General features: G+C 35.8%; 1 protein-coding gene across 1 annotated transcript; it reads left to right on the top strand.

Annotated features, from left to right (window-relative positions):
• The first annotated feature begins 19,693 nt into the window (after positions 1-19,693).
• Positions 19,694-135,828, top strand: LOC142345853 (uncharacterized). Its single transcript, XM_075398266.1, has 18 exons — positions 19,694-19,916; positions 25,676-25,868; positions 26,368-26,533; positions 28,314-28,479; positions 45,865-46,001; positions 56,069-56,304; positions 56,518-56,771; positions 62,153-62,316; positions 66,982-67,195; positions 69,406-69,561; positions 74,238-74,612; positions 82,386-82,524; positions 82,985-83,089; positions 97,388-97,527; positions 98,079-98,238; positions 104,843-105,133; positions 117,189-117,422; positions 135,397-135,828. The coding sequence occupies exons 1-18, from the start codon at positions 19,770-19,772 to the stop codon at positions 135,504-135,506; spliced, it is 3,387 nt and encodes a 1,128-aa protein (XP_075254381.1). The 5' UTR covers positions 19,694-19,769; the 3' UTR covers positions 135,507-135,828.
• Positions 135,829-140,780: the final 4,952 nt, after the last annotated feature.

Genomic DNA, 140,780 nt, shown 5'->3' with positions numbered 1-140,780 from the left:
CAATGAACTATTTCCGTACTGAACACGGCAGAGAAATATATATCAATTCGTAGAGGAGAATAGGAGTCAAAACATTCCGTTACTCTACAGCAACTGCTTCAATAGAGGGCAAAAAACACAGTCATAAACATTCTAGGTAAATATAGACAAGAAATGAACCCAAAAATTGAAAATATTAACAAAAGACTAGTAGCACTTCGGTCCTCAATCAACCAAACAAAACCAGATTATGGTTGCTTGAACTAAAAAAAAACTCTATAGCTGAACTTTAACAAAGTTCAATACCAGAAATTTCCCAAGCCCAACCAAAATGTAATTACCCGTTTGAAAATACCCTCAAAGATATCAAAACAAAAACCAGAAGGCATTAGGACTCGTGGAATTCCGGAATTAACGGCAAGTGATGCCAAAAAACTGAAGATGATATGGAAGAGGTAAAACAACTTCTCAAATATCGAAAAGTCATATGTTCTGTTTTTGGTTCGAAAAGAAAAGGCAAATTCTTGAAGGGCGAAAAGGAACAATTTTAATTTAAGTATCAAGCTCATTTGACAAGCGAAGTGTTATACTCGCACTGATCAAATTTAAATTTACAAACAAAAGTATACGCTAGTAAAGAGCTCAACGCCAACAAACTTGTCCTGGAAAACAATTTTCTGAAACTTAAGAGAAAGTTGCTGGAACTAAAATTTCCAAACTTGACGAGCTGATAATATGATACTTACAACTTCAGAAGAAAGTCAACATTGGGTGCATAGATATTTCCGAAGCTGACGAATTGAAACTGAGGGGACTGAAAATCATGATTTTGTAGCAGTAGAAATACTGGATGTATACCTTCATCCAACCAGAGACTGAGAACACACTATTCTCTTTTATATAGAGAGAACTCTGCTAACTGTAATCAGTCAATTAGTTACACCATGTGTATACTCTTGACTCCGGTGCTATACTTCTTAACCACCGTAATAATAGAAGTTTATCTTCAGTGTTTTACTGAGTCGGTTATAGTCTTAGAGATATAGGTAAGCCTACTTCGCGCGCAGAAATAAGTAGCCCTAGCTATACCTTAAGGCAGTAAAAGGAGCCCACAACGGGTCTGCCTTAATTTGATTGTCAAAAACTCTGCTGGTTTCAGAAAATTGTCGAGAGCCAACTCTATCAACAAGAAACAAATCTTTGATCACAAATCCAAAATAACCAGAGTCGAAGACACGTTCAGGATTAAGTTTGCCGAGAGTTAAAAAAATTGCTTTCAAAAAAGCAGATATGATAGCATTTTGGAATCATAACTTCAAAATCCGCTTAAAATATATTTAATAACTGTTTCCATTTAAGCGATCAGTGGAAACAATGGCTATGGACGTTGATTAAAGTTTATCTTCCTTGAGTTAACAAGCACCACACTATTTGTCCCGATGGTTTTAGAAATAGCTATTTGCTATTTGAAAAAAAACTATTAAAATTCATATTGAAATAACTAAAGTTTGTTTTTCAAACTTTACTGGGCATTGTTTTCTATTTCCGCGGAATTGAAGATCAGCGAAATAATCAATATTTTCAAAAGAATGAAACAAAACAGTCATGGATGGTTACAGACCGATAAGCCTTCTCTGATGTATCTCAAAAACATTAAAAAATTTTCCGACTCTATGCACAAGAACGTTAAGGACACTCTCTACAATACACAGTATGATTTTAGAAAGCAAAAATCTGCCACTATTCAACTGCTGCTACTTCTATATAAATTATAGGAAAACTGTAGTGACCAAGCTAGAAATACTTAAATGGTCTTTACCTTGACGTTGAAAAGGTTTTTGACCGTGTAATGAACCCAATTCCTGTTTGATGAACTGTCCATAGGGGACATTTCGGTGTTCATTTCAGAAAATCCTAGCATCGTATATAACTCAAAAGAGATAATATGTAAGGGTTAGTAGCCAAATGTTATCACTGTGTCGTGTGACAAATGGTTTTCCTCAGGCTTGTATCTTGAAAAACGGTATTTAATCATATACATTAATGACCTGACTGAATTAGTGGATCCCGAAAAAAATTTTGGGTACGATGATGATTTAAATTTTGTTTTAACCAATCATGCTCTACTGAAGGAATCCTACCAGAAGTTTTCCCTATAGTATTCAATAACGGAATGAGACTAAACAAAACAAAATCTTGTCCAGATCAATTGAACCTAAACTTCTAGCACTCGCAAAACATAAAGATGTAGGATTGGAAAAACACCAGAGGTTAAGTTCGAATAAAAAGACCTCCAAGGGATGATAAGGATGATAAACTCCCAAAATGAGGCTTTCGAGGTACATTTTTAGAAATCTTATCTAAATCAAAGGCAAATATATGATATGGTTACTAACCAGAAGATATCACTGTATGGTGTGACCATTAGTTTTTCTCAGGCTTGTATCTTGCCACCGCTACTTTTCATAATATACATTTTTGACCTGCTTGAAATAGTGGAATCAGAAAGAGCTTCTGGATGCGCTGATGATTCCAAACTTTCCGCAACCAACCACGCAGAACTAGAGGAAGCCTGCTAGGAATATTATAGTGTTCAATAATGAGATTAGACCAAACAGCAGAAAATATCGTCCGTATCAATTTAACCTAAACTTCTATCATTAAAATATCATAAATATCTAATACTTATCATAACACCGACGGTTAAGTTCGAATGAAAACACCTCCATAGGATGATAAGGATAATAAACGCCAGAAAAGGTGCATTCGAGGTACAATTCTGAAAATCTTAGCATCGTATCTGACTCAAAGGAGATGACATATAAGGGTCAACCTCTTCCTGACCCAGGTTGAGGTCCAGACCCCAATTTTTGTCTGATCAGACTTTCCAGACTGAAATTATCTCTGATCAGACTTTCCAGACGGAAGTTCACCCTGATCAGACTTTCCAGACCCAAGTTACCTCTGATCAGACTTTCCAGACACAAAACGTCTCTGACCAGACTTTTCAGAACGAACTTCTTCTGATCAGACCATCTTCAGACCATGGTCAAGACTCAAATTCAGACCATTGCCCAGACCTTAATCAGACCATGATCAAACTCAAATGCGCTCGAAGAGGTTATGATCAGACCCAGTTGCGCTCGAAGCATTTATGGTCAGACCCAGTTGCGCTTGCAGCTATTTATGATCAGACTGAGGTGCGCTCGAAATAGGTTCTGATCAGACTCAAGTGCGCTCGAAATATTCTGATAAGAGAAAGATTTTACTTATGACAAAATCTCTAATTTTGCTATAATATATTCATTTCATAAAAACTAATGCTTGCAGTATTTAATTCATCTAAGGAAAAATCAATTATAAAAGTATTGCTAAAGAAAACGAAACCCAACTGTTGAGAACATATTTTATTTAGTGTACCGATTAGTGTAAAATTCTGACTCAATGGATGAGTTAAGACAGCTTTCAATAAGAAACGTCGTGGTCTCCAGTTGATCGAAATTTCTTCTGAAGGGGACCGGCCTCAGCTATCTGCTGGACTCCTTTTTTCTGATCAGAGTTATCGGACTTTAGATGAGTCTCTGATCAGAACGCTTGTTCTTCACTGCCTCTTGGCAGAGTCAACATCTTTCAGTAAAAAAACAAAAAAAAAATAAAAAAAAATAATGCGCTTGAATTGGTCTCTGATCAGACCCAATTGCGTTCGAAAACATTTCTGATCAGACCCAAGTGCGCCCGAAGAGGTATGATCAGACCCAATTGCGTTCGAAGTCGCCTCTGATCAGACAAAAGTGCGCTCGAACAGGTTATGATCAGACCCAATTGCGCTCAAAGTCGCCTCTGATCAGACCCAAGTGCGCTCGAATCCGCCTATGATCAGACTTTTCAGACCAAATCGACCTCTGATCAGACCATCTCCAGACCATCGTCCAGACTGTAGTGCGCTCGAAATTCCTTCCAGACCCAGTAATTTCGTTCTGGGAACACACGGGTGTGCGCTCTACTGGGTCTGATCAGAAACCAATTTGGGTCTGGACCTCAACCTGGGGATCAATTGAAACTAAACTTCTACCAGTCAAAAATTATAAAAATCGAAGGTTTATCATAACAACAATGACTAAGTTCGAAGGAGAAGACCTCCAAAAGATGCAAAAAGATACAATCAATCTGGTTTACTTTGAAACGAAATCTTTCAAAAAACGCTGAAATAACAACGGTGAAAGCATACAGAAGCTACGTAGTTCCCATTGCTGTTGGCGGCGAGTCACCATAACAAAGGAACTCATTAGGAAATAGAACGAATACAGCGAATTAGCACAAAATAGTACTCATCTAAACTCTAACTAAATTCTCTATCTTTAAGAAAAGCTGAATCAGCTATTGATTCCCTGTCATTTTAGAAGTATGTTCTAGTTTCATGGTTTGTTTAAAGACAAAAAGAGTTATACAATTATAATTACAAGCAGTGAATTTACTGATACATATTATACATGAAATGATAACAAGTTAATTGTAACTAAATTGAGTTGCATCAGGTAACAAGCAACTCTATTTAATTACAATTAAATTGATTATATTTCATGTACGAAACAATACAGCAAATTCACAGTTTCTTGGAAAATGTTTTTGTAAAAATGAAAATTTCAGAGATTTCGAGTTTATTTAGTTTTTATTTTAAATTCATAATATTTTTTTTATCGCTTTGAAGTCTTCTATGACTTTGTGTAACGATTAGTGTAAAATTCTGACTCAATGGATGAGTTAAGACAGCTTTCCATAAGAAACGTCGTGGTCTCCAGTTGATCAAAATTTCTTCTGAAGGGGACCGGCCTCAGCTATCTGCTGGACTCCTTTTTTCTGATCAGAGCTATCGGACTTTAGATGAGTCTCTGATCAGAACGCTTGTTTTTCACTGCCTCTTAGCAGAGTCAACATCTTTCAGTAAAAAAAACAAAAAAATAAAAAAAATAATGCGCTTGAATTTGTCTCTGATCAGACCCAATTGCGTTCGAAAACATTTCTGATCAGACCCAAGTGCGCCCGAAGAGGTATGATCAGACCCAATTGCGTTTGAAGTCGCCTCTGATCAGACAAAAGTGCGCTCGAACAGGTTATGATCAGACCCAATTGCGCTCAAAGTCGCCTCTGATCAGACCCAAGTGCGCTCGAATCCGCCTATGATCAGACTTTTCAGACCAAATCGACCTCTGATCAGACCATCTCCAGACCATAGTCCAGACTGTAGTGCGCTCGAAATTCCTTCCAGACCCAGTAATTTCGTTCTGGGAACACACGGGTGTGCGCTCTACTGGGTCTGATCAGAAACCAATTTGGGTCTGGACCTCAACCTGGGGATCAATTGAAACTAAACTTCTACCAGTCAAAAATTATAAAAATCGAAGGTTTATCATAACAACAATGACTAAGTTCGAAGGAGAAGACCTCCAAAAGATGCAAAAAGATACAATCAATCTGGTTTACTTTGAAACAAAATCTTTCAAAAAACGCTGAAATAACAACGGTGAAAGCATACAGAAGCTACGTAGTTCCCATTGCTGTTGGCGGCGAGTCACCATAAGAAAGGAACTCATTAGGAAATAGAACGAATACAGCGAATTAGCACAAAATAGTACTCATCTAAACTCTAACTAAATTCTCTATCTTTAAGAAAAGCTGAATCAGCTATTGATTCCCTGTCATTTTAGAAGCATGTTCTAGTTTCATGGTTTGTTAAAAGACAAAAAGAGTTATACAAAATGAGCCATCACTGCATCGTATATAATTTAAAAAACAGGGTACTATAGCTCATTTGGAGCTGCGTCATGAGAATTAATTTTCAATATAAACTAATTTTTTATAAATCTTGTTTACCCTCCCGCACTAAGGCACTGCTTGAACTATCAATGTCTGTCGACCGTTGGAACCACTCACCCTCCGAGGCATATGATAATGCTGCGCAGGAGTGCAAAGACTCTCGTGTGTATGTATGTTATTGCGTTCGGGTATCATTCGTCCTTCTTTACAGCAATTTTGCTAGCTAGTTGTTTTGTAGCGCAAATTGTGTACAATCCTGGTCCCCGGCTGGAAAACACCAGCGGAACGAAGTTACACTAATTGACATCAAGTATTATCTTCTCATATTTTAGTCAATTCAGCGACTCATTATATTTATTCGTTTCTACGGAGTTTTTCGTGCATGACTTGACAAATTGTTTAATGATCTTCACGTTGAAGAAATAACCTCTAACTTTGGACCCCCTAGGTCGTTCGCTATATAATCTAGTCATGCATTTTCATCAGTGCTAGTAGTTTTGAAATTAAAGAAATCGGCTTGAAGCAACTGAAGAGTAAGCTCAAAGTCGACATCATAGCAAACGTCATGCATCATCTTAGCAAAGGTGTCTCGGATCCTGTTGTGTCTCATATGTGTATACCCACTTTTCGCACAGTCAAAAGCATGTGATAGGGTAAAAATTTTATCAAAATCCCAAATGATGGGCGTATTTAGGTGGAGAGCATGTGATCGAGTAAACTTTTCACCACATGGACTTTTAATGGGCGTATTGTTGGCCTCAATTTTATATCTAATGCAGAACTAGTCTCTAAACTTGCACTGATCAATTATACGCCAATCAAAATTGTGTGAGTTGCCACAACATTCGCCTACATGTTTGCCTAATGGTGAGCCTTTTTCACGATGAGCTCCCATCTTCCATTTTATATTTCTACTAGTTTGTCCGACAAAATTGGAATTGCATCCAATACACGTTTTTAATTTTACCAACATTAATTGCGAGTTCCGATGCTTTTTTTGGCATCTTCCCGTTTTACCTAACTTTCGACATGCCTTCCGCTGTTGAGTTACAGTCTCGAGCGGAATATCATTTGCAAAAGCCACTATGACTTAAGTTCAAGCAATTTTTTACAACCAACCCAAGCAATGGCTCGTCAATGTGCAATGTGAAAAAAGCATTCATAACAACGAGAACAAGATTGCAAACGTACTCGGTGGTCTTCATAAGTACCATACTCTATAATTACATATTACGAAATATTGCAGGACAGTTGAATGATATATCGAGAACAGATTTGAAGATAATTAAGAACAGATATGAAGAAAATTATCTGGATTTATTGAGCGAATGCATTGGACAAATGTATCTGAGAGACACAGCTGTATATTCGCTGAACCCAGAAAAACGATCTTCTACTACTAATATTAAGTACACATTCAGATATAATGGTTCAGCTAAAATCGTTTCTCTGTCGTTTTAGAACGGCTTGATCTAGTTTCATTGATTGTTAAAATACTAACGCAAACATAATTACAAACTTGATCGCTATCGATAGCTTCATCACAAAAAATCCACGTCGATTTAGTTACACTAAAATTGATATCATTTCATGTATAAAACAAAACAGTAGTTCCACAATTTCCAGGACTATTTTTTAAGAAAGAAAACTTCAGAAATTTTTTGTAATTTGGACCTTAATTTTGAGTTCTTGATCTTGCCTTTTATCGCGTAGAACGTTTTTATGACTGTCTATTGTTTCTTTAAGGTTATGGAGGATTTCAAGGTTTTAATTCGCTAAAAAGTAATTTTCTAACAAAGCAACATGACCATTTCAACCCCTGCTATGAGATATCACTGCTCCGTATATAGTTTTGAAGACAAAGTAAAAAGATGTTTTTAGCTGCGTCACGGCAATTAGATTTGCATATCAACTTAGAAATCACTGCATCGTATAAACTAAAGGCGGAATAACTCTTTATTAATGCGTCATGAGAATTGAATTTCTACATAAGGTAACTTTTGTGATATTATTTGGCCACTTGCTCACTATGACACTGCCTGAACTATCAAAGCCCGTCAGCCGTTTGGTACCACGGCACCCCCTCAAGCATATAAAAAAGCGCGCAGGAGCGCAAGGCTTTTTCTCTTGCACATGTTTGTTTTTGCATCGTCTTTTTTTCGCAATTTTGCTAGCTAGTGGTTTTACAGAGCGAGCTGCGTCCGGCCTTGTCCCCCGGCAGGATACACGAGCGGAACGAAATTAGTTTTTTTGACGTAAAGTATTCGTTGCTCATAATTGAGGCACTTAAACGAATCGTCATACTTGTACGCTTCTAAGGACTTTTTCGGGCTTCAGTTGGGCAAGTGGGTAAAAGATCTTCACTAAAAAAACAACGGCTGGACCTGGACCCCTGAAGGACCTTCGCTTTAATGTCTAATCACGCATTTTCATCAGTGCTAATAGTTTTGATAATTAAGGCCTCGCTCTGAAGCAACTGAAGAGTCGGCTCAACCTCGACATCATAACAGACGTCATGCATGATATCAGCAAAGGTGTCTCGGATCTTGTTGTGCCTCATGTGTGTATACCCACACTTTGCAGTAGAGAGCATGTGATAGAGTAAACTTTTCACCACATGGACAATTAATGGGCGTTTTTTGTCTTCGATGTTATATCTAATGCAAAGCCCGTCTCTAATTTCGTCTGTTTTTTGATGCTCTGCCGTCCACAAGGTTACATTTGCGTTCGAAAACATTTCTGATCAGACTCAAGTGCGCCCGAAGAGGTATGATCAGACCCAATTGCGTTCGAAGTCGCCTCTGATCAGACAAAAGTGCGCTCGAACAGGTTATGATCAGACCCAATTGCGCTCAAAGTCGCCTCTGACCAGACCCAAGTGCGCTCTAATCCGCCTATGATCAGACTTTTCAGACCAAATCGACCTCTAATCAGACCATCTCCAGACCATCGTCCAGACTGTAGTGCGCTCGAAATTCCTTCCAGACCCAGTAATTTCGTTCTGGGAACACACGGGTGTGCGCTCGACTGGGTCTGATCAGAAACCAATTTGGTTCTGGACCTCAACCTGGGGATCAATTGAAACTAAACTTCTACCAGTCAAAAATAAGATCGAAAGTTTATCATAACAACAATGACTAAGTTCGAAGGAGAAGACCTCCAAAAGATGCAAAAAGATACAATCAATCTGGTTTACTTTGAAACGAAATCCCTCAAAAAACGCTGAAATAACAACGGTGAAAGCATACAAAAGCTACCTAGTTCCCATTGCTGTTGGCGGCGATTCACCATAAGAAAGGAACTCATTAGGAAATAGAACGAAAACAGCGAATTAGCACAAAATAGTACTCATCTAAACTCTAACTAAATTCTCTATCTTTAAGAAAAGCTGAATAAGCTATTGATTCCCTGTCATTTTAGAAGCATGTTCTAGTTTCATGGTTTGTTAAAAGACAAAAAGAGTTATACAATTATAATTACAAGCAGTGAATTTACTGATACATATTATACATGAAATGATAACAAGTTAATTGTAACTAAATTGAGTTGCATCAGGTAACAAGCAACTCTATTTAATTACAATTAAATTGATTATATTTCATGTACGAAACAATACAGCAAATTCACAGTTTCTTGGAAAATGTTTTTGTAAAAATGAAAATTTCAGAGATTTCGAGTTTATTTAGATTTTATTTTGAATTCTTAATATTTTTTTTTATCGCTTTGAAGTCTTCTATGACTTTGTATCGTTTCTGTAAGGGTTTGGAGGATTTCAATGTTCTTAATTCGCTAAAATGCAATTTCTTTAACAAAGCAACATGACTACTGTAAACTATTATTTTAAGGTAATTTCCTGGCTGCAGTACTCATCGCGCGTGTTCAGCGATGGCTTCCGTTGTGTAATATAGATCGCCTCGAGAGCCATGATATTTGCTGGCTCATTGCACTGATAAATTTTTTTCAACTGCCTAATTTTTATAAAAAGGGCGATAGCTCTCCAGCCGCGCTCGAAAATCCAACGGATCAGTAGTGATTTTCTACTATGAGCCATCACTGCATCGTATATAATTTAAAAAACAGGGTACTATAGCTCTTTTGGAGCTGCGTCATGAGAATTAATTTTCAATATAAGCTAATTTTTTATAAATCTTGTTTACCCTCCCGCACTAAGGCACTGCTTGAACTATCAATGTCTGTCGACCGTTGGAACCACTCACCCTCCGAGGCATATGATAATGCTGCGCAGGAGTGCAAAGACTCTCGTGTGTATGTATGTTATTGCGTTCGGGTATCATTCGTCCTTCTTTACAGCAATTTTGCTAGCTAGTTGTTTTGTAGCGCAAATTGTGTACAATCCTGGTCCCCGGCTGGAAAACACCAGCGGAACGAAGTTACACTAATTGACATCAAGTATTATCTTCTCATATTTTAGTCAATTCAGCGACTCATTATATTTATTCGTTTCTACGGAGTTTTTCGGGCATGACTTGACAAATTGTTTAATGATCTTCACGTTGAAGAAATAACCTCTAACTTTGGACCCCCTAGGTCGTTCGCTATATAATCTAGTCATGCATTTTCATCAGTGCTAGTAGTTTTGAAATTAAAGAAATCGGCTTGAAGCAACTGAAGAGTCAGCTCAAAGTCGACATCATAGCAAACGTCATGCATCATCTTAGCAAAGGTGTCTCGGATCCTGTTGTGTCTCATATGTGTATACCCACTTTTCGCACAGTCAAAAGCATGTGATAGGGTAAAAATTTTAGCACAATCCCAAATGATGGGCATATTTGGGTGGAGAGCATGTGATCGAGTAAACTTTTCACCACATGGACTTTTAATGGGCGTATTGTTGGCCTCAATTTTATATCTAATGCAGAACTGGTCTCTAAACTTGCACTGATCAATTATACGCCAACCAAAAATGTGTGAGTTGCCACAACATTTGCCTGCATGTTTGCCTAATGGTGAGCCTTTTTCACGATGAGCTCCCATCTTCCATTTTATATTTCTACTAGTTTGTCCGACAAAATTGGAATTGCATCCAATACACGTTTTTATTATACCAATATTAATTGCGACTTCCGATGCTTTTTTTGGCATCTTCCCATTTTACCTAACTTTCGACATGCCTTCTGCTGTTGAGTTACAGTCTCGAGCGGAATATCAATTTGCAAAAGCCACTATGACTTAAGTTCAAGCAATTTTTTACAACCAACCCAAGCAATGGCTCGTCAATGTGCAATGTGAAAAAAGCATTCATAACAACGAAAACAAGATTGCGAACGTACCCGGTGGTCTTCATAAGTACCATACTCTTTAATACCATATTACGAAATATTGCAGGACAGTTGAATGATATATCGAGAACAGATTTGAATATAATTAAGAACAGATTTGAAGAAAATTATCCGGATTTATTGAGCGAATGCATTGGACACATGTATCTGAGAGACACAGCTGTATATTCGCTAAACCCAGAAAAACGATCATCTACTACTAATATTAAGTACACATTCAGATATAATGGTTCAGCTAAAATCGTTTCTCTGTCGTTTTAGAACGGCTTGATCTAGTTTCATTGATTGTTAAAATACTAACGCAAACATAATTACAAACTTGATTGCTATCGATAGCTTCATCACAAAAAATCCACTTCGATTTAGTTACACTAAAATTGATATCATTTCATGTATAAAACAAAACAGTAGTTCCACAATTTCCAGGACTATTTTTTAAGAAAGAAAACTTCAGAAATTTTTTGTAATTTGGACCTTAATTTTGAGTTCTTGATCTTGCCTTTTATCGCGTAGAACGTTTTTATGACTGTCTATTGTTTCTTTAAGGGTATGGAGGATTTCAAGGTTTTAATTCGCTAAAAAGTAATTTTCTAACAAAGCAACATGACCATTTCAACCCCTGCTATGAGATATCACTGCTCCGTATATAGTTTTGAAGACAAAGTAAAAAGATGTTTTTAGCTGCGTCACGGCAATTAGATTTGCATATCAACTTAGAAATCACTGCATCGTATAAACTAAAGGCGGAATAACTCTTTATTAATGCGTCACGAGAATTGAATTTCTACATAAGGTAACTTTTGTGATTTTATTTGGCCACTTGCTCACTATGACACTGCCTGAACTATCAAAGACGGTCAGCCGTTTGGTACCACGGCACCCCCTCAAGCATATAAAAAAGCGCGCAGGAGCGCAAGGCTTTTTCTCTTGCACATGTTTGTTTTTGCATCGTCTTTTTTTCGCAATTTTGCTAGCTAGTTGTTTTACAGAGTGAGCTGCGTCCGGCCTTGTCCCCCGTCAGGATACACGAGCGGAACGAAATTAGTTTTTTTGACGTAAAGTATTCGTTGGTCATAATTGAGGCACTTAAACGAATCGTCATACTTGTACGCTTCTAGGGACTTTTTCGGGCTTCAGTTGGCAAGTGGGTAAAAGATCTTCACTAAAAAAACAACGGCTGGACCTGGACCCCTGAAGGACCTTCGCTTTAATGTCTAATCGCGCATTTTCATCAGTGCTAATAGTTTTGATAATTAAGGCCTCGCTCTGAAGCAACTGAAGAGTCGGCTCAACCTCGACATCATAACAGACGTCATGCATGATATCAGCAAAGGTGTCTCGGATCTTGTTGTGCCTCATGTGTGTATACCCACACTTTGCAGTAGAGAGCATGTGATAGAGTAAACTTTTCACCACATGGACAATTAATGGGCGTTTTTTGTCCTCGATGTAATATCTAATGCAAAGCTCGTCTCTAATTTTGTCTGTTTTTTGATGCTCTGCCGTCCACAAGGTTACATATCTGCGAGTTTGTCCAACATAATTGAAATTGCATCTATTGCAGGTTATTTCGTATATCACCTGCAATTTTGGATGCTGATCAGAACTAAATTTTAATAATTGTTTTTGATGTTTGGAAAATGTGCAGGTTTTGAGTTTCTTTGTTGTGCAGATCACTCTAATATTTGTAATTTTTTGCAACTTTCTTTAGAATAACACTCAATTGTCCTACTGTAGAAACAATTGGGGCATCCCCCTGTTTAGTTTAACTATTGACATGCTTTCTGCTAGAGAAGTGCGGTCTGCAACAGAATGTCGACTAACAAAGGCAACTGTGTTTTAAACGCGAGCAGTTGCATGCATCCAGTCCAAACAGTGACACGTCGATGTGAATAGGAGCATTCTTAACAGCGAAAACAACAATGAAACGAACTCGGATTTCTTCATACGTACAGTTGCACTCTGTAACACCATGGCAATCGTATGGAATTTTTCAGGTCACTTTTAACAATTTTGAGTTTTCCGGGCATGACTTGGAAAATTGTTTAAATTGGGCAGCAGTGTGAAAGTCATTTGTTGCAACTGTCGCCTCGGATGACGACAAACAAGTAGCTTCTGTACTATGCAGTGCAAAGTCAGCGAACAAAGTTATCCAATGGAATCTACCACAATTTTTTTGGCGAAGGCTGCTCTCTTCTTGTTGGAGGTTTAATGTCCCCGGCTTCAGTCATTCGTTTATAACGGTTGATGTGTGTGAGCAGTTTCAATTACCGATTGAGTCGATTGAGTCAAAATTTTGTTTGGCGAATGCGGAAAAATTTCCAGTTCTTTGAGTTTGCAGTGCCTTAATGAGCTTGAATAACTTTCACTTCTCTGTTTCTTTTTCTGTAGTTAGTCGCCTAATTTGATGGGAAATCCTTGGACTGGATTTTCTCTCACTATATTAAACACTCTTATGATTCAGAAGATTCAGTTGAACGATTTAGCTGCTATTGCTGAAAATAACGGGTTTATACCAATGGTTATTGGAACACCAAAAATACTTTCAGACAAAGTTCATAAAGCAAAGCCCATCTCAACGAATTACAGACACAAAAACAAAGAAAATGTTAAGTTTATGCAGAATAAAATTACTGATCTGCTAAAGAAAGGATTAGTTCGTTTCTCAACATCTCCTTGGCGAGCTCAGGCGTTTGATGTAAAAAGCCAAAAATAATGCATGGTAATTGACTACTCCTTGACAGCCAATTTACTTACCATTCTTGATGCGTATCCGTTTCCGAATATGTAAGAACTGCTGAAAAACGCTTCTGAGATTCATTTTTTTTTCAAAAAAAAATGACCTAAAGAGCGCTTTTTATCAGGTACCAATAAAAAAGAAGATACGCAGCTTACAGCTTTTGAAGTTGGGGCAAAACTTTACGAATTTAATTGTCTTTCGTTGGAGTAATTAACGCGAATTCTGCGTTTCAGAGGAATTAGACAATTTCATTGACCAAAACAAGCTACGCAAAGCGTAACCTTACCTTAAGGCTGGAATAATTGGCCGACAATCCAAAAAAAAGCATGACAAGAACGTTAAAGTTTTTCTTCTCGCCACTGAAAAAGTGGGAATCACCTTAAAAATGGACAAATGTCAATTCTGACTGGAAGAAATTTATATGCAAGGCCACATTTTCTCAGCAGGTTCTAAGTGGCTGCATACAGAGAGACTGAAGGCTCTGATGGAGTATCCGGTTCCAGTTATTTTGAAAGCATTGCTACGTTTTTTGCGTATAATGCGGAACAGGTCTCGCATTACTGAAGCAGAATTTGGCCGCCCTTAGAAAAACAAGGAAGTTTTCCGTTGAATTCAACTGTCATTTCTCGCATCAAGGACAGCAAGTCTGAGATCGCTGATGCTTGATTGACCTGGCCCCGCGCAGATGCTGGTTTTTGGCTTCTGAATTCCGACTACTCTGCGTACACCATTTGTTCATAATTATCCCAACATTGTAGTTTTTCATTTCACTGAGGACATTTCCGGTTACTGTGAAGACCGATCAAAAAGGCATCGCTGCTTTCATTTTTTGGCAGCAAAGTTTAAAAAATAAGTAGAAGCTCCTCAGCATTCGAATCGAACTTGCTCAATATCGCTATTGTTTTGATAAGAGATCTGGGAGCGAAAATGTAAGAGTTGACGCTCTCATGAAGATATTTCAAGTAAATACGGAGAGCAAATCTTTGTTATTTTCTCTGCACGATAAATTAGCACATGCTGGAATGACTAACTTCTTGCACTACATCAACTCTAAGAACTCACAGCACACTCTCGAGGACAATTAACAAGTTATCGCCACATCTGACACCTGTCGGCAATCAAAAACCCACATTTTACCAAAAGAATTGGCATTGTCATATTATTAAGGCCTTAAAACATTTGGACAGGATAACCATTGATCTAGTTAGTCCCCAAATTCCGTCCCTCAAATCAAATAACAACTATTTGTTTTCCATTATAGAAAAATTCAGTCGATTTCCCTTTGCCTTCCCCATTAGGAAATTTACAGCAAAGATTATTTTCAGGTGCCCCTTGCATTTATTTCATATATTTGGCAATCCAGGGTTTTTCCACTCAGATCTTGGAGGAAAACCAGAGTCGCAGGAGTTCAATGTTTTCTGCTCACATAGAAAAATTGCTAAACCCCATACATCGCCCTACCACCCTTAAGGTAGCGAGCAAAAGAAACATAACAATGGAGTTATCCTGAAAGCTGTTAGCTGCATTTTAGATTCCAGGAAACTTCCACAGAACCACTGGGAAGCTGTTCTTCGGGAGGCAATTTTTTCAATTAGAGGGCTACTTTGTATCATTACAAATGAAAACCCTCGGTGGTGATTTTTGCAATTTCCAAGGAAAGACTATTGAATATTTAGTTTCCAAGATTGGTTGTATATAGGCAGAAAATCGTACATGAGAAAATTTATACGAAATAAATCCGATAAGTCGTGGAAGCTGTAAACATAACAGACGTTATTAGCGAGAATGTTGTCAAGTCCAATATCCTAGTGGACGGGAAAGCACTGTCTCTGCTCGACACTTAGCCCCTCTTCAAAAAATTCTTCAATCACTCCACAGAATGAGCAGCAAGGTGTTGTTTCAGAAGAAAAAGAGAAAACATCAAACTCACCCAATAAAACCATTACAGTGCCGTTGTTGGAGAGTTTCTATGTTTCTACTGGCGAAGCATCCAAGATTCTGCCCAAAAAGTGCCCGAAATGCTCGAGAAAACACCAGAAAAAGCTTATAATCCAATGGCACATTATGAAGTGAAAATAAACAACCTGGATGCCTGAGAAATAGACCGATATGTTTAGATGATTGTGTTGGATGTTAAAATGAGAAGGATGAATGTGATGATTTTTGAGTACATTTTGTTATATCGTAATCATATGTTCCAGATAAAGATTTGCATTTATTTGTTTGTGTTTCAGTTGTTGAATAAAAGATTTCAGTAAGCAGTGTTTCATCTAAGCAACACCACAGTCATTATATCCTTAATTGAACTTCTTTACATTTGCTTCACAGTTCAAAACTGGTATGCCGACAATGGTAACGATGTCAGTTTCTTGATAACTTGCAAAAGTTTGTTGACTCATTGAAAAAAACATAATCCTGCTTTTCGTTGCCATCTTAATAAATGCCACAGCGTTAACAAAGAACAAATTTTTGAAAAAGCAGAGCAGATTTCTGTTCACGACGAAGTGGATATTTTTGACAATTTTTCCTTTGCCTTCCTCATTAGAATTTTTACAGCAAAGACTACTTTCAGGTGCCCTTGGCATTTATTTCATATATTTGGCAATCCAGGTTTTTCCACTCAGATCTTGGAGGAAAACCAGAGTCGCAGGAATTCAATGTTTTCTGCTCAATTAGAAAAATTGCTAAACCCCATACATCGCCCTACCAGCCTTAAGGTAGCGAGCAAAAGAAACATAACAATGGAGTTATCCTGAAAGCTGTTAGCTGCATTTTAGATTCCAGGAAACTTCCACAGAACCACTGGGAAGCTGTTCTTCGGGAGGCAATTTTTTCAATTAGAGGGCTACTTTGTATCATTACAAATGAAAACCCTCACTGGTGATTTTTGCATTTTCCAAGGAAAGACTATTGAATAATTAGTTTCCAAGATTGGTTGTATATATAGGCAATAAATCGTACGTGAGAAAATTTATACGAAACAAATCTGATATGTCGTGGAAGCTGTAAACATAACAGACGTTATTAGCGAGAATGTTGTCAAGTCCAAAATCCTAGTGGACGAGAAAGCACTGTCTCTGCTCGAGACTTAGCCCCTCTTCAAAAATTCTTCAAACACTCCACAGGATGAGCAGCAAGGTGCTGTTTCGGAAGAAACAATGAAAACATCAAACTCAACCAACAAAACAATTACAGTGCCATTGTTGGAGAATTTCTATGTTTCTACTGGCAAAGCACCTGAGATTCTGCCCAAAAGGGTGCCCGAAATGCTCGAGAAAACACCAGAAAAAGCTTATACTCCAATGGCACAGCATGAAGTGAAAATAAACAACCTGGATGCCTGAGAAATAGACCGACATATTTAGATGATTATGTTGGATTTTGAAATGAGAAGGATGAATGTGATGACTTTTGAGTACATTTTGTTGTGTCGTAATCAAATGTTCCAGATAATGGTTTGCATTTATTTGTTTGTGTTTCAGTTGTTGAATAAAAGATTTCAATAAGCAGTATTTTATCTAAGCAACACCACAGTCATTTTATCCTTAATTGGACTTCTTTACATTTGCTTCACAGTTCAAAACTGGTATGCGGATAATAGTAACGCTCCCAGTTTCTTGATAACTTGCAAACGCTTGTTGACTCATTGAAAAAAAATAATGCTGCTTTTCGTTGCCATCTTAATAAATACCACAGCGTTACCAAAGAACAAATTTTTGAAAAGCAGAGCAGATTTCTGTTCACGACGAAATGGATATTTTTGACAATTTTAGAGTACCTGGTGTTGTAACCGAATCTGCTAATGCTAAGAAAAAATTGTTTAAAGATCACTAAAACAACAGAAATTGTTGTTAAAAAAAGCTGGTCGTTCATGCCAATGTTTCACCTTTAAATGTTTACAAATCGTTCATTACTTTGGTTCGGCATAAATTGACTTTTTTAGCTCGCAGAACAACCAACATTAAAGACCTGATAAAAGAAGTTGAAAAAGCAATCTACGATGAACTATTACCTATTCTTTTAAAGAATCCCACTTGAGATCAAGAATACCGGAAAATAATTTCTTTGCCGATAAGGGAGACTGGCCTGAACATCTCTATACCTGAAGACCATTTTAGGGAATATAGAGTTCAGTTCAACTGTCAAGTCCCTTATTCCGGTCTCTGCTCGAAGCCGAGTTAAAGCAATAACAAATCATACAGACATCAAAAAAAGGAGAAAGAGCTTATTATCAAATAAAAAAGACGAGAAATCAGAGCGAATTGAACAAGAACCAGATTCTATCACTTGACTTAGCTAGTGAAGAGGGAGCACCAAGCTGGTTGAAAGCTACGCCATTGACGCGATATCACTTTGACCGAACGAAAAGTGAGCTTCGTGATGACATTGCCCTTCGCTTGGTGATGATGCCCAGTGAAGATACCATCCTTATGCGCATGCAATGAAAACTTCCTTCTGGCATCCGCTGTCCGAAATAAGGATACGCACATGAGAAATAACGAACTTCATGATTCCTTCGCGAACTTAAGTAATGTCCTTCATGATGTCGAGATCAAACCTCATCTTCAGCCGTTGCAGGGGGAACCTTTGCTCTTAAATGAACTACAACTGATGATAATGCAAGATTAGATGTCAAGGCCAACGCACTTTGGGAATCGGGTTTCAACAAATTCTATTTTGATGTAAAAATTTTCAAACCGCTGACAAAAAGTTGGCCTGATTGAGCTGGCCCATCAGCTTCAAAAGCGCTGAAATAACTGGCATCAAAGCTCTCTGCGCGAAAAGAGGACAGCTGCGCTGATATCATCATACGAAAGGACAAATCAGCTTTGCTCTCCTGAGGAGTATCATCCTCTGCATTCGTGGGTCAAGGACGCTTAGGCGGCGCGATATTGTTGATTCCTCAATAGAAGCTGTGGATGAAGAAGGGAGGCTGTTAGTTTGACTCATCTACTTTCGTCATGAGTTGTTTGTTTTCTAATGCTGTCTGTCTTTTGTTTTACTTTCTCAGCTAATGTTTGTATTTATTATTTTATTGATAGATGTAAACAATACGAAATGCTGTTTGAAGACTTAGTGCTGGGAGGGCCCCCGGACCAGCCAGTATTCACCTAGTGTTGGGTAGGGGCATTTCTTAATTTACCTTTTCATAACTCCATATCACGATATGTTCCAAGACACATGAAATGTATATCTAAAACAGATTTGACGAAACTGTTTTGGACGGTGGCCGTCGTATTGGCCGACAGGGCGTTTAGCCGACAACCAAAAAATGAGAAATTTAACCGACAATTTAAGTAAAATGAGCAATAAAACTTATTCAGAAGCTGTGATTGGCCAATTTAAACCACTATTTCGTAAGCGGACAAATATCCCGCAGTTTTTCCATCGACTAGTGTAACGAAGGTCTATCCGTGGTCGGACCGTATTTTACCGCATCTGGCCATGCCTCGCGGGCCATGGCCATGCCTCAGCGGCCCGTGGTACTTGATTTGAATCTATCACAACCGAACTACTGATTTATGGACCAATTATGGACTTTTATTACCAATTATGAAAAAATTGTCGGCTAAATTTCTCATTTTTTACTTGTCGGCTAAACGCCCTGTCGGCCAATTTTCCTAGCACCGTTTTGGACATATTGAGCTAATGCAATAACTAGATACATGTATCTGGGAGATAAAACTGAATTGGTGCTAAACCCAGAAGAACGATCTTAGGATCTTCAAATCCTATTCTACTACTAATACTACATCGCTCAGACTATTTTGTATTATTAAGAAAAATTAAGGTGTTAAGAAAATAATTTCTGAACTCTGCTATTTGATCTAGTAGGGTGAGCATTTATTGTTATCTTTAGATGAGTTGATAGTACTGTACCTCGAGCCATCTGCAAATCAGGTAGCTAGATTACGGTGTGCCTGCTTATATAAATCATGTCTGCTGCTTCTGCGCAGGAAGAGAGAAGCAGAGTAGGACCGGAAAACAGTAGAGATGGAGACAGTGATGATATCGACGTCGCTTCTGATAGTCACACTCACGCACGAGGGATCTCGCAAACTGAAAGCACCGAGGAAAACGAAGTTCGTTTGTATCAAAACAAATAGCTATAACATAACAAATTAGACAATTAGCTTTTGGTTTTTTGTTTCTCTTTTATCTTGATTGTTTGTTGAATTTATATTGCACAAGTTTTCGATTCGTTTCCTATTTATATTTATAGAGAAAACTTGAATTTCAATATTTGCTTAAATACATACAAGCCTTTCAATGAATAAAGGAGAAAATATCTCTAATGCAAATAAAGAATGGGTTGTTGCCATGGTTACGTGCAGTGTCTATGGTTAAATGCAGAAGTAAAAAAAACCACGTGGGGGTCTCGTTCAAAACTTGAGCATAAGCAAAAAAGACATTAGAAACCGTTCAGCCGTCTCTCATGAACAATGGCACAGGAGGAATGTTCCGTTGCTTCGTTTTTTCGTAACGGCCGACACCCTCTGAGACAGAGGAAGCAGCTTCGTCGAAGAGCGAAACTGATCTTCGAGGAAGAGCTCAAATAACGGAAATCACATCAGCTTACATTTCCTTGAGCTTTTCGCTGGTCTTATTGGTGATGTTTGAGAGCTTTTGTTGCAGTAGGTCCCGCGCTGATGGTGCAGGCAAACTTTAGGGGGTTAAACGTACTATGTTCTACAGCAATCACGCGTTGTTCCTATTTCGGTTTTTTAAACACTCATGATACTTGTACGCGCCTGGCAAGCTTTTTGCTCAAAACTTCTTGAAAAAGTTCTTCGGACAAAAAGATCTTAACACCAAAGAATGTTCGGAAGGAGTTCTCCCATAGACCTGTTGCTTTTATGTCAATTCTTGCTTCATTATCCACAGTGGTTGTGTTACTCGAGAATGTCTCGCCTTCGAGCGGCTGAAAATGAGGCTCGATTTGAACATCGTGGCATAATTCGTCTAGGAGACTGGTAACAGTGACTCTGATATGATTGTGACGCAAATGTATATTCCCACCTTTGGCGAAATGCAGGGCATGTGTAACTGAAAAACTTATATCGCTGGCACTTTTGCAGGGAATTTGAAAACGGAAGAGCGTTTAGCCAATTTGATGAACCTTTTGCAGAAGCAAGTGCGAGAAGTTGTTTATGAGATCCACATGATTTTCGTAGCAAAAATTGGATCTTTTCCGTTTGTGCCCCCCCCCCCCCCCAGTACGTTATGCGCCCCCCAGTTACAGAGCACGTGCCATTACATAGTAAATCACTATGTAAAAATATTGCACGTGCGTCTGGGGGGGGGGGGGTGCAAATAATATGCGCCCACTAAGCTGGGGGGGGCACAAACGGAAAAGATCCCAAAAATTCCTGGGGTTTGCAAAAATTTCTTCCTGCTATACTTTAATTGTACCTAAGTATACGTATTATCAACTGAGGTTGATAATACTTAGTGTTGTTGCACGGGAGGGGAGGCTAGAAACCTAATTAGTATAGTGATATTTCAACCTTTGACGCAAGTCTAGCATAATGATGTAAGTTGCTTTTAGACACGTTGCTCTGATGTTTCATATTGGGGTTGAAGGGTTCTGTGTATTGGATGGAACATACCCCATTTCCCATTAATTTTTAAGAAAATATTTAAGAATATTTTATTGTACTCAAATCTGCATTGTTCAGGCAGTCTGACATTTGAATTGACAATGGATGAGAGCGACAAAAATTGCTGGGATTTTGAAAATTTAAACATTCCAAGCGCAGAATGAAATAAGTATGTCTCGATTCTCCCTATTTATAATGCATTTAATGCTAAAGAACACCATGAATTCACAAAGAACAAATCCACCACCACAGATTCTATACTCAAGCAAAGAGATCAATAATCTGACTCTCCAACTCTGACAACGCTTTACTTAGACTTTGAAAAAGCGTTTAAGAGAGTTAGCCACGGGAAATTTTAAGAGAAACTACAATTTCATGGTTTTTCTGGTGAGCAGTTGGAACTTTTTGGGAAAACAACTAACAAGTCGTAATCAGAGTGGGAATTGAACACTTAATCTCATCGGTGTTTGACAATAAGAGTCGAGTACCGTAAGATTCTGTTGCATGCCCTGTGGTTTTCATTATTCTTATCAATGATCTCCCAGATTGTGCCTTGTCCAAATGTTATGGATATGCTGATGACTACAAGATCATTGGAACGAACATCGTCACCTTTCAAATATATGCGACGAGAACACGGAAATGGTGCAGACAAAATTTATGGAACTGAACTTCAGGTGAAATGCAATCATAGCAATGAATAGACAGACGCTGTATTAAGTTGTATTTAAGAAGGACGTTGGAATAGTCTCAAGTGATATGTCTTAGTTGTCAAATAAAGGAAGATGGAAGATGTGAAAAAGCTGTTAAAGCATTTTATACAGTAGAGCAATAGAATAACGGAAAACCAGACAAAAAAATGGTAGGACGACAGTTATAGTCGAAATAGTTATAATTGCGGATGAAATTAACATCAGAATATATTGCGTAATAACAGTCTTAAATAGTCGGCAGCGATTACTATCCTACATTCTCAGACAATAAAGAAAAATTGACAATTGGGAAACTATTCCAAAAAGAGGAAAAGCTATTGTCAAGAAATCAAAACAAAGAACATGCGTTTTCGAAATTTTAAGTTACTAGGAGATAAAATTGGACAATGAGAAAAATGACAAAATCAAAACTTTTTAAAACAAGAGAAGGCCAAAAATTGCTCCGCTCAGCTATAGCTTTCGTAGATCATAAAAGCGCGTAACAACGCATCAAATAACCTCAGCCTTAACATTCTCCCTATTTATAATGCATTTAATGCTAAAGAACATCATGAATTCACAAAGAACAAATCCACCACCACAGATTTTATACTCAAGCAAAGAGATCAATAATCTGACTCTCCAACTCTGACAACGCTTTACTTAGACTTTGAAAAAGCGTTTAACAGAGTTAGCCACGGGAAGTTTTTAGAGAAACTACAATTTCATGGATTTTCTGGTGAGCAGTTGGAACTTCTGGGGCAAAAACAACTAACAAGTCGTAATCAGAGTGGAAATTGAACACTTAATCTCATCGGTGTTTGACGCTAAGAGTCGATTACCGTAAGATTCTGTTGCATGCCCTGTGGTTTTCATTATTCTTATCAATGATCTCCCAGATTGTGCCTTGTCCAAATGTTATGGATATGCTGATGACTACAAGATCATTGGAACGAACATCGTCACCTTTCAAATATATGCGACGAGAACACGGAAATTGTGCAGACAAAATTTATGGAACTGAACCTCAGGTGAAATGCAATCATAGCAATGAATAGACAGACGCTGGATTAAGTTGTATTTAAGAAGGACGTTGGAATAGTCTCGAGTGATATGACTTAGTTGTCAAATAAAGGAAGATGGAAGATGTGAAAAAGCTGTTAAAGCATTTTATACAGTAGAGCAATTGAATAACGGAAAACCAGACAAAAAAATGGTAGGACGACAGTTATAGTCGAAATAGTTAAAATTGCGGATGAAATTAACATCAGAATATATTGCGTAATAACAGTCTTAAATAGTCGGCAGCGATTACTATCCTACATTCTCAGACAATAAAGAAAAATTGACAATTGGGAAACTATTCCAAAAATAGGAAAAGCTATTGTCAAGAAATCAAAACAAAGAACACGCGTTTTCGAAAATTTCAGTTACTAGGAGATAAAATTGGACAGTGAGAAAAATGACAAAATCAAAACTTTTTAAAACAAGAGAAGGCCAAAAATTGCTCCGCTCAGCTATAGCTTTCGTAGATCATAAAAGCGCGTAACAACGCATCAAATAACCTCAGCCTTAACATTCAGCTTTATAGGGAATAAAGCATTTTCTGTAAGTTTCAGAAAGAACGGTGAGAACAAACTAAGAAAAAAGCTTTTTTGCCATAACAAAAGACCGATAGCGCCTGTAATATCAGAATCAAAACTATAGAAAGAAAAAGTACGGAATAAAAAATCAGTAAGATTTTTGAAACCACGAAGAAGCCGATACCTGCAAATTATGAATAAGCTTGTTCCTACCTCATTAAAATTTCAATGTGACCTGTCATCAATGAGAATGTGCGCAAAGATTTTGAAAACACGAGATCAGGCTGAAATGAAAATTTGACTCAGAAGTTTTAAATACAATGTTAATGTCGTTGCTACAAATATGCAATGCAGAATAATGCGAAAATTAAAGAGTGCAATACAATGCAATATAATATACAAAACGATGCAATACAGTTTTTAAACAATACGTTGAAATCATACGCTATGAATTGAAAAACATGAGATAAGGCTATCTATGCCTCTAAAGTAGACCGAAGGCAGTCTCAACTTTTAAGATAAGCGAGATGTGGATGTTTTTCTGCTCGCAAAGTAGACGTACCTAGCTCTATATTCCTAGTACTAACCAACTCTTGTTTTATGCTGAAAATGTTATGAATAAATTAATGTAAAAAAGAAGCTTTTTCTGCAGTAGTTTTTTCTTACTCTGTGAAATTAATAGAAAATAATTTTTTCACTATAAAGTTGAATGTTATGACAGTTTACTTATTGTAGTTATGACGATTTAGTTATTGGAAAGTAGTTATTGGAAAGACATGCTCAACTCTATATTCCTACTACTAACCAGCTCTTGTCTTCTGCTGAACACGTTATGAATAAATTAAGGCAAAATAAGCTTTTTTCTGCAGTAGTTTTTTCTTACTCTATTTACTCTATGAAATTAATAGAAAATAATTTGTTTACTATAAAGCTGATTGTTATGACAGTTTAGTTATTTGATATGTGGTTACGTGCTTTTATGATCGGTGTAAGCGATAGCTGAGCGGAGCTATTGTTGGCAGTCTCTTGCGTTTCTTCAAAACGTTTTGATCTTTAACATTTTCTGGCTGTCCATTTTTTTCTATTAACTGTATTTTCCGAAAACCTATACTTTCTCAGGACACTTTGTGCGAAGTTGTTGAATATGTTTTTTGCATCGACTTCAAGTGTCGAAAACAGTGGCCTTTGGCATTTTCATTTTTTTAGTAGATAGGTTAGTTTCGCTGCCGAATATAAAAGATTGTCGTTACTCTGTATATTCTGATATTCAGTTCATTAGCGATTTCAATATTTTGTTCTGTAATTGTCCTGCTAATTTTCTGGTTTTTCGCTGCGCTCATGTGATCTTTTGCCAATAAGTAAAATCGGCTTTTTTGGTTGAATTTTACTGATTGACGTCATTTGGATTTCTCTGTTGTGAACTTTTTGGACAATCCAGTGACAAATTTTTGATCATGTATGACAAATCTCACTCAAAAAAACTTTTCCTCTCACTCATTTTAATGTAAATTGTAATATGAGCTCAACGTTAATTTAAATAGAGGTTAGCCAAAATTAAATAATTATAAGGTGTACTGCTTGAAAAACGAAGTCGTTCATTTTTTATTTGAACACAAGCATAAAGAATATCAATCTTTGAATTGCACTTTCCTGGTCTTGGTAGTGAAGTTTAACTAGTGGTCTCAAAATTCTTATTTAGCGGCTATTGTGTGGCAATCTTCCCGCTTTGTTTTGATTTGCTGGCCTCGAGCTCAATTTTATTAATGGAAGAGCATTATTTACAGTGTAGGAAGCGATTTAAGAGAAATATGACAGCAAGTGTTCTGACATCAGCCGGTCTTACCTCAAGCTGTTTAACTGAAACTGCTTTTCAATAAATGCGCCTAGATATTCTTTTGAATATATAGTTCATTATCTGGGGTTTGATTTTTGTCCTATTTGTGGTAAGTTTTTTCCTTTTTGTCAGGAGACAGGCAACTCAGGTGGAGGTAGACAGCAGAATGACGAAGGAGGAGACTCTTCTACGTCATCTGGTGGGCGGAGTGAAGAGAACGGAGAGGGCGAAGAAGAGGATGAGGAAGAGGAGGAGGAGCAGGACAACGAGGACAGAGAGAGCAGTCGGGATCACCACGAGAGTGAAGATGAAGACACCATGAGAGGTATAGATTCCATTCTGTGGAGTTGTAACGCAAGTAAACAGTACTCGCTAGAGCAGACATAAAAATTGTCCATTTTGCGCGATTCACTGAGCGAAATCCTCTTTATATGTTAATGCGTGGGGTCTTAATTACCTTTGACCAACTTAATGCAAAAAGATTCCCCGCAAAAATTTATGCCGACTGCTTTATCTGGCGATGAAAATAATTTGAAAGAGTTCAGTTTAAATTCAAAACATGCAGATCTATACAGGAGCAAGCATTGAAATTCAGGAGATCACTTACAGTTCAAACGTTAATTTACTTCAATTTACATTGTGTGAAATGTACAGAACTAATATGATGGAATTGACAGGTTGCAAGTTTTTCAACTTAGCGCAACATAGTAAAATAATTAAGTTGCAGCAAGATTAGAACATCCTCGCTCATCCTCAGTACTCGCGCAACTTTCTTCTCATTTCAATGGGGGCTCTGAAAATTTATTTGACTTTGAGTAATTTAGGACATAACGAAGCACTGCCCCAGGATGATCACGTGAATGACGAGATATACATTCCCACTACTACTTCCACTAGCCATCTATCTGGCTTCCGTAACATGTCAATCCAACAACAGCAGCAGACATCAACTTCTGCTTATCATCATCACCACCGCCACCACAGCAACATGTTAGTTACTGATGACACCTAAAACTGTATATCAGAAAATTTAGCTATTTTGCGAAAAAAAATTACGATTATCAGCGATTTGAGTCTCCGTTTTCTACTTTTTTCCCAATTGTGTGTCAAAATAACTTTGTAACGCATGAAGTTTTTGCAGAGTAAAAATAGAGAATTTGGTCCATTTATAGGTCCAGATAGAAGTTCCGATTAAAGAATTAGGCCAATTAGAAGATAAGGTACATTTATAGGTCCATTTATCAATATGTTTTTAGGAGAAAATACTCAACAATCGATTCCCTAATATTTTGCACAGAATTTATCAAAAACAACTGACATAAACAACTTTGTCCAAGCAGCTTTTCTTGACCCATCAAAAGCTTCTGATTTGATCAATTAAGAAATTTTGGATGTCAAGTAGAACAACTGAGGTTTTGATGAAGGCTGAAAAACTCTAAAAGAAGTTTCCTTACGAACTGTCGCCAATCTGTTTTCCTACAAGACTGCATATCAGACAAAATAACGATTCATAGAGGTGTATCACAATGAACAGTACTTTGCCCGCTCTTATTTAATCTGTATACTAATGATAGGCAACAAAAGTTGACAATGAGCTGAACTTATACAACATGCTGACGATACTGTTATTTTAATTTTTGATACCTCCAATGACAAAAACGAGACCAAGTTAGAACAAAATGCGAACAAACTAAAGCGATATTTTCATGAAGACCTATTCTCAGTAAATACCTCAAAAACAATGCATAATATTTGGTAAGAGCAAAAGAAAATACATTATTGAACAATAAAAACAATGGTCCAAGGAGTGAAAACAATTTAAGCTATTAGAAAAACTTCTGAGACTCGTCTTAAATGCATTTGTAGCTGCACTCATTTGCACTACTCAACTGTGGTCATTCACGCAATTGAGCAGAATCTAATAGTATGTTTTTGAAAAAGCAGCTTAACTGTGCATTAAAGGCAACATTTTTTAGACAAAATTTGAATATGTTCAAGATATTAAAAGCAGTCGGAATATACTTGCCGTTCAAAGTCTTTTTGCGGTCAAAAAGATTACAGTTTTTTGGAAATTAAAAAAAACAGTTACGACCTGCCTTTACTCCACCAACTGGACGCCCATTAGTCGCTTGGAGTCTTCATGAGTTAACAGGACAAAAAATGTCGTGGAACATAAAATTTGTTTCTAGTAAAAGGCAGAACTCATTTGTGAGATTGGCGATACTAGACTGGAATTGACTACCAAATGAAATTAAAATCAAACAAGACAAAAAAATTTCTCCAAGGTGCTTCGAATTTTCTTCTGCTCTGTTATTAACTTGAATTCTTGGTTTTTGAAGGTTACTTGTTGAACATGGCGTGACCTTAAATTTGGAAATATTAATTTGACTTACTATTGTTGGGTTGACGTATAAAATTGTATAATTTTAACGTGTTTTTTTTCCGTTCAATATGCGACGAAAATTGAATTCACTCAACTTTTCTGTTGTAATGATAAAATAATGAGTAATTTGTAAATATTTACACTGCCGTACTAACATCAGTTGTATACGCCTTGATATGGTTCGGAATTCAGTGTTTTTTGTGTAGACTTCAGAGAATACTGCTGAATATTAATGTTTGAAGATTGTCATATGCTATATACTTGTTTTATGAGAAACAAGTTTAGTCTTCGAGAGTTTTGAGAGCTGAGTTTTTACTATAATCTGTTGAACGTAAAGAACTGGTAAAATTGATAGAATACATGTGCTATATTTTTTATGATATTAAGGAGAGGAGGAGGAGAGCGGAGTCAGTTCGACAGTGGAGGTAGAGATGATGGTGCAGTGGGGGAGGAGGGACAGCAGCACGGGGGAGAGAGAATCAGCCCTGTTCCCATTGACCTCATTGACATTGACCTTGATCCGTCCGTATCTGCACACGACGCCGAAATACAAGTGGGTACCATATACTATCTCAATTAAGCGCTGTATTGTGTGCTTATAGCCTTCCTAACCTATATTATCTTTGAGTCATGATCAATTGACATTTTTCGTTAACAATCAGTTTTTTTTTGCAGATTTAGAATTTCTGATTTACCGTTATCATTGCACCAAGAGGGTTAGTAGTATAAAAAGCTGACTAGAACCTCAACGGGGGGGGGGACACTATGTATTAAGATAGGGAATGCAGAAATTGTCCCCCTAGGGGGGACACTTAGGGGGACATTTACCGCAAATTCGCAGTAAATGCCCCCTAAGTATCCCCCTAGGGGACAATTTCTGCATTCCCTATCTTAATACATAGTGTCCCCCACCGTTGTGGTTCTGGTCAGCGCCTATTTTTTTTTCTGAAAAAAATGTATTTCACTTTTCGGTTGGTTGTAATTTGTTCAGTTTGTTGTTTTTATCTCTAACAGATGTGAACTAGTTTGAAACATGTTCTGTGAGTAAAAAAAAGTAGTCGGAAACACCTCTTTCGAAAATTGAAATTTTTGTCCCATAGGGGGACAATAACTTGTAAAATTTTTTGAAAAATGGGGCCTAAAAAATTTTTCTTGATTTTTTGGCTTTAATCAATGTGAAATGTTGTGAAACATGTTTTGTGAATGAAAAAAGTTGTCGGAAACACTTTTTTCGAAAATCGAAAATTTGGTCCAATAGGGGGACAATAACTTGCAAAATTTTTTGCAAAATGGGGTCTAAAAAATTTTCGTCAATTTTTTTGGCTTTAATCAATGTGAAATGTTATGAAAATGGGGTCCAAAAATTTTCAACGCTATTTCACTTTTAATCAATATGAGAAGTTGTGAAACACGTTTGGTGTGATGAACACCAACATTCATCTCACCGCCACACCCCAAACACTCCGCTAAACATCAGCCAATTACAATAACCACAAACATATACAACCATGCATGCACACACACACACGCAAACACCCAAACACATACATACACGTCACGCACCTACACCAACCACACCCAAACTAAACCCCCGAACCACCAGAGATCTCTAGTTGTTTATAAAGCCAATCCTAGCCAATCTGATTTTTCTAAGTAAAACATTTCAACTGTGGTACACATATGCATACAAAAAAATCTATAAATTTACGTAAAAAGATTGAGCAGGAGATAGTTTTGATCTACCGACCTCTGGGTTATGGGCCCAGCGCGCTTCCCCTGCGCCATCCTGCCCTAATACAAACTTACAATTATGAACACGTAAAAACAGAGAGATCGGATACATACATACATGCATACATACATACATACATACATACATACATACATACATACATACATACATACATACATACATACATACATACATACATTTATACATACACATACATACATACATACATACACACATACATACACACATACTTACATACATACATACATACAGACCTACGTACATACATACATACATACATACATACATACATACATACATACATACATACATACATACATACATACATACATACATACTTACATACATACATACATACATACATACATACATACATACATACATACATACATACATACATACATACATACATACATACATACATACATACTTACATACATACATACATACATACATACATACATACATACATACATACATACATACATACATACATACATACATACATACATACATACATACATACATACGTACATACATACATACATACATACATACATACATACATACATACATACATACATACATACATACATACATACATACATACATACATACATACATACATACATACAAACATACATACATACAAACATACATACATACTTACATACATACATACGTACATATATACACACATACATACATACATACATACATACATACATACATACATACGTACGTACATACATACATACATACATACATACATACATACATACATACAAAATTACATACATACATACATACATACATACATACATACATACATACATACATACATACATACATACATACATACATACATACATACATATATACATTCATACATACATACATACATACATACATACATACATACATACATACATACATACATACATACACGCATACATATATACATACATACATACATTCATACACATACAAACATAAATATACACAATGATAAAAAACCAGAGTTGTACAAGGAAATAACTTTTCACGTAATTATGTGTACAATTATGGTCATAATCACTTATGTCCATAAATGTACACATAAATGGGACAAAAACAAAAAAAATGATAACTAACCTGTTAGTAGATGTATAAAATCATTAATGATATATTGAGTAGAGAGTCATCGGATCATGCCCAAACATGTTCAGGGTCAAAAAACTTTCCAAAATAAATTGACCAATCACAGTGCTTGATTTATTATTCAACTTGACAACCAATCAAAATTGAAAGATTTATAAACAAAAACTATAAATGCACACGTTCAGTAAACAGTGAATAATGAATACAATGGGAACAAAAGACATCAAGCTCATTCATGAGAAAGTTTTATCACTGAGAGGTAACATAAATTATACACACATCTTATCGACAATTATATTTCGTAGCTGCTTGTTCTTTGTTAGATCCAGAAGTTGACGGAGAAATAGCACTTAAATTTAGACCCTATGGTGGTTTCATTGGAATTGATAATTCAAGACTAGATCCTTTATTGAAACGGAGCAAAGTGCTACGACTTCATGCTGCATTGCATGACGCCGCTGGATTTATAAAAGATTGCCGAAACAAAGGCCCTGGATATATTTATGCTTTCCGTTACTCACCAGTAAACAATTGTCTTTTTGGACACTTGACAGGAATATTATTCATTTTATCAGTGAAAATTTTCGTGAATTGGAATGCTAGAAAATTGTGGCAGCAAAACTACAAATATAATTGTCCTCGATCTCGAAGGTTTCAAACTCAAGTCACTTGGATTCATTATAAAAGAACTCAGATTGTGTTCGAGTTACAACGATAAAATATTTTTAAAACCCCCACTTAAATTCACTGATTTACTTGCACACGATAGACAAACTGTTATTTGGCTGACCAATAACCTACACGGTTTTGATTGGGACGAAGGTGATATACTTTACTGTGATTTGAAAACAATCTGTCTGAGTTTCAGTTTACGATTCACACGGAAAAACTTTTTTGCCATAGGCATTGAAAAGTGTGAGCTCCTCAGTAAGTTTTTACAAAAAACTGTTTATAATCTGGAAGATCTGAATTGCCCCCGAATCTCAGAGATAATATCAGAAGAAAAAGTTCCCTCCTGTTATCGTCATTCAAACTTTCGTTCAACAAACGGTCAATTATCAAATCACTGCGCAGAACGTAAAGCAAGAATATTTTCACAGTGGACACAAAGTGGTGCACAGAGAAGACACGGCAACTTTAACGACCTATCTGTCAAACAACTTGAAGATATTCACTTGCTTGACTCCACTCGACGATCAGCCGATTGTAATACTCAACAGAGTTAGGATCCCTCTCCACCAATACAGAATAATTTTTCAAGTGATCATCAGAACCGAAAGAACTATCTCAACAGTAAGCCAAACACAGCACAACAACCGCGTTACAACTCGCTTTATAGCGCAGCAGCAAAAGGTTATTTTGCAACCATTACTCTTTCTCCCGACGAGCTAGACAGCTTTAGGGCTTTCCTGCCCGTGATAGATATTTTCTATCACTTCCAACTGTATGTAAAAAATAAACAGAGAGCTCGAGAACATCGGAATCAGTTCAATTATGGCTATGAACAATACAAACCAGAAGCCTATGCAGTCCCCCAAAGAGCAGCTAATCCCACGTTGGAAGCAATGGGCGGACAAAAAAGTTCCTCAATTTAGATTGAAAAAAACACCACCAGAACGTGAGCTATCTTTTAATGAGAAGCCGAATGAGTTCTATATAATGTGGTTATATGTCATGGAGCACCCCGAAGTTGAAAAAGTCTTCAATCAACCATCGTTCGAGGAATATGACTCATCAACCGTCTGTTATAAACTAGAGATAAAAAGTCATATTAAAGGTTTCAATTTGTTTGAGTTCTGGTACATGAAACAGTTGCCCAGTAAATCAAAAATTTAACATTTTATTTGATCCTTGTTTCAATTCACTTTTCAATTAATTATTTTTCTCCAATGAATCAAAGAGACGAGGCTGACGCCGGTATCAGTAATTTAGTCTTTGATGCGAACAACAAGGAGAGTCCCCCATGGCGTTGTTGTTCAAATTCAACAGTGCCAAGGTCCGAAGTAATATTTTTTGTTCAAGTTAGTATCATTGTCTTAATGATCATTCTTTGCTTCTCTATGCTCTTTCTATTATCAGAAAGCTGTGAAGAGAAATCAATTTGGATTGCTCTCTTATCGAGTTTAGTTGGTTACATTTTACCTAATCCCAAACTATGAACAAAGTTATTCTTACACATGACAGGGTATTCATGTCAATTGTAGGACCAAGTGGTTGTGGTAAAACAGAACTCTTGTTTTGGATGCTAAAAGGTTCGACCTTTTATCCACGTTTTGAGAAAATTTATTATTTTAACAAAGAGTTCCAACCACTTTTCAAAGATATGCAACAAGTTATACCAGGGATTGAGTTTCTAAAATACTCAGGCTTTGATATAACAAAAAATCTATCGCATTGTCTGCTTATCTATGATGATTCATGTGAAGAAATCTTCAACGATAAAGAATTTGTAGAAATACCTACCTCAGGACGTCATCGCAAATTACATGTTATATACGTCAAGCATAATTTGTTCCATCAAAGCAAATGGTCCAGAACCATTGATCTGAATACAACACACATAATATTATTCAAGTCGCTTCGTGACATTCAACAAATTGAATATCTTGGAAAACAGTTGAGTTGTCTCCAACTGATAAAAGAAGCATACAAACTAGCAACTGCGGAGCCCTTTGGACATTTTATTATTGATCTCGATCCCAAAACCAGTCAGGGTTTACGATTTTCGTCACATATTATTGGACCTAATCCTTCAATTTTTTACATTCTTTTGGAGGAAGCCGTTGTTACACCAATTGCGAATGAAAAAGAAATATTTGCTTATGCTCAAGCAATGGGCAAATAGCACAAATAAGAACTCCAACATTGAATCCGAGTTACTTAAAGACGGCGACTTCATTTGGTTTCTGAGTGACTGTGTGATGAACGTACTCTCTGGAGTTGTTCCAGTCAATAAAAAAGAACTAAAAAAATTTGAAAAAACTCTGCGTCAACTTTCGAACAGGAAAGTAGGGAAAACTGAACGGTTAAAAATAATTCAATCTCCCTCGGGCAACAATCTCATTCAACTCATAGCATTACCCTGCATTGAATATCTAGAACAAAATGCATACTGAAGAGTTTGTGTTAATACCTAAACAGATGTATACAAGAGAACAACCTCATGTCTCTCAATTACTCAGCAACAAAAATATTCACAATCCAGCCAAGCAGATATCACTTCTCCAGAGAAACAAGTCACCATCAGCTCCTGCCTCGCAACAGGATACAGAACAACAAACTGACGCTTCAGTGGATGATAGAAGTACAATAAACGAGTCTATGGCGAAATCATTTACGACAGACAACACATCGACTATCAAAAAAGGAGTGCTGAATGATATTAGAATCTTGAAGGGGATAAAGTTTGAAAGAGCGAATACAATACTGGACATAATAGAGGAATCAGATTCTGTTTCCTTGTACTCATCGAAGAGATTGCTTATTAATGGTACAAATACAGAAGTTCTTGCTGCTACATTTCTTTACAATCTACAGCAAACCACTTGCAAACTATCTTTCGAACAATTCAGTGTATTAACGCATCTCGATATTGGTTCGCATTTGACTTGTAACACATACGCCAAAAATATTCTAAATTTATCATCTGAAGAGGGACTGCAATTTTTGGAATTTGAGTCGGACAAAGAAGTTGCTTCAAAATCCCAGCGAAAGAAAACAAAAGCTTCTGACAACGACCAGAGAAACTTTGAAGAGGCAGAAAAAGAAATCAAACCAACCAGCCCCTGGGAGAATTACTTCCTATCAAGGTAAACAGACAAATTGTACACTAAAGGCAGTGCTGCATTTGGTAGCATTGCTAACTTGAAGAAGGCTAGCGGTTTCACCAGAGGCAAAATTGTTCGCTATCTTCAGTCGAAAGTCCCGTACACAAAATACAGACAATTCAGGAAAAGTTTTCCCCGACTGAAAGCTGTTGCATATAGAATAAATGAAATCTGGTCTGTCGATGTTGCGTATATGGATAAAGTTGCCCAACACAACAACGGTGTAAAATACTTGTTAGTGACTGTGGATGTTTTATCACGTTACTTACGAGTTCAACCAATGAAAGCTTTATATGCAAAAGATGCTGTTGAAGCGTTCAAAAAATGATCAAGAAGAAACAAACAGAAAAAGTATGGACAGACAAGGGATCAGAGTTCAAAGGAGATTTCAAAAAATTTTGTGAAAAGAAAGGAATTCATTTATATACAACAGAAAGCGAAAGCAAGTCGGCATTTGCAGAGAGGAACATCCGATCGCTTAAAAACATCATTTACAAATATTTGGAAGAAAAGTGGACTTGGACATATATTGAAGATTTACCCCAGTTTGTAAATACTATAAACAGTCGAGTTAACCGGGTAACCCATTTAGCACCTAATAAAGTTTTCAAAAAACATGAACCAATTTTAATATCATTAGCAATCAACACAACAAAGTACAAACCAAAATATGAAAAAGGAGACCTTGTTAGGATTGCAAAGCACGACGAAAAATTCAGAAAAGGTTATAAACAAAATTATACAGACGAATTTTTTACGATATTCAAAATTGCTACCGTGAGTCCACCAACGTACAATCTTATAGATGCAAACAACGTTATAATTGAAGGTAATTTTTATGAACCGGAATTAGTCCAAGTAAACGTGTTAGTTACTGCAGACGAATAAAATGAATCCCGCCAAAGAATTCACAATCGACCTAATATCCAACGCATCAATGGAAGTTTTTGGTGAAAACACAATGGCAAAATTCCGTAACCAGTTATCTCAACCACTTATTTTGGATGGAGAATGGCAAGTAGCTTTATCTTCAATATCCTTCCCATCAAACATCAACAACGTCAATTCAAACGGGTTAGTCGTTTATAAAAACTCGGGAATGGAACTCGACGCCTCAAATGATCGCAGTGGACACCTCAGAAAAATTCGCAAAGGCATTTACAGTAGCTTGGATCAACTAATGGATGAACTCAGGCGAATTGCTCAGTTTAAACAATTTGATTTTACTTGTGACAAAATTACTCATAAATTGATTTTACAATTCGGAGCGAATGAGGGTTTTTCATTTGAAAACAAAGAAGTTCCAACTATTCTCGGCTTCAAGGGTATAAAAGACAACTCGCATGATGGATACATTATTAATGGATACAAATCACACAAAACTCTCAATAGACACCAAAGTGATTTTCCAGTTGATATAACCTGTGGCTCACAATTAATATTTGTCTACATAGACGTTATAGAATATCAAATTATTGGAGACATGAGAGCTCCTGTAATTAAAATCATTGAGACCGAAAGGCGTTTAAGAAACGGCAGCATAAACACTGTTACACCTATTCATCACAAGACATTTGCAATTCTGGATTACAAGCCCATACTTTCTAACAATATTCAAAACATTAAAGTGGAGTTGAGGAACGAAGCGGGAAAACTTATTCCATTTAATGGTACAGGAAAAGTGATAGTAGGCTTAAAGTTTCAAAAAATCAAGTGAAATGGAAGCTTACTACAGCGACCAAGCATCACAGTCAATGCCACATTTCTCCGGTCATTATCGTCAAAGAGGAAGTGGCTTTGGAGCTCTCGCTGCAGGTATTGGAAGAGTTGCTCTATCATTGGCAAGAAAGTATATATGGCCCGCTGCCAAAAGAATTGGTCGAGAGCTTTTAGTGCAGGGTGCATCTGAGTTGGTTGAAGTAGCAACGAAACGAAAGTCGGCAAAGCAGGCGTTGAAAAGCACGGTTGCAAAAACAGCCCGCAAACAAATTGGTGGTTCTCTCCATTCACGGATAACACGAGGCCGGCAAGCTATTAGACGTCGAAGACAACACTTTGCTAAACCTCGACTGTACAAAAAACGTTCCTCTAAAAAAATCATTTCTCGAAAACCACAGCCAAGAAGGAGTCGACTGGATTTTTTCTCTCGAGTCAGAAATGCGAACTAATATTGTAATACCTTCCGAAGCCACTCACAGCTCATCGGACTTATTTGAAAAACCGCCTTTGCTTGTTACCTTTGATCAATCATTTGAACAAAAAACATTTGAATTTGAAGTGGTGGGTGATCGCAACAGTTTCATAGACTTGCAAAAAATTTATTTGGAAATCAAATGCCGAATACAAAATGTCGATGGAACTGATTTACGATATGACGCAGGTGATCCCGCTAATACTGATTCCGCATTTTTTGTGAATAATGTCCTTCATTCCCTATTTGCTGACTGCACTGTTTCTGCAAATGGAATAAAAATCTCTTCTGCCAATGGACACTATGCTCACAAAATTTCATGGAAACAGACTTCTCGCACGGGACAGATGCAAAGAAGACTTGGTTAAAGTGTCAAGGTTATGAGTATGAAGCAAACCCCAGCGCAATTGCTAATGCATTAAAAGATGCAAGAAAGCAGGCTGCGAGAGATCAGCTCAAATTACCCTTTATGGAAAACTAGCTGTTGATTTTTTCTCGTGCGAAAAACAATTAGAAAGCGGAGTTACCCTGAAAATTTCTTTCCGAAGGTCACAAGATGATTTTGCCACTATAAATGAAGCAGCTGGCAAAAACTACAAAGTAAAAATCGATTAAGCAAACTTATTTGTTAGAAAGATGACTGTATCAGACAACGTATTCGGAGCCATTGAGAAAACACTTTTGAGAACACCTGCAATATATCGATACAATGAAGTGATAACAAAAACTTTTCTTGTAACAATGGCAGCAAAGTTGGAAGCACGAAGATATTTTTACAAAAGAACCCATAAGACGACTTATAATTGCATTGTGTGCTGGTGATGCTTTCAATGGAACTAACACAGTAAATCCCTTCAACTATCGAAAATTTGGGCTGCGTGAGATTACAGTGTTCCGAAACGGTTTCGCTACAGCCTGTACACCAATGTCAACAATTGACAACAAGCGTTTGTATTACAGTTCAATGAGCGCATTAGCCTATGTAGAAAACGGTCATGGAATACCATTGAGTGAATTTTCAAACCATTTTATAATGGTTTTCGACCTGACTAGTACGCAAGAAGCCACACATGATTTTATTCATCCTGAACTAACAAATTCGTCTATATCGGTCGAGCTAAAATTTGATACAGCTTTAACAAATAACGTTGAAGTTTTTTTCCTCGGCGAAAAATCATCTACGGTGTATATTGACTCTGCAAGAAACGCATCCGAAAATATTCTGCCTGTGAACGCATACTAATGGATGAAGATCAAATTTATATTCAAGTTCAAAAGTGCAAGCATCTCAAATACAAATTTTGAGGTGTTTATGCCGCTGACAATTATCCATTAATTTTACCTGTTAACAGTTTTATAATTGTAAACGCATCACGAGCTGATTCTTTTGGAACGCATTGGGTGTTGCTTGCAAACGCTACGCATACCCCGTACTATACTTTGCAGATCCGTTAGCACTACCTCTTACTACCTACAAAGATATTTTCGCCCGTTTACAGCAATGTACTGATTTGCATATGATGATGGATGTCATGGAGCACAGAAGAGATATTCAATCCCCCCTGCAATCAGCAGACTCACAACTGTGTGGTTTATTTTGTATCTATATTGCGCACTATTTTTATAGCAGTACATTTCCTTTTGTACCAGATGTAAATGAATTGCAATTGCTAGCATTTGTAAAACATATGGAGTAAAATTGAATTAAATTTTTCTGCTAAAACACTTTTTTAAACACTAGAATTTTTACAGAATTGGGAGTTTATTAAATAGTCTGAAGTCTCTCGTACAAAACTCCCTTGTCCACTCAAAAGAATATCCATATTCTGATAGAGAGTAGATGAATGTTCACCGAGCATAAGTTGACAAAACCGTTTTATAGTTACGTCAGGAATTGGGGAAGGACGCTTGTTAGAAGTTGTAGTAATTGTTGAAAGCACTTTTTCACGAACAGGTGATGGGAGTTGTTTTTTAGTTTTGTTTATCGAAAGTTGATTTGATTTTGACAAATACTCCACGGCAATATGTAAGCGAGAAACAATAGCACCAAATGTAACAAAGTTTTTCTCAGTAGGCAAAATAAGAAATTTGAAACAGGTCACGAGACAAGGTATCGGAACAGGAGCATACGGAGAAAAAACAATATTATCTTCCAAACTTGTATTCTCAAAAATAAGATGCCAATGGCTGGAACCAAAGGGACAACCATCAATTACACTCGAAGATGAATGATGACCGTACGCATAATGTTCTATTCCAGAATCTTGCAGTTTTGGTTCTGTGTCGCAAATAGTGTATTTGAATCGTTTTCGAAACTTTTTGAAGTATTCAGGACTGTTTTCGTACATCGTCTAAACCATAGTAAGAGATTAAACTGAGTGAACAACTGGTTGTTTACCTCTATGAATTAGTGGGTTTTAGTTGAGAACACTGTGTAAACAAATTTTCAAGGTCGTTCTAAGGTGAAAATTCATTAAATTTTTTGTTATTTTAATTGCTTGTAAACAAATTCTGTCTAGACAATAAGTAAACAGATCAAGGCTGTCTGGTTTTTCCGAAGCACCGCAATTAAATCAAAGCTGTTGAATTTTCCCGAAGTTCTACAATCTTTAACCTGAGGTAAACTTTTGGTTGTTTTCACTGCTTGTGAACACATTCTGTCTAGACATTAAGTAAACAAATCAGGGCTGTCGGAATTTACCGAAGTTCTGTACACGAAAAATGGCTGTCGCAATTTCCCGAAGTTCTGCAAACTTTGCTGTGATTGGCTGACGACTCGAAATAAAATCTATTTTTAGTAACAAAGAAATTTCAACTTCATTGTTCGCATGTAGTCATGAATACACTTTTAATTTCCGTGAGTTGAGAGACACTTGTTTATCCATATTTTACGGTTCAATTGACATTTCCTTCCGACAAAAATTAAAAAATCTCTTTGCTTCTTCCATAGTTGAACTTACCCAGTTATAACAAAATGCCTGCAAAAGATCGAAATCTACCCATCAACTGTGAAAAATGTGGAAAATCTGTTGTAAAGGCCCATATTGCTCGTCACAGGAAGACATGTATGATGGGCACGCTTTACTGTAAGAAAAAGAATTTTAATTTTGCGACAAAAAATGCTGCAGAATTGTCATACCATATTGCGAAGTCTCACGGAGCAAAAATTCGTAATACACTGAACAAGTGTGTTGTCTGTCAGAAACAGTTCTCAAGTTTCTACTCACTTCAACTTCATCGCAAAAAAGTACATCAAGCTAGCACAAAAATTGGGTCCTCAAGTACAAACCGTGTTCGTGAGATTATGCAGAAAGTTGATAACGATAGCGAGTCATTGAAGGAAGAACTGGCAGCGTGTCAGCATTTACTTGACGATATGCATGCTGAGCACGGCAGACAGGAAGTTTTCAACTTCAGTTTATCTGATTTGGACACCAAGGAGATCAATAAAAAACTTGATGAAGTTTTTGCAAACCTCAACTGTGCTGCAAAAATTAACCTAGCTTTAGGGTTTCTGTTGCAAAATATAGAGACAAACGATTACCGATATTATTATCCGCATGAAAATAACTTACTGCTGGACCGAGCTTTTCTGCTAAGCAATAAAAACGATTTATTAAACATCCAGAACGAAATTGAGAAACTTGACTTGATTGAAACATGTACACAGGAACGCCAAAACTCAAAATGGCGATTCACAGTAATTACAAATGTTACTGTCTTTGCAGCGCTTCTTACGGATATACCTATGGGTTGCACTGATTCGCCTCTTCCAGAGCCATTATTAAGGAACCCTGAAGTTAATTGTCTGCTTTCAAATGGACACGAAGAACCGTATAACGATAATTTGTGTTTGCTCCGTGCAATTGCTATTCATTTATTTGGATCAGTAGATAATGAACTACAGGCAATAAAAATTTTTCACAATTTTGTTACTGCAAGCGGTTGCAACCCTGAAAGTTTCACAGGTGTTTCCTTTGATCAAATTCCAATAATTGAAGAACAAATCAAACAAAACCTTTTCATCTAGGATTTTGACATTGAAGATGGTGAAATTATCGGTGAACTTGTACGACGCAGCGTTGAACGATATGATGAAAACATTAAACTGCTTCGATACAACAATCATATCTGTTATGTTAATGATATCAACAAATTCTTCAAGAAGTTTCGTTGTCCCAGCGGTGATGTGTTTTTCAACCATTCAGGTCATTTCAACCGGCATTTGAAAACTTGCAAAGAACGAGTGAAGAATATCTATCCGCGGGGTGTTTATTCGTTGCGGGAAACACTATTTGAGAAGCTTGACAACTTCTCAATCACTTATCCAGAGGATTATGCACTCTTCAGAAATTTTGTCGTCTTCGACTTCGAAGCAATATGTGTTCAATCAGTGGAAGCCAATAACACACTGACAACATCATGGATTGGTACTCATGTACCTGTATCGGTATCAATCTCTTCAAATTTGTTGGACGAACCAGTTTTCTTGTGCGAAAACGATCCTAATCGTCTTATCATATCCTTTGTAGCTCAACTGGAAACCTTAGCAGCAAAAAACAAAGCGGACTTGAGACCCAATTTTCTGGCGGCGGAAGCAGAGATCAAAACTAGGTTGAATGATGTTTCCTCCAGACTGCAAATTATTTCCGAAACTCAACCAAACATCAGTAGTGAAAAAGATGATAGTAATGCAACTAAAAGCTTTTTACGAATCCAGCAAAAGCAACTCCTTGATCTCCAGCGTCATTTCAACAATTATGTTGACACTCTACCAGTTTTTGGATTCAACAGTGGAAAATATGACCTAAATTTAATCAAAGCGTATATTATTCCCCATCTCCTTAACGATAGAGCTATTCAACCTACGGTAATCAAAAAGGCCAATCAATTTATTTCTTTCAAATTCGGTGATATTCAGTTTCTCGATATTTTGAACTTTCTTGCTGGAGCAACATCTCTGGATTCTTTTCTGAAAGCATATCAATCTGAGGAGACAAAAGGTTGTTTCCCATATGAATGGTTCGATTCGTTTACGAAACTTGACTGCAATCATCTTCCACCCTATGACTCCTTCTTCAGCAAACTGAAAAATCTAAATCCTTTGGAGAAGGACTTCAGTCAGTTCAAGAAAATGATGGAATCTGGAAAAGAGGAATTAGATGTTCTCCGAGAACTGGGTTTGAAAGAGAAACCTTTATCTGGAAAAGAGATTTATGCTCTCCTTGAAAAGTTGTGGAAGATGGAGAAAATGACAACTTTTCGTGATTTCCTTCGCTGGTATAACAACAAAGATGTTGTACCAACTTTGCAAGCAATGAAGAAAATGATGAAATTTTATCACGATCAGAAAATTGATATGTTAAAGCTTGGGTGTACACTACCCAATTTGGCAAATATCTGTCTTCATAAATCAACTGATAGAAAGTTTTACCCTTTCATCGAAGCTGAGAAAGACTTGCATGAGAAAATATGAAGTGAAATGACTGGTGGTCCATCAATAGTGTTTACGAGGAAAGCTGTTGTAGACAAAACGTTCATCCGGAGGTCAAACAATATCTGTAAAACAATAGTTGGAATAGATGCTAGTCAATTGTATCCTTTCTCCATGTGCCAAGGGATGCCAACTGGACTCTACACTAGATGGGAGTTTGATAGCTATCTTCAAAACTTCAAAGCTCGTCAAAACAAAATCAGGAAGTTTGAGAACATGGTAATATCTTTCTATCAGGCAACCAGACCCGAATTTACTATTGAGAGTTTCTATACGACTGGAAAACAAAAAAAAATTGATTTTTTTTACTGTGGATGGCTTCTGTGGTCATTGCCAAACAATTTTTGAAGCTCTTGGATGCTACTACCATTTCTGTCCCTGTAGGGAAACTCAACCAAATCTTAATGAGGATGAATTTGAGTTTGGTATCCGGAAACGTGAATCCGATAAGTTACGAAAGCTTTACCTAGAAAAGAAAGGATATAAAGTTATAGAGATGCGAGAGTGTGAATGGTGGGAGAACTCCATGGAGAACTCCATGTTGAAGAACCACATTAGAAAAAATTTCCCCTACAAGTTACCTTTGAGCAAAGAGACACTGTTGACGCGGATACATGAAGATAAATTATTCGGATATGTACAATGCGATTTAAAAGTTCCTGAGGAGCTTTGTGAACGATTTGCAAACTTTCCTCCAATTTTCAAAAACTCTGATGTTGGAAGAGAGAATATAGGTAATTTCATGCTGGAATATGCTGAAAAAAACGCGTTATTGTTAAAACCTCAACGAATGTTGATTTGGAGTTACAAATTAAACAATGGAATAGTCATAACACCATTATTAAAGTTTTATTTGAAGCTGGGTCTACGCTGTACCAAAATCCACAGATTCGTTGAGTATACCCCGCAAAAAATGTTTCAACGGTTTCGTTCAATCTGTTGTTGATGCAAGGCGAGAAGGTGATGAAAATCCGGACTCTAGCGTTGTTGCTGAAACTATGAAATTACTTGGAAACAGCTCGTACGGTTATCAGATTATGGATCGAAGTCGGCACACAGAAACTCTATATCTTAACGATGAAAAGACGCATAAAGCTATTAATAACCGTCTTTTTAGAAGATTGAACAGAGTTTCGACAGATATATATGAGGTTGAGCTTGTGAAAAGCACTGTTGAGCATCGTGAACCAATAATTGTTGGATTCTTTATCTTACAGTATGCTAAACTGAGAATGCTGGAGCTCTACTGCAACTTCTTTGACAAGTTCTGTGATGTTCAGAAATTTGAGGAGCTTGAAATGGACACTGATTCTTTGTATCTGGCACTGGCTCATGAAAATCTCTATGAGTGCATTAAACCAGAAATGAGAAGAATTTGGAATGAGATGAGAAGTAATGACTGTAGAGATGTTTTCCATGCTAATAGTGCAAGTAATTTTTTTCCGAGAACTTGTTGCGATAAACATGTAAAACATGACAAGTGTGAGCCTGGATTATTCAAGGAGGAGTTCCGATGTACTGAAATGCTATGTTTATGTAGCAAAACGTATTGTTGCTATAATTCAGTAACGAACAAAACTAAGTTCAGCAGCAAAGGACTCAGCAAGAGTGTTCTGGAAGAAAACAGTGATGGACCTTTACAGAAGTACAGACGAGTCCTGGATGATGCAGTGAATATAGCCTCAACTAACAGAGGATTCAGAACTATGAATCACCAAATTCTAACCTATGAGCAAACTAAAAAAGGACTCTCGTTTTTCTATCCAAAACGAATTGTGGATGGAGATGGAATTCATACGACACCTTTGATGATCTAAACTTTCTGATTCGTTTTTCATACATTTTAACCATTTAAATTAATTGTACGCTTATGAACATGTGATTGTGATAAAGTTTTGTCAAGTAGATGAGTCCACTGTTTAAAGTAATCATTCTTGAAGAGAAACCTGAACCGGGTTTCTAAAGTTCAAACTGAGCATCTAAAATTTTCCTGACTCATTTCTCAAAGTGTTGACCAGATCTGTAGACAACCCTGGATGAAAACATTGCTAATATGGACCCCTTGCGACCCTGGATGATAATATGGACCCCTTGCGTGCCGTAGAATAAAGATGGAAAATGATACAGAAGTGAGTTGATAAAAGTTATCGGCGTTGCCTAAAAAGTTTAATTCAAAAGAGGATGCTTTTGGGTGCGAAAAATGTTCCACTGCCGAGGTTCGAACCACCGACCTCCTGATCAACAGCCCGTTGCCTTAACCACTAGCCTGTCCGGACGTTACAATCTTTCTTCTTACAATCAGTTTTGATTTAGCAACAGAGGACTTCTGAATACGCGCAGTTTAGGTCGCGCAGAAAGCTTGAAATCAAGCGTGAAAAAAACCGCTTAAACAGTGACAAGACAGAATGTTCTAGAAGAAATGTAAAACGAAAATAGACGACAAAAAAAAACCAAGAGCACCGCATTATAGCTACGCTCAGCTTACAGCTTGGTAGATATAATAACACAGCTTCATTTTCCAATTTGCTATCTGTTAGCTTAATCTTATTTTGTGATGCAAAATTTAATGAGAAATCTTATACATGAGACCTATTACCTATCCTAATTGGCTGGTGTCTTGTTTCAAATCTTGATACGTGTAAAATCTATTACCTATCTTTGTACATTATTGTCAAAATCAAATCTTAATACATGTAAAATCTATTACATATCTTTATAAGTTGTTCTCATCACTCTAATGTCAATACATGTAATATCTATTACCTATCTTTATACATTATGGTCAAAAATCAAATCTTAATACATGTAAAATCTATTACGTATCTTTATACGTTGTTCTCATCACTCTAATGTTAATACATGTAAAATCTATTACCTATCTTTATACATTATGGTCAAAAATCAAATCTTAATACATGTAAAATCTATTACGTATCTTTTTACGTTGTTCTCATCACTCTAATGTTAATACATGTAAAATCTATTTACCTATCTTTATACATTATGGTCAAAAATCAAATCTTAATACATGTAAAATCTATTACGTATCTTTATACGTTGTTCTCATCACTCTAATGTTAATACATGTAAAATCTATTTACCTATCTTTATACGTTGTTCCCATAACTCTAATGTTAATAATGTAAAATCTATTACCTATCTTTATACATGGCTGCGATAATACAATGGTGACCAAAATGATTTGAAATCGCTATAGCCTATCTTAAAACATGGGGGTCACCACCCCCCCCCCCCCCCGGCAGCTCGGTCCCTCTATATACTACTAGGGTTCACACGGACCCGTTTTCGAATTTCTTTGTTGGAACGGATTTTGTTGTAGGCGATCCAGTGTGAATGTTGCCCAAATTCACCATTGAATGAATTATCATGTCTTTGAGCATCGTGTTCAGATTTTCAAGACCGTCGTTTCGCCAAGTCATCGGTTTGAAAGCTTAAAAGTCGGTACTAGGTGTAGCAATCATGAGATCGAAACCTGGTTATTTCGGCAGAGTCAATCAATTGAATGTTGGCAGGGTGATCACGACGCAGACGGAGACCAGCTTCCCTCCTCTCCCAACATGGCCCTTGCTGGAAGTGGGAGTAGTGTCGCTGGTGTTGGATTTGACAGTGTAGGTGGCTCTGTCATTTCTGTGGGCGGGGCCGGCGGGAGGTTAGTTTTGAAAACAAAATTGAGTAGCTTTTTTTTATATTAAACCAAGTTCGTAGCAGTTTGATCCTAATAGTTGTTAGGTTATAGATACGCTTTGTTTTCATAACGAATTGAAGGTTCTTGAAAAAATTTGGCGTCTTTATTTTTCGTCTTTTTTCCGAATTTTGTTTTGTCATTTCTGCAGTTTTCGCTTTTGTCCACTACCAGACAAGAGGATATAATAAACTTTTAATTGCTCTCAAACGAAGTTTGTAGCAATTATATCAGTCCTGTCGGTCTTTTTATGCGATTTTTCGCTTGACCGATTTTTCGTCTGACGCTTTTGACTTTCAAAAACGGGATAAACGGGTAGCGCCCAGCGGTAATTAAGTGCTCTTAGAGCCTTTCAGCTCTGTTTCAGCTCAAACAGTTTTGGAGACGTATACTTATGGTGTGATGTGAGGGGCGGTTATTAGAGGTTGAAGACACCCCCACTATTGCCCAAACCCCCCACCGCGCTGTTGCCCCCACTCCACTGTTGCCCCCTCCCTCCCCATCAGATCACGGTGCAACCCCCCCCCCCCCCCCCCCCGGTGACTACTGACGAACAACCGATCGCTAAAAACACGCAATTTTATACTAATTTTCACATTTTTTTCAAGCTTTTTGTCATTTGTTGAGTTCTTTTAGCCCTAGGTATCAAGGAACCTCCTCTAGGGTTTGATAATAGGTTATTGCATAGTTTTCAGTGATGATTGAATGGTTTTCAACATTTTACCATTTACAAATATTAGCATTTTTTTTTACAAAACTTGCCTTTCATAATTTGTGACATTTTTTGTCATTATTCAAAATGTTTTGTACCCAGGGGCCAGAAAACACCATTAAAAGTTGAATAATAATTTACTGAAAATTTTTTATTGGCCATTGAAAAGGTTTCATTTTTTGAATATCACAAATTTTAGAAATTTTTATAGAACTTCCTATTTCTTTCAGGTTTTTTTGAAAATTTTTGTGTTTCTTTTTGGTTTCTCCAGCCTCAAGAGCCGAGGAACCTCCTCTAGTGTTCGACTGTAGGTTACTGTATAGTTTCTAAATGTAATGGATTGTTTTTCAAGATTTCAACACCACGAATTTTAGCATTTTTTTGCTAAAATTTGCAAAACTTGCATTTTTTTGTCATTGTCATTAATAATTGCTCTCAAACGAAGTTTGAAGCAATTATATTAGTCCTGTCGGTCTTTTTTATGCGACTTTTTGCTTGACCAATTTTTCGTCGGACGCTTTTGATTTTTCGTCCTCAAAAACAGGATACACAGGTAGCGCCCAGCGGGCATTAAGTGCTCTTAGAGCCTTTCAGCTCAAACTGTTTAGACGACTTATACTTAGGCTTAGGGTGTGAGTGGCGGTTCTTAGAGGTTGAAGACCCTCCACTGTTGACCCCCCTCATTATTGCCCCACCTTCCGCGCTGTTACCCCCACCCGACTGTTGCCTCAACCCCCCCCCCCCCCCCCCCCCCCCATCAATCCTCGGTGGACCCCCCCCCCCCGTTTCTAGCTGCTGACGGACGACTGCTCGATAGAAACGCACATTTATACTATTTTTTTCAAGGTTTTTGAAAATTTTTGACATTTTTTTTGTCAGCCATAGGTGTCAAGGAACCTCCTTTAGGTTTTTATAATAGGTTACTGCATAATTTTAAGTGGTAATGGAATGGTTTCAATATTTTAACATCACGAATTTATTGATAAAACGTGAAACGTTCAAATTTTCTGAGATTTATTTTACCTTATTCAGGGGTTTTCAAACCCAGGGGCCCAGAAAAAATCCTAACGAGTTTGAAAATAAGTTACTGGAATGTATTGTTGATAATGGATTAATTTTCGGCTTTTTTAGGTATCAAAACTTTTAGCTAATTTTTTAAAATAAAAATCGCATTTTTGTTTTTTTTTGAATTTCTATGTCTTTTTTTAGGTTTCTCTACCCTCAACAGCCCCGGAATTTCATCTAGGGTTTGATAATATGTCACTGCATAGTTTTTAGATGTAATGGAATGTTTTTCAAGATTTTTATCAATTTTTAAAAATAATTGCAATTTTTTCAAGTTTTTGATTTTTTCCGGCATCAGGGGCCACGGGACCTCCTCCAAGGTTTGATAATAGGCTGATGCATAGTTTCTAGAGTTAATGGAATAGCGATCAATTTTTTTTATGACCAAGTTTTCTTAATTTTTGGATAAATTTTTTTCATTCTTGGAAAATATTTGTCATGTTTCAATGGTATGGACCTTTTTGAGCCAGTGAAACTACTTCAGTGTTCAAAAAGGGATACTGGATAGTCTCTTGAGGCAATGAAACGGTTTTTAAGATGTTACTATCTTGAATTTTAGGCAAGATTTTGTTAAAATTTGCAATTGTTTTCAAAACTTTTCAGTGTTTTCTGTCTTTTTCTGATTTTAACGACCCTAACTGGCCAACGAAAATTTTAAGTCTCGGAGATGGGTTACTTGACAGAACTTTCGATACAAAAAATGGTTTGAACTTCTTTACTGAGAAGTTGAAAACTTTTTTCTTTAATGTTGCCTTTTTCAGTTTTTTTTCAATATGATGTATTTACTAACAAGGCTTCAAAACTATCATGAAAAATGTTCCTATCTCTTTCTTTCCGTGTCGGTTAAAGTTTCTTTCCTTCTCTTTCTCGTTCACGTTTTATCTCTCTATCTCTTTTTGTTGATGCCGCACTTCAGCTGCTGATATGTTGTGTAATGTCATCATCTCATCCTCATTAACAATGAGTTTTAGTTGTAATGACATTGATGATAAATGACTTAACCAGCACTTGTTGGGAAATCATTTTTAATTGCTCTCAAAAGCAATTTGTAGCAAACATATTGATCCTGTTTGTATCTTTTGCATATTTTCGCTGGGCAGATTTTTTGTCTGACCCATTTGACTTTCGTCTTCAGAAACGGGATAAAGAGGTAGCACCCAATTTGCATTAAGTTCTTTTAGAGCCGTTCAGCCCAATAGTCTTCAAGTATTCGATTAACCGAAACTGTTTTGGAGATTTATACTTATGGTATGAAGGGCAGTTCTTAGAAACTGATCCCAAACCTCACCCACCCACCGCCTCCACATCAGTCCACCAATCCACTTTTGCACCCCCGCTGCGGTGCACCCTCGCTGCGCTCAACTTACGGCCCTTAAATTAATCTAAAGCTAGCCTGGCTAAACCGTGGCTAGCTACTGACGAAGCCAGCTGGTCGCTTGAGAGCAATTCGACCGACTTTGGTCGGTTGTTTCAGGTTTCTTAGCCTAGCAGAAAATCTCAATTAGGGTTTGATAATAAGTTCCTGAAAAATGTTGTTTTGACCAGGGATTAGTTTTCCACCTTTATTACAAATTTTAGCAGTTTCTTATGCAGCTTGCAATTTTAAATTTTTGTCTTTTTTAGGTTTCTCCAGTTTTTGATTATAGGTTACTGCATAGCTTCTAGATGTAATGGAATGTTTTTCAAGATTTTAACATCACCAATTTTAGCATTTTTTGACTTGCAATTTTTTTTCAATTTTTTTAGGTCAGTCATTATTTAGGTTTTTTGAGCCTCAGGGATGAGAAAACCTCCGCTAGGGTTCGATGATAAGGTACTAGAAAATTGTTGTGGTCCATGGATTAATTTTCAACTTATTATCACTAATCTTAGCAATTTTTTTAAAACTTGCAATTCCATTCAGTTTGTTTTTGATTTTTTTTCATTTAGCTTTCGCCAGCCTCAAGAACTACGGAACCTTCTCTAGGATTTGATTTTAGGTTACTGAATAGTTTCAAGATGCAATGGAATGTTTTTCAAGATTTTAATATCACAAATATACGCAGTTTTTTGAAAATTTTGCAATTTCTGAAAAAGTTTTTTGGATCTTTTTGAACTTTTTTCCGGCAGCAGGGGTCCTGTTAATTCTAAGTTTTATAAAAAGCTGCTAAATAGTTTCTAGAGCTAATGGAATGGTTATCAATATATATTACTCCAAATTAAGTAGTTTTTCGAAGTGGTTAAAATTTTTCGAATTTTCGGAAAATTGTTATCATGTTCCAAGTTTTTGGATCTTTATGAGCCAGTCAAACTTTTTCAGGCTTCAAATAAGAATAGTGGATATTCTCTTAAGACAATGAAATGGTTTTTGAAGATAAAAACATCTTGAATTTTAGCTATATTTTGTAAAATTTTGCAACTGTTTTCAAAATTTTTGAATATTTTTCTCCTTTTCTGGGTTAACGATCAATGTTGGCCGACAAATTTTTTCAAACGTTGCGGATGGGTTACTTGACAAAGCTCCAGAGGCAACAAATGGTTTGAATTTTTTTTTCTGTGAAATCTGGAAGCTTTTAAATTTTGCCTTTTACAGTTATGATTTTTTTACTAAAAAGGCTAGAAATTTAGAAGTTGTAGAGTGAATCCCATCATTGAAAATATTCCTAGCTCTTTCTCCCTCTGTCGGTTAGGGTTTCTTTCCTTCTCCTCGTTAGTCTTTATCTCTTTTTGTTGATGCCGTGACGTCATCATCTATTACAATCATTAACCCTGAATTATAATAGAAGTGTTTTATCATGATTGAGTTAACTGGCAAATTTTGGAAAATCATTGTTAGTTGCTCTCAAACAAAGTTTGTATGAATTATATTAATCCTGTTGGTCCTTTTTCGTGCGATTTTTCTATTGACCGATTTTTCGTCTGACCCAATAGACTTTTCGTCCTCGGAGATGGGATAGAGGTAGCGCCCAGTGGGCATTAAGTTTTCTTAGAGCCTTTCAGCCCACTAGTCTCCAAGTATGCGGTTCACAGAAACATTTTTGGAGACTTATACTTATGGTGTGAAGAGCGGGTCTTAGAAATTGATCCCACCCACCGCTGCCACATCAGTCCCCTCAATCCACTTTTGCACCCCCGCTGCGGTGCACCCTCGCTGCGCTCACTTTACGGCCCTTCAATTGAGCTAAAGTTGGCCTCACTAAACCGTGGCTAGCTGCTGATGAAGCCAACCGCTCGCCGGTTGTTTGAGAGCAATTCGCCCGACGTTAGTCGGTTGTGTTATTAATAGTTGTCTTACTCACTTTCTAAATTACTTTTACCACAATTTCGAGTCGTTTAATGTTAGTATAAATCCTTTTATGGTCAATAAAGGACGCATGTATAATGAATCTGTTAATATTAAGGGATCACAACCAAAGTGAAAGATTGATTTTTCTGAATAGGTTTTATGGGTTGTGTCGACCAACTCATCCCATCCACTCATTCTACGCTGGTCTTTTTCGAAGCTATATTGGACTGTGTGTCGGCCATGTAGTTGGTTTCGTTCACTTTTTGGCCTGGCAAGTTATTCAGAGATTGTAATTCAGAGATTGAATTGCGCTGTATTATTGATTATTTCATCACCGTACGTTTGAGTTTTGTGTTCCTGACCTCAATAATGACTCGGTTGTCGTTAGAGCTTAGAATTCGGTCAATATATTTGACGTTTAGCTGCTCTCGAACGAATTTTGAAGCAATTTTTGTGATCATGCGTATCTTTTTTATTCTAGTTTTTGCTTGACTGTTTTTGTGCTTTTGTTCTAGAGTATTCTTTGACATATCTTTGCACGCTTACATTCTTCATTTTTGAGTGATTAATTGCTCTTGAACGAAGTTCATAGCAATTATTGTAAACGTGTGTGTCTTATTTTATGCAAAATTTTCGCTTGACAATTTTGACTTTTCGTGTGACTTTTACGCCCTTGACTTTTTGCGCTTTGAGTGATTGAAAATTCTCTCTCAATCACAATTTCAAGCAGCTGAACTCAATTAGCGGCAATTTAATACTGAAATTCAAATGAAATGTGCGCCGAAACTGGTGCCATTTTTCACTTTAAATCTTAATAGTGGTATATGTTAACCTCTAATGTGGTTATTTGAAGCCCACTATTGAACTTCTTAGTCCCATTTAAGCTCCCCCTACCCCCCAGACTGAAGCATGTTGCAATCGATTAGAGCTCCTATTAGTCGTTCGAGAGCAATTCTTCCGACGTTTAGTGGGTTATGTTCTCAATTGCTCTGACACTGAAGTAAAATTTGTTGCTAAAGTAAGAGATTTTAGCATAGAGAATAACAAGGGCACGATAGACGAGCTGCTAATGTTTTTCTCGAAGACACCGGAAGTCGTGGGTTCGATTTGATGGGATGTTTTCACTGGTAGAATATTTCTGCACCGCTAAAGAAGATTTCATCTAGGCTACAGCCCCTGAATTAAATTGCCCCCCAACCATTCGAGAACAATTTGTCGGACGGTATTTGGTTGGCGTTGTATAGCCGCCTCAGCTTCTCAGCCGGCTATTATAGTGCTCCTATTTTTAACAATTCAAAGAATTTGAATTGTATTGGGCCTTTTTTTAAAAGATTTGTTCACACATTATCATGATATTTGAAGTCAAATTCTAGTAATTTGGTCATGTCGAAACAGGAAGTGGAGCGTAAAAAGGAGTGGTTTTGCGGCGTGCATTTTTCCGCTCTAATGTTAAAGTAGTGAGAAAACGGTGTTGAACAAAAATTCGGTTTCTCGGTAGTGGTTTTTTGTTCACATGCGGCATTTTCACTCTGGTTTTGACTGTTTTTTTTCATTTTTTGGATAGGATTTTTTCTAAATGGTTTTCCCAATCCATTCACAGCTCATTCTAGGGCTAGTTTTTTGTTTGAATTAAATTTTTATTTCTCGCTAGTGGTTTTTTTGTTCACATGCGGCATTTTGACATTGATTTTCTGTTTATTTCTAATTGTTTGCTCTGATTTTTTTAAAATGGCTTTCTCAATTCACTCATAGTCCATTTTAGGTCTAGTTTTTCTGTTTAGCCTATGAAAATTCTTTGAATTGTACGTCAGGACTTGTCCTGTTATGTTTTTTCACTTCGTCGAATGCATTTTTTGCTTTACTTTAGTTCACAGCTTGTTCAACATTTTGCGTGAAATCTTTTTGACTTCTCTAGGCTAGTTGTACTCTTCTCTCATTCTGCTAGAAATGTTTTTTAGACAGCAATTGCTCAGCAAAGCAATTGCTCAGCAAAGCAGTTCAAAATGAACAGAGTCATCATCAAAAAACGAAATCAGAAATAGAAACAGGATAAATCCATAAAGCCCAATTTTAGATGCCCGTTACTCGAACTTTGTTCTTAGTTACCATCTTCAATGCTTATTGGTATTGATACTAGCCCTTTTGTCGTCTCATTCCGAAACAGGAGTGTTTAGCTCCAAATTGACATCAAAATAGTTCGCACTTTAAAATTGTTTACAAAAATCTTTTTTTTTCATTATTTTCTCTTCTTTCAATCCCAATCTTGGTTATGGGAATCAACGGTGACTATTTTCCGGCAATCGACAGGGTATGATTTGATTGGTAAAGGTCAGAGGTGAAAAGGCAAATGAAATGGCATAAACAAATACGATAGAGATGACAAATTGCACCAGGTTAATGAAATTCAGCAAATTAAAAGTTAGTTTGTTATCAATGGGCTTATTTATGAATATCTGTGGGCAATATTTCTTCTTTTACTCAATTAAGGTGGTTGATACGGAAAATATCACAATCACAAAACTTCAATTTTATTAATAGCCGCCCTCATATTCTCAGCCGGCTATTATAGCGCTCCTATTTTTTTTTACAGTTCAAAGAATTTGAATTGTATTGGGGCGCTGTCTTTTTTTTAAGATGTGTTCACACATTTTCATGATTTTTGAAGTCAAATTGGAGTGGTGATTTTGGTCACGCCGAAACAGGAAATGGAGCGAAAAAACGAGTGGTTTTGCGGCGTTAATTTTTTCGCTCTAAATTTAAAGTAGTGAGAAAACGGTGTTGAACAAAAATTCGGTTTCTCGGTAGTGGTTTTTTGTTCACATGCGGCATTTTCACTCTGGTTTTTACTGTTTTTTTTTCATTTTTTGGATAGGTTTTTTTCTAAATGGTTTTCCCAATCCATTCACAGCTCATTCTAGGGCTAGTTTTTTGTTTGAATTAAATTTTCATTTCTCGCTAGTGGTTTTTTTGTTCACATGCGGCATTTTGACATTGATTTTTTGTTTATTTCTAATTGTTTGCTCTGATTTTTTTAAAATGGTTTTCTCAATTCACTCATAGTCCATTCTAGGTCTAGTTTTTCTGTTTAGCCTATGAAAATTCTTTGAATTGTACGTCAGGACTTGTCCTGTTATGTTTTTTCACTTCGTCGAATGCATTTTTTGCTTTACTTTAGTTCACAGCTTGTTCAACATTTTGCGTGAAATCTTTTTGACTTCTCTAGGCTAGTTGTACTCTTCTCTAATTCTGCTAGAAATGTTTTTAGACAGCAATTGCTCAGCAAGGCAATTGCTCAGCAAAGCAGTTCAAAATGAACAGAGTCATTATCAAAAAGCGAAATCAGAAATAGAAACAGGATAAATCCATAAAGCCCAATTTTAGATGCCCGTTACTCGAACTTTGTTCTTATTACCATCTTCAATGCTTATTGGTATTGATACTAGCCCTTTTGTCGTCTCATTCCGAAACAGGAGTGTGTTTAGCTCCAAATTGACATCAAAATAGTTCGCACTTTAAAATTGTTTACAAAAATCTTTTTTTTCATTATTTTCTCTTCTTTCAATCCCAATCTTGGTTATGGGAATCAACGGTGACTATTTTCCGGCAATCGACAGGGTATGATTTGATTGGTAAAGGTCAGAGGTGAAAAGGCAAATGAAATGGCATAAACAAATACGATAGAGATGACAAATTGCACCAGGTTAATGAAATTCAGCAAATTAAAAGTTAGTTTGTTATCAATGGGCTTATTTATGAATATCTGTGGGCAATATTTCTTCTTTTACTCAATTAAGGTGGTTGATACGGAAAATATCACAATCACAAAACTTCAATTTTATTAATAGCCGCCCTCATATTCTCAGCCGGCTATTATAGCGCTCCTATTTTTTTTTACAGTTCAAAGAATTTGAATTGTATTGGGGCGCTGTCTTTTTTTTAAGATCTGTTCACACATTTTCATGATTTTTGAAGTCAAATTGGAGTGGTGATTTTGGTCACGCCGAAACAGGAAATGGAGCGAAAAAACGAGTGGTTTTGCGGCGTTAATTTTTTTGATTGTTTGAACAAAAATTCGGTTTCTCGGTAGTGGTTTTTTGTTCACATGCGGCAATTTCACTCTGATTTTTACTGTTTTTTCGATTTTTGGATCCGATTTTTTTCTAAATGGTTTTCCCAATCCATTCAGAGAGCTCATTCTATGCCTAGTTTCTTGTTTGAAATAAATTTTCATTACTCGCTAGTGGTTTTTTTGTTCACATGCGCCATTTTGACATTGATTTTTTGTTTTTTTTTTCTTATTTTTTGATCTGATTTTTTTAAAAAGGTTTTCTCAATTCACTCATAGTCCATTCTAGGTCTAGTTTTTCTGTTTAGTCAATGAAAATTCTTTGAATTGTACGTCAGGACTTGTCCTGCTATGTTTTTGTACTTCGTCGAACTTTTCGCTTTACCATTTTGCCGCTTTTTCAGCATTTTGCTTGAAATCTTTTTGACTTCTTTAGGCTAGTTTCTCTCTTCTCTCATTCTGCTAAAAGTGAATTTGAACATCAGCTACTCAGCAAAGCAATTCAAAATGAACAGAGTCAGAATAAAAAATTGAAGTCAGAAATAGAAACGGGATAAACCCATAAAGCCCAATTTTAGATGCCCGCTATTTGAACGTCGTTCCGATAAGTCTTAGTTACCATCTCTTATGCTTATTGGTATTGATAGTAGCCCCAGTAGTCTCTCTCTAATAAACAGAAGTATGTTCAACTACGAAATGCCATCAAAATAAATCGGACTTAAAAATGTTTTTGTACAAAAATCTTTTTTTTTTCGATATCTTCTCTTCTTTCAATCCCAATCATGCTTATTGGAATCAACGGCGGCTATTTTCCGGCAATCTGCCGGGTATGTTTTTTCTTTGATCTTCCTGGTCGGCAGCAGTTCTGATGTTACAGAAGGGAATGACTTCTGTTGCGTACGTTAAGACGAGAATATGTCATTTAGGACGAGTTACAGACGGGGTGTATCTCATCAGCACGAGCACTCAGAACTGCCCTCCTCTGATCACCCCAGCACACTCCTGTACCACTCTCAGCAGTCTACGTCCTCTTCCTCTGGTATCCTCTCTGGAGGAATGGGTGGAGGAGGGAGGAATAGCTTCACGGCTGTGGGGGAGACCACGGAGCATCTCAGGACACTCTCAATCTCCAACACTGGCAACATGAACAATGAAGATCAAAGTTGGTACCAGAAGCTCCAAGAGCTTTCTTTGTGATTTTGGCATTCATTCAAAGATTAAGGGTCTCAATCTTGGCTATATTTCGGAAATCATACGGCCATATTTTTAAATAGCTGCCGACGCAGCTATTCGGTACAAAATGGGAATTTAGTGAGGTTAATTTTGAAATTAAATTAATCTTCATTGTTGATCTAAATGAAGTATGCGAATGCAGGTGAAGAGAGGCAAGACGTTGTTCCTGTGGTTTCCCGTGCAAGTGACGTGAGGGGAGAAGTCGAGTTAAGCACACGTAGAATTGGGGATGGAGAGGGCGCCGGTGTTGATATGCAGCACAGAAGGATGGTTGTTGACAGAGGGGTTGGGGGAGGTCCAGTGGGCGAAGAAGAGAGTGGAGACGATGGGAACAGAAGTGGCGGGGAAAGAGATGGAACTGGTCGATACACCAATTCAGTGTCACCAGATTTAGAGGTATGTTTTTAAGGTTGAAATGACATTTCCATCTATGAATTTATTATTAGAGTTGAATGAATTGATTTTTAAGGTTGAAATGACATTTCCATCTATATTCTATGAATTGATAATTAGGGAGTTTTTTTCGAAATCAGAAATTTTAAAATTCCGACAAGTCTATCGGTCACAGTTTTTCTACCGTCTTTAGCTGTTTCTGTTCGTTCAGGTGAACGACAACTATGTATAGCGACTGGCGCTATTAGCCTCAAATTCTTAAAGTTTTTTAATAGCCGCGAAGTGATAGTGACTATTATTGGGGGCTCGAAGAGGAGTTTTGGTTTTCTATCGGTCTTTTTTAAATAGCCGCACAGCGATAGCTGGGGCTATTATTGGCCTTCTCTTGGTTTTTTACAATTCAAAGAATTTGAATTGTATTGGGGCACTGTCTTTTTTTAAGATCTGTTCACACATTTTAATCATTTTTGAAGTCTAATTGGAGTGGTGATTTTGGTCACCCCAAACAGGAAGTGGAGCGAAAAAGCGAGTGGTTTTGCGGCGTGTAATTCTTTTCTCTCTAATTTTCAAGTAGAGTGAGAAAACGGCGTTTGAACAGAAATTCGCTTTCTCGCATATTTTTCTCGCTAGCAAAATTTGCTAGCGAATTTCACTCGCATGTGGCAATTTCACTTTGGTTTTTACTGGTTTTCTTTCAATTTTTGGATGGATTTTTTCTAAATGGTTTTCCCAATCCATCCATAGTTCATTCTAGGTCTAGATTTTTTGTTAGAATCAAATTTACATTTCTTGCTAGTTGTTTTTTGTTCTCGCTAGTGGCATTTCGACATTGATTTTCTTGTTTTTTTCTGGTTTTTAATCTGATTTTTCAAGAAATGGTTTTCTCAATTCACTCATAGTCCTTTCTTGGTCTAGTTTTTTTTGTTTAGTCAATGAAAGTTCTCTAAATTGTACGTCCTGCTATGTTTTTTAATTCGTCGTCAAGATATTTGTTACAACCATATGACGACCACAGCCACTTTTTGTTCTTTTGTTCATGCAATTTCAACTGAATTGCGTGCGTGACGCCATTATTCACTCCTATTCTAGCGAGTTTTTTTTCATTCGCGTGATTAAATTTTTGTTCACGCGTGACTTAGCTCACTCTCAAAAATAACTTCCTCACTCGAAATTGACTTTTTTTAAATTTAATTTAAAGAGACCAGGTCAAGTGAGTGTATGTCAATCTTATTGAAGGTTATTTAAGAGCAGCTAATAGAAGCAGCAATAAGTTAAACAGATTCATAATCAAAGTATAACATCTCACCATTTGATGAAAAATATATTTTTGTCTTTCTTTTACTATCTTTTTGAGATTTACCAAGCTATTGTGGCTATTTTCTGGCAGTCTGCCAGCTAGGTTTGTTTTTTACAGGAAGTAGTTTTGTTCATGCGGCGTTTTGACCTAAAAGCGAATAGAAAAGCTGACATGGTAAACAAATTTCTGCTGAGCAAGAGAAGTTTTTTGATTATGTGCTGCTTTCAGTAATTGACTTTTTGACTTTGATAAATGTTGAGAGAACGGCGCATACAGTTAACCATACTTACCCGGTTTTTCGTCGATTTGGCTCAGTTTTCACTTGTAATTGAGTTTTTTGTACAAATTGTTTTCGATTGATGAGGCATTACTATATAACGATCTGATGTGAATAACGCAAGAATTTGCAGAGCCTAATAATACTTTTACGTGTGAAATCGACTCATATCTCAATTTTAAAGTTTGTTTTTGGATTTTTTCTTTAATTTCTAACCTTTTGGATCTTTGGGCGGACTTTTTTCTGAAAAATTAGTGTATATGGTGACGTTCGGTTGGCGATTTGCGCATTCAACAACTCCTTTGAACGTCGTTTTTTTGTTTTATCAAATTAAACACTTACAAATCCACTTTTTGTCCAATTTTCTTGTTTTAATTAATAGAAAACGTTTAATATATCCAATTAGATCATCATCTATCAAATTCAGTTAAAATTGTTTTCTGAATTACAATTTTGATATTTCGAATTTTTTGTGAAGCATTTTAGTTTTTAGGGAATCTCTGAACTCTTTGGCAATTTTTAAATTGAGACAGAAGCATGGCTGTGTAATGTATCTGAGCCATTTTGAGCCATGATTGTTTTTGGGCCATTTTTGGAGTGTCAATGCTGCATGTGAAAACTAAGTTTTTAAATCAAACGGATGAACAAATAGAAAAGCAGAGAAGAGAGTGTTTTTTGTACGTATCGTAAAAATCCAGTTTGTATACTGAGAGAAGTAGATGTGAATGCTAAGCCAGCGACATTTTTTGGTCACGTTTGCTTTTTTCAAAGAATAATTTTTAGTTTTCCAATTTTTAATCAAAGTTTTTCAATTAATTCAATGTTTTTCACAATTATATAGACTCGTAATAGTGTGTTTGAAAGGATGTTAACGATCTGAAGCCAACATTTTGCATTTTTGTTTACTCCTAATCTATTTTACCACTTTGCTTGTTTTAAGGATTTTGTAGCATTTCTTGTATTCTTCTTTTTTATAGCATCTGCTGAGTTGTGTGGCTTAAACTAGTTCTTTTAGCAGGTTTAGTGGTCTTTCTTTATAGTTTTTTTTTAAAAGTTGAGGACAATTAACTAAATTCGAGCAATTTTTTGCCGAATTTTGATTGTTTTTTACTATTTTTCTGACCTCCTCTAGGGTTTTATAATAGGTTACTGCATAGTTTCTAGTTTTAGTGGTATGGTTTCAACTTTTAAACATCACAAGTTTTTGCCTTTTTTTGACAAAACGTGCAATTTTCTAGTGGTAGTTTCTAGTAGTGGAATGGTTTCAAAATTTTAACATCACGAATTTTAGCAATTTTTTGACAAAACGTGCAATTTTTTCAAATTTTTTAAACATTTTTTTCCTTATTCAGGTGTTTCCATACCCAGGTGCCAGAAAACCTCCTTAGTGGTTTGATAATAAGTTCCTGACAAACTTCTATTGGCCATGGAATAGTTTTTCAACTTTTTAATGTCTCAAAATTTTGCAATTTTTTGATAAAACAAGCATTCTCAAGTTTTAAATTTTTATGTCGTTTTTTGTGTTTTTCAGCCTCAAGATCCAAGGAATCTCCGCTAGGTTTTGATGATAGGTTAATGTATAAATTCCAGATGTAATCGAATGGCTTGCAAGATTTTAACATTTTTTAGCATTTTTTAAACTTTTGCCATTTTTATTCAGTTTTTTGACATAGTCATTCAGGTTTTTCGAGCCTCAATGGTCGGAAAATCTCCGTCAGGGTTTGATAATAAGTTACAGAAAAATTTTTGTTGCTCATGGATCAATTTTCATCTTTTTAATATCACTTTTAGCACTTATCACAAGTTTTAGCACTTATGTAAATCTTGTAATTTTTTAAAGTTTCATGAAATTTTGGTCATTTTTTAGGTTTTTCTAGCCTCAAGCGACGCGGAACTCCCTTGAAATACTTTCTGGAATTCCTTGAACTTTGCCTGATAATATGTTACTGTATAGTTAATAGATCTAATGGTACGTTTTTCAAGAATTTAATATCTAGATTTTAAGCAATTTTTTGAAATTTTTGCAATTTCACGTTTTGGAATTTTTCCTTCGCCTCAACAGGGGCCCTAGGACCTCCGCCAAAGCTTGATTATAAACTGCTACATATTTTCTACAGTTAATGGAATGTTGAGCAGTTTTTTGTATGACTCCAATTCCAGTAATTTTTTGTTAAAATTTAAAATTTTCGAATTTTCGGAAAATTTTTATCATGTACCAAGTGTATGGATCTGTATGAGCCAGTGAAACTATTTCAGGCTTGAAACAGGGATACTGTATAGTTTCTTGGGACAATGAAATAGTTCTTAAGCTTTAAATATCTTGAATTTTAGCGAGAATTTGTTAAAATTTACAATTGTTTCCAAAATTTTTTAATATATGTCCTTCTCTCAATTTAACGACTATTACTGGCCAACAAAACTTTTTCAGTCTTGGAGATGGGTTACCTGAAAGAACTCCAGAGACTAAAATTTCTTATGATTTTTTTCCTAACGAGGCTAGAAAACTAGAAGTTGCAGAGTCGAATCCCATCATAGACAATATTCCTATCTCTTTCTCTCCGTGTGTTGGTTAGGGTTTTTTGTCCTTCCATTTCTCGTTCACGTTTATCTCTCTCACTATCTCTCTCTCTCTCGTATCTATCTCTCTCTCTCTCTCTCTCTCTCTCTCTCTCTCTCGTTGATGCCGCACTCCAGCTGCTGTTATGTGGCTTAATGTCATCATCTCTGATCCTCATTAACAATGAGCTATAGTAATAATGTTTTTTTTATCATAAATGACTTAACAGGCGATTTGTATTAAATCTTAGTTATTTGCTCTCAAAATCAATTTGTAGCAAATATATTAATCCTGTTTGTCTCTTTTATGCAATTTTTCGCTTGGCCGATTTTTTGTCTGACCCATTTGACTTTCGTCTTCAGAAACGGGATAAAGAGGTTGCTCCCAGTTTGCATTAAGTTCAGTCCATTCCATTATTCTTCAAGTATGCGATCAACAGAAACTGTTTGGGAGACTTATACTAATGGTGTGAAGGGCGGTTTTTAGAAATTGATCCCACACCCCCACCCAACAACCGCCACCACATCAGTCCCCCAATCCAGTGGAGTTTTTGATTTCGAATATTAATTTTGAAGAAGCTCTATTAGGGAATTTTCCTTATAGAACGTATGTCTGTTTAAAATGACAGTCCGAATCTAACCCAAAAAGTCTAGTAGTCTATCGAAGGACTGGTAGTCAATCCTTTATCTTTAGTTGTTTCACTTCCATGGAAGGCCCCAAGCTTCTATCGTTGCTTTTTTCCGGCAATCTGCCGGCTATGTTTTGCAGCTGGTTGATTGCTTTCAAACGAAATTTGTAGCAATTGTTTTAGTTCTGCGGTGAGATTTTTCGTTTGGCCGGTTTTTGGTCTAACGCTTTGACTTTTCGTCCTCAAAAATGAGAGCAACAGGGAAGGCCGTTACGGCTCAATAGTCTTTATGTATCTAATTGTGATTCAGCGAAGCAGTTTGAGATACAAATTCATGATGTGAAGGAAGAGTGGTTTTTAGAGTTTGACCCACCCCCTCCCCGCCCATTTCCTCACACCACCCCTTCCTCCTCTTGGCCTCCACCCCATCACCCCACTCTACCTCGTTCAATCAGTAGCCCAGCACACTTGCGCCCCACCCTAGCTCACCACTCTCGGTTTGAAAGCAATCACCCGACGTTAGTCGGTTACGTTTTTGACAATTTAGAGATGATGACTCATTATAATAATAATATGTTCAAAAATGAACATTTGATCATTTTGATATAACTATTCACGTATTTAGGAACAAGAGCAAAACTCGGGAGAGAGGGAGCCAGAATTGACGTTCTCTGCCAGACCTAGACGACAGAACACGCCTCCGGCCGAGAGATCTGTTGAGTTTGGCGAGTCAGAGCTCAGTGATCATGAAGAGATGGAGTTGGAGAATATCATTCCCAACACTGACAGGTACTTCATAAGATCAGGCAAAAATCCGTGCTATGTTTTGAGAGGTCACTCTGAAACAGCGAGAGGTGCTCTCATAGTTCTATTATTAGCCGCCGTCAGCCTCTCAAACGGCTATTATTTAGTTGCTCTCCTTTTTTCACAATTCAAAGAATTTGAATTGTATTGAGGTGCTGTCTGTTTTTTAAGATCTGCTCTCACATTTTCATGATTTTCGTAGTCAAATTGGAGTAGTGATTTTGGTCACGCCGAAGCAGGAAGTGGAGCGAAAAAGCGACTGGTTTTCCGGCTCTATATCTAAAGTAGGAGAAAACGGTGTTTGAACAAAAATTCGCTTTCTCGCTGGTGGTTTTTTTGTTCACATGCGGCATTATCAAGTCGATTTCCAGTTTTTTCGTTTTTTTTGAGCAGATTTTCTCTAAATAATTTTCCCAATCCATTCATAGTTCATTGTAGTCCTAGTTTTTTTGTTTCAACAAATTTTTCGTTTTTCGCTAGTGGTTTTTTTTGTCCAAATGCGGCATTTTGACATTGATTTTTTTTTATTTTGATCTGATTTTTTTAGGAAATGGTTTTCCCAATTCACTCATAGTCCGTTCTCGGTCTAGTTTTTTGTTTAGTCAATGAAAATTCTTCGAATTGTACGTCAGGACTTCTCCGGCTATGATTTTTAATTCGCTCTTCTTTTTTTTACATTAGTCACAATATTCACTTTTGACTTCTGACTTACACTCACTGTTTCAACGGAATGGATCGATTTTAAATTCTTTCAGTCATTGAATTACGTAATGTTGTGAATACGGTCGAAGCCAAAAGAGCAAAATCAAAAGAAACGGGATAAAAATATGAAGCCTGGTCATTAAGTCATAATGCATTAGGTTATCAAAGTTCATTGAAGTGATTTCTAGTTGGCATTAGTATTGAGCTTAATAGCGCTCAGTTCAGTAGCTGAATTAAGTGTAATTTTGAAACCTAACCAAATATGCAGAATTTACTCACCAAAGAGGAACACTTGGACACTTGGAAAAATTCTGTCAGTTTCTATTTCTTATTTTCTGTTTCAATCCCAATATGAGTCAAAGGGGTCAACGGTTTTTTTCCCGCAACTTGCTGGCTATATTTTTGATTGTTGACTTCTGTTCGAACATTGGACTTTATCAGTAGCTTAGTCTATAATGTAGAATAATTAGGAACTGCTGATGTTATGATATTAACAGTAGCCTCCTTTGTAATAAATAGTTATTTGGAACTCCTGGTAATATCCAAGGTGAAAAGGTCACTTCGAAAACTTTTGATACCCTTAGTGCCTCTTATTTATCTGACCTACTCGCCTATCCCCACCTGCCCCTTCCCTCCTACACCCTATACCTATCCCGCATAACTACCCCCGTACTTTCTGCCTCCCCTTGCCCACCTACCTACTCCCCCAGCTACCTGCCCCCCTCACCTATGTACACCCCCTCCCCACCTACCTACGCCCCCACCTACCTACCCTCGCTAACAATGCCCCCCATCTAGCTTCGTCAACAACCCACATTCCTAACAAAATTGGTCTTCTTCAACTGTATTGCCATGTTTGTTTGCTCTAAATCTAAAGTAGTGAGAAAACGGAGTTTGAACAAAAATTGGCTTTCTTGCTGGTGGTTTTTTTGTTCACTTACGGCAATTTCACTGCAATTTTTAATGTTTTTTCAATTTTTTGGATTAGATTTTTTGAAATGGTTTTCCCAATCCATTCATAATTCATTCTAGTACTAGTTTTTTGTTTCAACGAAATTTCTTTTTTAGCTGGTGGTTTTTGTCCACACGCGACATTTTGACATTGATTTTCTTTTTTATCTGGTTATTTTAAAAATGGTTTTCCAAATTCACTCAGTCCGTTCTAGGTCTAGTTTTTTGTTTAGTCAATGAAAGTTCAATGAATTGTACGTCAGGGCTTGTCCTTCTATGTTTTTTAATTCGCTCTTTTTTTTACATAAGTCACAATATTCAATTTTGACGTCTGACTTACACCCACTGTTTCAACGGAATGGATGGATTTAAAATTCTTTCACTCATTGAATTACGTAATGTTGTGAAAAAGGTCGAAGTCAAAAGAGCAAAATCAGAAGAAACGGGGATAAAAATATGAAGACCGGTCATAATGCATTAGGTTATCAAAGTTCATTGAAGTGATTTCTAGTTGGCATTAGTATTGAGCTTAATAGCGCTCAGTTCAGTAGCTGAATTAAGTGTAATTTTGAAACCTAACCAAATATGCAGAATTTACTCACCAAAGAGGAACACTTGGACACTTGGAAAAATTCTGTCAGTTTCCATTTCTTATTTTCTGTTTCAATCCCAATATGAGTCAAAGGGGTCAACGGTTTTTTTCCCGCAACTTGCTGGCTATATTTTTGATTGTTGACTTCTGTTCGAACATTGGACTTTATCAGTAGCTTAGTCTATAATGTAGAATAATTAGGAACTGCTGATGTTATGATATTAACAGTAGCCTCCTTTGTAATAAATAGTTATTTGGAACTCCTGGTAATATCCAAGGTGAAAAGGTCACTTCGAAAACTTTTGATACCCTTAGTGCCTCTTATTTATCTGACCTACTCGCCTATCCCCACCTGCCCCTTCCCTCCTACACCCTATACCTATCCCGCATAACTACCCCCGTACTTTCTGCCTCCCCTTGCCCACCTACCTACTCCCCCAGCTACCTGCCCCCCTCACCTATGTACACCCCCTCCCCACCTACCTACGCCCCCACCTACCTACCCTCGCTAACAATGCCCCCCATCTAGCTTCGTCAACAACCCACATTCCTAACAAAATTGGTCTTCTTCAACTGTATTGCCATGTTTGTTTGCTCTAAATCTAAAGTAGTGAGAAAACGGAGTTTGAACAAAAATTGGCTTTCTTGCTGGTGGTTTTTTTGTTCACTTACGGCAATTTCTTTGCAGTTTTTAATTTTTTTTCAATTTTTTGGATTAGATTTTTTGAAATGGTTTTCCCAATCCATTCATAATTCATTCTAGTACTAGTTTTTTGTTTCAACGAAATTTCTTTTTCTAGCTGGTGGTATTTGTCCACACACGACATTTTGACATTGATTTTCTTTTTTATCTGGTTATTTTAAAAAGGGTTTTCCAAATTCACTCAGTCCGTTCTAGGTCTAGTTTTTTGTTTAGTCAATGAAAGTTCAATGAATTGTGCGTCAGGACTTGTCCTTCTATGTTTTTTAGTTCGCTCTTTTTTTTACATGTCACAATATTCAATTTTGACGTCTGACTTACACCCACTGTTTCAACGGAATGGATGGATTTTAAATTCTTTCACTCATTGAATTACGTAATGTTGTGAATACGGTCGAAGTCAAAAGAGCAAAATCAAAAGAAACGGGGATAAAAATATGAAGACCGGTCATTAAGTCATAATGCATTAGGTTATCAAAGTTCATTGAAGTGATTTCTAGTTGGCATGAGTATTGAGCTTAATAGTGCTCAGTTCAGTAGCTGAATTAAGTGTAATTTTAAAACCTAACCAGATATGCAGAATTTACTCACCAAAGAGGAACACTTGGAAAAATTCTGTCAGTTTCCATTTCTTGTTTTCTGTTTCAATCCCAACATGCGTCAAGGGGGTGAATGTCAACGGCTTTTTTGCCGCAACTTGCCGGCTAAATTTTTGATTGTTGATTTCTGTTTGAACATTGGACTTTATCAGTAGCTTAATCTATAATGTAATTAGGAACTGCTGATTTTACGTGCCTGCTACCAGCTACCTGCCCCCCTCACCTACGTACATCCCCTCCTCACCTACCTACCCTCGCTAACAATGCCCCCCCACCTAGCTTCGCCAACAACCCACATTTTTAACTAAAAATTGGTCTTTTGCAACTATATTTTGCAATGTTTGTTTTTTCTGAAGTTTCTGAATTCAGTAAGGTTAATTGAAAGTTTTTATTGCTCGACTCTTCGAGTCGTTTCTGATTGACTCTTTGGCTTGATCTTTTTTACTTTTCGAGTGACTTTTATGCACTTCACTTTCTTGGTTTTGCGTGAAGTTCTCTCTCATTAACAATTTCAAGCAGCTGAACTCAATTGGCGGCAATTTAATGCTAAAAGTCAAATGATAAGTGCACTAAAACTGGTGCCATACAAGAAAAATCTAACGTCAAGTATACTTAAGTTGTGAGCATTGGAACGATTTAATATAGATCCATTTCTTTTCCCCCAATTTTAATCTCATTTTAATCGCAATGGTCTATTTAGATAAAATCTATCAAGAGGATATTCTAATTGTTCAGCGTTATCCTTTCCATGATTTGTTAATGAAAATCTGTGATTTGGTTAGCATTGAGTTGTTCAGAAGAGATAAAAATGCGAAAGAATTGAAAAATTCAAGACTTGACACACGGAGACTTGTGAACTCTATGGCGTCGAGTGGATTCTGATGTACTGCTTTAAGATAAAATTGGAAATCAACTTTATTTTTTCTCGTTTCGCGTTGTTGTGTAGTTAATTTTTGTTGATCAGTAGTCTTGTCTGTGCCCAATGTTGAGCATTTTGACGGATATATTCAAAATTTCGCTGGATTTTTGTAGTCTCGAGAAATTTGTTAGAGGTGCTATTTTCCTCGTTCTTTCGATTTGGTGGTGTAATTGATCACAAATTTTAGCGCAGGAAGCTACTTTACTGAAACAGAATCAAGATACAGGCCATCGCAAACAGACAGGCGGGATAGACTGAGATGTGAGCATCGCTCGAGGGCATCAAACAGTGGTCTATTGAGTAATGAGACTGCTTCTAGCAGCATTGCAGGTGTAACAGCTGGTGCTATCAATATTATGCCAAATGCGAATGGTGCAAGTGCAGTAACATCTCTATCGCAGGTACGTTTCATAAAGATTTGCTATGGGACGTTCTTGGTCTGATTTTCTTACATAATATTGAACATCTCAAATAGGAGGGAATGTATAGTAAATCATTGGCAAACAACATGTGCGAATGCAAGGAATGAGAATCTAGTCTCAGTTTGGGCCCTCAGTTTAGTGGGTATGTAATTCCCCGGGCGCACGTGCTATTTGCTTGCATAGTAATGTGCTATATAACAACGCAAAATTTTGAAGCTGGGGTCATAAAAACGGAGTTGACCAAGAGACAAGAGATCCGAGTCTTTGATTGGTGGCTCAAAGCCAGAAGAACACTAATGGAAATAGCAAGTTTGCAGATTTTGATTGGCTGATCAGTATGGAAACTTAATGCACGCAGAAAAATGTCATGAAATCACTCCCTGCTACCGCTACTGCTAAACTTCGAATAACTCAAAGCAATGAAAAAAATCTTTGAGTCGAGCTTGAATGCGACTAACGCATATCTTTAGTTGATTCAAATTTTTTATTTAGACTACAGTGCAAAACTTGTGGCCAAGCTTTGACACCAAAAAGTAGAAGCTTCGAAACTGCCCCATAATTGCCTAATTTAATGTTATTTTCTGCTAGATGAGCTGATGTTTAAAGTGATTCTCAGAGGCTTAGTAAAATTCTCCCTAAATGAATAAGCGTAGCAACTCAATTTTATGAGTCATGCTGATAGTTCAAGTTTGATGTTCAAGTTCAACATGAGAACCAGTTGGTAAAAAAGCGTTTGAAATACTTATCAGAAATTGATGCGCTACGACTTGGACAATAAAGATTATTTTATCTCAAGCTGATTTTGTTGGAGTTATTTGGCTCGTTTGAAGTTGAAAAAAGTACCTAAGTTTTTGTTTCTAATTGCTTTGGAATGAAGTCTGAAGCAATTGTTATACCTGAGCGTCTTTTAAAAAGTTTTCGCTTGACCGGTTTTTGGCTTTTGTTCGAGTTCATTCTTCGCGTTCACGTGACGTTCACGCTCGAATTTTCATTTCTGCGTGATCTCAATTGCTCTCATTCTTAAATATGTTTTGTTGCTAAAAGATCACTGAGGAGAATACCAAGCCTGCAGCCTCTGATTGGCTTATAAGTATGGAAAATTAAAAACATTGCCCATAGTAAAAATTCATAAAATCAGTTCTTGCTATTACCACTCTAGGGTTCAATTGGCTCTGAGTTGGAATCCCAGAAAGCAGTGTTTTTTCCTGAACACCGCATATGATAAACTTCAAAATTAATTTCGAAACTTTCATAGGAACTTCGGAATTATCTCTGAATTAGTCGAAACTTCTAGAAAATTCTAATTTTTTAAAATGAACAGTGAAAGAATAATGTGAGTTGAGCCTGAAAGCGACAAACGCATATCTTTATTTGATTCAATTTTTCCATTTGGGCTCCAGCGCAAAACTGGTGGCCAAGCTATGACAAAAGCAAAATAGGAGCTCCGAAACTGCTCACAAGATTGCATTTTTGTTCGATGTCTTCAAATTTCCACTAGAAAAGCTGATTTTTTGCTACTGAACGAAGTTCATAGAAATTAATGGAAATCTGTTGGTCTTTTTTATGCAAATTTTTTGCTTGATCGTTTTTGCGCTTTTCTAGAATATTCTTTGACTCCTCAAGTGACTTTTCCACGCTTTCGTTCTTCATTTTTGAGTGATCTCTATTGCTCTCACTTCGAAGTACATCTTGTTGCTAATATAAAGTTGGTTGCAGAATAGCAAAAATAAGGGCCTGATAACCGAGTGGGCAGTGCATTTGGTTAGGGATCAGGAGGTCAGTGGTTAGAATTCCGGCGTGGTCGAATAATTTTTCACCCGCCTGTCATTCGAGAGAGGCAAAGTTATATTTTCCAAAATGAATAGGAGCAGCAGCTCAAGTTTTTCATTAATTGCTGATAATTGAAATTCGAAGTTTTTGTTTGTACCTAAGTTAAAGTTATGTATCTAATTTTAAGTTTAGGTATCGAAGAAAAGTATAGCAAATTATATATCCCAGTCAGTGTTGATTTTGCGAATTGTTTCTTCTCAAATTTTGTAGAGTGATCGTGTATGAAATTTCTTTACTTGATTTTTAAAAAGAAAGTCGCCAAGCCATTTGAATTGTTCGCCAGTATGAACAATAGGTCTACTATGTGGACTGGAGTGGAAACAAATTTTGACTCCGAAGTGTGATAGATATGTTTTCAGACTGAGGCAGCAGCCCAGGGAGCAGTTGGAGGAGTGAGTGGGAATGGGGAGGAGGAATTGGTGTTTGAAAATTCAGAGGTCGAACAGACAGACAACAAGCAATACTCCAAAGAGAGAGACTGGGATCTGCAAAACTTCACGGAAATGTTCTTCAACGTAATTCTCACTTTTTCGATTAATCCTAACAACTCACCCTTCTTTAATTCGATGGGTTTTTACTGTTTGTACCCATTGCAGATTAGTGGGTGCATATTATTAGCAAATCGCAAGCAAATGTTTTAACGCAAGATTTACAGTCAAGTGGCTTGTATTCGATAACTAGAGGTGCATAACGTGCTGAGAGGAACCATAACGTAAAAATTGGTCGATGTAAGACTTGTTTTCTCAGCACAACTGCTTTGAAACTTTGTACTTTATTGTCAGAGGAGACACTTGAACGGTTCATGGAACAATCTTAACAGGGATTAATAAATTTATTTCTAATTGATTTTTTAAAAAAGTAAAGCTTTTGAGTGCGACTTTCGACTAACCTCATTTGGTCATTTGGCCATTATTTAGGCGCTCTCAGATTTAACAAATTTTGAAAAAAATTGAATTGTATTGGTGCGTCTTTATTTAGTCTTCTTTGAATCAATTTGATTGTGGAGTGCAAAGAATGTTTTTGTGTTTATGCTGATGTTTTGCAAAACTGAGCTGTGAAATTTTTTTAAGATCTGTTCACACATTTTCATGATTTTTGAAGTCAAATTGGAGTAGTGATTTTGGTCACGCCGAAACAGGAAGTGGAGGGGAAAAGCAACTGGTTTTGCGGCGTAAAATTATTGCTCTAATTTTAAAATGGAGTGAGAAAACGGTGTTTGAACAAAATTTCGCTTTCTCGCTAGTAGTTTTTTTGTTCAGATGCGGCAATTTCATTTTGATTTTAATTGTTTTTTTTTTAATTTTTTGGATCGGATTTTTTTCTAAAATGTTTTCCCAATCCATCGATAGTCCGTTTTAGGTCTAGTTTTCTGTGTAGTCAATGAAAATTCTTTGAATTGTACGTCAGCACTTGTCCTGCTATGTTTTTTGACTTCGTCGAAAAAAATGTTTCGCTTTACCTCATTTTGCCGCTTTTTCAACCTTTTGCGTGAAATCTTGTTGACTTCTCTAGGCTAGTTTCTCTCTTCTCTCATTCTGCTAAAAGTGATTTTGAACATCAGTTTTTCAGCAAAGCAATTCAAAATGAACAGAGTCAGTATAAAAATTGAAGTCAGAAATAGAAACGGGATGAACCCATAAAGCCCAATTTTAGATGCTTGTTTTTTCTGAAGATTTGAATGGGTTTCCTAAGAAGTTCAAATGGGTTATTAATTGCTCTCGTTGAGAAGCAATTATTGTAAACGTGTGTCTTTTTAATGCAAACTTTTCGCGTGCTTTTACGCCCTTGACTTTTTGCGGTTTGAGTGATCGAAAACTCTCTCTCAATCACAATTTCAAGCAGCTGAACTCAATTGGCGGCAATTTAATACTAAAAGTTAACTGAAAAGTTCGCCAAAACTGGCAGACATTTTCACTTTAAATCTTAATAGTGGTATATGTTAACCTCTGATGTTGTTATTTCGGTCGGACTATTGAACTTCTTAGTCCCATTTAGGCTCACTCCCTCCCCCCCCCCCCCGACTTAAGCAGGCTCTAATTGATTAGAGCTCTCACTAGTTGTTCGAGAGCAATTTTTCCGACGTTTAGGTGCTTATGTTCTTAATAATTGCGCTTTTAGTATACTAGTGTTTTGATGTTTATCTGTAAGTATCTCGTGTGTTTGCTAATTTTTGGGTGTGTCAGCTCCTTTGCGTGTTTTTTACTGTTTTTGCGATTCTTTGCCTATTATTTTTTTTTCATTCATTGGGAATTTTGAAATTCGCCTCAGCTCACAGGAATTTTGAAATACCAATTGAACAATTTTTTCGGTGTAAATTAGTGTTTGAGAAATCATACAGAAAATCTAGAATTCCAATTTCTTGCTGTTAATCAAAATTTCTTCGAAATTAGTTCGTGCGCCTATCATGGCTTGCCTATTGTTGTGCGAGCATTTCATTGAGTTCAATGGCTTAGGAGAAAGGTTCTTTTCAAATGCACTTGTGTTACATAAAGCAGTAATTGCATTTTTTCATATTTTAAAAATTCTGTAAGGTTTTAGGGCTGCTATTTGTTTGAATTATTGTTTTTTTTAGTTTTATGGTTGATTTTTTTAGGCTAGCTTTGAAATAACAATTACATTGGATTGAATTTTTAAGCAGGAAATAAAACGCGTGGGAAAAAAAACGCGAGTCGTTTGAGTGGTGAACACAGTTGGAGTTCATACCTGTGCTTTTCAGAGAGCTGGAAATTGTGGCTGCAATCAGTTTTTTCTGAGCGAAATTTTGTTCCTGTGCGGCTTTACAATCGTTTTGTTTGTTTTAGCTTAGGTCTTTTGCTTACTATGTTTCAATAGGCTATGTTTGTGTTGTTCAGGCTGTTTTGAAACCGTATAATTGTGTTCTGAATTGTAAGCTAATTTGGATTTTTGAAATTTTTGGGGTTGAATTATATATTTCATTGGGATTGAATTATATATATTGTATTATATATTATCTGTTTCAATTTACCAAGTCATTGCATTATCCCAGGTATAAAGCAGTTTTTTTAATTATTCGACAGAAAATTGAGATAACTGTAATTGTTTGTCTTTTTTGCGGTTTTTCTCAATTTCTTTGGAACTAGAGGAGTTTAGCACTTCATAGGTCTTCCACAATATAGCCTGACTTATTTCATAAGTCAGGTTGTCAGGTTTTACATAAGTCACGATTTTTTCACATAAGTCACGATAAGTCAGATCACGTTTTTCGTTTTACATAAGTAACATTTTTCGTTTTACACAAGTCACGTTTTACATAAGTCACGATGAAACTTATGTACATAAGTTACATAAGTCACGAGTCAAAAGATCAAAATAGACGGACAATCCGATTAACCGATTAAGCCCGGTCATTAAGTCATTGAGAATTAGCTATCAAAGTTCCGTAGTGTTTGCTAGGTGACAGTGGTATTGAGCTTTTTGGCTTTCAGTTTTTAAGCTGAATTTAAGTGTAGTTTTAGAATCCAGCTGAGGCTGCACGCCTAATTAGAAACCTTTTTGACATTGAAAAAAAAACAGAAAAAACATCGGTCAATTTATCTTTTTTTAACTGTTTCAATCCCCATGTGCATCATGCGCGTAAACGGCGGCTATTTTCCGGCAATCTGCCTGCTAAGTTTATAAGTGAGTGCAATAAAAATAATTTTAAGCGTACAAAAAATTTTCAAAAATAGCGTTTTTGCTATCTTCCATCCGGAGGTACACTAAAAAGTAGCAGAAATTGAGTAAAATCGACGTGTGAATCAAGTTTTTCTGAGCGAGAAAAATATTTTGAGTGAGTGATGCATAGAATTATTCGTGTTTTTGACAGAATCACGCATATTGTGTTTTTGAGGTATTGACAATCACTGGGGCTGTCTCACGACCATATGACATCAAGATCACTTCAAAAATGCTTTTTGTTGATTCATAGAATTTCGATGAATCAACTAGGAGATGTCATTTTTCACTCTAAGTGGTGAGATTTTTTTGTGAAATCGCGTGATTAAATTTTTTGTCCTTCGTGATTTGTTTAATGACTTTCCTCTATTTCGTGACTTTTCGTTACCTTTATTGAAGATGTCAAATGTAAGATGTCAAATGTACCTTTATTGAAGATGTCAAAAGTTGTCAAATGTATTTGACAACTTTTGTTCAATGATTCATGCTATGAACGCCTTTTTCACGAAAGACAAAGTGGCTCTTTTTGAAACAAAAAATTTAAAGTAGGGTGAGAGAAAGGTGTTTGTGAAAGGGTGAGAGAAAGGTGAGAAATAAAATTTCGCTTTCTGCTATTTCATGTGCGGCAATTTCTAATTAATTATAGAATGAGTAAATGGTGTTTGAATAAAGATCAGTTTTTTCCTAGTGTATATTTGGTTCACATGTGGTCATTTGTCTCGGATTGTTACTGGTTTCAGTGCGTTCGTTTTGTAAATTGTTTTTCGCAATCCATTCATTGTCTTGTCCTGCTGTTCTCAATTTGTTTTACCTTTCGAATCTGTTTCTGGTTTTACATTAGTCCCGACTTTCATGTTTGATTTCGGACTTACTCCTTCACTCTTTCAACTGAATGGATTTCATATCTATTCAATTAATGTATTGTGCAACGGTCATGGTCAAAGGAACAGAATCAAAAGATGTGGGCTGAACCAATAGAGCCCGTTCATTGAGTCATAGTGCATTAGGTTATCAAAGTTTCTTAGAGCGATTACAAACTGGCTTTAGTATTAAGCTCAATGGCCTTCACTTTAGAATCAGAATTAAGTGTATTGCTGTAATCTAACTAAAACTCGGCTCCAATTTTAAACACTTTAAATTTCTCTATTTTCCTTTTTGTTTCAATCCCGTGTGACACGATGTGCGTCAAAGGGGTCAACGGCAGCTATTATCCGACAATTTACTGGGTATGTTTAGTTTGTGTAGGCCATTATGTTGGCGCCTCAATATATTTTGTGGTGCACTGTCTGTGGAAAACAACTAGTTTAGTCAGTTTCAGTGAAAAGTCATGACAGAATTTTTGCAATGTGGATTGATTTAAGAATACAAACTCATAGCCAGGAAATTTCTTAAGATTTGACCTTTAGCTCAGCCAGGCAATTTCTTATTGTTATAAGCCTTATTCAATGTTGAGGAGTCTGGAATAATTCAATTCTGATGTCTGCACCAGTTCTCAATCTAAGCGTGATGCTTTCAGGTGTTTGATAAAGGTGACTTCTATCTGCATCGAGACAAGCCGTTCAGTTATTGCACACCTGAGGCTAACTTCACCAGAACGCGAGATGGTAATCTCATCAGAGACGCTAACGTTTCCTCTGCAGCTGATGATGACTCAAGTGACTCCAGGCGCCGAGACAGAACTCATGGACATAGAACGGGGGATAGTCGCCATGTCAACGGAGCTGGGGAAAGCTATGAACCTAATGACCAGGTGCTAGCAGACCTCGGTGAAGGAGATCTTGGAGCTACAGATGACTCTGTCTTTCTCATGAGCCCTGAAGTTGCCGAGTCACAGTTAGTCAGTCAGCTTGGTGAATCAGCATGTGGACCCACAGCTGTTGCCAATGTTCTGGTGAGTTTGAATAGCAACACATAGTACGAGGTGGCAACGAAGAAGCACATCGATTTGAGACCGATGTTTCTAGTTCTTATTATACGGTTTCATAAATTAAGCGAAACTCAAGGTTTCCGGTGACGTACACGGACATCTCCAATTGAACTCAAAAGGAAATCATTTGTTTTCGAACAACAGCTTGTTAATAACCGCCTCAGCCTCTCAACGGGTATTATTGGTGCTCATTTTCAGCACTCTTCTTCAACATTTATTATAGCTGCGAAGCTGTAAGCTGAGCGTAGCTATATTGCGGTGCTCTTGGTTTTTTTTTTGTTTCGTCGTCTGACGCTCTTTTTTCGTTTTACATTTGTTCACACAGCGAAGCTGAAAAAGTCAAATTTTCTGAATGACTTCTTCCTCTCACTAACGGCGTTTGCGCGCGTGACGTCATTTCTCACTCTCTTTAGCAAAAGTTTTTTGCGTGATTAGATTTTGATCACAAGTGACTTACCTCACTCAATAAAATGACTTTTGCACTTTAAAACTTAAGTTTAATTTGAATTTGTTTAAGGTCAAAGGAACTCATATGTGCAGTAAAGGTCCCTAATAAGAGGCTTCTGCGGAATGCATTTTAGCAAGCTTTATTAATTTATCGCTTAATTTTTTACCTACTTTTTTGAGCGGCGTCGATTTTTTCAATTTAGATCTGTATCTGTTTCTATCTCTATTATATGGCACGCAGGTCTATTCTTTCGCAGCTATTCCGGCAATCTGCCGGCTATGTTTAATTAATAGCCGCTAAGCGATAGCGGCTATTATTTGGGACATCGTGGTTTTTTACAACTCAAAGAATTTGAATTGTATTGGGGCGCTGTTTTTTTTAAAGATCTGTTCACACATTTTCATGATTTTTGAAGTCAAATTGGAGTAGTGATTTTGGTCACGCCGAAACAGGAAATGGAGCGAAAAAGCGAGTGGTTTTGCGGCGTGAATTTTTTTCGCTCTAATTTAAAGTAGAGTGAGAAAACGGTGTTTGAACAAAAATTCGGTTTCTCGGTAGTGGTTTTTTGTTCACATGCGGCAATTTCACTCTGATTTTTACTGTTTTTTCGATTTTTTGGATCGGATTTTTTTCTAAATATTTTTCCCAATCCATTCACAGCTCATTCTGGACCTAGTTTTTTGTTAGAATCAAAGTTACATATCTCACTAGTGGTTTTTTGTTCTCGCTAGCAGCATTTTGATATTGATCTCCTGTTTTTTTTTTGTTTTTTTTTTCATCTGATTTTTTTTAGAAATGGTTTTCCCAATTCACTCATTGTCCGTTCTAGGTCTAGTTGTTTGTTAAGTCAATGAAAATTCATTGAATTGTACGTCAGGACTTTCCTGCTATGTTTTTTAATTCGTCGTCTCCATCGATGATTCTTACGACCTGACTTCTTGGAATTGACTTCTTGGAAATGACTTTTGAACTAACTTCTATTGCTTTACAGTTGAAATTTGTATGCGTGACGTCATTTCTGCTTTTAGGCCAATTGCGTGACTTACCTCACTCAAAAAAATGACTTCAGAACTCACTTATAGAACTTTAAATTTTATGAACATTTTAGTTAAAGATCAATAGTGTGCATCTAAATAGTGCCAAACTTTTACGCCCTAATTCTTGAGTATTAGTCTTGAGTTTTTGATTTCGAATATCAATTTTGAAGAATTAAGCTCTCTGAGCACTTTTTCCTTACAAATCGTATGTGTCATAGAATTGACAGTCCGAATCGATCCCTAGTGGTCTATTAAAGGACTGGTGGTTGATCTATCTCTTATTTCTTTGGTTGTTTCAGTTCATGGAAGGCCACAAGCGTCTATCGCGGCTATTTTCCGGCAATCTGCCGGCTATGTTTGAAGGATCTACTTCTCATAACTTTTCTGCTTTGTCAGACGATAAGAATGAGAATTTGGCTATTTCCTCCCCTTTATTAATGGTGACTGGGTGTTAGTAATGTTCAGGACATAGATATATAATGGTATTTTCAGCAACTTTACTTAGAGAGGACGTTAATATTATTTCGCTCTTTCAAAGATTTCATATGGAATTTTTACTCCACAAAGGTCAGTGAATGATTTATCGTGGAGCTTGCATTCTAAAATTGATTTTTGATCTGACTGTAAAACTTGCTTTTTTGGGTAAAAACTCCAAACTTTTCCCGCTTAACTACCATTCTGGGTTGTTTTTAGGGCTTGATTTCTTGCAGAATGATCATTAAGTTTAATGTAGCTTTGTCCTTGGCAGATGCTAACTTTATGTTTAACGAAGAATGGGTTGCCTAATATTACAGTTGTGACAATTAAAACAAGGAAGTCTTCAGTGATTGTTTGTGTGCCCAATTTAAATGCTTTATCACATTTAACTATATTTCCGTTTGCCATTTGAACTCTTTCTAGGTCAGGTTTTTCGATTTCGGTTATTCAATTAATTTGGTGTTAATAGTACCTTGTAAAACTCAAGACTTATCACGTTTGCAAATGCTCCTGTATCAACTAGTGCGCGTCTATCTAATTCTTCATTAATTCCAACTTTAACATAGGATAATTTTGTGCCTAAAAGTGGAACAACGCTAAATAAATGCTGAACATTTGTTGCTGGCTTTGGTTTGGGCTGATGTACTTGTATCGGGAATTGCACAGATTTATTCACTTTGTTTTTGTTATTATTTCTTGCGCTTTTTATCAATTTCGTTATAATCTGGTTTTATTACTTTATTTAAACTAGAAGTAGACGTGCTTTCGTTGTAATGATCAACTAAGTTTTGTGGCTTGTTATAAATTCCATTTTGGTTATTAAGATTGGTGGCTGTATTAGTTTTTTGTTGATTAAAGGGGCTGGTTATACCTCTTGCATTTTTGTGCTGAAGTGCACCTGCTTAACTAAACTCTTTTGCGTGCTCAATACCGTATCGGTCTTGTGCTGGCGTTGGGTTATCATATACTATTCCCTGTCGAAGACGAATTGCAGGGTTGTTTTTTGTTGGAAAGCGGTAAATAGATCTATGAACATAGGCTGCATGGACAAATGATGAACTATCTGAAATTTCATTCCCATAATTTTCCCGCATCCCAAGAGTTTTTTATTCTTTATAATAAAACGTTCTAGGAGTGTTAAATCGGGGTGTAACCTCTCGGTAATTTTTAGTACGGGTGTGTACTGTTGCTGAGGCCGAAAGTTTGGCTGATATTGACGATAATTTGTCTAATAATTTTGATATTGAGGACAATAATTTGGTCTATAACTTTGTCGATAGACTTGTTGACGGTAATGTGGTGTGAAAATATTAAGTGGGCCTTGTTCTGGCTGCTCATTATTAAGTGCTACTTTCTGCTCAAGTTTCTGTTCTAGTTCTTTTTGATTTTTTGAGATAGCAGTTATTGCTTTTTTGATTTTCTCTTAGCATTGTAACATTTTTTCTTAGTTTGATTCTACTTCGTTAAATCCTTCATCATAGTACTCCTCTCTTTTACTCATTTCTCTTATTGTAATTTGTTGGCAGGCTAAGGTGCATAATTAATCTATTTTATTCGTTTTTGGTCTTTCTCACAGCTTCGGTTTAAGCCAGTTGGGCATGGACTTTATGAAGAAGCGCTTTATTTGTTCGTTTTTGCAATTTTCTTACGTTTCAAGGGCAGTCTCTTGCTGCTCTCTCGCTCAAACCTAAGAGGGCTTCAGCGGCACCTCCTCCTGCTGGTGCTACTACTATTTTTGGGCGCTGGATATTCGTTTTTCCTTCTGTTCTTAACTTTACTGAGAAATTTTTCACTTTATCTGACTTCGTATTAAACTTCTGGTTCTCTAATTTTATTATTCAGATCTCCTTCAAGTCATGTTACGTGAATATGTTTCTTAGGGCTGTTATACTGTCCGCAAAAACTATAGTGGTGGCCTCATAAGGTTAAGTATCATAGAGCATCTCTTTTTAAGTGTAACTGGAGAAAATTTGATTGTTGCGCCGCTGCAGTTCCTGCAACTCCGATTGCTCCCGTTATTAGTTGTTCGAACTCGTTAAAGTTATCAGTTTTTGGTCCATAAAAGTGCGTGATGTTGATTTCTGTATTTGCCATTTTGCTTATTACCAGGTTTGGATTAAATACTTTTCGTTCAATCAGTCTTATTCCGTTCTAAACTATTAAATAACACACTTTCACACTTTACTTAACGAGGAGATATTCAGTTTGCACAGATAAATGAAATGAAATTAATTATACTAGTTAATTAATGAATAGCACAACAGGTCAGAAAAAAATTACTGAAACCATCTGCTCGAACAATAATAAAGATGGGCTGTTTATGAAACTGGTGCCTAAAGCTCCGGTCGAATCGTCAGACTGTATAACATTAAAGCCCTAAGGGCTGCCGAATCCTCACCATTAAAGAATTTCCCTTAGTCTACGAGTTTGTCGAGACCACGACCGCACAGGCCTTGTAGATAGGCAACGGTACACTGGCCGAGGCCTCCTTTTGATTCATTCACCTCCGGAGCTGATTAAAAAATTTAGTTTGCCCTTTTTTTAATTAATGTTGAAACTGTGGTTTCAGTGGTTTAGCTTATTCTGGGACTATCTGGTAGTCAGTGATAATTTTATCAAGGTTAATATCACTGTCCGATTGAAGTTTGTTTCGAGTAAGGCCAAATTTTTGCTCTTTTTGATCTAGACTTCTGCTATTAAATAAATTACAACGTTTTTCGTTGTTATCTAGGACATAAATTACAGTAGATTTTTGAAGAGGAGAAAGCGGTTACTATCCGGGCTTGCGTTTTGTTACTACTCTGCTTGTAGTTAATGTTATTTCCTTCAATCTATTCAAAAAATTTGGGGGAAGCACGGCAATTATTTATAGCGGAGAGAATGTGTTCGTTATCAGTTGACATAAATAAAGCACCAGAAGTTACTTTTGCAAATTTTCTCACAATATCCACGTTTGTAAATACTCTGTGTTGTTTTGTCCGTTGAGGCAGCTGTGGTTCAATCTTGACCAGTTATTGTCCACTCAAGTACTTTTGAACTGTTGTTGCAGTTTGGCCACAAACAGTTTCCGCCCATTCTTTCCTCTGTTTCTGTTTTCTGCATTTTTGTCTCCCTTGCAATTGATTTGCTGGATGTTGTCCGAGGCTTCTTTAGGTAATCGAATGTAAAAAGTGGAGGAAAGGGGCGAATAGTGGTATAGAATGTCGAATTTGTCAAATAATTAATCGGAGTAATTTTCGTTCTGTCACCATGTTACGCACTGAATTTTAGAGTTTTTGTCTCAGTGTTTTGGAGGCTTATATTTGGAGTAATTTTCTTGAATTATTGCCATTGTGCAAGTTTTTATTATGGTTGTTTCATAGTGCGATATTAGCCGATATAACTTGAAAAAAATTAGCTACTAATAGCCTTTTATTGAGCGGTTCAGATGCGTGATATATCCACTTGATGCCTTGTACTTTAATAGCTTTTCAGCGATATAATAGAGTTCTGTCAGTTTCTATTATGTTTTAGAATTTGAACAAAGTTTTCCAGTTCAATCTTTAATTTTATCTAAATTTTAATATTTTATTTCGGAAGAAAAATAAGAAGTTTTGAAGGGTATTTTCAAATTTGACTATCGACTGATTAACAGGCTGGCTCTCCGGTGTTCTGGTGAACGTAGGTTCTGCATAGTTGTACCTCCAAATGTATAAGTCCTTCGCAAATAATTACTGATCATCAAGTTGGGCAATTGCCGGGTTTTGTACGTCTCTTGATGTTTGTTAGGTACATATACAATTCCCGCATTAGCGCTTACTTTATCAGCATAATTAATTCACGAAGTACATAACTTTTCATGACTTTTACCAATTATACATTTTCATCTTTACGGAACTTAAAAATGTAATATTGAGGGTACGTAATGTTTATCACTAATCTGTCAATCTGCGGTTGTTTTTAGCAAACATAAACAAATTAGAGGTTACAGGCCTAGATGGAAAAACGGGCTATATATGGCCGTGAAATCTATCTGAATTTGAACTAAATTATTGCACTTTGTATGGATATTTAAGGGAAAAACATCAGGTTACTATGAGGCACGAAATGGGCCTTGACCAGGATGTTTAGATTTTTTTTTAGTTGCAATCGCAACGTCGAACATTGAGATCATTAGCAGCTGATTGCCTCTGTTTTTGGTTTGTTGCCGCAATTTTAATCGCCTTTTTTGCTTTTGTTCGGCGATGATGATTTTGTTGTTCTTAATATCCGCAGTCAGCCTCAAACAGCTATTTTTTAGGCGCTCTCCTTTTTACAATTCAAAAATTTTGAATTGTATTGGGGCGCTTTCTTTGTTTAAGATATGTTCACAAATTTTCATGATTTTGGAAGTCAAATTGGAGTAGTGAATTTTGTCACGCCCAAAACAGGATGTGGAGTGGAAAAGCGACTGGTTTTATGGCGTGAAATTTTTCGCTCTAATTTTAAAATGGAGTGAGAAAACGGTGTTTGCAAGTTATGCTAATTACTTTACTTATGTTAGAGAGCAATGTGTCCGATATTAGTGGGTTGATGTTTGCTTTTCGTTTTCATTGCAAATTGATAGCCTTTGGCTGAATAAACGAAGCTCAAATTAAGGCCTAATAAGGAGCTATCTGCCACTCAGTTATGATCTGATAAAAACGTTATTAATAGCCGCACAGCGATAGCTGGGGCTATTAGTGGCCTTCTCTTGGTTTTTTACAATTCAAAGAATTTGAATTGTATTGGGGCGCTGTCTTTTTTTTAAGATCTGTTCACACACTTTCATGATTTTTGAAGTCAAATGGAGTAGTGATTTTGGTCACGCCGAAACAGGAAGTGGAGCGAAAAAGCGAGTGGTTTTGCAGCGTGAAATTTTTTCGCTCTAAATTTAAAGTAGAGTAAGAAAACGATGTTGGAACAAAAATTCGCTTTCTCGCTAGTGGTTTTTTGTTCACATGTGGCAGTTTCGCTACGATTTTTGGATCGGAGTTTTTTCTAAATGGTCTTCCCTATCCATTCGTTGTTCGTTCCAGGCCTAGTTTTTTGTTAGAATCAAATTTACTTTATTCGCTAGTCGTATTTTGTTCTCACTAGCTACATTTTGACATTGATTTTCTGTTTTTTTTGTTTTTTATATCTGATTTTTTAAGAAATGATTTTCCCAATTCGCTCGTAGTCCGTTATAGATATAGTTTTTTGTTTAGTCAATTAAAATTTTTGGAATGGTACGTCAGGACTGTTCCTGCTATGTTTTTTTAATTCGTGTTACCTTTTGATCACGTTTGACTTCTGACTTGACTTTCTTCACTCATTGTTTCAACTGACTGTATTCTCAATTCTTGTACGCATTGAATTACGCAATGTAGTGAATACGGTCAATGTCAAAAGATCAAAATCAAAAGAAAAGGGATAAACCGATAAAGCCCGTTCATTAAGTATATGTATCAGGTTATCAAAGTTCATTAGAGCAGTTGCTAGCTGATATCAGTATTGAGCTTAATACTCTTCAGTTTAGATGCTGAAGTAAGTATAGGTTTAGAATCTAACTGAAGCTTCACTCTGAAATAGAGCAATTTTTGAAGCTTAGGAAAAAATTTTGTCAATTTCATTTTTTTCTGTTTCAATCCCGTCTAGCGCGTCAATGGCGGCTATTTTCCGGCAACCTGCTGGCTATGTTCTATATATGGCAATTTGAGTTGATTTGGTTGTAAATAGGGGCTTTTTCAAAACTCTTTTTGCTAAGTTTGGTTAATTGCGGAATTTATGCTGTAGAGACTGCTGGGCTATGTTGTGCAGCCATACTATGTTGCCAGAAGGGTACCATGTCGCCAGCGGGACAATCTGGCACCTCTTCCGCAGTACTTGATATCACGCAGTGTCGCTGGATCCACTCATGAAGACCTCATTAAGGGTACGAGTTAAAACTTTTGGTTCAGAGTTATAAAAATTTGGCAGTTTTTGTGGTAGTAAAATGTGGTAGTCCAAAGAAGATTTGAATCAGATGAAACAAACTCAATTATCTGATTCGCTGTGTCAATTATGTCCTTACATTTTTCCTTGGAAAGCGAAATCGAGGAGACAAATTTTGTAACCCAAATTGTCATATAAATCATACTTCGCAATCATGGTTTTGGTAATAACACTAAGTAACGCCATTGATTTTTTGCTGTGGCGGTCCTGAGCTAAGTGAGTGCTGACTGAGGTACAGTGCATTAATGAAATGCTTTATATTAATAACCATAACTATTATTTTTGGTATTTTTGTAAGAATATCAGGGCGAGTTTATAAGACGGCTTTCAATTTCGGCGTTGAGAATTTATAGGGTGCTGGTGATTACATTTTAAATACTGGCTTTGATTTTGTGTTGCAGGTATTGAGACTGTAACTCATGGAGAAGTGACGGGCCGCTTGTTCTCCACTAATCCCAGAAGGCACTTCTGTCTCAGACACTGGCTTATGTACTGGATGAAAAAAGGTATTATCCTTAATGACTCATTATTCCGTCATTTTGATGCTAAGGGAGAACGGTTGAGCAGGCATTTTGTATTTGATTAATGTAAGGGAAACCGAAAGCTGAATAAGTTACTGTTGGCCTTCAGCTGGTAATTTACAGTCTGGAGGTTATTAATTGCTCTCGACCAAAGTTTGAAGCAAATATTGTGTCGTATTCAATGTTTTTGAGTGACCGTTGTGGCATGTCGATTGACTTTTATCACGCCCGACTTCTTGAATTTGGCGTGATCTGATTTGCTCTTTCATTCAAAGTGTGAAACATCCGAACTAAATTGACGTCAGTTTATACTAAAACCTTAATGAAAAGCGCGCCAAAATTAGTTTAATTAGAGGCCGCGAAGCGATAGCGGCTATTATTGGGGACATCGTGGTTTGTTTTTAATTCGTCTTCTCCAGCGATGATTCGTGCGACCTGACTTCTTGGAATTGACTTTTTCAATTTGTGATTTCTGCTGCTTTGCAGTTAAATTTTGTGTGCGTGACGTCATTTGTTCTGCTTTTAGGTCAATTGCGAGACTCAAAAAACAACATCTGAACTCGCTTAATAAACTTTAATTTTTAGAATCTTGAGTTTTTAATTTCGAATATTAATTTTAATAAGCTCTATTAAGGCATTTTACTTATAGAGAGTATGTGTCTCATAAAAGTGACTGTCCAAATCTAAACAAAAAAATCCAGTGGTCTAAAGGTCTGGTGATCAATCTGTCTATCTTATTTCTATTTGTTTCAATTCATAGACACAAGAGTCTATCGCGGCTATTTTCCGGCAATCTGCCGGCTATGTTTTCTGATAGTGGCCCTCATATTCACAACCGGCTTTTATAGCGCTCCTAATTTACAGAAGTATTTGGGAAGTCCTTTTTGATTAATTTTATCAATATAAATTTTGCAGCGGGAAAAGAAACGCTTGAAAAATGAGTTCTTACTTTGAACTCAATTTGAAATTATGATTTTGGTCGCGCTGAAACAGAAAGTGGAGTGAAAAAGCGAGTGATTTTGCGGTGTAAACTTTTTCGCTTAATTTATTAATAGCCGCCTCATCTCAGCCAGCTATTATAGCGCTCCTATTTTTTTTTTTACTTCGTCGAATAAAAAAATGTTTCGCTTTACCTCATTTTGCCGCTTTTTCAACATTTTGCGTGATATCTTTTTGACTTCTCTAGACTAGTTTCTCTCTTCTCTCATTCTGCTAAAAGTGATTTTGAACATCAGTTGCTCAGCAAAGCAATTCAAAATGAACAGAGTCAGTATAAAAAATTGAAGTCAGAAGTAGAAACGGGATAAACCCATAAAGCCCAATTTTAGATGCCCGCTATTTGAACGTCGTTCCTATAAGTCTTAGTTACCATCTCTAATGCTTATTGGTATTGATATTAGCCCCTGTAGCCTGTCTCTAAGAAACAGAAGTACGTTATCTTCAACTACGAAATGCCATCAAAATAAATCGCACTTAAAAAATGTTTTTGTACAAAAATCTTTTTTTTTTCAATATTTTCTATTCTTTCAATCCCAATCATGCTTATTGGAATCAACGGCGGCTATTTTCCGGCAATCTGCCGGGTATGTTTTTGAAGTAGTGAGAAAATTGTGTTAAAGAAACAATCGCTTTCTGGCGAGTTGTTTTTTTGTTAGTGTTTGCCTTTTGACATCGAGTTGTACGGATTTTTCATTTTTTTGTGTCTGATTCTTTTCTAAAAGACTTTCTCAATTCATTCATAGGCATTCTACCTTTTGTTTTTTGTTTAGTCATTGAAAATTCTTGGAATTATCTGGGGCCTTGTCCTGTTATTTTTTATTTGTCGAACAAAATTTTGTTTCGCTTTACCTGTACGCTTCAAATCACAGCGTGTCCAACATTTTTGCATAAAATCTTGTGTTCTTGAGTTCTCTAGGTTAGTATCTTTTTCGCTCACTCTGGTCCAAGTACTTGTAAATAGGGGTTCGGCAAAGCAATCTAAATTGAACTGAATTAGTATCGAAGAACGAAATTAAAAAAAACGGGATAAATCCCAATATTAGATACCCTGCATCCTATCAGCAAAGAACAGGCGTATGCGTAACTACGAAATCAAACGAAACAGTTCGCACATTGAAAATGTTTTTGTGCATCAATTACTTTTTTTCAATTTTTTCTGTTTCTTCAATTCCAATTGGTGTTATGGGAATCAATGGCCGCTCTTTGCAGCAATCTGACGGGTACATTTTCACTTGCTATAATGGACAGGAGTGGCCCATATATATCTTAAGCTTTGATAAGATTATTAAATAGATAGTAAATGGATGTTAAATAGATTTCGGAAACAAATTGAACGAGAGGAAGAAGTGACCTCAACAGTCCATCAGTCGCTGCAAACGGCGATTTTTTTCTATCATCACGCCGCATTCAAACCCACAAATTGAGTCAACCTTGGCAATCTAATGCTTTATATTATAGCCGCCAGTTTTTCATCCCACCCTAGTCAACATGTAGCCGAAGAAGATGAGAAGAAAAGATAGAACTGCCAGTTGAGGTCTGCGCAATACCTGTCACTGCCCCGCCTTACAGTTCGAGACTTGATAAAGATCCTCTGGCGTATTCCTAACTTCTTTATTAATAGCCGCCTCATCTTCTCAGCCGGCTATTATAGCGCTCCTATTTTTTTACAATTCAAAGAATTTGAATTGTATTGGGGCGCTGTCTTTTTTTTTAAGATCTGTTCACACATTTTCATGATTTTTGAAGTCAAATTGGAGTAGTGATTTTGGTCACGCCGAAACAGGAAGTGGAGCGAAAAAGCGAGTGGTTTTGCAGCGTGAAATTTTTTCGCTCTAAATTTAAAGTAGAGTGAGAAAATGGTGTTTGAACAAAAATTTGCTTTCTCGCTAGTGAATTTTTGTTCACATGCGGCAATTTCACTTTGATTTTTACAGTGTTTTCGATTTTTTGGATCGGACTTTTTTCGAAATGGTTTTCCCAATCCATTCATAGTCCGTTCTTGGTCTAGTTTTCTGTTTAGTCATGAAATTTCTTTGAGTTGTACGTCAGCACTTGTCCTGCTATGTTTTTTGACTTCGTCGAAAAAAATGTTTCGCTTTACCTCATTTTGCCGCTTTTTCAACATTTTGCGTGAAATCTTGTTGACTTCTCTAGGCTAGTTTCTCTCTTCTCTCATTCTGCTAAAATTGATTTTGAGCATCAGTTGCTCAGCAAAGCAATTCAAAATGAACAAAGTCAGTATAAAAAATTGAAGTCAGAAATGGAAACGGGATAAACCCATAAAGCCCAATTTTAGATGCCCGCTATTTGAACATCGTTCCTATAAGTCTTAGTTACCATCTCTAATGCTTATTGGTATTGATAGTAGCCCCTGTAGCCTCTCTCTAAGAAACAGAAGTACGTTATGTTCAACTACGAAATGCCATCAAATTAAATCGGACTTAAAAAATGTTTTTGTACAAAAATCTTTTTTTTTTCAAAATCTTCTATTCTGTCAATCTGAATCATGCTTATTGGAATCAACGTCGGCTATTTTCCGGCAATCTGCCGGTTATGTTTAATAGCCGCGAAGCGATAGCGGCTATTATTGGGGACATCGTGGTTTTTTTTTAATTCGTCGTCTCCATCGATGATTCTTACGACCTGACTTCTTGGAATTGACTTCAGTGACTTCTATTGCTTTGCAGTTAAAATTTGTGTACGTGACGTTGTTTCTGCTTTTTATAGCTGCGAAGCTGTAAGCTGAGCGTAGCTATATTGCGGTGTTTTTTACGACTCGAAGAGGAGTATTGGTTTTCTTAAGGTTTTTTTTTACCGGAAGTACTATTCGTTCAGACGATGTTTTGACCTAAAAGCGAAAGCGAGTAAAATTGCAGTGTGAACTAATTTTTTCTGAGCGAGAGAAGTTTTTTTGATCATGCGCTGCGTTTAGTGAATGACTTTTTGACATTGAAAAGTAGTTTTTGACTGAATGGCACATATAGATAACCGTTTTTAGCCGTTTTTTCGTCTAAGTGGTCTAGTTTTTTTTGCTTGTAATTTGGTTTTTTTGTAGAAATAATTTTTAATTGATGCTATGTTGAAATGTAAACCCCAGAAATTGATAGCACAGTACTTTGCATAGCCTGAAATTGCGTTTCAAATGCGAAATTGGCACATATTTCTTGATTTTTTAGTTAAATTTTTGGCTTTTTTTCTATTAATTTCTTCATTTTTGGATCTTTTAACTGTTTTTTGTCAAAAATCAGTTAATTTGGCAATTCTCTTTGATAATTCATATACTCAATGCCTCTTTCTACCTCGATGTAATTTTGTTTCATAAAATTGTACTTTTGCTAATCCGATTTTCGTCGTTTTTTGCCAATTTTTTTCAGTTTTTTGTTTGTATTTTGCTTTTAATTACTAGAAATAGTATTTTGGGGAACATGAGGGACTTTAATTTTGTTTCAATAAAAATTCAATCAGTTTTTGGTGTTAAGTTTTTGAAACGACAGATAAATTTTCATTAATGCAGTCTTAAATATTTTTTGACCACTTTTTTGCAAAATGTTTCATTGTTTCGTATGTCTGAATTCTGCTTTTTCTTGTTTTATTCTGTTCAGCAAGCTGGATTTTTGGCTCGAATGACTCGTTGTCTTTTCTATGTCTCGAATGCTGATCAATGAAATGTACTCGTTTTTCTTGATTTTTTTAAATTTGGTTTTTAACTTTCAAAAATCAAGAATTGGTCTTTTTGTTGCGGTGTTCCTAACATTGTGTCCATATTCTTCACATTCTCGTTTGTATCATTCTAGTTTTGTCCTGGCACCTACTTTTGTATTCGTTATATTGATTTTTTCAGTTAAAAAATTGAATGAACTCAGCTTTTTGTTTTCTTCGGTTTGCAATTAATTTAATTCAAAATAAGGCAGTACTGGGAGTTTGCTAGAAAGTCATTTCCAACATTTCGACTTATTACTTTTCATTGCAATATTCTTCCGGTCTTGGTATTGTTTTTAGACGATTGTTTGCTTTTGAATATTATTCTGTTGCTTTTGTTTTTCTATGATTAATTTTATTTTTGAATTAGTATGAAATCATACAGAGAACAGGCGTATGCGTAACTACGAAATCAAACGAAACAGTTCGCACATTGAAAATGTTTTTGTGCATCAATTACTTTTTTCAATTTTTTCTGTTTCTTCAATTCCAATTGGTGTTATGGGAATCAATGGCCGCTCTTTGCAGCAATCTGACGGGTACATTTTCACCTGCTATAATGGACAGGAGTGGCCCATATATATCTTAAGCTTTGATAATATTAATAAATAGATAGTAAATGGATGTTAAATAGATTTTGGAAACAAATTGAACGAGAGGAAGAAGTGACCTCAACAGTCCATCAGTCACTGCAAACGGCGATTTTTTTCTATCATCACGCCGCATTCAAACCCACAAATTGAGTCAACCTTGGCAATCTAATGCTTTATATTATAGCCGCCAGTTTTTCATCCCACCCTAGTCAACATCTAGCCGAAGAAGATGAGAAGAAAAGATAGAACTGCCAGTTGAGGTCTGCGCAATACCTGTCACTGCCCCGCTTTACCAGTTCGAGACTTGATAAAGATCCTCCGGCGTATTCCTAACTTCTTTATTAATAGCCGCCTCATCTCAGCCGGCTATTATAGCGCTCCTATTTTTTTTTTACTTCGTCGAATAAAAAAATGTTTCGCTTTACCTCATTTTGCCGCTTTTTCAACATTTTGCGTGAAATCTTGTTGACTTCTCTAGGCTAGTTTCTCTCTTCTCTCATTCTGCTAAAATTGATTTTGAGCATCAGTTGCTCAGCAAAGCAATTCAAAATGAACAAAGTCAGTATAAAAAATTGAAGTCAGAAATGGAAACGGGATAAACCCATAAAGCCCAATTTTAGATGCCCGCTATTTGAACATCGTTCCTATAAGTCTTAGTTACCATCTCTAATGCTTATTGGTATTGATAGTAGCCCCTGTAGCCTCTCTCTAAGAAACAGAAGTACGTTATGTTCAACTACGAAATGCCATCAAATTAAATCGGACTTAAAAAATGTTTTTGTACAAAAATCTTTTTTTTTCGAAATCTTCTATTCTGTCAATCCGAACCATGCTTATTGGAATCAACGGCGGCTATTTCCCGGCAATCTGCCGGGTATGTTTAATAGCCGCGAAGCGATAGCGGCTATTATTGGGGACATCGTGGTTTTTTTCAATTCGTCGTCTCCATCGATGATTCTTACGACCTGACTTCTTGGAATTGACTTCAGTGACTTCTATTGCTTTGCAGTTAAAATTTGTGTACGTGACGTTGTTTCTGCTTTTTATAGCTGCGAAGCTGTAAGCTGAGCGTAGCTATATTGCTGTGCTCTTGGTTTTTTACGACTCGAAGAGGAGTATTGGTTTTCTTAAGGTTTTTTTTTACCGGAAGTACTATTCGTTCAGACGATGTTTTGACCTAAAAGCGAAATCGAGTAAAATTGCAGTGTGAACTAATTTTTTCTGAGTGAGAGAAATTTTTTTGATCATGCGCTGCGTTTAGTGAATGACTTTTTGACATTGAAAAGTAGTTTTTGACTGATTGGCACATATAGATAACCGTTTCTAGCCGTTTTTTCGTCTAAGTGGCCTAGTTTTTTTTTGCTTGTAATTTGGTTTTTTGTTGAAATAATTTTTAATCGATGCTATGTTGAAATGTAAACCCCAGAAATTGATAGCACAGTATTTTGCATAGCCTGAAATTGCGTTTCAAATGCGAAATTGGCACATATTTCTTGATTTTTTAGTTGAATTTTGGCTTTTTTTCTATTAGTTGCTTCATTTTTGGATCTTTTAGCTGTTTTTTGTCGAAAATCAGTTAATATGGCAATTACCTTTGATAATTCATATACTCAATGCCTCTTTCTACCTCGATGTAATTTTGTTTGATAAAATTGTACATTTGCTAATCCGATTTTCGTAGTGTTTTGCCAATTTTTTTCAGTTTTTTGTTTGTATTTTGCTTTTAATTACTAGAAATAGTATTTTGGGGAACATGAGGGACTTTAATTTTGTTTCAATAAAAATTCAATCATTTTTTGGTGTTAAGTTTTTGAAACAACAGATAAATTTTCATAAATGCAGTCTTAAATATTTTTTGACCACTTTTTTGCAAAATGTTTCATTGTTTCGTATGTCTGAATTCTACTTTTTCTTGTTTTATTCTGTTCAGCAAGTTGGATTTTTGGCTCGAATGACTCGTTGTCTTTTCAATGGCTCGAATGCTGATCAATGAAATGTACTCGTTTTTCTTGATTTTTTTAAATTTGGTTTTTAACTTTCAAAAATCAAGAATTGGTCTTTTTGTTACGGTGTTCCTAACATTCTGTCCATATTCTTCACATTCTTGTTTGTATCATTCTAGTTTTGTCCTGGCACCTACTTTTGTATTCGTTCTATTGATTTTTTCAGTTAAAAAATTGAATGAATTCAGCTTTTTGGTTTCTTCGGTTTGCAATTAATTTAATTCAAAATAAGGCAGTACTGGGAGTTTGCTAGAAAGTCATTTCCAACATTTCGACTTATTACTTTTCATTGCAATTTTCTTCCGGTCTTGGTATTGTTTCTAGACGATTGTTTGCTTTTGAATATTATTCTGTTGCTTTTGTTTTTCTATGATTAATTTAATTTTTGAATTAGTATGAAATCATGTTGTCTAGCATATATACAACAAGGGAGAATCATGTATTATTTTTGTCTTAATGGCCGTAATTAGAAATATAAGTGTAGTGTTTCTCTGATTCTTAAGTTTGAGCACTCTTTTTTGAATAATTTTGACTTTCTTGTCTTTTTTGAAAAGTTTTTATCTGCCGTTTGCTTTCGCGATCTTTTTGAGATTAGAATCATTAATTATCTGAGGGCAATTGATGGCCATGTCAGTTTTGTCAGGCTATCAGTTTTTTAACCATCCTAAAAATTTCAGACTTTTTTAACGTTACCAAACATTTTCAATAATAAAATTTTGCTGCATTTTCTTTCTCTTGGTGACAGTGGTTTAAATTTCACCGATTTTTAGATCAGACCCGCGGAGGTAATGAGTTAATGGTTCAATACAAAAGGTATTGGCTTCAGCTTTTTGTGAAGTTTTGGTGCTTCGAGTCGCTTCCGGAATTCTTCCGGCTATGTTTTTTTTGTTTCGTCGTCTGACGCTCTTTTTTCGTTTTACATTTCATACAGCAAAGCTGAAAAAGTCCAGTTTTCTGAATGACTTCTTCCTCTCACTAACGGCATTTGCGCGCGTGACGTCATTTCTCACTCGCTTTAGCAAAAGTTTTTAGGTTATTTGCGTGATTAGATTTTGATCATACGTGACTTACCTCACTCAATAAAATGACTTTTGCACTTTAAAACTTAAGTTTATTTTGAATTTGTTTAAGGTCAAAGGAACTCATATGTGCAGTTAAGGTCCCCAATAAGAGGCTTCTGTGGAATGAATTTTAACAAGCGTTATTAATTTATCGCTGAATGTTTTTTACCTAGTTTTTTGAGCGGCGTCGATTTTTTTTTCAATTTAGATCTGTATCTGTTTCTATCTCTATTATATGGCACGCAGGTCTATACTTTCGCGGCTATTCCGGCAATCTGCCGGCTATGTTAGGTCAATTGCGTGACTTACCTCACTCAAAAAATTGACTTCTGAACTCACTTATGGAACTTTAATTTTTAATGAAGATTTACTAGTTAATAGTGTGCCTCTAAGTTGTGCAACTTATATGCCCTAATTTGTGATTATTAGTCTTGAGTTTTTGATTTCGAATATCAATTTTGAAATAGCTCTTTAAGGGCGTTTTCCTTATAGAACGTATGTGCCAAAAATTGACAGTCCGAAGCTAACCCGAAAAGTCTAGTGGTCTATTGAAGGACTGGTGGTCGATCTGTCTTTCTTCTTTCTTTAGGTGTTTCAGAGGGACAAAACATTATTTTTGTATCCATTAACTGCAAACTTCACCAGTCCGCAATTTACACGTCCAAAATTCAGCAAGACATGCTCGGTTTTGGTTTATTTGTCTACCTAAATATAAATGGCGGCTTATAATTAGCTATCATGATGGCATTTGAAGCACTTTCCTAAACTTAATGAAGCCATTTGTAGCTCTCACACCGCAGAGCAAGGCAAAACAGAGAGAAGTCAACTGAAATTTATTCTGTTTTCCTTTGTGATTAGCATGTCATATTTCGAACTACAGGATGTAGACGAAATAACGCAACATTCTCAAAAAGATTTTTGCTCTGTATGTCAATTTTCAGTTCATTATCGTTTTTAATAGCCGCCCTCATCTTCTCAGCCGGCTATTATAGCGCTCCTATTTCTATTACGACTCGAAGAAGAGTATTGGAGAAGTCCTTTTTTTAAATCAATTTCATTGGAGTGATTTTTGAAGCGGGAAATGAAACGCGTGAAAAAATTTGGCGTGATTTTGGCGCTGAACAAAAGTGAAGAGTGGCGCGAAAAGAGTGGGTTTTGTTCATACCGCTGTTTATGAGAGAGCGAGAAATTGATGTGTGAAAAAAATTTTCTCCAAGCGAGCGAAATTTTTTTGTTCACGTGCGGCTTTTGAAAGCAGTTTTTTTGCAACTTTTGATGGTTAGGAGGTTTGATTATGATATTGTATTATTTTTAGGCTTGTTTTGATAGGAATTGAAGGTTTCAAGTAGTTAATTCTGAGTTTAATTCTAATTTGGAGGGTATTGATCAGTTTTGCTGATTTTTAGACAAAATTTAATGATTTTTTGCCTGTTTTTTTGTATTAATGCTTCAGGTGGGATTTGAATGGAAGCGTGTTACTTAAGGAATATTCAGCTACCAAATGACTTAAGTTTTTTGGTGTAAATCATTCTTTTCTTCGGAAAATTGACAGAAAAATTGAAAAATTTTAAACCATTTTGTCTTATTTTTTTTGCAGTTTTTCTTTTTTTAGTCTTAGACAAGTTTCTTAGCCTATTATGACTTGCCCATTGTTTTGCGAGCTTTCCATTGCCCTAATTGGAAAGGAATTTTACTCGGCTTTATGTTTCCTTGTACTATTTAAAAAAACTCTTTTATAGTTTTTTTTTCAATTAGTTTTTGAATTCAGTTTCTATTCTTCCTTAAATTCTTTATGGCGATTGTGGAGTTTCAGGGTTCACAATAGTTGTTCTAGTTGTGTAGTCAAAAGTATGGGCAATTTTCTCCTTCGAGTCGTTTCCGGAATTCTTCGGGCTATGTTTTTTTTTTACTTCGTCGAACCTTTTCTTCGCTTTACCCATTTTCCCATTTTTCGACATTTTAGGTAAAATCTTTTTGACTTCTCTAGGTTAGTTTCACTCTTCTGTCATTCTTCTCAATGTTCGTTTAAACAGCAGCTGCTCAGCAAAGCAATTCAAAATAAAGAGTCAGTATAAAAAAATCAAAGTCAGAAATAGAAACGGGATAAACCCATAAAGCCCATTTTTAGATGCCCGGTACTTGAACTTTGTTTTCATAAGTTTTTGTTACTATCTATAATGCTTATTGGTATTGATACTAGACCCTGTATCCTCTCACTGAGAGACAGGATCATGTTCAATTACAAAATGACATCAAAATAAATCGCACTTAAAAAAACTTTTATACAAAAATCAATTTTTGTTGATATTTTCTTTTCAATCCCAATAGAGTTATGGGAATCAACGGCGGCTGTTTTCCGGCAATCTGCGGGGTATGTTTCATTTCGAGGAATCTGCTATTTCGCACTACTATATCAGTCAACGATTTCTTTTCATTTTTAGTGTTTTGATTTCAAGAGTTATAAGTTTTGTCTCTATGAAGTGTTAATGTGCTATTGTTGTACAGAGACTTTTTTCCAATTCACATCTTTTATTTCTGTTGTGCAGCAGGCTATCGTTTTCAGCATATAGTCAAACTTGAGTTGGTCTCATCTACTCGTAGATGGTTAACATAGATGAGAAACATGAGAGGACCCAGTGCACTACCAAGTTGGGCCCCAAAGCTTACTAAATCCTTTGAAAGTTTTGGTCCGCTCAAGTCAACAATTCGCTTTGTTTTCCAAAAAAGTTTCACAGTTAGCGAGAATATTACTGTGATCTTTTTCAGAATCAAAAGCTTTGTTTAGATCAATTAATGTACCTTGTAGTACTTTTTTCTGATATAATAGTTCCTATTCTCTCCAGCTAAAATAGCATCAATTGCACTTCTGTTATTCCTAAAGCCAAATTGATGAGATTTTAATAAACTATTTTAGTTAGGAATTTGGAAATTCGGGATTAAAGAAGTTATTCAAGAGCTGCTATGATAGAAATTGCATAAGACTAATTCACATTGTTTGTTTCTCCCGGTTTGTGTATAAGAGTAACTCTGCTTCTTTTAGGATTGCCGGAAGTTTTTTCTAGATGGAAAGCACTGATTTCATTGCAATCCATTGACAGATGGTAGGATTTAGTTTTTTAAGAAAGAAATTACACTGATCATATCTGCACTGTTCTTTCATGCTCGCAATAACATTAAAAACTTCTACTGCGTTGCAACTCTCTAGATATAATGTGAAGTCAATGCAAGCAGCTTCATTTGCGATACATTTTTGAGTTTTTCTGACAATACTTTTCCTGTTGTGGTAAAGTATTTGTTAAATATGTTTGCTGTTGGAGAATCCAATATTTTTTCCTCATTATCTTTGCATTTGAACTCGTTGAATTTCAAAACTTCATTCTTAATACTGCTAGTTATCCAATGGTTTTCAGTTCCTTCTGGAGATGAAATAATCAATCAAGTCATTAACTATTTCAATAAATTGATGCCAATCTTTCTCAATACTGTTGAAGCAAATGCAACTTCATAAATTTTTCCAAAGCCATTGTTTAGTATCAATCAACTTTTCTGTTTAGTTTTTTCATGTTCATTTCTTTTGATTTAAAAGTTTTTTACTCAAAATATGCAGAGTGATCACAAATTTTTAGTTCTTCAACTTTAAGTTCATTTTTGAAGTTTGCGAAACCCAAGTCAATGTAGTAAGTTGAGTCGGGTTTGATTCTCGTAAGTGTCTTCTCATTTAGTATATTAATGTCAAAACATCGTAGAAAACGAGTCAATCATTTGCTGTCTTCGTTGTTAGACGATGTTAGTTTTAAAATCCTCACTTACTAAATGTTTGGATGGGTGCTAAACTGGGGCAGTTACTGCTCCAAAATGAAAGGTGACGGAGCTGTTTGGTGTCTTGAACAAAACAGAGGTAATTTTTTTTTATTCTAAGGTTATTTTGTTGTTTGAATTTGTAAACTATCCTTCTGTTTTGCAGAAAACAATTAAGCTTAGTACTCCATAATGTTCCAATACCTCCCCTCTCTTTGTGTTGGTAAAGTGCAGCGAATTTTACCCGAAAATTTCTATATGCCTGGTTCGACATCTTACTCAGCCAAGTCTCACTAAAGCGAACAATCTCGTATTGTTGTATTGTTTCTAAAGTTGCTGTGATTTTTTAAAATTTTGTTTAAATATGGGATTGTTCTACAGTACTAGCTGAATTTGATTTCAGAGCGCCCTACAAATATTTTGTTTAACTGTTGTACTGGTTAAAACTTGGGTACTTGATTTATTTAGGTCTGCTTTCCAATTTTTGATCTATACTGTTTGTTGTCCCAATCTTTCTCTAAAGAATTCATATAAGTTGACATAAAATATGGATCTTTTCCATTGTTTTTTTGGTTAGCTGAGTGCCAATTTTAACTGAAAATAGTGAGACTTATGGTCGCTCTTACTTTATATCCCATTGAATTAAAGAGACCAACATGTAACGTCCTAAGAGTTGCAGAAAATTGCAAGTACTCGAAAGCCTAATCATTCGTTTCAATGAAACATATCAATTGCCACTTTTCACCCCAGTTACTTGTCTGAAGCTCTATTTCACATATTGTCAACGTAAGGAATCCTGTTCAACTTCTCAGGCAATGTTAAAAAGAATCACAAAAAAGTTTTTTACCACCTGTATACGAGGTCTTTTTTATTCAAAAAGCCTGAACGTTCAACATTCCCATTAAAAGCTATGTGAGAATCTGCTGAAAATCGGAAGGTCTCTGAAGATCGATTACGGTAGTTAGATTTTGGTTTCCCTCCTGTAATGTATTTCTGAGACTTAACGGAATTTTGCACAGTTCAGTGCCTCTTGTATACAATTAATTTTGTTTGACTATGAGAATAGGCAAACAAAACGCTGCCAGATCTTAGGAATAGGAATACGTTTTCCCACTCTTCGTGTCTTTCCTTTGCTCAATATTTGACAAAGACCGTAAACCTAAATAACCAAGTTATCTTCAATATTGAGAGTTATTATGATGCTTGAGTTATGTTAGAAGCCGTATCGGGCGAAAGACTGGGTACAGTCGGTTGATTCTTTTGTCTTCCGATACTAGTTGAGCTGTTTGTTTGATAGTACTCCTTTGTTAAGCGGTTCCCATGATTTGTTTTGTTTCATGGGATTTTTCAAAGCTTGAACTTCATTAATAATCTTTCTATTAATACGCAGATGTTTGACGGCGTTATTTAGCCCATTCTGACAAAATATCCTTAGTTTATTTTTCCTTGATGGTAACAGATCATAAATATAGATCTTTTTCTCGTTCAATGGATTCATTTTCTGTTTAGTTGCCATCGAGAGGCAAAAACTTTGTGTTTATCATCGGACATGACTAACTTAGCAATGAATGATTCCAATCTGTAATGCAAGCTATCAAAACCAGGCATAATATTATAAACCTTCCGTCGTAACTCAACAATATGTTGAACGTCCAGATAGACTAAAATAATCGACAAATCGATCAAAAAATATTCTTTTTCAGTGCGTCGAAAGGGGGATTTTTCAATATTACGCAATTCTTGCTTAAGTATCTTTCCGTATCCTTAAGTCGCTCGTTTAGATCATTACATATCTCTTTGAGGTTTCTCACCTCTAACTCTAAGACTGTCTGACCGTATAGGAGCTCTTTTACCTCACGGCGCATTTGTCTGAGTTCCAGTTGCAGCCCAGATGCACCGTCACCTTGTATTCTGATCCGTTTCGTTAGAAGGCAGGAACGAATAAATAATACAAAAACAATAATTGTGAATCTATAATTTAGCTTCGATAACGTTTTAGAACGATAGGCGTCAATGTTTAAAAGCAGAACTTCTGTCTTTTCCGTTAAAGTTTTGTGATTTCTTGATTCTATTTTGTTCACGGATTTGACATTCCTAAAAACGTGTTAATGAAGAGCAGCTTTGTTTCAGGATGTGTGCCTGTTCTCACGTTGAACTATCAGAACAAGTGTGAGAATGCTCCTGAAGGTGCTACAGTGGGAGATGGGTGGCACTACCAGACAGTGTACGGCGTGGATTATAAAAGGATCCACGTCGCTAACCCAGTAGAAGTCAGAAATCTTTTCAATACGTATTGTTCCACTCCGCATGGCGAAATGTAACTGCTTTCAATAATTGTATCGTCTAAACCGGCATTAATATTAGTCCTGCGGTCTTTTTTGAAGCGGTTTTTCGCTCAACCGATTTTTGGACTCGCGCTTTGAAGTTTTCGTCTGCCAAAAACCTGATTAACAGATAAAGCTCGGCGGGCATTAAGTTCTGTTATAGCCTGACGCCTTACTAGTCTCCTTACTATTCACCGAAACTGTTGAGAAGACTCAGGCGTAAGTTCATAGCGTGAAGGGCTCCTTCACACAAATATTTAATTCAAAGGCGCTTCAAATGTGATTTGAGTGAGCGCGCCTTCGAAAATTCAAAGGCTGAATTTTTCCTCGCTCAGATCAGGTCTCACTGAACATCTGAGGTAAAATTCAACCACCTATCGATTACAAAGTTGTCATTGAAAAAGGCCGAGTTTCAGAAATTACCATAAAATTGTTGACAAAACATCTAAATTGTTTCTCTTGCGTTTGGTGGTGAAAGTGTTTTTATTTGCGTTTAGGCGATGCATGCAGCGGTGTTGGCGCACTACTTAGATAGTGACTCTTGGCTGAGTGTGCACTGGAGGGACGTGTGTGCCAGGTGGGACGATGACTGTGACCTCAACCTCCTCACCCAACACCCCAACCAGGACCCTAGATGGATTGACTACAATGTACTAGGTGAGTTGCGCTACCATAAAATGAGACCTTTTAAGATCCGGTAATTTTACAATTCGAGAACTGATGGAAACTTGAACTTCAGCTCTCCGGTTAATTAGAACAGATTTTGAACAGAAAAAAATGGAAGAACAGGTTAAGTCCTGAACACATTTTCAAAGTTTTTCTAAATAAAATAACCATGTTTTTAACCCTACAGCGGTTGTGCAACAACAGCAATGATAAATGAGCATCAAAATAATATTGAGATTTTCATATTTTCGCTACAAAGGCTAAATTTCAATTCTTATCTGCAAATTTTCAAGGTGAAGTTTTCCTAATAATTAGAAGTATATGATATGATGATTTGCATGACATCGAAATTCAGTGTTTCTCTAATTTTCAAAGAAATTCCTTTGGATTGTTCTCATGTGGACTTTTTTCATACCGTTTTTACCATAACGTCAAGAAATCTTGTTCTACAGTGAAAAAATGCACGAGAGAGTTACACGGGAATGCTCACACACGATGTTCCGACTCCTCTCCGACTTTCAGTTTTTTTTCCAAAGAAATTAAATTATGCTTTTGACACAAAACAAATTGCCGGGCAGCTTTCTTTGAGCTCTGCTAATCTTTTAGTGTAAATTTCAACGAAGCTACTCAAAAGACATAGAATTTTAGTGTAAAGGGTGTTTGAAAACGCGCTTCATTCAGTGAATGGTTTTTCGATTTGGAAAAGTGTTTTTGAAAGAAAGGCTCATATAAAATAAGGTTTTCAGAAGTTTTCCATCAATTCGGCCCTATTTTTATTGTATTTAATGGCCGCCATCAGCCTCGGCTAATATTTCGTTAGCAGCAAACGGCTATTACTTAGACGCTCTTCTTTTTACAATTCAAATAATTTGAATTGTATTTGGGCGCTGTCTTTTTGTAAAGATCTTAACACGTTTTTAATAGCCGCACAGCGATAGTTGGGGCTATTATTGGTCTTCTCTTTTTTTTATTTGGTCGTCATCATTTTTGTTACGACCATATGACGTCACAGCCACTTTTTGTTCATTCGTTCATGCAATTTCAACTTAATTGCATGTGTGACGTCATTTTTCGCTCTTAGTGGAGCGAGTTTTTTTGTTCATGCGCGTGATTAAATTTTTGGTCACACTTGACTTACCTCACTCTCAAAAATGACTTCCTCAATTTGAAAGTGACTTTTATTTACTTTAATTCAAAGAGATAAGGTCAAATGGGTGTGTGCCACTCTAAATGAAGGTTATTTGAGATCAGCTAATAGAGGCAGCAATAACTTATACAGATTTTTAATCAAAATATAACAGATCAGCCTTCAATGAAAAGACGATTTTTTTTGGTCTGTCTTTATTACTGTTTTTTTAGACTGCCGATCTACGAATCTATTGCGGCTATTTTCTGGCAATCTGCCAGCTATGTTCATTATTTTTGGAGTCAAATTGGAGTAGTGATTTTGGTCACGCCGAAACAGGAAGTGGAGCGAGAAAGCGAGTGGTTTTGTGGCGTGAAATTTTTTCGCTCTAAATTTAAAGTGGAGTGAGAAAACGGTGTTTGAACAAATATTCGCTAGTGGTATTTTGTTCACATGCGGCAATTTCACTCTGATTTTTACTGTTTTTTGATTTTTTGGATTGGTTTTTTTTCTAAAGCGTTTTCCCAATGCATTCATGGTTTTTTTTTCTAAAGCGTTTTCCCAATCCATTCATTCTGCCAATTTTTTCGTTTGAACTAAATTTCCATTTCTCGCTAGGGGTTTTTTGTTCGCACGCGGCCTTTTGAGATTGATTTTGTTTTTTTTTTAAAATTTTTTTGATCTGTTTTTTAGAAGAAGTTTTCCCAATCTACTCATAGTAAGTTCTAGGTCTAGTTTTTTGTTAAGTCAATGAAAATTCTGTGAAATTTACGTCAGGACTTGTCTTGCTATGTTTTTTCATTCGCTTTAATTTTTAAACACATTTTACATAAGTCACGATTTTCACGTTTGACGTCTGACTTACCTCACTCACTCACTGTTTCAACTGAATGGATTCTAATTTCGTTCACGCATTGAATTACGCAATGCAGTGAAAACTGTCAATGTTGAAAGAACACAATCAAAAGAACACAAAATTAAGTCATAGTGCATTAGGTTATCAAAGTTCAATAGAACGATTGCTAGCTGAAATTACTATTAAGCGTAATACCCTTCAGTTTAGAAGCTGAAGTAAATATAGGTTTAGATTCTAACTGAAACTGCACATTTAATTAGAACAATTTCTGAAACTTTGTTAGTTTCAATCCCGTCTTGCGCGTCAACGGCGGCTCTTTTCCGGCAATCTGCGGGCTATGTTTTTGTTTTGCGTCGAAATATTTCTTGATAGAGGCTGCATCTCTATATAAGCTCCGGGAATCGATAATTTAGTGTTTTTGAAAGCCTAAGTGCAATTCATGTGCTTAATTGGTTCATTCTACATCTTGTTTTAACTTTTAGGTTTTATGGCCCTGATTTCTTTTTTGTTTATATGAACTGTTTTCTGTAATTAGTATACACGGAAGCCTAGAAAATTGTACGCATATTATAGTTCTGTTCAATAAACGTACACTCGTGACTTACCCAATCTCACAAATGACTTCCTTTCTCTAAAATTGTCTTTTTGCTTTTTCGAAGAGATAAGTTCAAGTGAGAGGGCGTTACTCATATTGAAGTTATCTGAAGCAGCAGTATGTTAGATTTTTAATCAAAATTTTAAATAGCTTTTTATAAAGTTTTTTGGGTCTGTTTCTCTTTTAAGTGATTTTAAACAACCGTTGCTCAGCAAAGCGATTCAAAATAAAGAGAGTCAGTATAAAAAACTAAATCAGAAAAAGAAAGGGATGAACCCATAAAGCCAAATTATAGACGCCCTTTATTTGAACTTTGCTCTTATAAATCTAAGTAACCATCTCTAATGTTTAATGGCATTGATGTTGGCATCTTTATCTTCTCATTATGAAACAGGAGTATGTCTAACTACCAGATGAAGTGAAAAAAAGTTCGCCATTTTATAAAAATCAATTGTGTGCATTTTTCTGTTTTTTCATTTTTCAATTACAATCGGGGTTATGGAGATAAATGGCGGCTATTTTCCGGCAATCTGCCGTGTGTGTTTTAAATGGTAAATGCAAGAATTGAAAAGGTCAAATGAAATGGGATGAACAAATGTAACATGGTAGAGATAAATTGCACCAGGGTAATGGAAGTCAGCTAATTGAAAGTTCGTTCGTTATCACTGTGCTTTCTTAATAAGCAAGGGGGTTTTAAAATAGGAGTATGTTCAATTGCGAAATAGGAGTATGCTCAATTACGAAATGACATCAAAATTGATTGCGCTTTAAAACTGTTGTTGTACAAACCTTTTTTTAAATTGTTTTCTGTTTTTTCAATCCCAATTGTGGTTATGGGAATGAACGGCGGCTATTTTCCGGCAACCGGCCGGGTATGTTGACGCTGGCAATGTTTACTGTCCAAGGTCCCATTGAGTAAAGGCTAACTTGATTTGCCTTATTGTTTTTTTGATTACTTGATCACTGTCTTTACAATTTTTGATGCTTGTTTTAGTATATGCTCTGTTGAATATCAAAATTTTTTTGTTTAGGTAATTGCTGTTTACACTCGAATCTGTTGACTCTAGTGTGGCTGATTCTCAGGTCTTGAATTTTTAATTTTGGTACGTAATTCTATTCTTGTCCAGTTTTTTTAGTTCGTCAAGATTTTGTCACTGCCATGTGACGTCACTACCAAGCAGCTTCTTGTACATTCATTGATGCTCTCTTGTTTGATTGGCGTTGGGAATGTCATTTTTCATTCCTTGTGGAGCGAGATTTTTTCGTTCTTTTGCGATTTCTTTGGTCTCGTTTTATCTAAGACTGCAGATCTACGAAGCTATTGCGGACTTTTCCGGGCAGTCTAGCAGCTATGTTTTTGTTATTGATACTTTGGTTTATTTTTTGGCGTTAAATGTTTGGAACGACACAAAAGTTTCGTTATCGCGAATTATTAATCGTTTGACACTTTGGCAAAATTAATGTTTCGAACTCTATTTTTCTGAGTATTTTGACAGCAGGATAGCTATGTAATTTTGTGCAACCTCCAATGCTAAATAATGAATAGTACTTGGTTTTTAGTTTAAGTTTGTTTTCAGAACTGTGCAGATGGATATTTGTTACTTTTTTAAGATGTGTCTGTCTCCGCAGCTTATTTTTGGCACATTTTTGGCAGAAATTTATGCCTATTAGTGCTTGCCATAGCATTGGGCTTTATTTGCTCTTTTTATGAGTTAATAAATAATTATTTTTTCCTTATAATTTATAATTTTTTATTTAGAATTGATTTGACTAATAGCCGGTGTCAGCCAAAACGTCTTTGTTTAGGCGCTCTCTTTTAAAATTCGCTTCACTTTTTGATCACGTTTTTCGTTTTACATAAGTCCCGGGCTTCACTTTTGACTTACCTCACTCACTGTTTCAACTGAATCGATTTTAACTTCTTTCACGCATTAAATTATGCAGTGTAGCGAATACGGTGAAAGTCAAAAGAGCAAAATCAAAAGAAACGAGATAATCATATAAAGCCCGGTCATTAAGTCATAGTGTATTAGGTTAGCAAAGTTCATTAAAGCGATTTCTAGCTGGCCTTAGATTTTTGCTTAATAGCGTTCAGTTTAGAAGCTGAATTAAGTGCAATTTTAGAACCTAACCAAATATGCAGAATTTGCACACCAAATAAAAATATTAACACATCAAAATTCTGTTAGTTTCTATCTCTTTTTATGGTTCAATCCCAATGTGCGTCAAGCGGGTAACGGCGGGCTTTTATCGGGTAATTTGCTGGCTATGTTTTTACATAATTTACCCTGAGAATTTTTTAAGTCACTTTAATTTTCCTGACTGATATTTTGGGTAGATTGACTGATTTCTGTTTTCTGTAAAATTTTATGGTGCTTGGTTTTAGTAATTAACAGTTTTTGGCCTTTGAACTTTACTCTTGCTTTTGTTTTTTTTTGATAAATTCCTTAGAACAGAGATATCGAGCCAAAGAGCAGTGTTTGTTTAATGATTGGATAGCTGTAGTGCTCAAAGGAGAAATTTTTTGTTTTCCTGAGATCTAAGTTGTTTTATTTTTTAATATAAAAAGCAGTTTCTATTAATGTTAACTGCTTGATGCTTTCACAGTGTGTTTTGGGTCAAAGCGTTAATTGCAAATTCTGAGTTTTTTCTGAAGACCGGTGTTTAGTGGCAATTGTTAGCCTCGTCTTTTTTCAAACTGATCAGCTGTTGTCCATATTAATTTTTGGATAATTTTCAACGTTGATAGATATGTTTCTAATAATACAAATATTCGTGGTTTCTGCCGAAACTTTAATAAAAGATTTAAATGTTTGCGCCTTGTTTTATGGTTTCCTAAAGACGTCATAGTTATTTCTGTTTACGTGCTGCAATGTTATCTATTCTTAAATTTATTGTTTTCATTTGCGGTTTTTTTTAGAAAGATCCCACTCCTCGAGTCACTTCTGGAGTTCTTCCGGCTAAGTTTTTTTTCGTCTTAAAGATTTTTGTTAGGCCATATGACGTAACGATCACATCAAATCTGCTTTTCGATCATTCGTTTATGCAATTTCAACCGAATTGTGTGTGAAGTCATTTTTCACTCTTAGTGAAGGGAGTTTTTTTTTAATAGCCGCACAGCGATAGCTTGGGCTATTATTGGCCTTCTCCTGGTTTTTTTTATTTCGTCGCGATTTTTGTTACGAACATATGACGTCACAACCACTTCAAATCTGCTTTTTGTTCATTCGTTCATGCCTTTTCAACTGCAGTGCATGCGTGACGTCATTTTTTGCTCTTAGTGGAGCGAGTTTTTTTTGTTCATTTGTGTGATTAAATTTTTGGTCACACTTGACTTACCTCACTCACAAAAATGACTTCCTCACTTTGAAATTGACTTTTATTTACTTTAATTCAAAGAGATAAGGTCAAATGGGTGTGTGTCACTCTAAATGAAGGTTATTTGAGATCAGCTAATAGAGGCAGCAATAACTTATACAGATTTTAAATCAAAATATAACACATCAGCCTTCAATGAAAAGACGATTTTTTTGGTCTGTCTTTATTACTGTTTTGTTAGACTGCGGGTCTACGAAGCTATTGCGGCTATTTGCTGGCAATCTGCCAGCTATGCTTGTTCATTTGCGTGAAAAAGTTTTTGGTCACTTTTGACTTTTCTCTCTTAAAATTGACTTCCTCATTCTGAAATTGACATTTTTTTGTTTGAAGAGATACTGTCAGGTGAGTGGGTAACTCTAATTGAAGTTTATTTGAGAGCATTTTTAAAAATCTTTGCGGAAGGAGATTACTTTCCCACTATCTAAGGCTTTCTCCGCTATTTAAGGCTGCAGATCTTCGGAGCTACCGCAGCTTTTTTTGGCAATCTGCTCTGCCAGTTTTCAATAAAAGTTTTTATTCTGTAGCTCAAATCCAATTGTTGCCGGTTCTAATCGTATTTTTTTCTGAGTAGTCATTTCTTGTTTTAAACAGCTAATATCCTTATCTCAGCTGATTAAACACTTGGTTTCTTTATCAACAGGCCAAGTGTGTTCTCTGCTGCGAGTGAAGAAGAGAGTTGACAGTTACCTGCAGCATTTACATGGCAGAAGTACACGCGATAGAATTTCAACCAACAATAACACATCTACATTTCTATCTAACAATAATACAATAATGAACGGAGCTGGAGGAAGTGGACTGGTTAATGTGCCAAACAATCACAGACGAGCACCTGTTGATTCAGCTGGAGACGATGAAGATAACGATGACTTTGACACACCTACACATTTGCATGGAGGATCAATGCTTAATGGAGTTCTCAGTCACAATGGTGCGTCTTCTATTATCTTCATATCAGATTCTTTTAATACCTACATCGGTGCTCGCATGATTGAACTCCACAATTTCCGTTGCGTTTCCTCCGACAACAATAGAGGAACTTCAAAATTTATCGTTCTCTTCCTATGGCAGGTGTCCAGTTCATTGTTCAACAAGTGTTTATTAATAGGTGCCAGGGCGCTAGGTGAGAGGAGCTTTTGTTCGCCTGCTCTTTTTAATAGCCGCTCTCAGCTTCTCAGCCGGCTATTATGGCGCTGCCATTTTTTCAATCCAAGAATTGATTTGTATTAGGGTCCTATCTTTTTTTTGCAATCCAAGAATTGGATTGTATTGAAGCTCTGTCATTTTTCACAAAGCGAAGTATTTTGATTGTATTAGTGTGTTGTCTTTTTCAAGATCTGTTCTCACTTTTTTGCCTTTTCCCGTCATGGAGAAGTCAAATTAGAATGGTTTAATCAAGCAGGAGTAGTAAAGAGAGCGAAAAAGTGAGTGGGTTTGAACCGTGGTTTGTTCAAATTACCTTTAATGTGGACTGCGAAGTTGGTGTTTGAACAAATTTTATGTTTTCGAAAGCAAATTTTTTAAAGCGCGGCAAGTTGAAATTAATATGATACATTTGTGTTCTAATTTTGCCTATTTGCAATTGCTTGAATTCAGCAACGGTCAAGTAATGTTTTTTGTGGCTTTGAAATTATTTGTAAACTTAAATAATTAGTGGACATAAGATTTTTTCCCCTTTTTATGTTTCTGTTGTTTATGTGTCAATTAATATCATCAATGACATATCTCTTTGATTGCTAATGGGTTATAAATGAACCTAATTAACGGTTTGAATTCACGGCTAGAGGTTTTCATTACTCTTTTTTCTTGTTTTCAAACATTTTTTTTAATTAACTTGTTAAGTTTTGAAGTAGTTGTTGTTAATTGCTCTTGAATGAAGTTCATAGCATTTATTGTAAACGTGTTGGTCGTTTTTTATGCAAAGTTTTTGCTTGACCGTTTTGACTTTTCGAGTGACTTTTTGCGAGTGACCCTTGAATTTTTGTGTTTCGCGTGATCATACTAAAAGCAAATGAAAAGTGCGCCAAAACTAATGTCACTTTTCGCTTTAAATCTTAATGGTGTTATATACTAATGTAGTTTTTTGAAGCCTTCTATTGAATATCTTAGTCCCGTTTAGGCTCCCCCTCCCCCCAGCCCGACTGAAGCAGGCTGCAATTGAGTAGTGCTCCCACTATTCGAGAGCAATTCTTCCGATGTTTAGTCGGTTGTTTTGTTGTCCTACCATTTGATCTCATTAGTGATTTAACTCATAGGCGCTTATAGGAATAATCTTAATCGATAAAATTGTGTGTTCCAAACTGATGCTTTCTGTGACTTTGGCACTTTTTTCAAAAAAAACGTCAAAATTTTTTATTATTCAGTATTCTCTTATCTCATTATTGACAGATCGCATTGGCTGCTTAATACGCTTTAAATAACCGAAGTAGTGGGTTATAAATGAACCTATTTAACGGTTTGAATTCACGGCTAGAGGTTTTCATCACTCTTTTCTTGTTTTCAAACATTTTTTTTAATTAACTTGTTAAGTTTTGGAGTAGTTGTTGTTAATTGCTCTTGAATGAAGTTCATAACATTTATTGTAAACGTGTTGGTCGTTTTTTATGCAAAGTTTTTGCTTGACCGTTTTGACTTTTCGAGCGACTTTTTGCGAGTGACCCTGGAATTTTTGATTTTCGCGTGATCATACTAAAAGCAAATGAAAAGTGCGCCAAAACTAATGTCACTTTTCACTTTAAATCTTAATGGTGTTATATACTAATGTAGTTTTTTGAAGCCTTCTATTGAATATCTTAGTCCCGTTTAGGCTCCCCCTCCCCCCAGCCCGACTGAAGCAGGCTGCAATTGAGTAGTGCTCCCACTATTCGAGAGCAATTCTTCCGATGTTTAGTCGGTTGTTTTGTTGTCCTACCATTTGATCTCATTAGTGATTTAACTCATAGGCGCTTATAGGAATAATCTTAATCGATAAAATTGCGTGTTCCAAACTGATGCTTTCTGTGACTTTGACACTTTTTTCAAAAAAAAACGTCAAAATTTTTTATTATTCAGTATTCTCTTATCTCATTATTGACAGATCGCATTGGCTGCTTAATACGCTTTAAATAACCGAAGTAGTGGGTTATAAATGAACCTATTTAACGGTTTGAATTCACGGCTAGAGGTTTTCATCACTCTTTTCTTGTTTTCAAACATTTTTTTTAATTAACTTGTTAAGTTTTGGAGTAGTTGTTGTTAATCGCTCTTGATTGAAGTTCATAGCATTTATTGTAAACATGTTGGTCGTTTTTTATGCAAAGTTTTTGCTTGTTCGTTTTGACTTTTCGAGCGACTTTTTGCGAGTGACCCTTGAATTTTTGGTTTTCGCTTGATCATACTAAAAGCAAATGAAAAGTGCGCCAAAACTAATGTCACTTTTCGCTTTAAATCTTAATGGTGTTATATACTAATGTAGTTTTTTGAAGCCTTCTATTGAATATCTTAGTCCCGTTTAGGCTCCCCCTCCCCCCAGCCCGACTGAAGCAGGCTGCAATTGAGTAGTGCTCCCACTATTCGAGAGCAATTCTTCCGATGTTTCGTCGGTTGTTTTGTTGTCCTACCATTTGATCTCATTAGTGATTTAACTCATAGGCGCTTATAGGAATAATCTTAATCGATAAAATTGTGTGTTCCAAACTGATGCTTTCTGTGACTTTGGCACTTTTTTCAAAAAAAAACGTCAAAATTTTTTATTATTCAGTATTCTCTTATCTCATTATTGACAGATCGCATTGGCTGCTTAATACGCTTTAAATAACCGAAGTAGTGGGTTATAAATGAACCTAATTAACGGTTTGAATTCACGGGTAGAGAGTTTCATGACTTTCTTTTTAATAGCCGCCCTCATCTTCTCAGCCGGCTATTATAGCGCTCCTATTTTTTTCGAATAAAAAAATGTTTCGCTTTACCTCATTTTGCCGCTTTTTCAACATTTTGCGTGAAATCTTTTTGATTTCTCTAGGCTAGTTTCTCTCTTCTCTCATTCTGCTAAAAGTGATTTTGAACATCAGTTGCTCAGCAAAGCAATTCAAAATGAACAGAGTCAGTGTAAAAAATCGAAATCAGAAATAGAAACGGGATAAAGCTCAATTTTAGATGCCCGCTATTTGAACATCGTTCCTATAAGTCTTAGTTACCATCTCTAATGCTTATTGGTATTGATAGTGGCCCTGTAGCCTCTCTCTAAGAAACAGAAGTATGTTCAACTACGAAATGCCATCAAAATAAATCGGACTTAAAAGTTATTTTGCACAAAATTCTTTTTAATATCTTCTGTTCTTTCAATTCCATTCATGCTTATTGGAATCAGCCGCGGCTATTTTCCGGCAATCTGCCGGGTATGTTTTCTTGTTTTCAAACTTTAATGAACTTGTTAAGTTTTACGGGTAGTTGTTGTTAATTGCTCTTGAATGAAGTTCATAGCAATTATTGTAAATGTTGGTCGTTTTTTATGCAAAATTTTTGCTTGATCGTTCTGACTTCGAGTGACTTTTGCGCCCTTGAATTTTTGCGCTTCGTCTGATCTAATATTCTCTCTATCACAATTTCAAGCAGCTGAACTCAATTGGCGGCAATTTAATACAAAAAGTTAAATGAAAAATGCGCCAAAACTAGTGTCATTTTTCACTTTAAATCTTAATAGTGTTATATATTAACCTCTAATGTGATTTTTTTGAAGCCCACTATTGAATTTCTTAGTCCATTTTTTCAAAAAACGTCACAAATTTTTAATATTCAGTATTTTCTTATCTCATTATTGACAGATCGCATTTGCTGCCTAATACGCTTTAATTAACCGAAGTAATCGGTTCAATTTACTGTTTGTTTTCTTTGACTGATGATCTTTGCGTTTCCCAAGAAGCAAATTATTATCTTTATTATCTTAATAATCACAAAATGCATCGGTTGCTAATAAAAAATTGATGAAAGATGTTTAAGGACTTCCAAAGTGTTTTTTTGCTGAAGTTGAGAATTTTGACAGGTAGTTGTCAGATTCTTTTACTTAGAAAGATATGCTGGTTTTCACTTTTCTTTAGTTTTTGCATTTTTTGTCCTTGTATGTCATTGATTCCCCCAAGGTTGTTGTTCATCAAATCAAAGTTTTTCGTGTTTTGTCCGTCGTTCCAGTTTTGACGTTGTTAACAGCCGCCCTCATCTTCTCAGCCTTCGATTATGGCGATCCTAGTTTTCTTTTTTCTTCATCGAACTAGAATTTGTTTCGCTTGACCTCATTTTGACGCTTTTTGTACATTTTGCATGAAATCGTTTGGATTTCTCTAGGCTATTTTTATTCTTTTCTCATTCTCTTCAAAGTGCTTTTAAACATCAGTTGCTCAACAAAGCATTTCAAAATTAACAGTCAGTACAAAAAACCGGAATCAGAATTAGAAAAGGGATAAACCCATGCAGCCCAATTTTAGATACCAGATACTTGAATTCTGTTCTTTTAATTGCTTTTGAACGAAGTTCATAGCACTTATTGTAAACGTGTGTGCTTTTTTTTCTTAATAGTGTTATATATTAACCTCTAATGTTATTTTTTTTGGACGCCCACTATTGAATTTCTTAGCCCATTTTTTCAAAAAACGTCACAAATTTTTATTATTCAGTATTTTCTTATCTCATTATTGACAGATCGCATTTGCTGCCTAATACGCTTTAATTAACGGAAGTAATCGGTTCAATTTACTGTTTGTTTTCTTCGACTGATGATCTTTGCGTTTCCCAAGAAGCAAATTATTATCTTTATTATCTTAATAATCACAAAATGCATCGGTTGCTAATAAAAAATTGATGAAAGATGTTTAAGGACTTCCAAAGTGGTTTTTTTGCTGAAGTTGAGAATTTTGACAGGTAGTTGTCAGATTCTTTTACTTAGAAAGATATGCTGGTTTTCACTTTTTTTTTCGTTTTTGCATTTTTTGTCCTTGTATGTCATTGATTCCCTCAAGTTTGTTGTTCATCAAATCAAAGTTTTTCGTGTTTTGTCCGTCGTTCCAATTTTGACGTTGTTAACAGCCGCCCTCATCTTCTCAGCCTTCGGTTATGGCGATCCTAGTTTTCTTTTTTCTTCATCGAACTAGAATTTGTTTCGTTTGACCTCATTTTGACGCTTTTTGTACATTTTGCATGAAATCGTTTGGAATTCTCTAGGCTATTTTTATTCTTCTCTCATTCTCTTCAAAGTGCATTTAAACATCAGTTGCTCAACAAAGCATTTCAAAATAAACAGTCAGTACAAAAAACCGGAATCAGAATTAGAAAAGGGATAAACCCATGCAGCCCAATTTTAGATACCAGATACTTGAATTCTGTTCTTTTAATTGCTCTTGAACGAAGTTCATGGCACTTATTGTAAACGTGTGTGCCTTTTTTTCCTTGACAATTTTGCGCTTTTCTTTAACATTCTTTGACTTCTCAAGTGACTTTTTCACGCTTTCGTTCATTTTTGAGTGATCTCTAGTGCTCCGAAGTTGCTAATTTATAATCGGTTGGAGCAAAGCAAAATAAGTGCCTCGTAGCGCAGTGGTTAGTGCGGGTGTGCCATGGATCGAGAGGTCAGTGGTTCAAATCCCAGTGGGGTTAAATTTTTTTTTGCACCCATAAAGAAAAATTGATCTAGACTAAGACCATGAATTAAATTGCCTCGCCTGTCGTTCAAGAGCAATTCTTCCAACATTTGTCGGTTTAAGTTTGTATTGTTTGATCATTCTAAGGATGCGTAAAGTCAATAATTTTGTAATGATTTGTTACTTTCAGTCAATAAAAAAACCTGTAAAGGAACTTTTCCAATTGTTCTTAGTTCATTTTTTGCCTAACTAGGGTCAAATACTTTGTCGACTGTGATAGTTTTATGTCAATTTAAAAATGTTTTTTACCGGGTCATAGAATGGTCCAATTCTTTGAATTGTATTTCAGAATGTGTACTGCTATGTTTTTTTTGTAAGATATTTGTACACATTTTTCAATGACTTTGATATTTCCAAACGGGATATACAGGTAAAACCCAGTGGTCATTAAGTTTTATTAGAGGCCCAACGCTGGCTTTATTAGTCCCTCAAGTGCTAAGAGTGGTGCATCTGCTCGGAATGCCTATATTTAAGGTTGAAAGGTCTTTTTAGGAATTTTTAGTTCTCAAATCGGTGCAATTTCCAGGGCTTTTCTAACCATTTTTTGAGTTTTTAATAGCCGCTGTCAGCTTCTCAACTGCTATTATTTAGGCGCTCTTCTTTTAAATTTCGCTTGGCCTTTTGATCACGTTTTTCGTTTAACATAAGCCACGATTTTTACGTTTGACTTCTGACTTACTTCACTCAATGTTTCAAATGAATGGATTTTAAGTTCATTCACGCATTCAATTACGCAATTTGGTGAATACCGTCAAAGTGAAAAGATCAAAATCAATAGAGACTGGATAAACTGATGAAGCCCGGTCATTGAGTGTTTGAGAATTAGGTTATCAAAATTCAGTAGTGTTTGCTAGCTGACATCGGTATTAAGCTTCTTAGCTTTCAGTTTAGAAGCTGAATTAAGTATAATTTTAGAATCCAAATGAAACTGCTCGCAAAATTATAACTGAAAAAAAACGAAAAAAATCGGTCATTTGATCTCTTTTTTTTTGTTTTTCTGTTTCAATCCCGATGTGCATCAAGCGCGTCAACGGCTGCTGTTTTCCGGCAATCTGCCGGCTATGTTTTTGTTTAGTTATTATTGGATTGACGTTTGTCAAATTTCATCAAGGCTTTGCAAGATCATAATTATATTTCATGGCCATTTTTTGAACTCTATATTTTGGTACTGCACGAAAAATGACATTAATTCTTGAAATTTTTTCGAAAATTTTTAGTCATTGAGTTTTTCCAGCCTCAGGGGCCAGAGAACTTCCTCGTGCTTTGATAAAAGGTTTCTGCATAGTTTGCAGAGGCGATGGAACGGCTTTCAACATTTTAATCTCACGAATTATTGCAATTTTTTTAATTAAAACTTGCAATTTTGTTCATATTTTTCGTCTTTTTAGTTTTTGGTTACTGGATACCCTCTAGAGAGAATGTAATAGTTCTGAAGATATTAATATCATACATGTTAGCAAAATTTCATTTAAATTTTCATTGTTTTCAAGTTTTTTCCATTTTTGATGTATATTGATCTTTACGGTCAAATTTTTAGGTCTGACACAAAGGTTGAAGATCTTAATTAAGTTCTGCGATTTTTGATTTTTTAAAGTCTTTGTCGTATTTCTCAATTTTTATCTTTCTGGCAAATGATCCTCTTTCAAGGCTTTTGCTTGGGTTAATGGGTTTAATTATATGGATCAAATTTGGCCGTGAGGGTAAAAGCTTCAGGAGTTTTAGCATTTATTATATTTTTTATTTTCATTGTTTTCGTTTTTTCAGTTTTGGAGATTGTCTTTTTGGCTGGCATTGTTCAAATGATCTGCTGGTCAGGTACTGCAGTTCTAATTTTTTCTTTCAGTTAATTGACTTGTTTTTCGGGACTCGTTCTATATTTTGTCATCAAATGAAAATTTGTTTTGCGTTACCTCATTTTGCCGTCTTTTCGACTTTTTATATAAAATCTTTGATTTCTCTAGGCTAGTTTCATTCTTTGCTAATTTGCTAAGTGGTTTCAAACAGCAGTTGTTCAGCAAAGCAATCCAAAGAATTAGTATCAAAAAAGAAAATCAAAAGTGAGGGAAACAATGGAGGCTGTATGGACTACTTTTCTCCAATGACGAAAATAATTTTGTTAGTTTAGATAGCTGTTGGCTATGCTGTACATAAACTTGACTTCGGGCGCTTCTGGAGGCTTCCACATAAGTTTTTGTCTTCTTTTTGCTTTTCGAAGTCAAATTAGAATGGCGAATGTAGTCACAGTGGTGTAAGAAGGGAACGAGAAAGCGGTTAGGATTGAGGCTTGTTTTCAAATTAGCTTAAAGTCGTAAAATATTTTGATGTTTAAAAATATTTTTTTCTGTTGAGGTAATTTGAGTTTTTTTTTGCGTGAGTGCTTTTATGCTATTTATGGTGCATCTCATTGGTTGCTAGTGATGCATTGATGAATCTAATTGCTGGCTAGAGTTCGTAGCAGTGTTTTAATTGATTTTGACATTGATTTTGACATAGTGCTGCTGTACTTATGATTTCGCCGCTTGCTTTGAAAAATAAAAGTTCTCTTATTTCTTTGACATGCTTTGGTCAAGTTGTGGAAATAGGTTTTTAGCTATTATTGAGGGCTTAGATACCAACAATTTTAGAGATTTTTATGGGTTTTTGAATCTGGCATTTATTTGGTGTTCTTTTTGTCTTTTTTTACCTTGGTAAAGACGCATAGTTCAATTACGGATTTAAATTGTGTTTATTATTGATGAGTTTGATTACACTGGTTTTTCGGAGAAACAAATATTTAAATTTTAGATTTGCTTTTTTGCGCATTTAAGTTGGTGCTTTGTTGATTTTCAAGTTTTGATGTTGCTATTATAAAGTTGCTTTTCAGTTCAGTCGTTAACTTAATTCTTCGGATTGTATTTCAAGAGTTGTAATGCTGTGGTTTTAAAGATTTTTTATGAGTTGGAGCTTTCAAAAGGGGATAATGAGGTCCTCAGCGTAGAGGCTAATGCGTTAGGAGGCCCTCAGCTGCTGTTACTGGTCTTCCAATAGGCTTTCAAGCGCTTAGTGTTGAATTTTCTGGGAGGGCTTAAATTCAAGTGAAAAGATGTTTTGGCTTTTTTGAGCCTAAAATGTTGCATTTGGGCTGTGTTCCGTACTTTTTTGAATTTTTGCCTGATTGGTCTTAATTTGACAGTTGTCAAAGTTCATGAAGAAAGTCGGTTCCAAGCCACAATTTTTTTGATGTCAGAGTGTTTTACTCTTTTCTAAATTTTCGATCTCCAGGAAGCAATGAAACACCTTTCGGGTTTAAAGAGGTTCACCGAATAGTTTTTAATAGTAATGAAACGGTTTTGAAGCTACAAATTTTTCCAGGCAAAAAATCTATGGGCTTAATTATTGGTTACTGGATGGTTTTTTAGTGAAAACGGGTGTTTTTTATAGCTGCGAAGCTGTAAGCTGAGCGTAGCTATATTGCGGTGCTCTTGGTTTTTTTTGTTTCGTCGTCTGACGCTCTTTTTTCGTTTTACATTTGTTCACACAGCAAAGCTGAAAAAGTCGAACTTTCTGAATGACTTCTTCCTCTCACTAAAGGCATTTGCGCGCGTGACTTCATTTCTCACTCGCTTTAGCAAAAGTTTTTAGGTTATTTGCGTGGTTAGACTTACCTCACTCAATAAAATGACTTGCACTTTAAAACTTAAGTTTAATTTGAATTAAATTGTGTTTATTATTGATGAGTTTGATTACACTGGTTTTTCGGAGAAACAAATATTTAAATTTTAGATTTGCTTTTTTGCGCATTTAAGTTGGTGCTTTGTTGATTTTCAAGTTTTGATGTTGCTGTTATAAAGTTGCTGTTATATAATTATTGGTTACTGGATGGTTTTTTAGTGAAAACGGGTGTTTTTTATAGCTGCGAAGCTGTAAGCTGAGCGTAGCTATATTGCGGTGCTCTTGGTTTTTTTTGTTTCGTCTGACGCTCTTTTTTCGTTTTACATTTGTTCACACAGCAAAGCTGAAAAAGTCGAACTTTCTGAATGACTTCTTCCTCTCACTAAAGGCATTTGCGCGCGTGACTTCATTTCTCACTCGCTTTAGCAAAAGTTTTTAGGTTATTTGCGTGGTTAGACTTACCTCACTCAATAAAATGACTTGCACTTTAAAACTTAAGTTTAATTTGAATTAAACCTCGTCGTCTGACGCTCTTTTTTCGTTTTACATTTGTTCACACAGCAAAGCTGAAAAAGTCGAACTTTCTGAATGACTTCTTCCTCTCACTAAAGGCATTTGCGCGCGTGACTTCATTTCTCACTCGCTTTAGCAAAAGTTTTTAGGTTATTTGCGTGGTTAGACTTACCTCACTCAATAAAATGACTTGCACTTTAAAACTTAAGTTTAATTTGAATTTGTTCCAGGTCAAATGAACTCATATGTACAGTAAAGGTCCCTATTAAGAGGCTTCTGTGGAATGAATTTTAACAAGCTTTATTAATTTATCGCTGAATGTTTTTTACGTAGCTTTTTGAGCGAAGTCGATTTTTTTTTCAATTTAGATCTGTATCTGTTTCTATCTATTATATGGCACGCAGGTCTATTCTTTTGCAGATATTCCGGCAATCTGCTGGCTATGTTAATCGAATTTTAGCAATTATTGTCAATTTTTAGCGAGCTTTGCAATTTTTTGGAGAAATTTTGCATTTTTATTAGTTTTCATCTCAAAAATTATTTTTTGAATTTTTTGGTTTACTCTTTCGAAAGTGTGTCGACGGGTTAGGAAAGATTGATCAGGTCAAAATTTTGTTTATAGGTACATTAACTTTGCGTCAATAATTTTGCAACTGCTCTGTAGTCATGTTTTTACCATTCATGTTGCTGTTTATTTTATTCAATAATTGTTGATTTTCTGAAGTTACCGGAATGTTCTGTTTCTTTTCAATTTTTTAGAACTTAAGTCCTTGATAACCCTTCTTGGGCTGACTCCTGCGTTTCTGTGTAAGTTTTTACGGTTATGATTTTGAAGATGTTGATACCAGAAGTTCTATTGAATTTTTGGTTATTTCGCTCATTTCTAGTTTTTTTTGTTACTAATTTTTAATGTTCCCCTTGCTTCAAAATTGCTAAGTTTTCTGTGCTCCCTGTTGAACTTTTGAGTAACTGCTACCTGAATAACGGCTTTCACGTTTGACTTCTGGCTTATCTGACTCACTGTTTCACTTGAATGGTTTTTAAATTCTTGCACTCATTGTTTTACGGAATTTATTGAATGCTGTCAAAATCAAGAGAGGAAAATCAAAAGAGATGGGATAAACGGATAAAGCCCGGTCATTAAGTCATTGAGAATTAGATTATCAAAGTTCATTAGAGTGTTTGCTAGCTGGCATTGGTATTTCTCTTCTTTTTCGTCTGTTTCAATCCCGATGTGCATCAGGAGCGTCAACGGCGGCTATTTTCCTGCAATCTGCCGGCTATGTTTTTCTTTCAATCCCAATGTGTGCCAAGGGTGTCAGCGGAGGCTCTTTCCGGCATTCTCAGAGGTATTTTCTTTGCGTTACGGCATATGAATATAATTGGAGAAACACAATAATGCATCAATATTTTGAAATAGTTATTGAAAAAGAAATCGTCCAGTGCTTGGTATTCGAAGGGATAGTCCGTGAGCGCCGTAAAGCTCTCTACCAACTACTCTGTCGAAAATAAAATAGAATAAAACTGCTACAGCTCAATACATTGAAAATGAAGATTTACGAAACGTTTCATTGGAAAAAATATATGGTCAAAAACACTACAACGATGAGTTACTTGACCACATTAATTCTTGACTGTGAAAAATGTCATGAGAATACTGATCTGAAGTTTATAAATGCTAGGTAGGAGTTATCCAAGAAGCCGATAGTATTTGTTCTCCGTGATTAATTGCTCTCAAACGAAATTTGTAGCAGATATATTTACTCATAGTGCTTTTTATCAATGCTATTTTTGTACTGCCAACTTATCGTCTGATCGATTGTTTGTTCTGACAATTCGCAATTTTATCCTCAAAAATGTGATGAAGAGGTAAAGCCTGGAGAGCGTAAAGCCTGGAGGGCGGTTCTTGGAGTTTGGCCACCCCGTCCTACTTAACCCCCCCCCCCCCCCCCCCGTCGCTCCTTCATTCACCCCACAGTCAACCCCTTTCCACGCGTAACCGCGCCCCTCGTGCTCACCCACCCCACTCTCTCAAGTCGATTGAGCTGCATCTATCTGCTGACGAAGCGAACCGCTCGCCAGTCGTTTGCATTCAATTCGCCGTCGCTAATCGGTTATTTCATAAATGCATTCATCATTCTGTTTTGTGTTCAGGTCACCAAAATGGACATGACGCAGCAAATAGCAATCAAAATTATTCAAATTTCTATGGTAGTTCTCTCCATACAAATTGGTATTCAACAGATGTGGGATTTGTTCAACAGAATATTGGAGGTGGGTTTGGTGGTGGTGGCTACGATGTTAATATGAATGAACTGGACAACAGTGAAGCCTTCTTTGCGTCTCTTCATTCATCTCATGTCACAATACCGGCAATTGTCAAAGCAGGTATGTGCTAGAATTCATGCCTATGAGGAATTTATTACTCCTTGATTGGATAAGCTGTATTGATATTTAAAAAAGGAAATTAAGTGAAAAATAGCTAATAGGCGTGCAAGTGGGGATTCTAATGAACCCTGTTTTGGGTGTTTTATGTAGATTATCAAATGCTCACGAAAGATTCAGTTTAGTATTAGCCCCCCTCGTCTTCAGCCGGCTATTATAGCGGCCCTATTTTTTACAATCCAAAGTATTTGGATTATATTGGTGCGCTGTTTTCTACGACTCGAAGAGGAGCATTGTTGAAGTGTATTTTCACGACTCAAAAATACACGAACGAAGTTGTATTGGAAAATTGTTTTCATCTGAATGGATTTTAAATTCTTTCAAGCACTGAATTACGTAATTTAGCGAGTTAATAAGATCCATGTCAAAAGAGCAAAATCAAATGAAACGGTATGAAGCCCGGTCTTCAAGTTTTTTCTATATAGGTTATCAAAGAACATTAGAGCGATTGCTAGCTGATATTAGAATTGAACTTAATACCTTTCAGTTTCGAAGCTGAATCAAGTATAAGTTTAGAACCGAACTGAAACTGCACACTGAATTAGAACAATTTTTAAAACTTTTGTAAATTTTTATTTCTTCTTTTTAATAGCCGCACAGCGATAGCTGGGGCTATTATTGGCCTTCTCTTGGTTTTTTTTATTTCGTCGTCATGATTTTTGTTACGATCATATGACGTCACAGCCACTTTTTGTTCATTCGTTCATGCAATCTATATATTAATTCAACGTCGACAGAGAGCCACTGAACACCATGTTTAAGAGCCTATCTTCACATGTTTTAACGGCCCTTAAACATGGTTTTCTGAGAAAGCGACTGACAACAGTCGGGTTTGAACCTGGGTCTAGGGGTTGAGAAGCGGAAGCGCAATGAGTTGAGCTAAGGAGCAGGTGAGGCGCGTATTTTATCGGGACTTTAGTCAGTTAACGTCGCATGCGTTTCTCCTTTTTTTCCATTTCGCTCCTTTTTGCACACATTTTTTTGCTCCATGTCTTTCCTCCTGTGACTATATATCTATTTCTATATATTAAACGTAATTGGAAAACCTGTAGCACCGTGTTTAAGCTCTTAATCTTCAAATGTTTTAAGGCCTCTTAAAGATGCAGCAAAGCGTCTTGTTTACATTTTGATAAAGGTCAATGGCCGAAAAGCTGCTGTTGTCATAATAGTCAATGACCAGAAAGCTATCTATGCCATAAAGGTCAATGACTGAATAGGCGTGGATGCAAAAATAGGTCATTGACCGAAAAGCTGCCAATGACCGAAAAGCTGCGTGTGCCAGAAGGGTCAACGACCAAATAACTTTGGATGCAAAAATAGGTCATTGACCAAAAAACTGCCAATGACCGAAAAGCTGCGTGTGCCAAAAGGGTCAACGACCAAATAACTTCGGATGCAAAAGCAGGTCAATGACTGAAAAACTTCTAATACAAACTGAATCCATTTATTACACGAAAATAGTCCTTGAATGATATGTGCTGATGCATCACTGGTGTTGACAAAATGAAGATTCTCTAAGTAAAGGTCAATTACTGAAATGAAATCGAAGATAGAAAATTGTCCGTATAAGATGATTTTAGTTAGCTAGGTAGTAAGGCCGCAGTGACAAGCTTTTGTGTAACGTTTTAAATTTCTCCGTAACATAGATTGATGCGATTGTTCTAAGCGGAACTTATTACGGAAAATGTTTGCGTGACCGATTTGGTTTTTTAAATCATATATTGCTTCACTTTTGTCAATTTTGTTTAATGCTTGTATGAGACTGAACTCAAACAAAGTTGAAAAAAGTGAAGCAAAAGATCATTTAAAAAAACCCAATCAGTCGCACGAACATCTTGCGTATTAACTTCTGATGAGAAGAATTGCATCAATCTATGTTATGGAGATTTTTAAAACGTTACACGAAAAGTTGTCACTGCGGCATTAAAATAACCTTATATGGACAATTTTCTATCTTCGATTTCATTTCGGTAATTAAAATTTACTTGAAGAAAACCCGAAGAAAACCTTGAAGAAAACTTGAAAAAAGAAAAGAAGAGACAAGACAGAGCGAAAGAGGAGAAAAGAGAGGCACAAAGGGAGCAAAAAAGACGAAAGAGAAAAGGAAAGAAACAAAATAGAAAAGAAACAAAGAAATACAGAAGGAAAAAAAAAGAGAGAAACGAAAGAGGAAAAGAAAAAGAAAGGCAGAAGAAAAAGAACAGTAAAGAAACAAAAGAAAGAGAAAAAGACAGAAAAGAAAGAAACGAAAGAGAGAAGTTCTTCCGAGAGTCAAAAGAAAAACCCGAACAAATGCTTCGCAGCCTAACTTGATTTGCACTAATAAAACTGGCAACAAGTGATTAGGTTAACTAAACTTCAGTTGCTTAAACTTCTTATGAGACTTAAGATCTAACAACTGAAGTTTAATTAACCTAAATTTTGTTGTCAGTTTTATTAGAGCAAATGAAGTTAGAATGCGAAGAATTTGTTCGAGTTTTGGTTTTGACTCTAGGAAGATCTTTGCTCTTTTTTTCTCGTTCTTTTCTGTCTTATTTCTTTCTTTTGTTTATTTACTGTTCTTTTTCTTCTGCCTTTCTTTTTCTCTTTTCTATCGCCTGCTTTCTTTCTTTCTGTATTTCTTTGTTTCTTTTTTACTCTCCGTTTCTCTCTTCTTTTTTGCTCCCTTTCGTTTCTTTTCTCTTCTTTCTTTTGTCTTTTTTTCTTTTTTGCTTTTCTCTCTTACTTTTACGTCTCTTTTCTTTTTTGGTTTCTCGGTTTCTTTTTAATAGCCGCACAGCGATAGCTGGGGCTATTATTGGCCTTCTCTTGGTTTTTTATTTTGTCGCGATTGTTGTTGCGACCATATGACGTCACAACCACTTCAAATTTGCGTTTTGTTCATTCGTTCATGCAGTTTTATTTGAAGTGCGTGCGTGACGTCATTTTGCGCTCTTAGTGGAGCGATTTTTTTTGTTCATTCGCCTGATTAAAATTTTGGTCACACTTGACTTACCTCTCTCTCAAATATGACTTCCTCACTTTGAAATTGGCTTTTTAATTTAATTCAAAGAGATAAGGTGAAATAGGTGTGTGTCACTCTAAATGAAGGTTATTTGAGAGCAGCTAATACAGGCAGCAAAAACTTGTTCAGATTTTTAATCAAAATATAACATATCAGCCTTCAATGAAAAGACGTTTTTTTGGTCTGTTTTTTTCCTGATTTTTTGAGACTGCAGAGCTACGAAGCTATTGTGGCTATTTTCTGGTAATCTGCCAGTTATTTTTCTCTTTTGGTGGTATTTTGTGTTTTCACTCTTTCATTTCTGTTGTTCGCCCCTTCCCCCTCTCTCTCACTCTGCCTTTTTTTCTTTTCTCTATTGTTTTTCCTTTCTGCTTTGTGGTTCTGTCTTTCTCTTCTTTCTTTTGTCTTTTTCTTTTCTCTATTTTTTCTTTTTTTTTGTTGTTCTTTTTCGCCATTATCTTTCATTTTTCAGTTGTTTTTCTGCCTTCATTTCCTCTTCTTTTTTGCACCCTTTCGTCTCTTCTTTCTCTCTTTTCTTTTTCTCTTTTCTCTTCCTTGGTTTTGCTTTTCTCTTTCTGTTTGGCTTTTGTTTTTATCCGCTTTCTTTGGTCCTTTTTCGTCTTTTCTTTCATTTCTCCGTTTTCTCATCTCTCTCTCTCAATCTCCTGTTTTTTTACATCTTTTGGTTTTTCTTTTCTCTTCGCTTTCTTTTCTTTTCTCTTTTTTTCTGTTCTTCTTTTCTGCCTGTTCTTTGTTTCTTTACTCTTTCGTTTTTCTTTTCGCTTGCTTTTCTCTGTTCTCTTCCTCTTCTATTCGTTTTCTTCTGCCTTCCTTTTGTCTCTTCCTTATTTCTCTCTCTCACTCCCTCTTCTTTTTTGCTTCTCTTTCTACTCGGTCTTACTTTTGGTTTCTCGGTTTCTTTTTTCTCTTTCATTGGTCCTTTTTGTGTTTTCTCTTTCATTTTTTTACTCTCTCTCTCTCTCTCTTTCCCGTCTTTTTTGCCTCTCCTTTTCTTTCTATTCTGTCTTTGCTTTTCTTTTTTCTCTTGCTTTTCTCTTTCCTGTCTCTCGTTTCTGCTTTTCTCTTCTCTTTTTCTCTTTTTTTTCTGTTTTTCTTTCCTGCCTTTTCTATTTTTTCGTTCTTTTTCTTTTACGTCGTTCTTTTCTCTTTCTTTTCTTCACTATTCTTTTTTCTGTTCTTTTTCCTCCTTTTTTTGCTCTATGTCGTATCTCTCATTCTCTTCTTTTTCTTCTTTGTCTTCTTTTCCTTCTATCTGATTTTCTCTTTTCTTCTGCCTTTCTTTTCTCGTTGGTTTCGCAGTTTTTTTTCTTTCAATGGTCGTTTCGGTTTTTTGGTTTCTTTTTTAGTTTCTCGGTTTCTTTTCTCTTTCATTGGTCTTTTTGTGTTTTCCCTTTCATTTCTTTGTTTCTCTCTCTATCTCTCTTCTGTCTTTTTACCTCTCGTTTTCTCTTTCTCTTCTTTTCTTCGATTTTCTGTCTTTTTTCTCTCCTCTCGCTTCCTTTTCTGTCTCTTTTCTTTTTCTTTTCTGTTCTTTTTCTTATTTTCTTTTCTTTTGCACTCTTTCGTCTCTTCTTTCTCTCCTTTCTCTTTTCTCTTCCTTGGTTTTGCTTTTCTGTTTTTTTTCTGTTTTACTGTTTTAGTTTCTTTTTTCTCTTTCATTGGTCGTTTTTGTGTTTTCTTTCATTTCTGTGTTTCTCATCTCTCTCTCTCTCTCTCCTGTTTTTTTTACTTGCTTTTCCGTCTTTCGTTTCTGCCTTTCTTTTCTTTTTTCTCTTTCTTTTCTTTTTTTTCTGTTCCTCTTTTCTGCTTTTTCTATTTTAATTCTTTTTTCCTCTTTTCCGTCTTTCTTTTTTCTTTCTTTTGTATTCTCTTTTCTGTTCTTTTTCTTCTGCCTACTTTTCTCTTTATTTTTGCTCTTTTCTCTTTATTTTTTCTTTCCTTTTTTGCTTTTCTCTCTTTGATTGGTCTTTTTTGTGTTTTCTCTTTCAATTATCTGTTTTTTTGTTCGCTCTCCTCTGTCTTTTTATCTCTTCCTTTCTATCTTGCTTTTCTATTTGTTCGGCTGCTCTTTTCTGTCTTTTTCTATCCTCTTCTCTCTCTTACTTTTCTCTTTCTTTTCTCTTTATGCTTTTCTCTTTTCTCTTGCGTTTTTTCAATCTTTCGGTTCTGCTTTTCTCTGTTCTTTTTTTCTTTTCGTCTTTTCTGCCTCTTTGTTCTGTTTCTTTACTCTCTCTTTTTTGCTTTTCTTTTTGCTTTCTTTTATCTGTTCTCTTTTCTGTTCGCTTTCTTCTGCCTTTCTTTTCTCTCTTCCTTTTTGCTCTCTCTCTCTCTCTCTCTCTCTCTCTCTCTCTCTCTGTCTGTCTCTCTTTTCTTTTTTTTGCATATCTTTCTTCTGTCTTACTTTTTCTTTTTTGGTTTCTCGGATTTTCTCTTTCATTTTTTGTCTCTTTCTCCTGTCTTTTTTACCTCTCCTTTTCATTCTATTCTCTTTTTGCTTTTCTTTTTTCTCTTGCTTTTCTCTTCCTTTTCTATCTCTCATTTCTGCCTTTCTCTTCCCTTGTTTTCTCCCTTTTTTCTGTTCTTCTTTTCAGCCTTTTCTCTTTTTTTACCGTCGTCCTTTTCTCTTTCTTTTCTTCACTAGTCTTTCTTTTCTGTTATTTTTCCTCCTTTTTTGCTCTTTGTCGTATCTCTCATTGTCTTCTTTTTTTTCTTTGTCTTCTTTTCCTTCTATCTGCTTTTCTCTCTTTTTCTGCCGTTCTTTTCTCGTTGGTTTCGCAGTTTTTTTTCTTTCAATGGTCGTTTCGGTTTTTTGGTTTCTTTTTTAGTTTCTCGGTTTCTTTTCTCTTTCATTGGTCTTTTTGTGTTTTCCCTTTCATTTCTTTGTTTCTCTCTCTATCTCTCTTCTGTCTTTTTACCTCTCCTTTTCTCTCTTTCTCTTCTTGATTTTTGTTCTATTTTCTGCCTTTTTTCTCTCCTCTCTTCCTTTTCTGTCTCTTTTCTCTTCTTTTTCTTTTCTGTTTTTTTCTGCCTTTCTTTGTTTCTTTTATTTTCTGTCTTTTCTTTTCCGTTTCTCTTTGGTTTCTGAAACGGTTTTGTTTTTCTGTCATCTCTTGCTTTTATCTTCTTTCTGTCTTTCTTTTCTCTCGCTTTTCTGTTCTTTTTTATTTTCTTTTGTTTCTTCCTTTTTTCTTCATTTTTTTCTTTTGTTCTTTATTTTCTAGCTGTATTTTCTGTTCTTTCTGTTCTCTATTTCTTCCGTCTTTTCTCTTCCGTTTCTTTCTTTTTCTGTCTCTCTTTTCTGTCTTTTTCCTCGCTTACATTTCTCTCTTTCCTTTCTGTTTTTTCTCATGCATTTCTCTCATACCTCTCTGTCTTTCTTTCCTCTTTTGCGTTTCTTTTCTTTTCCTTTATCTCCTTTCTAGCTTTCTGTTCAGTGTTTTCTCTCCCTCTTTCATATCCTGTTTTTCTCTCTTGCTCTTCTATTTTTCTGTTCCCCCTTCCTTTGCTCGCTTTTTCCCTCTTTCTTCCCTCTTTTCTTTTTTTCTGCCTTTGTTCTCTATTTCTTCTGTTTTTTCTCTTCCATTTATGCTTCTTTCTGGCTCTCTTTTCTGGTTTTTCCCGCCTTTTCTCTTTCTTTTCTGTCTTTTCTCTCGTTCTTTCCTATTTCCTTTCTGCTCTTTTTTCTCTCTTTCATCTTTTGTTTCTCTCTTTCGGTTCCCTTTCTTTTCTCTTACCTTTCTGTCATCTCTTGCATTTCTTCTTTTCTGTCTTTTCTCTCTTGCTTTTCTGTTCTATTTCCTTTTTTCCCGTATTCTTTCTTTTCTTGTCAGTGTTTTGTCTGCTTCTTTCATGTCATGTTTTTTATCTATATATATTTCTGCTCTCCCTTTCTTCTCTTTCTTTCTTTCTTTTTCTCAGTCTTTTCTGTTTTTTCCTGCCTTCCTTATATATCTTAAATGTTTAAGCTCCTCATCTTTGCTCATTACACATGCCGCTTACCGTTTTACCTGCGTTTAGCTAAGCCATCATGTAGAAGTTCAATATCTGTGTACGGGGTGTACAAAAAACTGCTGGTGCTTGGGGTTATATACTAAACCAAACACATCGGTAGCGTAACGCGTTTGCGGAAGGAAATCCCCACGGAAAAAATCCCACTTCATTTCAGATAGGAAATAAACCCCCACGGAAATAAACCCCCACTTTACTATTAAAGAACTGCGCATTTAGCGCGTTTGGCCATGCCTCGCGGGCCATGGCCATGCTTCAGCGGCCCGTGGGAGTTGATATGAAACTATCACAACCAAACAAATTATCACAACCGAAGTTCAATTTTAAAATGGGGGTTTATTTCCGTGGGGGTTTATTTGCTATCTAAAGTTAAGTGGGTTTTTTTCCGTGGGGGTTTATTTCCTAGACCCAGCGTAATATAATACATATGGCTTGTGAACGAGAGGCAGGGGTTCCAGTCAAAGGTGGTGCGAAAGAAATCTGATTTTTAAAAAACCTATTTTCTTTGTTCATTCGCGTGATTAAATTTTTGGTCTCACTTGACTTACCTCTCTCAAAATTGACTTCCTCACTTTGAAATTGACTTTTATTTACTTTAATTCAAAGAGATAAGGTCAAATCGGTGTGTGTCACTCTAAATGAAGGTTATTTGAGAGCAGCTAATAGAGGCAGCAAAAACTTATACAGATTTTTAATCAAAATTTACATATCAGCCTTCAACAAATTTTTTTGGTCTCTTTTTTACTGTTTTTCTTGAGACTGCCGATCTACGAATCTATTGCGGCTATTTTCTGGCAATCTGCCAGCTATGTTTTCTTTTTCTGTCTCAATCCCAATGTGCGTCTACGGCAGCAATTTTCCGGCAATCTGCCGGCTATGTTTGAGCAAAATGTTTATGGCTACTCTAGGCTATTTGTGTTTCGCACTGATTCTGCTCTAAACGTTCTTAGCAGCAGTTGCTCAGCACATTACACCGCAGAGGTATAACCCAAAATTTCCGCCTTAGCAAAATTGGCTCGAAAATTAGATACATACAATGAACGAAATTAGGAGACATCCTTTGTATCTTACTTTTCGCAAAACGGGTTCCGCCAATTTTGCGAAATAAAAGAACATTCGGATCGAAAAGTAGGTTACATGTCTTGTAGCACGTTTCCGCTCAATTTAGATCTATTATTCGCATTAAAAGTATCTCTAATCCTCAATTGAGCCTAATTAAATGCGCGCATTTTGAGCATGCAATGAGCACTTAAATAAAGATTTAATTGAAGTTTTCAAAGCTTTAAAGTGCTTTAAATACATGCAACCACAATAACGGATTTTTCCCGAAAAATCCCTCGCACATCAAAGGCTTTGTTGTATATCAATGTGGGACTGGCCGCTTTTAATAAGTAGTAATAAATAGTACTAATAATGAGTAATAATTCGTAATCAAGTACTATAAGTGGTAATAAAGTAGTAATAAAGTACTACTAGTAGTAATAAGTTAGGCTTAATTAAATAAGTAGTAATTAAATTAGGCTGAATTGCGGATTATATGCGGAATCGAGCTAAATTGCGTCCGAAAAATCGATGCCTAAATGGAGCAGATGCGTGATACAAGCCCTGCGAAAAATGGATTATAAAGTTTGTACTTGTATTTCGCGGCTAGGATTAGGACACTTTTGCGAACACTGGTTGCTAATTTCCTTTCTATTTTGCCGGTTTCTGCTAAAGTAGCTATTTTCCGAAATATTGTTTCGTTTTCATTGTATTAACATAGTAAAACGAACACGAAATACACTTATTGGGCATATCTGCTCTTGACGATTTGGGTATTCCTCTGCGGTGTAATGCAAAGCAAAATGAACGGAGTCATAAAAACGGAATAAACAACAGAAATTTGATCAACGCATAAACCCGCGTTTTTTATGCCCACCTCAAAATTTGTTGGATGGCATACATACATACCACTTTTGGTTTATTCGTATCGATACTAGCGCCTATATCCATCGACTCACCAGGAAGCAAAAGTTTGCCTAACTGTTGAATGATACCAAAAATGCTTTGCACTCTAAAATTTTGTAAAAAAAATCATTTCTATCACAATTGTTAATTCTTTCATGAGATTTCAACTGAATTGCATGTATGACCTTTTTTGGTCTTTGTGTAGCGAGTTCGTTTTCGATAATTCGAGTGTAGGATACACCTTACTTACCTCGCTCTCAAAAATGACTTACTCACTCTGAAGTTGACTTTTCTTTACTTTAGATCAAAGAGATAGGGTCAAGTGAACGGGTGGCACGCTAATTGAAGATTATTTGAGAGCAGCTAATAGAAGCGGCTATAAGTTAATCAGATTCTAATCAAAATATAACATGTCATCGTTTAGACCAAAGTTTTTTTTCAACTGTTTATCTTTTGGTGACTGCAGATCTAAAAAGCTTTTGAGGCTATGTTGTGGCTGTGTTCTGGCATTCTGACTGCTATGTTTTGCAATTCAATGAGTTTGAATTGTATTAGCCTCTGTTTTTTTGCTACTCAAAGATGCTTTATTGTTTTCTGTTTTACGCGTGAGCGGTCACAAAATACCGGTATTTCGAGGAGTAGATAAAGTTTGTAAAAGTTGTTTTGGTGATCAATTGAACAATTAAAAGAGAGCGAGAATTGAAGGTGAGAAAAAAGTTTGCTGCGCGAACCATTTTTTTTTGTACACGCGTATTTTCCTTGTTTTTTCTGGTTTTTTAAATTTTTGATGAAGGTTTTAATATAACAAAATACCAATTTTCAAAGTGATTTAATACCGTTTTAACGCTTTCTGTAGTTCAAAGAGAGCTTAATGCTTATGTGTAAAAATTGAATTACTCCTGCTGGTCTTCTTCATTGCTATTTTTGTACTCTCAAATTTTCGTGAATTTTAAGAATTTTTGTCCACTGTTTAGCAGATATGGTGATTTAGCAGACATGACCATTAGAATTTTCGTCCACTGTTTAGCAGACATGGTGAAATTAATGGCGTAAAATGCGTTTCCGAGAGTTTGTCAAAAAAATATTTTTTGGGTTGGTTATAACTTTTCCGCATATTGTGTTTAGTTGGACCCAAATGAAGTTTGTGGCAGTTATATTAGTCCTGCGTTCTTCGCTGCAATTTCTGTCTGACCCGTTTAACTTATTTCTCTTAGACTCTTTCGGCTTTCTATAGTGTTTGATATCCCCCTCCCATCCCTCAAATAAGATCCCCTTCATGGACATGCGCACACCCTCACACTCAGTCCCCACCTCTCCTGCTCATCGTTCCACCCGTAACTCAGCGTGCTGGTTCGTTTCAGGAATTTTCCTTAAAAGCTCTTCACACTTTATTAATAGCCGCACAGCGATAGCTCGGGCTATTATTGGCCTTCTCTTGGTTTTTTTACAATTCAAAGAATTTGTTACAATTCAAAGAATTTGAATTGTATTGGGGCGCTGTCTTTTTTTTCTAAGATCTGTTCACACATTTTCATGATTTTTGAAGTCAAATTGGAGTGGTGATTTTGGTCACGCCGAAACAGGAAATGGAGCGAAAAAGCGAGTAGTTTTGCGGCGTGAATTTTTTTCGCTCTAATTTTAAAGTATAGTGAGAAAATGGTGTTTGAACAAAAATTCGATTTCTCGGTAGTGCTTTTTTGTTCACATGCGGCAATTCCACTCTGATTTTTACTGTTTTTCCGATTTTTTGGATCGGATTTTTTTCTAAATGGTTTTCCCAATCCATTCACAGCTCATTCTAGGCCTAGTTTTTTGTTTGAATTGAATTTTCATTTCTCGCTAGTGTTTTTTTGTTCACATGCGGCATTTTGACATTGATTTTCTGTTTTTTTACTGTTTTTTTTATCTTATTTTTTTTAAAATGGTTTTCTCAATTAACTCATAGTCCATTCTTGGTCTAGTTTTTCTGTTTAGTCAATGAAAATTCTTTGAATTGTACGTCACGACTTGTCCTGCTATGTTTTTTTATTTCGTCGTCATAATTTTTGTTACGACCATATGACGTCACAGCCACTTTTTGTTCATTCGTTCATGCAATTTCAACTGAATTGCATGCGTAACGTCATTTTTCGCTCTTAGTGGAGCGAGTTTTTTTTGTTTATTTGTGTGATTAAATTTTTGGTCACACTTGACTTACCTCACTCACAAAAATGACTTCCTCACTTTGAAATTGACTTTTATTTACTTTAATTCAAAGAGATAAGGTCAAATGGGTGTGTGTCACTCTAATTGAAGGTTATTTGAGATCAGCTAATAGAGGCAGCAATAACCTATACAGATTTTTAATCAAAATATAACAATGAAAAGACGAATTTTTTTAGTCTGTCTTTTACTGTTTTTTTTAGACTGCCGATCTACGAATCTATTGCGATTTTCTGGCAATCTGCCAGCTATGTTTTCTACTCTTTGCGTTCATTGACAAATCAAATAAGAGTAGTGATTTAAGTCGGACTGGAGAAACAAAAAAGCGAAAAGCTATTAATTTTAAGCCTTAAAGTGTTTCTAACTGCTTTTAAAAAGAAATGAGAAAAGAGCGTTTAATTATTTTTAAAGTTTTGAGAGAATTTTTTACGTGACGCTATTCAATTGCTTTTTTCGCTATTTTAACTTTTTTACAGGACTATTGTAGAAAGTCAACAAATATGTTCTATTGGTGCTATGTTCCTTTGATTGTAGTTGTTTTGTAATTGTTGATGTTTCATTACTTAGTGGTATCATTAATGGTGACTCTCGTTGGATCTGTGATGGGGAATAAATTAAGCTGTTTTGTAGCTATAAATTTTATTTAACCTAGAACTGAGGCACTCTTTGTTTTCAAAGTTTATTTGATATTTTCGTTCAAGTTTTTGTCATGTGCGTTTTGGAAGTTCTTTGGTGTCCTATCTCTTAGTATGTTGAGTTTTGATGATTTTTGGGTTCTATTCGTTGTCCTGTACGTTAGTGATCTTCATGCCTGGTGTCCTTGTCTCTCTTTATTTGAAGTATTATATTTGGTATTTTTAATTCCCTTGTAACGGTTTGAACTTCGACAGGATTTGTTCATCAAATCAGAAAGTTTTTCGTGTTCTGTCCGTCTTTCCAGTTTTGACCTTAACAGCCGCCCTCATCTTCTCAGCCTTCGATTATGGCGCTCCCAATTTTCTTTTTTCTTCATCGAACTAGAATTTGTTTTGCTTGACCTCATTTTGACGCTTTTTGTACATTTTGCATGAAATCGTTTGGACTGCTCTAGGCTAGTTTCATTCTTCTCTCATTCTCTTAAAAGTGCTTTTAAACATCAGTTGCTCAACAAAGCATTTCAAAATAAACAGTCAGTACAAAAAACTGGAATCAGAAATAGAAAAGGAATAAACCCATGCAGCCCAATTTTAGATACCAGATACTTGAATTGTGTTCTTTTAATTGCTCTTGAACGAAGTTCATAGCAATTATTGTAAACGTGTCTTTTTTATGCAAATTTTTCGCTTGGCAATTTTGCGCTTTTCTTCTAGAACATTCTTTGACTTCTCAAGTGACTTTTTCACGCTTTCGTACTTCCTTTTTGAGTGATCTCTATTGGTCCGAAGTAAAGCGTGTTGCTAATATAAAATCGGTTGCAGAAGTGAGTGATTTGTAGCCCAGTGGTTAGTGCCTGTGGTTGTGGATCGGGAGGTCAGTGGTTCGAATCCCGGCGGGGAAAGGTTTTTAAGGAACTCTCCTTTTTGTTTCGCTTTTTTTCACGTTTAATTGCTCTCAATTGAACTTTATAGCAATTATAATAGTTCTGCCGGTCTTTTTCTGCTTATTTTTGCTTGACCGATTTTTCGTCTGACGCCTTTGACTTTTCGTCCTCAAAAATGGGTTAAACAGGTAGCGTTCAGCAGGGATTAAGTGTTCTTAGAGCCTTTCAGCTCTTTTTAGGCTCGAACTGTTTCGGAGACTTATACTTATACAACCGATCGCTAAAACCACGCAATTTTATACTAATTTTCACATTTTTTTTCAAGCTTTTTGGAAATTTTTGTCAACTTTTGAGTTATTTCAGCCCCAGGTATCAAGGAAGCTCCTCAAAGGTTTTATAATAGGTTATTTCATGGTATCTAGTGGTAGTGGAATGGTTTAAACGTTTTAACATTACGAATTTTAGCATTTGTTTGACAAATCGTGCAATTCTTTAATTAATAGCCGCACAGCGATAGCTGGAGCTATTATTGGCCTCCTCTTGGTTTTTTTACAATTCAAAGAATTTGTTACAATTCAAAGAATTTGAATTGTTTTGGGGCGCTGTCTTTTTTTTTTTAAGATCTATCTGTTCACACATTTTCATGATTTTTGAAGTCAAATTGGAGTGGTGATTTTGGTCACGCCGAAACAGGAAATGGAGCGAAAAAGCGAGTGGTTTTGCGGCGTGAATTTTTTTCGCTCTAATTTTAAAGTATAGTGAGAAAGTGTTAAGGTTTTAAGTCGGTTTTAAGGTTTCGCCCGCCTCAAGAGCCGAGGAACTTCCTCTAGGGTTTGAAAATAGTGTACTGTATAGTTTCTAAGTGTAATAAAATGTTAAAGATTTTAACACCACGAATTTTAGCTCTTTTCTTTAAAAATTTTGCAATTTTTTTTCAATTTATTTGACATTTATGTTCACATTATTCAGATTTTTCAGCCTAACAGAAAATCTATTAGGGTTTGATAATAAGTTCCTGGAAACCTGGAAATTGTTTTTTTGGCCATGGTTTAGTTTTCAACTTTTATTATCTCAAGTTTAGCATTTTTGTATTTGATTTTTTTTATTTGTCTTTTAACAAGTTTCTCTAGCTTCATGGGCTCCTCTGGCTTTGTGACTATAGGTTACTGCATAGCTTCTAGATGTAATCGAATGTTTTTATGATTTTAATATCAGCAATTATTAGAAATATTTCCAATTTAAGTTTTTTGAATCTTTTCATTTTTTTCCGGCACCAGGGTCCTAGGGACCTCCTCCAAGGTTTGATGATAAGCTGTCGCATAGTTTCTAGTGTTAATGGAATGGTTATCAATAATTTAATGACTCCAGTATTAGCAGTTTTTTGATTAATTTTTTTTAAATTTTTGGAAAATTATGATGTTCCAAGTTTATGGATCTTTATGAGCCAGTGAAACTATTTGAAGCTTGAATTAGGGATACTGGATAGTCTCTTGAGACAATGAAATGATTTTGAAGATTTTATTATTTTAAATTTTAGCAACAATTTGTTAAAGTTAGCGGTTTTTGAATATTTTTGTTCTTTACTGAGTTTAACGATCATTTCTGTCCAACAAAGTTTTCCATATCTTGCAGATGGGTTACTTGACATAACTCCACAGACAAAAAAAACACTTATAATTACAAATTTTAGCAGTTTTTCTTGCAACTTGCATTTTTAAGTTTTTTGAAAATTTTGTCATTATTTAGTTTTCTCGAGCCTCAAGAGTCACATAACCTACTCTGGGTTTGATTATAGGTTACTGCATAGCTTCTGGATGTAATCAAATGTTATTCAAGATTTTAATATCAGCAATTTTTTAAAAAAATTTTGCAATTTTCTCAAGTTTTTTGAATGTTTTTGAATTTTTTTTGTGTTTCTGGCACCAGGGTCCTAGGGACCGCCTTCAAGGTTTGGCGATAAGCTGTCGCATAGATTATACAGTTAATGGAATGTTTATCAATATTTTAATGACTCTAGTTCTAGCAATTTTTTTAATAAATTTTTAAAATTTTGGAAAATTATTGTTCCAAGTTTATGGATCTTTATAAGCCAGTGAAACTATTTAAAGCTTGAAATAGGGATACTGGATACTCTCTCGAAACAATGAATTGATTTTGAAGTTTTTAATATTTTTGGCCAAATATTAGCAAGATTTTGTTAAAATTTGCAATCGTTTTCAAAAATTTTGAAAATTTTTTGTCCCTTCTGAGTTTAACGATCCTTACTGGCCATTGAAGCTTCTTAAGTGTTGCAGATGGGTTACTTGAGAGAAGTTAAGAGACAAAAAAATAGTTTTAATAATAACGCTAAAAAACAAAGTTGCAGAGTCGCATCAAGCTAAAGCTAGCCTCACTAAACCGTGGCTAGCTACTGACGAAGCCAAACGCTCGGCGGTCGTTTGAGAGCAATTCGCCCGTCTTTAGTCGGTTATTTTAGTGCTGACTATTCTTGTTATTTGCGCTTGTTCTGCGCTGACAATGCTTTTATTTGCTTTTATTTTGTTTGATTACTTTGATATTGACGGTTTTTCAAATTTTTTGATGTTTTTTAGTATATGCTCTGTTGAATATCAACGGTTGTTGCTTTTTGTTTTTTATAGGTAATTGCTATGTTTACTTTCTAATCTATTGAATCTAATGCGGCTGATGATCGGGTCTTCAGTTTTTAATTTTTTGTTCGTAATTCTAGTCTTGTCCAGTTTTATTTCGTTCAGATTGTGTCACTACCATGTGACGTCCAGATCTTTTCTAATCAGCTTCTTGTCCACCCATTGATTCTCTCTTGTTTGATTGGCTTTTGTAATGTCGCTTATCTTTCTTAGTAGAGCAAGGTTTTTAATAGCCGCGAAGCGATAGCTGAGGCTATTATTCGCCTTCTCTTGGTTTCTTGTGGCTGGAATGAAGTACTATTTGTTTACCGGAAGTATGTTTGTTGAGACGGCGCTTTGACCTAAAAGCGAATTAGAGTAAATTTGCCATGTGAACTATTTTTTTCTGAGCGATAGAAGTTTTTTGATCAAGCGATTCGATCAGTGAATGACTTTGCGACTTTGAAAATATGTGTTTTGACAGAATGCCGCATAAAAATGACCATTTTAAGCCGTTTTTGTCTTATTGGCCCAACATTTTTGCCTATAATTTTGTTTTTTAGAAATGTTTTTTAATAGAAGTTGTATTGATACGTGAACCTCTGAAATTGTGTTTTTGTGAGTCTGATAATTCGTTTTAAATTCGGAATGAGGACATATTTCCCAATTTCTGAATTCGTTTTTGGCTTTTTTAAATTCATTTTTTCAATTTCGGATCTTAGTGTTTTTTTTTAAAAAAAAATCTGTGCATATGGCAATCTAGCTTTTATATTTCTTGCATTGATTGCATCTTCATAACGTGAAATATATTTTTTTTATAGAATTGTATACATGCTTGCGCGATTTTGTCAGTTTTGTGTCCAATTTTCTCAGTTTTCTGTTTGTTTGTTGATTTTAGATACTAGGACAAGTCTATTTGTGCTTTTCCAGGGATCCTTATTTACTTCGAATAGTCGAATATTTTTTTCGTGCTTAGCATTCGACATTTTGCTAGATTTTTCTCATAAATGCAATTTTGAAAATTTTTTTGACCATTTTAATGCAAAAGATTTTATTGTTTCCAGTCTTTGAACAGTTTTTTTTCTTCGTAATCTATAAAAGAGGATAGTACGTAAGTTTATGCGGAAAAGGAAAATTAATCGTTTTACTACTTCATATTTTTTTCAAAAAGATTTTTTAACTTTCAAAAAACAAGAACAAGTCTTGGTTTTGATGTGTTTTTGTTTCTGTCCTTATTCTCCGCATTCTAGCGTGTATCAGTCTTTCATTTGCTGGAGAGCTATAGTTCTTATCAGCTCCGTTTTGTCAGTTGTTAAAAATAATGATCTCAACTTTCTCAATTTTTTTGGCAATTGATTTCACTTTACATAGTGCAGCCTGAAATATCGTTCAATTATTTTGACTGTTTATTTTTTTCTTCTTCGAATAATATTGGAGTCTTAAATTTTAGGAACGTTTTTTTGCCTTTATATCTTGTTGCTTTTGTCTTTTTGGTGAATAATTTCTAGGTTTTTCAACTACTTTGCTGATTTTCAAGTTTTTTTCATTTTTAGGCCATTGTACCGTTTTGTTCAATTTATTGGTAATTGATGTAAGGCCTCATGACTGGAGGCCTTTTTTTTACTACAAAGGATAGAATTTTGTTGTGCTACAAAGCTGCCTCTTTTTATGCAATTCGGCAAAAAAATTGGGAAATGTTACAAGAATTTTGTTCTAATTCTGTCTCCTTAAAAAGTAGAGATCTTCGTGAGCTCATTAAACCTTGACTGATGTTTTGTGGTTGGATAACCAGTTTTCATTGCTTGAAGCAACGGTTTTTGTTTGTATATGTTCTTGTACTACTTGAAAAACAAATTTACTTTTCCTATTTTATTCTTTTTGTTTCATTTTGCCAAAATTTTCTTTCGTTGTTTGACTTAAGATTGTTCTTTCTCTGCATTGATGCATCTTGGATAGAATTGTTAGATATTCGAAAAACTAGATCTTTGGTTGGTTACGACTTCGAGTCGTTTCCGGTATTTTTCCGGCTATATTTTTCTATTTCGTCAAGATTTTTGTCACGACCATATGACGTCACAATCACGTCAAATCTGCTTTTTATTCATGCAATGTCAACTAAGCTGCGTGCAAGTCGTTATTTTTCGCTTTTAGTGGAGCGAGTTTTTGTTCATTCTTGTGAATAACTGTTTGGTTACGCGTGACTTACCTCACTCTCAAAAAATGACTTCCTCACTCTGAAATAGACTTTTCTTTACTCTAATTCAAAGCGATAAGGTCAAGTGAATGTGTGTCAGTCTGATTGAGGGAGAGTTATTTGAGAGCAGCTAATGGAGGCAGCAATAATTTTTGCATATTCCTAAAATATAACATCTTAGCTTTTAATAAAAATACATTAATTTTTGGTCTGTTTCTTCCACAATCTTTTTCGGAGACTGCGGATCTACAAAGCTATTGCGGCTTTTTTCTGGCAATCTGCCAGCTATGTTGTTCTTTCGTTCTTTTTTGTTCTGTTTTTATCCTTTTGAGACGGCAGATCTACAAAGCTATGGCAGCTATTCTCCGGCGATCTTCCAGTTGTGTTCATTTTAGGGATCATTGTGTTCTGTCGTAAGTCAGCCTCACCTCAAGTTTACCAACACCTGATGCAAGCAGATGAACTACCCTACTCTCCGGATCTTGCTGGACATAGCTGCAGATGATGTAATGAATCATACCTGATCTCTTGGTCCTCTCCGATTTAGACTAGTCAATTCTTACGTTTCGAAGGAACAACAATCACTGCTGAAAAAAGCGAACAGGATGGTTGAAAACTTCTGCAAATTCAATGACTAGCAGAGCGAAGAATATCAGTACGATAAAGCTTCAATGATCAGATATAAACAGTCTTTCAGTCATTCTCTATTGGTTTTGCAATATTGCTGTTTGATAGGTTCACTCTGTCTCAATTTTAGTTACGGTTTATTTAGTTTATCATTTTATTTGTTGAATAATTAAATTTTAATCAGTTTATTTTTGCACTTACATGTTTTGAAATTCGTAAATCAAGAAGTATGTATTCGTGAACCAATGCCTTCATGTGCAATATAAATCATTTTGGTAAATCGTTAATCAGTTGTAAACTACTGAAGTATACTTAAAACTTTTACGCTCATCTAAATTTAAAACAAGGAGGCGTTCCTTTTCTAGCTTTGACCTACCACGGAAGGTATTTTTTTTAGAAAATGAAGACGATGCTGATATTATTAAGCATTATTGTTATTACTACTACAAAAACGGTTATTAATAGCCGCCCTCATCTTCTCAGCCGGCTATTATAGCGCTCCTATTTTTTTTTTACGACTCGAAGAGGAGTATTGGTTTTCTCTCGGTTTTTTTTTTACAGGAAGTAGATTTGTTCACGCGGCATTTTGACCTAAAAGCGAAAGTGAGAAAAGCTGTCTTGGTGAACAGATTTTCGCTAAGCGAGAGAAGTTTTTTGATCATGCGCTGCGTTTAGTGAACGACTTTTTGACTTTGAAAAGTAGTTTTTGATTGAATTGCACATATAAATAACCGTTTTTAGCCGTTTTTTCGTCGAAGTGGCCCAATTTTTTTGCTTTTAATTTGATTTCTTGTAGAAATAAATTTTATTCGATACTATATTGAAATTTCAACTTTGGAAATTGATGCCACAGTGTTTTGCAGAGCCTGAAAATGCGTTTCAAATTGAAAATTGGAGCATATTTCTTGATTTTTTAGTTAATTTTTGGCTTTTTTTCTAATAATTTTTTTCATTTTTGGGTTTTTTAACCGTCTTTTTGTCAAAAATCAGTTCATATGGCAACTTCTCTGATAATTTATATACTCAACGCCTCTGTCTACCTCAATGTAAATTTGTTTCATAAAATTGTACACATGCTAATCCGATTTTGGTGGTTTTTTTTCCGATTTTCGTCAGTTTTTTTGTTTGTATTTTGGTTGTAATTGCTAGAAAGTTTTTTTTGAGCAACATTTGGGACTTTAATTTCGTTTCAATGAGAATTCAATCATTTCTTGGCGTTAAATTTTGGAAAAACAGTTAAAACTTCATAAATGCAGTCTTAACTTACTGTCTTAGTGTTACTGTCTAGTTACAGTCTTACTGCATTTATGAAAAAGTTTTAACTGTTTTTCCAAAACTTAACGCCAAGAAATGATTGAATTTTCATTGAAACGAAATTAAAGTCCCAAATGTTGCTCAAAAAAAACTGTTGCTCAAATGTTGCTCAAATGTTGCCCAAATGTTGCTCAAAAAGTTCTTTGACCATTTTTTGCAAATTGTTTCAATGTTTCGTTTTTATGAATTCTGCTTTTTCCTATTTTTTGTTCTCTTCAGGAGGATAGATCTTTGTATCGGATGACTAGTTATCTTGTCTATGTCTTGAATGCTGAACAATGAAACGTATTCGTTTTTCTTGAATTTTTGAAATTGATTTTTAATTTTTAAAAATTAAGAATGTCTTTTTGTTACAGTGTTCCTTACATTGTGCCGATATTCTTCACATTCTAGTTTGTATCTTTGTAGCTTTGTCCTGGCACCTACATTTGTTTTCGGTATATTGATTTTTTCAGTAGTAATAAATGAATGATTTCGTCTTTTTCTTAGATTTTCGTCATTTCTTTGGTTTGCAATTGATTTCATTCAACATAAGGCAGTACTGAGCGTTTGACAGCAAGCCCTTTGCAAAATTTCCACTTATGACTATTTACTGCAGCTTTCTTCCGGCCTTGGTAATATTTTAACCGATTTTTTGCCTTTGAAAATTCTTCTACTTATGTCTTTTCTATGATAAATTTTATTTTTGATTTAGTATGAAATCATGTTGTCTAGCACATGTACAACAAGGATCAGGTGTGTGTTGTTTTTTGTCTTAATTGCAGTGATTAGAATTGTAATTATTGGTGTTTTCTGATTCTTAATTTTGAGGTTTCTTTTCTGAAAAGATTTTAAACTTGGTTCAAACTTAGAACTTAGTTTCTAAGATTATTATCTCCCGTTTGCTTTCGCGATCTTTTTCAGATTAGAATCATGAATTGTTTGAGGGCAGTTGATAACCTTGTCAGCTTTTTCAGACTATCAAGTTTTTGACCACCTTAATTATTTCGGATTTTTTAACGTTGCCAAACGTTTTCAATAATTTAAAATTTTGCTGCATTTTGTTCCTCTTGGTGACAGTGGTTCAAGTTTCACCAATTTTTAGAGCAGACCTGTAGAGGTAGTGAGTTAATGTTTTAATACAAAAGGTAGTGACTTCCGCTGCAATAACGGTTTTGTTAGTGAAGTTTTGACGATTCGAGTCGCTTCCGGAATTCTTCCGGCTATGTTTTTTACTTCGTCGAATAAAAAAATGTTTCGCTTTACCTCATTTTGCCGCCTTTTCAACATTTTGCGTGAAATCTTTTTGACTTCTCTAGGCTAGTTTCTCTCTTCTCTCATTCTGCTAAAAGTGATTTTGAACATCAGTTGCTCAGCAAAGCAATTCAAAATGAACAGAGTCAGTATAAAAAATTGAAGTCAGAAATAGAAACGAGATAAACCCATAAAGCCCAATTTTAGATGCCCGCTATTTGAACGTTATTCATATAAGTCTTAGTTACCATCTCTAATGCTTATTGGTATTGATAGTAGCCCCTGTAGCCTCTCTCTAAAACAGAAGTATGTTCAACCACGAAATGCCATCAAAATAAATCGGACTTAAAAAAATGTTTTTGCACAAAAATCTTTTTTTTTTCAATATCTTCTGTTATTTCAATCCCAATCATGCTTATTGGAATCAACGGCGGCTATTTTCCGGCAATCTGCCGGGTATGTTTTAAATGGAGTGCTGTTAATGATTTGTGCATAAAAAAGTGTGTTATTTATAAGTAAAATAAGCGGTTAGGAATTTGAGAATTTGGTCCATTTGAAGCAATTAGAAATTGATTTATTTCGCATTCTTAGAATAAATTGGACCTGCTTTTCTCAATAATATGCAAAATTCCCGTTTTCGATTTTTAATTGCTTTTGAACGAAGCTAATAGCAATTATTATAGCTGCGAAGCTGTAAGCTGAGCGTAGCTATATTGTGGTGCTCTTGGTTTTTACGACTCGAAGAGGAGTATTGGTTTTCTTAAGGTTTTTTTTTTACCGGAGGTACTATTCGTTCAGACGCTATTTTGCCCTAAAAGCGAAAGTGAGAAAAATTGCCGTATGAACTAATTGTTTTTGAGCGAGAGAAGTTTTTTTGATCATGCGCTGCGTTTAGTGAATAACTTTTTGACTTTGAAAAGTAGTTTTTGACTGAATGGCACATATAGATAACCGTTTTTAGCCGTTTTTTCGTCTAAGTGGCCTAGTTTTTTTGCTTGTAATTTGGTTTTTTGTACAAATGATTTTTATTCGATGCTATATTGAAATGTAAACCTTGGAAATTATTAGCACAGTGTTTTGCAGAGCCTGAAAACGCGTTTCAAGTTCAAAATTGGCATAATTTTCTTGATGTTTTATTTAATTTTTGGCTTTTTTCCTATTTTCTTCATTTTTGAATCTTTTAGCCGTCTTTTTGTCAAAAATCAGTCAATATGACAACTTCCCGTTGACATTTCATATATTCAATGCCTCTTTTTACCTCGATGTAATTTTGTTTTATAAAATTGTACTTATGCTAATCCGATTTTTGTAGTTTTTTTCCTATTTTTCTCAGTTTTTTGTCTGTATTTTGGGTTTAATTACTAGAAATATTCTTTTTGTGCAACTTTAGGGGCTTTATTTCGTTTTAACAAAAATGCCAATAATTTTTTAGCGTTAAATTTTTGAAAAACAGTTAAATTTTTTTTTATAAATGCAGTCCTAAAAATTTTTTGACCTTTTTTTTGCAAAATGTTTCAATGTTTCGTATGCTTGATTTCTGCTTTTTCTTTTTTTGATCTAATCAGGAGGATAGATTTTTGTCTTGGATTAATCGTTGTCTTTACTGTCTTTACTATGTCTCGAATGCTGAAAAATGAAATGGTGTTAGTTCTTCTTGTTTTTTTAAATTTGATTTTTAAACTTTCAAAAATATAAACTTTGATTTGAACTTTAACAAATCAAGAATTAAACTTTGTTACGGTGTTCCTTACATTGTGTCAATATTGTTCCCATTCTAGCTTGTTTCATTCTAGCTCTGTCCCGGCACCTACATTTATACTGGTTATATTGATTTTTTCAGTTATTTTTTTTTACCGGAAGTACTATTCGTTCAGACGATGTTTTGACCTAAAAGCGAAAGCGAGTAAAATTGCAGTGTGAACTACTTTTTTCTGAGCGAGAGAAGTTTTTTGATCATGCGCTGCGTTTAGTGAATGACTTTTGACATTGAAAAGTAGTTTTTGACTGAATGGCACATATAGATAACGGTTTTTAGCCGTTTTTTCGTCTAAGTGGCCTAGTTTTTTGCTTGTAGTTTGGTTTTTTGTAGAAATAATTTTTAATTGATGCTATGTTGAAATGTAAACCCCGGAAATTGATAGCACAGTTTTTTGCATAGCCTGAAATAGCGTTTCAAATGCGAAATTGGCACATATTTCTTGATTTTTTAGTTAATTTTTGGCTTTTTTCTATTAATTTCTTCATTTCTGGATCTTTTAGCTGTTTTTTGTCAAAAATCAGTTAATTTAGCAACTTCTCTTTGATAATTCATATGCTCAATGCCTCTTTCTACCTCGATGTAATTTTGTTTCATAAAATTGTTCATTTGCTAATCCGATTTTCGTAGTTTTTTGGCAATTTCTCTGTTTTTTTGTTTGTTTTTTTTTTGCTTTTAATTACTAGAAATAGTATTTTGGGGAACATGAGGGACTTTAATTTCGTTGCATTAAAATTTAAATCTTTTTTTGATGTTAAGTTTTTGAAAAAACAGATAAATTTTTTTCATAAATGCAGTCTTAAATATTTTTTGACCACTTTTTTTGCAAAATGATTCATTGTTTCGTAT

Source organism: Convolutriloba macropyga, chromosome 9, assembly GCF_964194025.1.
Source record: "Convolutriloba macropyga chromosome 9, txConMacr16.3, whole genome shotgun sequence".
NCBI classification, from domain to species: Eukaryota; Metazoa; Xenacoelomorpha; order Acoela; family Convolutidae; genus Convolutriloba; species Convolutriloba macropyga.
The sequence above is the reverse complement of the archived record's forward strand: the minus strand, read 5'-3'. Positions and strand labels throughout refer to the sequence as shown.

Bases quoted from the DNA above. Each gene is read 5' to 3' on its own strand.
- LOC142345853 (XM_075398266.1), top strand. From the start codon at position 19,770: ATGTCTGCTGCTTCTGCGCAGGAAGAGAGAAGCAGAGTAGGACCGGAA. The intron at 46,002-56,068 runs GTTAGTTTTGAA...TATGTCATTTAG, and splicing joins GTGGGCGGGGCCGGCGGGAG to GACGAGTTACAGACGGGGTG. The intron at 74,613-82,385 runs GTGAGTTTGAAT...TTTATGCTGTAG, and splicing joins CAGCTGTTGCCAATGTTCTG to AGACTGCTGGGCTATGTTGT.